The following is a 144179-nucleotide window of genomic DNA, read 5'->3' on the forward strand; positions in this document are numbered from 1 at the left end:
GGGTGAAATCTTGGCATAATGGAGAATTCTCATGTTTAGCTTTTCTCAAAACTGCCAGTTTTTCTAAATGGTTGTTCCAATTTTTACTTTCCATCAATATAAGAGTTTCACATCCTTATCAAAGCTTATTAAAGTCAGTCTTTAATTTTAGCAATTCTGGTGGGTAAATTGTGGTCTCTTATTGGGATTTTCACTGAATTTCCTTGATAATTAATGATGCATATATTGATAGGACATTTTGATGATCTTGTGAATTGCATCTTCAAGTCTTTGTCTATTTTTAAATTAAATTATCTATCTTCTTAATGATTTGAGAGTCTTCTTTATATATATTAGATATAAATCCTTTGAATTGAAGTCTAATCAAAGGCTGTTCCCATTCCCAGAAATGTAGGAACTGGCAATATCTGGTTGGTGAAATTTCTAGATGTATACAGGCCAGTGACTGTTTTATCTCTCTCGTTCTGCATTGTTTTTGTTCCATCATTTATGTGTATCTTGAGTATTTCTTCCCAGGCTGTGGTTTACCTTTTCACCCCTTTAATGATTTTTTTTATAAATAGAAGTTTGTAATTTATTGAAGTATGTTTTATCAATTATTTCCTTTGAGGCTAATGACTTTTGTGAGCATTTAAGAAATCTTAATTTATCAGGGCTATCAGATAGCTTGGTGTCTTCTCAAAGTTTTATTTTTTCCTCATATTTAGGTCTATGGTCCATCTTTAATTAATTTTCTTTATGGTTCAAAATAGTGGTTGAAGTTAATTTTTTTATCACATGGAAATATAGTTGTTCCCATACCATTTATTGCAAACATTACGTGCACCAGTTTTTTTATTAGTTACTGTCTTTCAGCTCCAAATCCACCTAGCTGTGTGCTGTTTTGTGATGCTGGTGCTGAGACTTTGCAAAGCACATTTCTGTTTTGCCAGCTGGCTTGCTGTTAGACTCTATCAATAGAAGGTGCTAGAAAGAAGCTCCAAAGCTGGAGGAGAAGAAAACATTTTGCCTGTTTGTTAGTTTGTTGGGTTTTTCCCAAGGGTGTCTGTGAGCAGCACCCACCGAGCTTTCATCCCTGTAGAGCAGAAGAACATTGTGTCCTTTGGCAGCAGTGACAATCCCTTTTCAGAGGCCTGGGCCCCAGCACACAGGTCCGTCCCCTAGCCTCCAAAGCTGGTAAACATAAGCAGCAGCTGAGAGCAGCCCTCCTCAGAGCTGAGAGTCACCCCACAAACCCTTTCTCTCACTTTTCCAGCTTTCCCTTTGATCCTTCAACTAGAGGGATGTAGCTGCGTTTGCTTTCGGCAGTTGTATTCTTAGACTCTCTGCTGCCCTTTTAATAGTTCACAACATTTCACTCTGTGAACAACGCTTTACATTATATTCTCTTTATTCACATTAGTAGTGTGGTTTCTATCTCCTGACAGACCCTTGACTGATGCACCATCTGTTCACTCACTGAATTGTGGTCGAGTGTCACCGCAAAAGGAGGACTTCAAGGAGTTCTTGGCCTCTGTGCTATGTCATGAGTTTATTTGTGTGTCCTGTGCCAGTACCACACTATATTAATTACTGTATTATTAGAGTAAATCTTCATATCCAATAGTCATGCAATTTTACAAGCGTCATCTTGGCTTTTCTAGATACTACATTTCCACCAGAATTTAGAATCAAGACACCAATTTCCATTGGTCAGTCATTCCAAAAGAGGATGAGGGACCCCTGGGTGGCTCAGTGTCTGAGCGTCTGCCTTTGGCTCAGGTTGTGATCCTGGGGTCCCTGGATCAAGTCCTGCCTCGGGCTCCCTGCAGGGAGCCTGCTTCTCCCTCTGCCTGTGTCTCTGCCTCTCTCTGTGTGTCTCTCATGAATAAATAAATAAAATCTTAAAAAATAAAAAAAAAGCTGAGATTTTGACTGGGATTGCTCTGTATCTGTAGATCAATTTGGAAAGAGTCGACTTTTTACAATGCTGATTTTTTTCATGGTAAACAAAGGAACATCCTCCTGAACATGATATATCCTGCTATGTATTTAAGACTTGCTTAATTTCTCACAAAACTGCTTTGTAACTTTCCTTATAGTGTTTTTACACATCTTTCATTAGATTTAACCTTATATATTTAAGGTTTTTTGATACTACCGTGAAAGGTATCATTATCATTTCATTTTCCACTTGCTTGTTGCTAGTATATAGAAGAAAAACAATTTTTCATTGATATAGTATCCATCAACCTTGCTAAATTTACTTATTAGTTCTAATAATTTATAAGTTTTATTTCTTTTTGTGTAGTTTTGATTAGCTGTCATTCCCAAGGATTTTGTCACCTTAAACAAAGTTGTCAAATTTATCCATATGAGGTTGCCCATAGTATCTCTTATTATCCTTTTAATGACTGAAGGATCGGTAATACTATCTTTTTTATCATTCTTCATATTGGAAAAATTTTTTTTTGCCTCTACTTTATCTTGATCAATACTTCTAGGGGTTTATCAATTTTATTAATTTTTTCAAAGAACCAACTTCTCACTTTGTTGATTTTCATTATCTTGTTCTTTTATCTTTATTTTGTTGTTCTTTCATCTTTATCTTTTTTTTTTCTTTCTACGTTTTGAATTTAATTTGCTCTCTTGCTACTGCTTCTTGAAAATGAAAAATTCCTCAAAGGAGTGCTATGGCTGCACTCTTCCAATTTTGATATGTCATATTTTTATTTTCATTTAATTCAAAACATTTGTTAATTTTATCTTGTTTTTAAGAACTTATGGATCACTTAGAATATGTTGCTTAATTTCCAAACATTTGGGAATTTTCTAGGGCTTTTGCTGTTATTATTGATTTCTAGTTGATTTTTACTGTGGTGAGAGAACTTAGAGTATGAATCTAGACTTTTAAAATTTATTACTATTTACACTATATCATATGGTCAATTTTGGCAAATGTTCCATGTGTGCTGGAAAAGGCTGTGTATCCTGCAGTTGTTGGGTGTGATGTTCTATAAATATCAATTAAAGCAAGATAAGGAATAATATTAACTGAGTTTTCTATAAACTTTTGTAGTAGCTTCTGTTAATTACTGAAAGAGATTCGTTAAAATATGCAGTTCTTGAATGGGTTTGTCTATCTCTTTTTAAAGTTCTGCTGAATTTTTCACTGTTATTTAGGTGCTAACACATTTTGAACCATCATGTCTTATTGGTGAATTTTATTAAAAGACATAAAACAGATTGAGAGAGAAAGAGAGAAATGGAAAGATTCCATATCATCAAGATAGCAAGTCTTTCCAAAATAATCTGTAAGTTAAATGCAAGATCAATCAATAGCTTAACAATTTCTGTTATTATAATTGTTAAATTCATTCCATAAATCATACAGAAGAATTAAAACATCAAAATAGACAAAACACTTTCAATGAAAGAATTTTAAAAAGGAGAATTCACATTTTACTATTCTTACAATTACAAACATTCAGAAATTAAAACAGAATGAGAGTCTATTGAGTTATATAAGAAAAGAATGCTTAGGAACATATCTATATCTATGACTCTATAAGAGTGTGGCATGTGACAGAGTTACATTACAAGTCAATGGAGAAAGTAGAGTTTAATTGTTAAATGGTACTAGTACAAATAGTTATTCATTTGGGAAGGAAAAATGTGTATCTCTGCTTTCTACACACAAAAAATGAATTAGAGGTATATTAAAGACCCAACTGTGATCTCTGTTTTGGGTACATTACAGAGTAGATACTTAGAATTAAATTATTACATTTCTAAGAAAATAAATATTAAAAATTGTTTTGAATGTTTTGCTAAGCTAGCAAAGAAGAAAAGCAAATAAGGGCCAAAATGATGGAATGCTAGAATTCTGTGATACAATGTGATACAGCCAGGTTTCATCTGCGGGAATGTGGCTAAGTCCTGGAGACCTTGAGCTTCTGCTTTGAAGGTTGCCTGGGGCAAGGACAGAGGACAAGTTTTGGGCCTTGCTAATGTGGGATACCTAACAAAAACCCTCTGCATAAAGCTGGTTACCCCAATGGCTCTTTACCCTCTGTATCAAAATGAAGAGAAAATAAACCTGTTATATAGTAAGTTTACACCTGTGTGGAGAAACTTTCCATTGAGTGAGAGTAAAAACCAAAATCTCTCCTGAGGATTTGTAACAAGTCATTACTCACCGTGGTTTATGGTCTGAATCCCTGTGACCAAGAAGGTCTAATAAACCTCAAACCACTCAGTTTGGTTGTATCTCCAGGCAACTAGTAGAAGCAAACACAAACCATCTTGGAGAAACACACTTGCATTTGAGACCTCAGAAAACTCAAACAAATGAAATAATAAAATTCCAAAGAACAAATAATCCAACAGTCAAAATGCATAGTCAATATTGGCTGGTATGACAATTATTGAGACAATTTGTCAGTTGGAAGATGTATGTTCCCGTGTGTTCCTGCAGCACCTTTCCAAGGGTATCATCCTTGGAGAAACTGTAGTACGTGTGCAAGGAGAAATGAGTATACACATGGATGCTGACTCAGTAGAGCCTATTGATAATTCAAAAGCAGTAGAAATGAATGAGCTGTTTCTCAACAGGTGAATAAATTGGGGTCATGAAATGCAACATCTCATAGAATGAATTCATTCCCTTTGAACAAGTCTCAGTATCACTGTGTTCAATTTTTTTAAGTCAATTACAAAAAGATGTGGGCGGATTGACACCATTCATCTAAAATTTTAGAACTCAAGGGGCGTTTGGGTAGCTTAGTTGGTTAATTATCTGCCTTTGGCTCAGATCATGATCCCAGAGTCCTGGGATCAAGTTCCACATCGGGCTCCCTGCTCATCACTGAGTCTGCTTCTCACTCTCCCTCTGCCTACTGCTCCCCTGCTTGTGCTTGCTCTCTCTTGCTCACTCTCTCTCTGCCAAATAAATAAATAAAATCTCTTAAAAATAAATAAAAATAAAAAATAAATAAAATTGTAAAACTGAAGTTACATGGTTGTTTAAAGCATAAAAAATACATGAGAATTTTAAACATTAACCTCTGAAAAATGTATTTTTTTCTGGGGCGGTAAGGCAGAGAGAAGTTGTGTGAGGCAGAGGAAAATAAGACTTAAGCTGTGCCTGTAAGATTTATATCTTTTCTTTTTTGTATGAGACAAATCTGAATCAAGTAATGCATTTTAGTCATACAAGTCTATTTTGTTTTTTTCTTGTCTGTATGTTTTAAATGCTTTAAATTATAAAATTTGAAACAAAGCAAAAATGGTAGAGACTCAAAACCAAACTCATGTTGATAAAAAATATCCATAATTAGTTGCCTTACTCAGTTTTACTCCAGGTATATAATTAATGCCAAATAATTCTTTGAAAATAAGTCTCAATGAAAAATCTTAGTTGGGTGTGATGTGATGCAGACAACCTGAAATCTGCTATCCAATAAATATCTCATTTACAACCATATTTCAGTCAACTTTGTATCAGTCTAGAAACTAGTAATATTATCTTTTTAAAGATATTTACCCCAGGGGTGCCTGGGTGACTCAGTCGGTTAAGTGTCCAACTCTTGATTTTAGCTCAAGTCATGATCTCGGGTGGTGGAATCAAGCCCCACACTGGGCTCCATGCTCAGCAGGGAGTCAGCTTGAGATTCTCTCTCTCCCTCTGCCCCTCTCCCCACTCATACTCTTGCTCTCTCAATTAATTAATTTTTTAAAAATACCCCCCCAAAAAAAAACTCCCCCAGGTTTTGCTATCCCATGGTCTTCTCCTCCCTGCGGAGGGTAGAATGATTCATCTGATGGTAAGCGGGAACCTGCCATAAACTGGGCCTGCCTGGCTAAGTCCTCCTTTTTCTTCTTGGGAAGTTAATATATCTCTTGGATAGCTAACTCTCTGGTAGGATTTTATAGTTTAGGGGTATTATCTCAAATCCAACACTTGGTGTATGTGCTTTGAACACTGAAAGATAAAATTAGGAGTAGAATGATAGATCAAAATAACATGTGGAGAAGATCCTCACAGGGCTTGGATTTGTGGACCACAGACTTGAATGTGTGGGGAAGGAGACTCCCCATTGGAAGTTCATAGAGTCTCACTTAGAGCATAGCAAGCCAAGAGGGTTTTCACTGTCATGTGATTGGAATGTAACGCTGTGGCCTGATCTTGGCAGGGGATTGCTGCTTCTGGCCGTTCTGTCCACTGGTCATTAGGTGTTTCGCAGAGGCAAGAGTGTACACCTGGGCAACTTCACAGAGCGCTTCAGATCACTCAGGCCCCTCAAAGGCAGGGGGGTTGTAAGACCTGAGGCAGGGTGCAGAGAAACAGTCCAAATATCAGGAAAGGTGGTGCTTCTACACCATCTGAAGCCAAATGGCAGAGGCTTTATAATGCTGGCCACTGCATCCTACTCCCCAGGCATATCTGAAGCAAAGATGCAAGTCTAAAGAAAAGACAACCATTCCACACTACACAATGGAAAAAAGAGAACAACGTTGGCTGTTTTCAATGCAAGACTGCTGAATATTTGCATGCTATGGAACCCTGGGGAGATAATGGATATAAATCATTAGAGCCAGTGTCTAGAAAGGCTGTACTGCATCCATCCGCTGCCTCAAATTCCACTCTGAATTTAGGGCCAAGATGGAACCCAAGGAAGGCCCAATGTTGAATTTATGTTTATACACAGCCTCGAGGGTGGAAAATATTTAATTACTTGATGTGTTTCAAGGTGATTCTGTTACTGTAGGTGGCATGCAGATACTCTGAGGGAACTTGCCTGAGAAAATTTATGGAATTCAATAGCACCAGAGAAAAAGCTACTGTGGAGCAAGAACCAATTTTCTCTGGACTCCTCTGAGGGTATGGTTCTTAGCTGCAGGTGCACATTGTAATAATCAATTAATTCGAAATCTCTAATAAAACACATGCATACATACATACATACCTCTAGAAATGAGATCCAGGCATTGGTACTGAGATACTGAATAGGGATGTCTAGTCTCAAGGCTGACAAATAGCTGGGATCTACCAAATAAATGTTGGTGCCTTGCCCAATTTCCTCTCATACGTGATGTGGCCTTTCACTTTCCTAGGTAAGTCACCTAAGAAATTTTAGTTATGTTATCAACATATTTTTCACAGCAGATAATCCAACATTGCAATTTAATCCAGCCATCTCAGAAAAGCTCAGCTGAATAGTCATTTTTCTTTGGAGACCAAAAGGTCTCACAATCCCACCATTCCTTTTGTTCTTGCTCTCCTGAAGTGAAAAATGTAAGTTTCTCAGTTCTCTTACCAGACACAAATTACTACCATTTAACCATGAAGATACAGGATAATTACATAGGAGAATAATCTGGGTAATAAGAAAAATAGAATTTCTGCTTTATATTCCTCAAATATATGCTGTCCAAGATATTTTTAGACTTTTTATGGCTGGATACTTCCCAGGAAAGAAAGTTGGTTCTTCCATCAGAAATTTGCTCTTTCTATCTAAGGATTTTTAGATCTTTAGATCTTTGGAAAGTGTTTTCCAAGGCCCAGAATTTTAAGCCACTGAGGGATAATTAACAAGGATAAAAAAGGTATTGGGAGTTTAGCCAGCATCACACAGAGCCAGGCCCACAGCCTGACTTACAACCCATGTCTCCAGCTTCCAGACCCATGAGACTCTGCTTTTCCCAAGTCAACAAGTACTCACCACATCCTAGTGCTCATTATACACATTTGATTCTCATCTTATTTCTGAGTACTTATTGGGCTAGTTTTCTTGACTTGTCTGTTTCTATATTAAGCATTTTTGGGGTTATTAAAAAAAAGAAGTCCAATTGCTAGTTATTATGGTTTCCCGTTATGAACTTATTAATGATTTCTTGCTTGTTTATGACATTCCTCTGAGTAATTCCATCTCAAAATTTGCCATGAACCCTAACCTGTTTTCCAAACTCATAATTTCTGCAGAGAACAACATGTTCTATTGGAATCACTTGAAATAGTGTCACAAATGACTCTTGGAGATAGCATGATCCAGGTGCAATGTCATGTTCGCCTTGGTTAGTTATTGCTCTTGGCTTTGCCACAATTGATGCTCACATTGTATTAAATAGACATGACTTATTTGGGTCTCACCTTGCCGGTAATGCCGGCAGAGCTCTCTCCACTCGGCTTGATGCATGCTGTTTAACATCACGATGATTCCCAGATTACATCCCTTTTCATTTACTGTCTGTCATTCCATGCGGCTCAGTTCCTGGCCCATTGTCCCTTCCCTGTCTTTTTGGCTTCACTGCTCAACATGATTGCTGGATAGCAGTCTTGGAAAGAGATTCTGAGAAGATTTATCATACTGTGGTGGAGCTGGTGTCAAAATCCATTTCAAAAATTCAGATCTTTAAAAGTGAAGTCTTTGATGGTTTTAAACTTGCTTTGAAGTGTGAAGAAGCTTCATGATCAAAACCAAAACTTGATAAGGGAATATTTAAATGTTAATGCTAAGTCTATTTATTCTTATAATAATGATGATATTATAGCTTCTAACACCTATTGAGTACTAACTGTACTACTATATGCTCAAAGTGTTTTGCATGTATTGTTTCATTTAATTTCATACCAGTCCTATAAAGAAACCTGGACAAATCTAACTCAAGAGTCTATAGATCTTAATCATCACCCATAGATAGAGGAATTCAAAGCCATAACCAACAAACTCCTCTCATTAAAAAGGACAGGATATTCTAATCTGCAGATATTTCTTGGAGTCAAGTTAATTGGCTGTAAGTCATAGGACTTGTCAACTTTCATTTATGGATGTGGCAATTTTAATGTCTTTAAAAATGCAGGCACTATTTCTTATTCTTTGATTCAATAAACTTTGGTTGAACAAGTATTTGCCAGGTGCTGTGCTATGTGTGGTTAGGACATTAAGTTTAAAAAGACACATTTCTTGCCTCAAATCATTCCCAATCAGATTAAAGAAACAGACGTGGAAATAAAGCCTTGAAATATAGTGTGATAAAGGTTCTGATGGAGGTGTACACAAAGTATGAGAGTGGGAAAGAGGAGACCAATCCATTTGGATTTATGGTAATATGTCAACATACTCCGATGTTCAAGTATTACCCTCAGCAATTCAGCTACTCTGGAAAAAAACCCCTAAAACTCTGTTTCTTAAATAAATTAGCTTTTCCCCCAAGAGATGTACCATAGTGTTGTGATTTGGGAATGTAACCTGTGGAGCCAGGGTGGCTGGGTTTGAAGCCTGGCTCCATTAATTTTTGGCAACTTACCTCACCTCTCTGTGGCTCAGTTTCCTTATTTGTAAAACAGGGATAATAATTTTAATAATAGAATCGTTGTGAGATTTGAATAAGTTAGTATATGTAAACTCCTTACAACAACACCTGATAAATAATAAGCACTATATGTATTAGCTATTGTTATTCTAATGTTAATAAAAATATTGACATTCAATGAAAGATGTTTATAAAGTAAGGATGGATATCTTTCTTCAAATAAAGTAGGTGATATTAATGACAACACATACATTTGAACTTCTAATATATTCTAGGTACCATGCCATGGCCTGGAGAACAAATGCAATTCAAGAGCTCAGGAATAGTCAAGGAGCTTGTAATGAAATGGCAGCAGCAAAAGACTAGCCACAATACATTAAAATGAGTGATATTTAAGTACAATGTACTATGGAAAAATGCAGATGAATGGAAAAATTAATTCAGTCCCCATGGACCCATAAAAACTTTATTGAAGAGGTCACATTTGAGCCAGACTTTGAAGGAATCCAACCAAATAAGTATCAAGGCCATTGCAGTCATAAGGAGCAATATGGCAAAGATATAAAGGGATAACAGAAAAACAGAAAGTTGAAGGTTTGTGAGGCGCTTATGCAAGAGTGGAGATGAGCAGGGAAAAGCCGAGTTAGTTCTTACCAAGAGCTTTCTAGTTAATTCTAAACTCAGGAAAAGGCAGTGCAACATGGTAACATCTGCATTTTAGAAATACTCCTGTGGCACCATGGGGAATAGATTTGAAGAGAAAATAAAGGTAGAAAAAAACATCAAAAGATTATTGCAACGATCCTAAAGAGAAATGCAGATGGCCTGAGCCTGGGCCATGACTGGGGATGAGGAAGAGAGAAAATACAGTGGAGGTATCAACAAAAAGGAGTGACACAGTAGATAAAGAGAAGGTGTTGAAGATGACTCTGAGGTATCTGACTTGGACGACTAAGTACTTGTTAATCCTGATAACCAAGATCAAAAAAGCAGAAGGAGAAGCAGATTTGTCTAAACCATCTCTTTTTAGCAGCTAAAAAATTCAATCATGGGTCCGCTTCACTCGTCTACATAACCCGTCAACCGTTGTAAGCAGCCAAGTTTGTGTGTGTGTCCTACCTGGGGGTATTTTATGTATTTGGAGTACAGGCAGGTATTTGGGAGAAGCAAGGGGGAGAGACTGGGGCAGTGTTAACCCTTCACCATCCTAGAAGAGGTATCTCCCAGACCCAAACTGTGGGCAAGAGAGAACGAGAGGAGAAAGGTGTGAGTGAGTGTGACTGTGTGCGTATGAACCCAAGTAAGACTTAGTTACCTAAGCACCTGGGGAGGCAGTGAGCCCTCAGCAAAGGAATGGCATCACGGTGTACAGAGTAGGCATATGAATGTTCCAAACAGCCCCAAGAGCTTTCTAGCCCCTAGCTTTCTAGCTTTCTAGCCCTAAGGGCTCAGGAGAGCAGTCCTGATGAGGGCTATGGATCTCAAAGTCCTGGGAATCTGCTAGGAATTTGGAAATAGTTACCATCAGCAAGGAAGAGGAAGTGGAAGGAGAAGAAGACTAAAGTCACAAGCCTGAGAAACTCCCAAATGAAAGGGGTATCAAGAAGAAAGAAAATAACTAGTAGAATGTAGAACAGACATAGAGGAAGCAGCCAATGCAATGAGTGTCCGGCTGTGTCGGTTGGAGGGACGATGAGGGAGTTGGAAGCAGAAGGATAAAGAGAGGGAAAAACAGTAGGCAGTAAAATTGTGGAAGTTACAAGACAAGATTTGAAGAAAGTTGTGGTGACCTGGGGTCAAAGAGATCAAGAAGAGTAGAAGTCAGTACTCTCAATTCATAGAAATGAATAGAAAGAAATGTAACCAAATTCTATTTAAGTGCCCAGTATGGGGAGGAGTGCAGGAGGACGTACAGTGTATAGAGGTAGAAACGTAATCTAAGCATGTTTCTGGAAGCCTCAGTGCCAGGAAACCATGGGGTTGTTGGAGTAGCCCATCTGATTATTGCTCAAGGCCCCAGAACTGCACACAGAGAACCATGAGAAAGACCTTGAAACAAGGTCTGAACTGAAACAGTTCTCATGGCCACTTCAGGGACAAATCCATACCAAGACTTTTTCCATCACTTTGATGCCAAAACTGGGCATGACACTGTTTGGAACATTCATATGCCTACTCTGTACACCGTGATGCCATTCCTTTGCTGAGGGCTCACTGCCTCCCCAGGTGCTTAGCTAAGTCTTACTTGGGTTCATACGCACACAGTCACACACAGTCACACTCACACCTTTCTCCTCTCGTTCTCTCTTGCCCACAGTTTGGGTCTGGGAGATACCTCTTCTAGGATGGTGAAGGGTTAACACTGCCCCAGTCTCTCCCCCTTGCTTCTCCCAAATACCTGCCTGTACTCCAAATACATAAAATACCCCCAGGTAGGACACACACGCAAACTTGGCTGCTTACAACGGCTGATGGGTTATGTAGATGAGTGAAGCAGACCCATGGTGACTATGTCGAACTGGAGCTCAAGCAGCCCATCTCACTGAGCAGTCACTGTAGGGTTATAGCTAACTCCTCCTTGAGAAATTACAGATCCATCTGTGACAGATCTTCCAGACTTTTATAGTAAGTGTCCCAACTTTTAACTGCTAGCAGCTATTAAAAAACGTTTAAACACTGAGAAGAAATACAAAACACATCTGAAGGCAAAGGGGCCCAGAACTCATGAATGTGACACATCTGCCTTAAAGTTTTCAGCTTTTGAATCCAAAAACTAGAAGCATGGCAGATTATTCTGCTTTCCACTTTGTCACTTCCCCCCAAGTGTCCCCTGTGCCTGAACCATGTGGACATGTAGGGGTGGTGGTGAGACAGGAAAGAAAGACCAAGATTCAAGAATATAGATGTAGAAATATTATGCAGCACAAGATAAAGAATCTAAACCAAAAGAAGGGCAGAAAACTAAGATCTATTGTACACTTTTGATGTAACCAATCACACACACGTTATTACCTCATTTCATCTTCATAATGATTCTGATAAATATGAATCATTGTCCCCAGTTTACAGGTGAGAACCTGAGCTTCAAGGGGAGAAAGCAATTTGCCTGTGATTACACGAAGGTAGAGCTGGAATTTAAAACCAGATTATTCTTACTAGAAGTCATATTCCTATTCAAACTGCTTTCCAAGTGGCTGAATGCTCATGTAATGATAAGTGTGGATGTTGCTAATATAAAATATAAATATGTTTAGGACCATCTGTTTCTATCTAGTCAAATGCCCATTACCATCCTCCTTGGGAAAAATAGACATCTGGGGAGCTGGCCTCTGTCACAACTCCAATGCCGTTACTTCCTCTTTTTCTCCATCCAAGTTCTTCCTCCAAATCTCTGTTCTTTCAGACTTATGGACCATCTAGTCAAGAATGTTACTTAAAATGTTTTTTCTTTACATAAGTCCATAGGGCTATGCTGAATCTTGGCATAACTGTGGTTACGTACAAAACTAGCAAACGTATACCTTAGTTCTAGAATTTATTAAAAAAACCTATCTACCCTACACGTGCATGGAAGACACCACTTCTATTTAATGCTCAACTGGATGTTTTAGTCAATATAATAAATAAAAAAGGAATAAAAACATATAAGTATTGGAAAGAAGGAAATAAAGTTGTGTATTATGAGCCAATGACACAGTGGTAGATACAGAAAATCCTTAAATAAAATAATCTACAGGTAAATTATTAAAATTAATGTAGTAAGTTTAGCAAGGTTACTGGATTCAAGATCAACACAAAGGTTGTATATCTCTATACATTAATTTATTTTAATGTTTATGAATTTTCTGTTAGAAGTCTTCCAATTATCTATTAGATTTATTTCTAGGTATTTGATATTTTATGATTTTTTAAAAAATGATATCTTTTTAAAATTATCCAAATGTGTATTTTTTTACCATTGTTATACAAAATATAACTTTTTGTGTGTTGACCTTGAATCCAACAACTTTGCCACAGTTACTTATTAATTTAAATGATTGAATGATTTCTAACAGAAAAGTTCTAAAACATTATTAAGAGAAATTAAAGAGAATCTAAAAAAGTGGATAGCTATACCAAGGAGAGGGAGACTTAGTTTATAAATATGTCTATTCTCCCCAAACTAAGCTATAAATTCAAAACAGTCTCAGTAAAAATTCTAGTAGGACTTTGTGTTGAGTGTGTGTGTATAAATTGGCAAGCTGATCCTAAGATTTCTATACAAATGGAAGGGCAAAGAATAACCACAACATTTAAGAAGAACAACAAAGTAAGAGAGCTAATTCTGCTTTATATCAAGGCTTATAACATTTAACAGTATGGTATCAGTCCAAGGAGAACAAAACAAAGAGTCCAGAAACAGACCTTGAGACAATTCGGAATATATCCCACCTTTGCTAGCTGGCCGTGTCTGTCTAGTATAGAGCTAGCTCTTATGGAGAGGTGTTTGGGAAAGGTGTGTATTATCACCCAAGACAGTCACCCTTTCTAAGGGTACAAAAGTTACACTTTTCAACTGTTCACAGCTCAAATTATGTGAATCTTGGTCAATTTAGATTATAGGCATCAGACAGTGTCTCTTTCATCAACAGGATAAAATCCTACTTTAATGCTCTAAGTTGGGTCCAGTAAATTCAGTCTCTTAAAAGATGTGCTTATATTATTGTAAGATTGATTATAAACGGGATCAGTCTGCTACCATGGAAAATGAGAAACACTAACTACATGTGTTTGCTAGGTGTGTTAAAGAGGACTTTCACTAGAGTAGATGATGGGAAACAAAATATTTTAGTTGGGCTCATTACACTCCAACAAAATCAGGATATACCAGTAAGGTAGACAAAGAAAGAAGGATGTTGAGTAGACCATTAATTTCTAATGTTTCTGCCTCAGGAAGGACTGAGAAATATCACATAAGATGGTGGCAACAGGAAAGCAGAGAAATGGACAGATTTGAGAAGCATTTGCCAAAATCTAATCTAATTACCTATATCTAAATTAGTGCATCAGTGTAGTATTAAACATAATGAACATAATTCCTACATTTCTCCTAATTGGAAGAAAAATTTCCATGTACATGGAATTATCAATCTGATCAAAACGGAAACAATCCAGGAAATTCTATATAATTTCTCATGAAAACTTTAAATGTCAGTTATACTTTCCACAGTTATACTATCCTTTAATCAAAAAGTCCAGCCCCTTGTGCTTGCTCTCTAAATGCCCAGTTGCTATGACAGTCTTCGTCTACTCAATCCAATCCTTGCCATTCTCAGCAGGGCTTTGTATTAGAGGAAAGTACATTTCCTAGGCTCCCTTGTTCTCGGGCTTCTAGACGAGTTCAGCCCATGGAAGATACTGGCAAAAGACTGGAGTGGGCCAGAGAGAAGCAACCAGGGCACGTCTCCCTTTCTCTGTTGTGACAGTAGCTGCTGAGTCACTGCCATGGCTCCTACTCCTACTAGCCAGCCCTTCCTCTGCGGTCCCTGCCAATACTCCCACCGTGGTGGATTTCAAGCTACCAATGTGATGTCACTGTGCACATGTTATATATACAGTCTGCCGTTGGGAGTTGGTGTGAGCCAGCTCCAGCCATAGTGAAGGGGCATCCTGGTGTGCTGAAAATATTCTGAATCGTGATCCGGACGGTACTTACACAGGTGGAGTCTTAAGGTTTGTTCACTTGATGGTGTGTATATTATACCTAAATAAATAGTAAAACGTAACAATGCCTGTAGGAACTCGAAGGACAAAAGCACTTATATCCATGTCTCAGGGGAAGATCCAAAGAGGTACTAGAGATTCAGAGACTAAAAGGCAATGCTCAGATCCTCTTGCTCACCAACCCCCCACCACCACCACCAACAGCGAGGAAAAAAAAAAGAGATCCCATTAGTCAACATTAGCACAAACAGAAGAGAGATGTTGACTTTCAGCTGGGCCGCCCTCAAGTTCTTCAACTTGAGACTCAACTCAACCTCATCACCAACAGCTGATAATGCCACATGAAAGAGAGCGTTGCTTCCAGATTCACTGCTTTAACTAACTATGGCCCCATCCATCACTTAGCAATGAAGATTACTCCACTGGGTGGCTCCAGTTGAATGTCTTAAGCACAGGACCCCCTGAACACAATGATCAGACAGGAAAATACACCAGCATAAACAATGTTACTTTTATTTTAAGTAAAAATCGCATTCATATCATTTTCCTTGTGTCACTCAAATCTTAAATATGTTCAATATGTCTGGAAGATATCTGTGATCTAGCTAAATGAGACATTTTAATAAGACAGCTGCTCCTAACATGTACAGTATTTGTATATTTAAAGTTACAAAACGAAAGCAAAATGTTAAAGGGGCTTGATGGATGAGAGCTCGACACATCCACAGATTCATTTGTTCCCAATCTGGCAGTACAGGACCATAGAAAATACCAGACCAAGTATCTAGAAAATAAAATAACAAGATTAACATGGAATTTAAAATGCTGGAGACATTACAAATAGAAAGACTATTACATATGAAAAGATCCCGGCTACTGACAGTTCTCATCTTATTTTCCTAAGTCATCGCTCTGCTTGGATGACCAGTGAGATGAAAAGAGCATTGAGAAAGCTCTTGGAGTATTCTGTGTTTTTAATCAGTTTTTAGCTGGCCAATCCGCTTGTAACTGGCCCTGTCTGATTGTGCAGGATTGGCTGCCCTCAGAGCACCCTATCTTTCTCAAACACACACACCCTTCTGTGGGGCATCTACCCTGGAGCTCTGAAGAACTCAGGCCTCTGGGGGGCTAAATGTACCTACTGCTTCCATGAATAGGTTATGCGATCATCTGGTTTAGATCATCTGCATAAAATCAAGGTGTCTAGAATTTCTCTTGCCATATTTTTAGGCATTGCCAAGAGGAATGAAGAAAGTAACTTTTTTTTTTTCTTAAAAAGCTTCTAAATCTACAGGGAATAGCTTAATTCAGGAATTTCCTTTGAAGTGAAAAAGCACAGCTGAAAATCTGGGGCATAATTTCCATCTCATTAAATGGCTCTCCCAAGAATGAGGGACCCTAAAACTTGCCCTCGTTGACTCGGCAGTCAGTGCCTGGCCTGCTGTGGCTTCGAAGCAGAAATGATGGAAAGGACCCCTGTGTATTATAGATGGAAAGTTTCCTCCCCACCCGAGGCAGGAAGAGAGCCAGGGGCCATTTATGCTGAGTCATCCTAAGTGTTCCTCCTGTACTGAGGCATCCTGCTTACTAATTCTTTCCTGGAAATGCATTTCAGATGAGAACTGCTGCCCAGTATTTCTTCCTTCTTAAAAACAAAACAGTAGACACCAATTCTCTGCAAAAATAATGATTTTCATCCATAATATTCTTTTAGAATGTTCTTTTAGAATGACCTGGAAAAGCCCTGAAATTTCATCTTTTTGCCTTGGTCTCAAGCCTTCAGTCTGGGAACAAGTATTAGGAAAGAGTAAAGAAAATGGACAAAATATTGGGATAAGGCAACTCTCTATTGCCATTCACTGTCACATCCTTGTAATAGAAGTCCAGCATTCATCAGCATACTAGATGATTAATATCACATTTTCTTGCATCAGAAAAGATAATTTATCATTGTTCATAAAAGTGGGAATAATTAAAAGAGATTCATCATACAGTAATATATGCTAGGACGCAGGATAACCTTGTAGGCTGTGTGCATGAGTTCTCATATTCTGAGGCGGTCCAAAAAACGTTATAAAATTCTCATTTCCCTATCTTTTAACTGCTCTGTTCCTACGACCTCCTGTCAAGATAATGTTTATCCTAGGAAGTGATGACTATCATTGTCAATGGCTTTTTCCCTCCCCATTAATTAGAATGAGGAGTGAGAGTTCTGCTGATTTTCTGTGCTAGTAAGTTGTGTAGTCAAATAAGGAGAGATATGATAGCCTGGTTATTTAATTCTGTAATGAGAATTCCAATATCTATAGATAAAATTTCCTTACAAAATAAAGCATTTTGCATAGATCCCTGACATCTTATCTGAGAAAAATCCCTCAGGGATGTGGTCTTAACAGATTGAAAATACCTATTGCTCAGTCTGTCACAGCCTGTGCCTAAGCAGATTAACATCAAACGTCTAAATGTCAGAGGGTGATTTTTTCATGTGATATTTGTCTATGGAAATAGTTTGAATATACTTTCCGCAGGAAGATATTTGTTTCTATTTCCTTCTTAAAAATAGTAATTAGAGAGATTTTTTTCTATGTATATTTATGTTTTCTTGAATTTGAATTTGGGAAACAGAATGGAGACAGACCTCAGTGTTAAGCAACTAATATTAACTCCTGTAAGACAGACTAATGTACATTTTTTGGATACAGTTTTGTAGACTGGATATTTTCAAAGCTCCTTTTTAAAAATTTGTTTTTAAAAAAAGATTTATTTGTTTATTTATTCATGACAGACACACACACACAGAGAGAGAGAGAGGCAGAGACACAGGCAGAGGGAGAAGCAGGCTCCATACGGGGAGCCTGACGTGAGACTCGATCCTGGGTCTCCAGGATCACACCCTGGGCCGAAGGCAGCACTAAACCGCTGGGCCACCGGGGCTGCCCCAAAGCTCCTTTTTGAATAAAAAGAGGAGTAATATAAAATTATTTTTTTCTCTTCAAATCCTAGAGGGAGGGCAGGCTTTTAGATTGAGGGAGTGAACAACAAAAAATGGCCAAGAGTTTTTTGAATCAACCATTTGCTATATCTACATGTAGTCTAGAAATCACACTTAACTGGCAGTAAATCAGGAAAATGGTGATACTTTGTGATACCACTGTACAAATTCCATATCTATAAATTATTCTTTGGAAGGTCTTTTTCTTATACATGTCTTTAGAACAAGCAGTAAAATACTAGACGTGTAACAAACACATGGAATATACCAATTTCATAAAATACTGAAATGCTATTCCTCCTGTAATCTTATTTTCCATTAAATGTACTTAGATTCTTGGCAATGCCTTTGGCTATGATATGAGAGACATCGATCTTCCTAGTTGATTGTGTCCTTATTTTCTCTGGCTTTGCTTCCGAGAAGTTTCTTAAAAGCATCAGTGGTTTGTAGCCAGTAATAGTCAATTGTCTGAATTCGAGTCTAATATGGATTTGACACTTATAATGACACTTACACTGAATACCTCATTTAAAGCCTGATCTTTTCAATCATTCGTTTAAAGTCTATTCCCCCAACATATATGTATGTGTGTTTCATGCTTATAAATATATGAGTACATTTGTGTGTGATTCCTTACTCATCTCTACAACCATTAGCTCGTATTTCTATTCTTTTCATAAACCCCAGGTACAAAGGAGAGAGAAAAAGGACATTATACAAAAGGCTGAATCCAGAGAGATAGACCTAGCATATAGCACCATTTGACATCCATTATATATCAGACAAAAAGAAAGTTAGCCATGTCTACTGAGAGAATGTGCCATACTTAGACCTGTTAATTTGGACTATAAGGAAGTACTACTCAACAGCCCAACCTGCTGTTCAAACTCTACAGTTAACCTAAAAGAGCACTTAGAACACTAAATTGCTTCAATCCCAGCTAAAATTCCTCTCTGTCAGTAAAGTGGCACAAGTAAGAGATAGAAAGCTACCAGAAATCCAGGGGAGGACATTGTATAGTATTCTACAAAAGTGAAGGGGAAGTCACTCATCTGACCTAACCAGCCCCCAGAGGCAGTAACCAGGAGGACACCTCACATGTCATTAGGATCCTTGCCAATGTCTTGACAGAGGATCAAGAGTGAGTTGACTCACTTGATATCTAAATTAACCAAGATCTGGAATGACTCCAAAAACACTTCTCTGAAATAGTTGTATTTCATCTTTCTAGCAAAGAAATTTAGGCCATGTAGAAAGTATCCTCAGGTTCTTAAAAAAGTCATACCGAGAAAGTCCATCAAGATAAAAATCCAATACAGGTTTTTTTTTTCAACACCAATAATCAAATTGATAAATAAATACATAAACCTTAAATTTCCTTTAAAATTTCCTCAAGTGAGCCCATAGTCCTTAAGACACCTGTCCCTAGTTTTTAAAAATTGTTAGATTTCTCTAGATGGAACAGCAGGAAAAGAGCTCCCCACACTCTTGAGGTGAGTTTTTATTTTGTTTCAAAATCTGGAAGAGAGGTAAGAAATTGTAAAGGTTGTATTTTGGTTTTGTTTGGTGCTTTCTCTTCTAACTTCAGGAAACCTTAACTCTTATGCTGGTTTTCAAAATAAAAAGGAAATCTGGGATTAAGAACTGTGTGGAGATTAACTCAATTTTTGTCCCAGTGGAGAGATCATTCATAAATAATGGTCTCAGCTGTGCTTGATTGACAAGATTGTAATCCTCTTCCAAGACCAAAGACTGCCAGAAAAGATGCTAAACCTTGAACAGTTGGCACCAGTGTTTTTCTCAAGCACCTGGTTTATACTTGGCTTACTATAAATATTTGTTGGAAGAATTAATGAATAAACAATGAATGAAGAGTCAACAATGCAAGGTTATACTGTACCTCAATAACTGCCAGTCCAAATGCTATTCCAATCACTATCAGAATATGTTTTGCAACTACTTCTTTTATCAAAGAAATACACGGCTGTTAAAAAAACAAAACATAAAAAGTCACCTTTAATCAAAATTTTGACCTTATTTTAATTAAGTTCCCCCTCCCATTGGGTTGACCATTGCTATGGAAGAACACAGTCAACAAAAAGAAATTGGATTGATTATTCCACTCTTCCATTCGGTCAATGCACGCTTCTACCCACCCCCAAAGCTTGTTAACTGTGGTTTGTTCATACATTGGAAAGTACCAAGAAGGAAAATCTTGCTTTAGCTATCTCATTGCTAAATCTAGGAATCTTTAGGTATAAATAATACTTTTATCCTAACTTTCAGTTATTCATTTTAGAGCTGTTATCACTTTGTGTATTATTTAGGTTTGTAATCTGCAGCAAAGAGTTCCCTGGTTGGGGTTTCAGCTAACTGTAGCATAAACTTTCATTTTTAAAACAAGGTTTAAAAAAATCGCTAAATAATTTATATCAGAGTTATTTTTACTGGAAAAAGGAAAAAAATTACTGCGTCCACTATTTTGTCTTGACCTTGGTAAAAAACGAGAATTTAGAAAGTAGCCTGTCTGCCACATTTGTTGAAATATATTCAAGCTAGCATGCAATTTCAGCTTATGACATTTTAGGCCAGACCTAAAAATTCCAGCAATTGTAAATTATATGGATAATTTTCAAAATGGAAAAACACGACACAATGTAATAGTGGTATTATCTGTATTGCCAGAAAATATATCATTCCTATGATAGTCTTATATGCACAGAGGGCTAACAAAATATTGCTATGGTTAATAAAATAAAAGTTCTCCATAAGGCTGAGTAAAATAGTCTTTTCCCTCTCATTCTTAAATGTAATGGGTTTCTCCACTCACATCTGATCCAAAGTGGTAAACATTAGAGTAAATTATTATGTCATTTAGGATTAACTATAAGATTAATGATCTTATCTACGGAGTCACATTCATTACATTTGAGGAGTTTTCCCCCTTTCCCCTCCAGATAACCAGGTTATCTTGGCAAAAGGTAGGGGGGAATAAAAAGAAATGTGAGTTATGGCCATTCCAGATTTCTTATTTTTCCAGACTTCTTGCAAATGACACAAGGCAGATGGAAGTATTTTATGAATTTATGACCCTCCTTTTGGGAAACTGGTGCAGCTATCAGCCTATCTTCAGCTGAATTATGTGTGAATTTGGAGGGAATGTCTATTACTTTTTAGGATAAAAAAAAATCTATCCTGAGGAAAAACATCTTCGAGTTGAATCTTTAACAGGCAACAGATAACAATTTGCAACTGAATTTACTAACGTTCTCATCATCCTAAGTGGCAACTGCATTCATTGACACCATATTTATTTTGCCTCTTCTTGGCAGATATCACGTCACTAAATTAGGTCGGCAGGAATATAAAAAGTAAGAATAAAACTGTTTAGTGATACTACTTTGACAGTAAAAAAAATCTGATTGCTCTGTAGTCTGGTGGATAACTTCTCCTCATGAATTATGTTAAGTACTAGTAACAGCAATTCCCCTTTAGAGCAGAGTCTCCTGATTTTTGATGAGATTAGTAAAAGAGATCCGACAGCCAGTGGGAGAGAAATTTCCCCTGAGACACTTTCTATTTCCTACTATATAATTAACCTCAGTAGCCATCACTACATCAATGCCAAAATGAAAATAATCATCAGGTATTATACAAATTAATTCATTGAATTATTTTTTTAATTTTTTTAATTCATTGAATTATAAGAGCTTTTATATATCTTTCTCCCAACTAGATTATAACCTCCTCGAGGTTCCAGAAGTATGTGTGATTTTAACAAGGGTCTGTTTGACACATAGTGAGCACTGAAGAATAACAACAAATAAATTAAACATTAATGTTGATAATTATTTTTGTAGGCATTCCTCCCCTGTGGTAAGGGACAGATAGCATATCCTCTAGGAGACCTTGAACCCTGAAGACTGAGTTACCTTGGGTCCCATAATACCTTGTGCCTGCCCCTATCTAAGAAATACCAATAATTATTGAAATGAAGTTGCCTAGCTTTCTTTCTTCATTATTTGAGTATAACCCCCATGAATGCAATAATTATGGCTGTCCGGAATGGATATCCCGTGGCTGGTAAATGGCCTGGCCCATTGGAAGTGGTCAATCATCTTTGATGAACTAAGCAATAATAAGAAATACGACATTCACATATTGACATCTACAAGAGACATAAATATGATATCTGTAACACATAAAAGATGAACCCAGCTTTTTTGTTTGACTTTAGATGTCCGGGGCCACTTCTCAAATAGAGCAATAATTAAGCAAATTGATTGATACACTAACATCCAGAGCCAAACTACTGAAGACCAAGTCTTTATACCCACATAATTACTTTAAAAAAGGAACCTTTGATAAGAACAAGAAATCTTAACTTTATAAACTGAAGTGATACTATATATTTCTAGGATTTATGTGAAAATAGAAAAAATAGTTAAGAATAATGATTAAAGTCATCAATCATTATTAATGAGGATGAGATAACTTTCATCGGTTAGCTTGTACTTTCCTTGGAATGTTTCTTTGATCTATTAAAGTTGACTTTAAGTGATATCAGACTCAAAAAAAAAGAAATACTTTCACTTTTTTATACATACTTTTATCTTTAAACAGGATTTACTTTTTATTGGGAAATTCCTGGGACTTTTATATCATGATTCCCATTGAAATTGCTTGCAATTTAATTTTTTTGTAGAGACTTTCACTGGGAAAAAAAATCAACAGAACCACTTACTGTGTCAAATTTCATTTGTCCTCACCTGTTTGTAAACATTTTTGCCATCATACATCACACAAGAATCTGACAAACTTGAACATTCACATGACTTGTAATTCTCTTGAAAATTATTTCCCCAGTCAGCAGCTCCATTGACCAAACCACAGCATTTAAACTGTTTAATGAAAAGTAGATATAAAGAGCAATCACTAAAGAAGAAAAAAAAACATTGTCAATACATTGAATCCTATTCTTCTGAAAGTATTAATGTGATGTTTCTTATACTAAAATGTCATGTAAATCATCTCAACAACTTCTCTAGGTGTAGAAGAAAAATGAAGGAATCTTCCATTCGGGCCTTAATAGTAATTAAAAAAAAATAGGGTTGCAGATACACAAGTCTGAGGAAGTTGGCAAAAAGACAAAAAAACCCACCTAGTTTTAAATGACAAAAGAGAGGGGCAGAAACAGATCTAGTACCCTAGACTTCAGGAAAGAAGCTTCCAAGGAATTAGTCTATGAGAAAATCAAGGTCTCTTTAAAAAACTTTTGTTCAAAAGAGATGAGAGAGTTTTAAAAAATGAAATTTCCATCTCATGATCTTTGATCATTTTGGGAGGAGAGGAGGAAAAGAGAGAGAGGCCTCTCAAAGGCCAAAGAAGATGCTTAGTGGGGCCTCTCATAAGACTGAATTTTACATGGAAAGCCACAAAATGAGGGAGGGATGCAAATGAAGGAGGAAGCTCTCAGAATAACGTCAAGGAAGGTTAAGGCCCAGAATACACTGGAACATGGGGAAACACGAAGGGAATTTGTGGTCATGTTTTAGGAAGAAAAACAAGGAAGCGATAAGCCCAATGACTCAGGGTTTACGGCATGGCATATTATTAGGTGAAAGAGAGAAGTAACTGTCCCTCATCTGGTCCTACTTGCTCTAGTAGAGAGACAATACTTCATGAAGAAAAGGTAGAGGAAAAAAAGTTGCTGAAGGAAATAGAACAAGATTGCACAGTTTTCTAGGCTCAGATGTATTGTAAGGCCCAGATATTGAGAAAACTCACTTACGGACTGGGTGATCATGTTACCCACGTTGCTTAACCTCTCTGTGCCTCTGTTCTTTATCTGTAGAATACAGATAGTTGTAGTTGCTCACAGTAATATGTAAGTCGTAGACTTGTTGTAAAGAAAAAAAATGGGAAAATTCACATGAAGATATGAAGTGCTTAGCTCAGTGCCTGGCTTGTAGAAATTACTCAGCATGCATTGGCTACGTTATTTTATGGCAGTTGTTGCCATTTCCATTATTCTCTCTTCAATGCTGATATGAATAATTTAGATAAATATTTGGAAAGTACCTTTTCAGCTCTGTAGTTGATAGAGAGCTGGCATGATGATTAACACATTGGGGAGCAGAATCAAGCTCCAAAGTGATTTCAAAGAATGGACTCAAACCAACTAGTTCGGTGTAAGCAGATACAAAGTCTTGTACTTGGGCTCAAAGCCTTAGATGCACAAATATCTGACTCAGCAGACATTCATATGACAAAGAGTGAAAGGTTTCAGTCGGTCACAAGGTCAATCAGTATTAGCAGATAAGGCAATCTTGAAATAACCTTCTTTCCTGTTTCCATGGTAGACATGATTAATTGCTTATTGCCTTTTGATTAAATAGTCTTGAACAATAGTAATTGATAGAAACACCCAGATCTTTTTTTTTTAAGTCCCATTATATGTACTCACAGGTCAGTCCATATTTGGAATACAATATACCTCAGGATTCCTTAGGTAGGCCTAGAAACAGAAGACAGAGGAGAAGGTAGAAAGGCTAAACTTGGTAAGATATCTGGTCACCAGATCAGACCTGAGAGAAGTTGAGGAAGAAGCTGGTCAGGATTTGTTGCAAGTGTTATAACAGCTGGATGAACAAGGTTCTGTGCAGTGAATAACTCAATGACTCTAGAAAAATAGCCATCACCGAGAATCCAAGAGGGGCATATTCCATTAGTATGTTAGCAGAAAATTCACCTGGGAATTCTCTGAAATCAAAAGAGAAAACCACTTTGTATCTACAACTTCTGTCCACGCGTGGTAAGGCCCCAAGTCATCCAGCCAGAGTTCGGTATAGGATTCTTTTTCCAAAAAAGCATTCCTAAAAAGGAAAAGCCCTGGTGGAGAGAGGGAGGAAGAGACAACTAGAGAAAGAGGGAGGGAGGGAAGAAGATGGACAAAGCAGATCATCAGGAGCAGAATGTAATACAGGATGCTCTCCCACTGCACACAGTTCAGCTCTGCCCAGCTGAGCCCAGCGCCGCACTGTGCCATGCCCACCCCCCAGCCCCGTCAATCCCACTCTTAACCCAAAGAAAGGAGGGAGGGAAGGAGGAAGGAAGGAATAAAAATGGACATTAAAGAACTATAGTTCTATGAACATAGGAAGCTTCAGGCATAGAATCAGTGCACCAGAACAGAAGTAATTCAGAACTGCGCTACAGCAAACAGAACATGTAAACCTCCGTGCTTAGACTAGACCTTGGCCATCAGGGACGGCATGCAACAAGTGTGATTCGGAACTCAATCCTGAGACCCAGTGGCTACCTACAGTACCTTTCGTCTTAGGTCAACCACCAGGGAGGATGAATGATGCTCAATCCCACCCAGGGGAAGAACTGAGTTGCTTAAATTCTTCCTGCTTTAAACCTGGGTTGACCTGGGCTCCAGAGTAGGATGCTGCAAGGGAGAGGATCAAGAAATGCAGCTATAGGGAAGCTGGGAAAAGCACCACACAGAGGAAGTGAAACAGAGACGGATTCCTATCAGGTTTCAGCTCTTGGAAATGATGCTTTAAGCAGAATTTTTACAAGCTGGAGTCTATTCAAACAGGAACTGGGGAATGCTCTGGGAAAAAAAAAGCCATCTGATAAATAGTTCAAGAAACTAAGGATGTTTCAACTTAAGAAGCAAAGCTTTTAGAAATCATATGATAGCCATTGTCAAAGTAAAAGTTGCAATGCGCAGAAGCATCAGTAGATTTTCTTTTTCCTCCGAAACTCCAGAAGGAAGAACACGGACTAAATGATGTAAATTCTAGGGAGGCAGGTTTTCTTTCAAACTAAGAAAGAACAGACTAATCATCAGACAGAGATATAAATGGGACAGGATGGGCAAAAATGGACGAACTTTCAACTCGTCAATGTTTAGAGAGTGGATGAACATAAATATAAAATACATCAAGCAACGAGAAGTCAATTTAAATGCCCTACAAAGTCCAACTCTCCTCCTCTAAGACTCTGAGAACTTCCCTAACGTGTGAACCTAATGCTACATGTAGTCAATACGATGGGAATTCTGAATAAAGGAGTGATTAGGAGTTTCACAGAGTAAGTAATATTTTAGTCAGGCCTTGAAGTACACGTAGTATCTGGGAAGGAAGAGGAAAGTCGTAAGTATTTCCCAAGATAGGGAATGAAGCCGGGACAGGAAGGTAGAATTTGTTTAAGGGATCCTGAGTAGATGAACCTGACTGGACCAGAGGGCGGGGGGGTGGTTGTATGTTTGTTTTGTGTCTGTTTTATTTTTATGAAGTAGTGCTTACTAGTGTTAAAATATCAGGTAAGAGCCAGAGAGTAGAACACCCTCAACGCCTTGCCCAAGTTTTGACTTTACCCTAAAGACAGAGAAGGTTTTAATAAGTAAATAAGGGAGAAACTAGTAGATCAATTTAAAATAATAACTAGTCAGACAGCTGGGTTCAAATTCCAAACTCATTACTCATTAGCCAATAGACCTCTTGAGGACCTAACTTCCTTATCTGTAAAATAGGGATAATAAAGATAATGCGATCCATGTCACAGAGCTGTCATAAGGATTAAATGACCTACTGAATGTAAGGGCAGGTACATACGGAAAAGCAATAAATGATTCCTATAATTCTTCGTATGACAGAGGGGGCAGCCATGGAGGCAGAGAGAGAGAGAGCATAGTCCACATGCCCCCAAACACTGTCCTGCTAGATGGTAAATATGAGGCAACAATTGGTTTGGCCCAAAGGAGGCTTAATTGGTCATAAACGTATCTTCTTGATCTCTGTCCTTCTAAACTGATCCAGAACTTCCTAAGAAGCTGGAAATAAAGTTAGAAATACTCCGGATTTTTCTTACTGCATAGTGATAGGATGATCAGTCCAAAACTACAAAATGGACTCATGGACCATTTTGTTTGGGCCATTCTGTTTACAAAGTCAACCTACAACCAACGCCCAACTCCCCAAAGGGCCTATACATTCTAATTACCTCGTTTTGAAATTCAGTCAGGGCTTTCTGGAATGCTTTTGCATTCTCATCTGCTGCACTCAAAAGCTTTATGTTTTCATGGAGAGTCTCATTCAGAAGGCGCTCAGACTGAAAATTGAAAAAGCATTGTTAAATTATTCATGCCAGAGGGCAGTATTTTGATTTTTTTTCCAGCTTTTCCAAAATTATCGAATATCGTGTGTACACACCTCAGATTTGAAAGTAGCTCCTAAGATACCTGCCGCCACCTGCAGGAGCAGGATCAGAAGCAAGCCTATGAAAAACTGAAAAACAAAAAAAAGAAAGAAAGAAATGGAATATGTATTATCCCCAGGGCAGTCAGTCATCATCTCTTGGGACCCTTGGGCTTGGTGCATCTTCAGGCAGTTGGGATCATTTAACAGCTGGAATACTAACAGCATTCTTCATTTACTCTACCCTTTGCCTCAAAAATCCAGTTTGGAGGCCATGAGTCCAAAAACATTTGCCTCAAACACTGACCAGGCAAAGGGGTTAAAACAAACATTTACTGGTAGGATTGTAGACATCGAAGTGATGTTGAATGGAGGAAGTGTGAACACTTAGATGCAATTATTTGAATATTATCTTTTCCTTTCTCTTTCTTCATCAAATGCAAACTCACACAAATTTGAAAACAGACTTCAGAAGTGACTTCAAAGCTCCATTTCTACCTCTAGCAGGATCACCCAGGGTCTCATTATAAATGTCGACTCCCAAAACCTGTCTCAGAGCTACTGAATCATAGCCTTAAAGAATGCAGCCCACAAATTAGTTTTTCTCTTTTTAAAACAAGCTCCTAAAGTAATTAAATCTCCCAAATTGCAAATGAGGCCTTATTGATCAAAAAGCAACCACAAGGGATGCTATTAAAATCCTATTAAGCTCCATCTCTACCTTCCCTGGTAATAAACAAACAGCTAAAAATTTCTTTCAGGGACAACACAGTACTTATTTTATTAGAGAAACAAGCTTAAATGAGCTCTGTAAATGCTAAGGTTAGGCTTTATCTAATAAATATGTCACGATCTTTTTCTAATACTTTTTCTATATCCATTTATTATTTTCTACTGTACCCGTTAAATGTCGGTGGGTTATCCCAACCCCATCCATCCTCCTTGAAGCTTTCTAAGGCACAAATCTGATTACCTCAGTCCTTCACAATTTTGTTAGCATGGAATATGAGGTGGTGCCATCCATTCTCAGACCCATCTCCCAGCATTGGGTGAAAACAGCCTCTGCCCCCACTCCAGCCACACCCGAAGCCTTGTCGTGCCCTGAACAGGCCAGTGTCCTACTGGCAGCCTCTCTCCCAGGAGAGCCCATTACACTCTCACCCACACAAACACCCTTTGCACTTCCACTTCCAGCTTGGAAGTTCTCTTCCTTATCCTTGCCCTCCCCTTCTTGGGCCTTTTACTCGGTAGCTAAGAGTCTGCTTGCCAGTTTCCCCTCCTGGCTTCCAACTGTCTTCACGTCTATGAATCTTTGAGTACAGTATCCGCCACACAGCAACTGCTCAACAAGACGGAAGGAAGGAAGGCAGGGACTAAAGTTTCTTAGGGCATCCTCTACGCTAAAAAATGTTAGCTTCTATAATCAAACCCTATAAACAGAAGTTAGAGCTTAATCAATCTTGGCAAGTCCTCTTGACAGACAATGGGAATGGGAGATGGCGCTCAGAAGCCTGAAGGGTGGGTGTCGTGGTCTGTGTGGAGGACTCACCAAAAGAAGCATGCAGCGGCTTTCTCTCACAGCACCACAGCACCCCAGGAAACCCAGAATCATGATGATAGAACCCACAGCAATCAAGATATTCACAGCAATATAGGGGCTAGTACCAGAATCACCAGGGCTGAGAATCTGAAAATAAAAAAGAGATCAATGACAGAAAATCCCTTTCTCTGATGTTTGTTGTTCAAAAAATAACCATTGGGTACTTGGTATGTGCCAAGCCCTACTCTAGGACCTGGAGATACTTCAGTGATGTAAAGAGGTGCAATACCCCTGCCTTCAAGGAGCTTATATTCCATTGAGATGTGACTCGTCTGAATAACATTTCCAACTTACATTTCTTCTAAGATGATATATTGAACGCTGGATGCAAGAGATGCAAGACGCCTTTCAAATGTCAATTATTTTTAAAAGCTCAGAAGGAGAGGTGCTTTCATCCATGATTGTGACCTTTGTTTTGCATATTTTGTACATATTTTATACACCGGAGCAGCTTTCTAAACATGCATTTTATGGCAATTTAATTATTTAAATTAGAAAAGCAAGCTCCTCAAAGTACGAAGAGACCCAACAATATGAATGAATCTCATAAAAGCTATATTGAAAAGAGTGACTGCTGTACAGTTCCATTTATAAGACCTTCAAGAATAGGTAACTCAGAAATCGGAGCAGTGCTTGACCTTAAGGAAGGCAGGAAGGAAAGAGCAACCGACAGCTGAGGGTACAAGTGAACACCTATGGGTTTAGAAAAATGCTTTGCATGTTGATTGCCATAGTGATCACACGGGTCCATACATTTGCCAAAACACAAAAAATATTTAAACTAAGAAAATAAATCTAGTTCTTGATATTCCATATAATTCTATCTCTGTGTTCCCAGGACGTATAGGCTACAGAGGCTTCCAGAAATTCCTTATTTTGACTATTAAGTAATGGGATATTGAGGAAAACGTCCTACGGCTCCTGATGTTGGCTTGGCTACCCACCCTGCATGGCTCAGTTCTGCTCTCCAGCAACACACTTACCCTCCTTCATTACCTTCGGGGTACCTAGCCTCAGTCTACCACTTGTCCTCCAGATAAATCACCAGTCAAAAGTGAAGCCTGGTGTTGGTGCCATTCACAGGTGCTCCTGGGACATCGCCCATCCTGTATGATCCCTATCTCCTGGGCTACCTCCCAGATGAGCACTAGTTGTTACCCTAACCCAGAGACGCTGCCTCCTAGAACCTGTTGCACAGTATGTGCGGCAGCTCCCTTAACAGGAAATACATTAAAAATAATAATAATAACAATAACCTAGTAATAATAATGTGTACATTTTTAAAGACTTTAAAAACCAGCTCGTGGCCTAGAGGAAAACTTCATTCAATAATCTATAGGAAATGGCTCCTGAATGGCTCCGTGGGTTAAGCATCTGCCTTTGGCTCAGGCCGTGATCCTAGGGTTCTGGGATCGAGCCCCCCATCATCCTCCCAGGCTTCTCCCTCTCCCTCTGCTGCTGCTCCCCCTGCTTGTCCTCTCCCTCCTCTCTCTCTCTCTCTCTCTCTCTCTCAAATAAATAAATAAATACTCTTTAAAAAATAATAATCAATAGGAAGGGATGTGCTGAAACTATAAAAGCATGAAAACAAAGATTTATATTCTGGTAAGAGTCTAAGTTTCTAACCCTGGAATAGTCGCCCAACCCTGCAGGGCCCCAGTTTCCCCTTTATAAAGGAGATTGGGTCAGCCTCTGTGGTATCTGAGGCCTCCTTTGTCTCTGAGAGTCTAGGCTCACCGACAGGGTTTCAACCTACGTATTTAGAAAGTTTGGTTAACGTCCAAAAGATATTTTGTTTGTTTTTCGGGTCTTTCGTTTATTTGGTTGTTGTTTGCTTGTTCATATTGGAGCTAAGAAATCAGTTTTGTTTAATAAACATGCCTGGCATCAGGTCAAAGTCCATAATGACCAAAGACAAGAAGCAGCTGCCGGAAACCCCAGCTCTCCACTGCCCTTCCCTAGAATGTGTGGCCAGGACAGGCCCCTGAAGGCCTCGAGAGGCCTGACTCGCTGTCAGAGTGACCAGAAGTCGGTGTAGACAGGCCAGACGTGGAGTGATGGGTGGAACACCCAGAGGCACCCGGAGGAATGCAGCCAGCATTCTCTGGGTGGTTCCGGAAGCTCTGGGCTGAGACCAGTGTGACCAGGGGCGGGGGGTGGCTGTCGCAAGTCCAGCCCAGCAAGTGCGGCCTTGTTCAGGCCGGAAATGGAAATCTGGGGCCAGGTGTTTGCCCAGGGAAAGGAGCAGTGGGTTTTCCAGGCTGTCTCGGGTGACCAGTGTCTGTGTGGGTCAAGACGGAGAACCCCCATGGCAGGACATTGGAGGGGAGGCTACAGGTGCGCTTTGGACTCTCAGAGCTCTCCTGAGACAAGAGTGGCCACCCAAGGCTGCACCTGGGCACTGAGTCTCTGTGAGGGAAAGCAAAGCCTTCTGAGGAGAGACCCTCTGAGCCCTAAGAGATGGGCTACACGTCATGCACAGCCCTCTTCCCCTCTGCCTGGATGCTCGGCCTTTTCCTCCTGGGACTGTTGCCTCTGCTTCTCCACCTACTAAAATCCAGGTCTTTGCCCTCTTGAGTCTTTGTCACCGGCCTCCCAGAAAGCTAAATCAAGCCACTTTCACAGAAGCCAAGCTGCCTACCGTCCTAGCGGATGTGGACTTCCATCCAGAGCTCAAGCATCCACATGTCACCAAGGATGCAGCCTCGCTCGAGAAGTTCATTTGTTCCCCAGAGATGGGACCCCACCCTCTCAAGGACAGCAGTTTGCCTTTAATACGTTCGGTGTGTGGAATTTCTTAACAGACTAAACACCAAAGTTGTTTACCAGAAGCCCTTGAGGGAAAGAAAATGTTCCCATGTCAACCAGAAATAAAATAAAATAAAATAAAAGATGGGCTGCACACACATCCGCAGAAGGCCACAGCAGCCTCCGAATAGGAGGCTGTTTAATCTCTGGGCTTAATTATGCGTCCAGAAGTCAGACATCGGCTTCTAGGCAACAAAATTCAGCACATCTTCACATACCCTTCTTGAGTTCAAACCCAGAGCCCAAGGGCCACCAGGGAGTCACAGTTAACATTTATCAGTGTGAAACTGTAAATGAGATTCAGATGGGCTAGGATGTCACCAACTAGTTGCCTCACCTGTCCCCCACCCAATTCCTTCAGCATCTATAAGCCCTGAGTGAGGAAACCGCTGCCACTGCAATTCCTTGAGTTGTCCAAGGGTAGAAAGCAAGTTTTAAAAAGAGAAGAGGAGACAGAGAAGGGAGGGAGGAAGGGAGGAGTGACAGGAAGGAGAGGAAGGAATGGAGGGAGGAAGGAAGGGAAGGAGGAAGGAAGAAGGAAGGAAGGAAGGAAGGAAGGAAGGAAGGAAGGAAGGAAGGAAAGAAGGAAGGAAGAAAGAGAGGAAGAGGGAGGAAGAAGGGAGAGAGGGAAGGAAGGATGAAGGGAGGATGGAGTGAGGTTGGGAGGAAGGAAGGAGGGAGGGAGAGAGGGAGGAAGAGGAAGAGAAGCCACCCAGTTGAGGAAAAGCATCAGAACAGATGTTGATTTGCTTCTAATCTTCCTTACAAGGCTGTCCCCAAGGCATTTAGCCTCATCATGGTATAATAAGCTTTCGTAGAAAAGACATTACTTTAATTGCTGGCTTAAGATATCTTAATAATTATCAAATGAGAATCATAATTCCTCTGACACCGAGAGCCTGTATTTGGGCAAATAAATACGTTAGAAGGCTCCAGCAGTGGGGGATGTGATCCTGAATAGAGGCAAGAGCCCAGACCATGAGGAGGAAGGGAAGGACTGAGCTTAGGAGTAGGGATAATATGGGGGCAGGGCGGTGGGGGGGGGGCTGAGAAGAAGGGAGGGAGAAGAATGGAAACCGGGGAGCAGGAAACGGTGCCAGGTACATGTTGGATGGAACCAAAACAACAGCCCTGCGTGTTCTACATGGTGTTCACAGCCACATGTGCCCGTGGTGAGGGTCATGATGAGGGTCACAGTGAGGTTCACGGTGAGGGTCACGGACAGCACATGGGCCACCCAAGAACCCCAACTCACCTGCCTCCAGACCCCTGGCCTGCTTGCTAAGGGCTTTGCCACAGGGCGTGGAAGGGGGCCTGGTGGGGGGCTTGGTGGGGGATCTGGTGAGGGGCCTGGTGGGGGGTCTGGTGGAGGGCCTGGTGAGGGACCTGGTGAGGGGCCTGGTGGGAGGCCTGGTGAGGGGCCTGGTGGGGAGACCTGGTGGGGGGCCTGGTGGGGGATCTGTGAGGGGCCTGGTGGGGGCCTGGTGGGGGACCTGGTGAGGGGGCCTGGTGGAGGGCCTGGTGGGGGACCTGGTGGGGAGTCTGGTGGGGGGCCTGGTGAGGGAAGGGGGCTGGTGCTAAGCTTCTCCAGAGAGCAAGAGGCTGGGCTCCCTTGCCAACCTCTGAGTCACAGCCTCTTGCTGTGACAGGAGTTACCCTCCCGCCAGCTGGCCCAGGCTCTTATCAATCACCTTCGTCCCTCGTTGCCTTTAAGACACAGACCCAAATTCTTCTTCTCCAGGAAAACTTCTCATCTGCTTTACTCTGGAACCAACCTCCCACCCTGGGATTAGCCAAACACCCATCGGTACCTCACGGTACAAAACTTGTCGTGGGTGCGGAGGGACGGTAACCTGTGTCCTCCAGCTGCACTTGAGGCCGGCCTCCTGCAAACAGTGAAGGGGCCAGACCATCACTTTCAGCCCCTCCCCACCTCCACTTCCACGGCGGCCACTGTTCTTCTTTCAAAGAACACCTCTCCATTCTCCAGAAGGAGTGTGCTGGGCGTGGGCCTATGCAGTGAGTAATTGGGATTCATTCAACTGAAGTCAATCATACAATCATGCACCAGCACGAATGACTACCTAAGGCAGGTAAGGAAAACGCTCTAGAAATATTTACATTATTATTGTCATTACTGTCATCATTATAAGAGAAATAAACTACTTTGGGAGCAGAGAAGCTTGTATCTCTTTATTTACCTCTTGCCCATCTTTGCTTAATCGTACCCAAATCGCTACCGCCAGGATCAAGATGCCACAGAGCTGCAGGAAGAAAAAGAAAAAGAAAAAAATGTTAGAGGACAACTGGCCCAACGCACCGCTAGTGGCTGCTTCCAGTGGCCTATCATTAACTCTACATTACCACCTAAAAGACATGACTCTGGCAGATTCACTGGCAGGTAATTGCTAAAACATTCCAGTGTAATTGGTAAATTTGATAAGAATAATTCCGTTTCCCGTCCACAGTCCATTCAGGGGTCTACAGACAAGAAGTCATCACTGCTACTGGGGAGGGGAGCAATGATTTTTCATGTGTCAACGCTAACTCTGTGTTTTTGCCAGATTATAATATCTGAAAGATAAGTCATGACAGTTTAAAGACAAAATAATCCTTACTGGGCCCCTGGGTTTGTCTCTGAGAAGCTGTCTTGGACAACAAGGAAGAAAAAATTGATTATCAGACATTCCTTCAAGATTCTAGAAGCATGAAGCTGGGATAGAAGGGGAAACAGGACATCGGACAAAACCTGCAGGTAGGCAGCAAGGGTTTACAACACTTTTTGTACCCAAATAAACTCTTTTAAAAATAAGTTCTTTTAGGTCGTAAAGCTCACCCAGAGAGGAAGAACAATGAGCAACAGTACTTAAACTCTTAAATGCATTTAATGAGTTTCCCAGATTATTTAATTTGGAGCGAAGCCAACACATAAAATGCGAAACACATTTTACTTTTGTGTAAGGAAAAGCTTTGTATTTCAGGGTTTGATTTGGTTTTGTTTCATTTCAGATATATACGTTATAGCCTTACAAAAAAATAAAAAAGCTAAGATCTATTATTAAATAGAGATGTTGAGAGCAAGTTTGGTAACATAGCAGACACAGCAGCCTTTGCAAGATTTTCTAGACTATTCTGGCCATGCGTTGCTCTGACAGAGAAATGCCTGAGTCCTCTGAAGCCTGGTGACCTTGAAGTATCATTGCTTTTGTGCACGGTTGAGCCATATGCCTGCGAGCTCAAAACAGCCCTTTTGCTTTTATTTATTTTTATTTTTAAAATTTATTTTATTTATTTATTTATTTATTATTTATTTATTTATTTATTTATTTATTTATTTATATTGGAGTTCAATTTGCCAACATATAGCATAACACCCAGTGCTCATTCCATCAAGTGTCCCCCTCAGTGCCCATCACCCAGTCACCCCATCCCCCCGCCCACCTCCCTTTCCACCACCCCTTGTTCGTTTCCCAGAGTTAGGAGAAAAAATGAGTGGAAAATATCAGAGAGGGAGACAGAACGTGAGAGACTCCTTTTGCTTTTAAATGGCTTCTCGTTAAGTCTGCCCTAAAAGGAGAGTCAAAGGCTTTGTTAAGGTTTGGGGAATACTGTGAGCACCTGAATAATCAGAGAATATTCGTATTCTCTAAAAGATCTCAGAAAAAAAAAAGTCATGTAGGTTCAAACCCTTCATTTTAAGTAAAAGAGCTAGAACCCCAAGAACCCTTTCACGTCAGGAAAGTCCAGCGCCACTCCTAATCCAATCCTGCCCCCTCGACATGCTTCAACTCTTACAAAATAATGAAGGCAGTGGGAAACCAAAGCTTGCTCTCAAACCACCCAATAACCTACACAATTTTATTATCTTATAGGCACACACTCACACACGCCACACAATGCACCATTGAAAAGAGAGCTTCAGAGCCTGAAAACCCTCAGGTTTTTCTCCCCCTTCCCAGTAAATCCTAACTTCACTTGCAGATGAAGATAAATGCTCATTTTAGCAGCTCTGTGTTAATAACTAAGTCTATCAAGATTTGTGTCGAATTGATAATGAGCCCCCCTGAGATTTTGAGTAAGTCACAGTAGTTGGATTTTTGTTTGTTATTTGTTCACTGATATTTTCTTTATTTTTCTTCCCAAGTGGATTTACGTTGATTGTCTTAATAGTTGCTCTGGCTTTAGCTTTAACTGAACATAGCATAAATTACCCGAATAGTTCTTATGGTTATTATCCTTATCTGATACTTATTTATGAGATTATCAATGAGAAAACTGTAAGAATTCCTAGAGACTAAGACTGCGTTTTTTTAATTACTTAATTATTTAATATATATATTTTTAAGATTGCATTTATTTATTTGACAGAAAGAGAGAGGGGGGCACAAGTAGGGGAAGCAGCAGAAGGAGAGGGAGAAGCAGGCTCCTCACTGCGCAGGGAGCCCGATGTGATGCTCTATCCCAGGATCCTGGGATCTTGACTTGAACCAAAGGCAAACACTTAACTGACTGAGTCACCTAGGTGCCCCGACTGTGGTTTTTTAAACCCTTAACTTTTTTATTTGTCTCTGTGTGACTTTTTAGTTTACTTTTTCAGTGACTTTAGATACCAAATCATTGAGAAATCTTATAAAATCAACCATATTCTCCCTTTTAAATGACCACTTTCAGTCTTGTCAGCCACCAAGTGTTATCTGTAACATTAACTTTAAAAGGATTATCAAAACAAGGAGACTATTACACACCAGTTGAAATGGCCAAAGTCTGAAACCCTGACACCCCAAATGCTAACGAGGATGTGTAGCAATAGGTACTCCCGTTCAGTGCTGATAGAAATGCAAAATGTACAGCCACCTTCAAAGACCGTTTGGTAGTTTCTTACAAAACCAAACACACTCTTACTGTATCATCCAGCAATCATGCTCCTTGGTATTTATCTAGATTTATGTCCACACTAAACCTCCACAAGGATATTTATAGCAGCTTTATTCACAATTGCTAAAACTTGGAAACAGCCACGATGTCCTCTAGTAGGTGAACGAATGGATGGATAAACTGTGGCACATCTAGACAAGGGAACATTATTCAGCACAGTTTTTTTTAATTAAAAAAATATAATGAGCTATCACACCATGAAGACATGAAAGAACCTTTAATACAGATTACTAGGTAAAAGAAGCCGACCTGAAAAGGCTGCATATGGAATGATTCTGACTATATGACAATCCGGAAAAGGCATGAGACACTTAAAGATCAGGGGCCACCAGAGGGGATACGGAATGAATAGATAGAGTGCAGATGATTTTTAAGGCAGTGAAAATACTCTATATAATAATTATGGGTACATGTCAATGTCATTACATACATTTGTCCAAACCCATAGAATGTGCAAAACCAGGAGTGAAACCTAATGAAAACTATGGTCTTTAGGTGGTTGTGATGTGTCAATGGAGGTTCATCAATTGTAACACATGTACGTATGGCTCTGGTGAGTGATCTTGATAACAGGATGGGCTATGCCTGTGTGGGGGTAGGGTATATGGGAAATATAACCCTCCTCTGTACCTTCCTCTCCATTTGGCTATAACTGTAAAACTGTTCTAAAAAAAATTAGGTATTCTTAAGAAGAAAAAGGAAGAAGGGCGCCTAGGTGGCTCCATTGGTTAAGCGTCTGACTCTTGATTTCAGCTCAGGTCATGATCTAGGGTCATGAGAACCAGCTGGTCTCCACACCAAATATGGAGCTTGCTTAAGATTCTCTCTCCCCCTCTCCCTCTGCCCCCTCCCCACCACACTACATGTTCTCTTTCTCTCTCTCTCTGAAAAAGAAAGAGAAAGAAAGGAGGAAAGAAAAAGAAAGAAAGAAAGAAAGAAAGAAAGAAAGAAAGAAAGAAAGAAAGAAAGAAAGAAAGGAGGGAGGGAGGAAGGAAGGGAGGGAGGGAGGAAGGATGGAAAAGGAAAGAATATCCATTTATTTCAGAAGTCAAGAATATTTTGCCTGATTTCAGTTTTTACAACTGTATACATTTTTCTTAGAAATTTTGAAGTTGGACAAATATCCTTTCCATCCCTATCTCTTTATCTTTTCTTCCAATTTCACCTTAAAAACAAAAGAAATGCATGTTTAGAACATGCCATTCTCATTTATTGAAGACGTTACATTAAAAACATCAGCCTTCATAATATATAATTATTAAATTTTATACTGACTGACTTTAAAAGTAAATTGATTTTCTATCAAGAATAATAATTCTAGAGTCATGATTGAGATTAACCTATTCTATCCCACTTGTTGCAAGACTGGCTATCATGATGGTTCTCTGAGGCCCTGTCCAGTTTGGCTGTAGTGTTTGTATCCCAGCTTTTTATACTGTTTAAAGAATTGAGAGTATAAATTAAGAAATAAGTATCTAGCTCTGTCCTACTTTCTGTTGATCAAGTTGTAAAAGGAAGTTGATATTTTGGGCTCCCAACTCAGCCTGACAGTGGACACTGCAGAACTGACCAGGCCCACTGCCCCCAAAGCCCACCCTCTGGTGTCTCTTTGAAGGCAGTCAATGGGGTCATCAGTCAGCTCCTATAAGACAACTTTCTTTTTATGGAATTAGGATGCAGCTCGTCTGGGCCAACATTCTAAGAAATTAGGTAATAATTTTGATGTTTGCTTGTGAGCATGCGATGGACTAAATTATATCCCTCTCTAAATTTACATGTTAAAGCCTCAAACTACAATCTGACTGTATTTCGAGATAGGGCTTTAAGAAAGTAATGAAGGTTAAAGGAGGTCAACAAGATGGAGTCTTTGGGGTCTTAATCCAAGATGATTGGTGACCTTATAACAAGAGGAAGAGATCTCTTTGTCTCTGTCTCTCACTATGCACAACGTATGAAGGAAAAACAGCAAGAAGGCAGCCATCTGCACGCCAGGAAGAGAGCTCTCGCCAGAACCTTGATCTTGGACCTCTAGCCTCCAACACTAGGAGAAAATAAATTTCTGTGGTTTAATCCCCCAAGTCCCTGGTATTTTGTGATGGCAGCCCGAGCAGACTAAGACAGAGCACGAGCTGAAAACTACAAAGTGCCAGGAAGAAAAAGGGAAACACCATCTAGGGCAAAGTTAAGTGGGATAGAACAAGCTGGTTCATCCTTTTCTTAGATAACGTGTCCACCAATCATCCCTACTCCCTCCCTCTCACTTCTCTTTGGATTTCATCACAGTTTATTGGAAGAGCGCTGAAAATGGAAGAAAGTGCATAGCACTCTGCTAGGAGGAAGCGCGGCTTGTGAGCTCTCTCATTATTGGCCCAGAATGGACACTTTTTAGATAAGCTTAAGGGAAAGCTTCCTATTGTTCTCCCCCCAAAAGGTTATAAAATAAGAAATTATCCTAATGGATAACATGGATAACTACAAGACTTGTTTTTGTGGTGCTCCCACAACACGGGAGGCCGTGAATACAGGAGGTAAGGATTCCAAGGGCCCTAACATTTTAGGAAGGAGCTACTGTTTTTGATTTTCAAGTTTCTTTTTTCAATAAACATTTATTTAAAAACCTAGTTTCATGGCATTGTGGTTAGATAATGCTTGGGAGAGTTGTTTTTATATTAAATTATTCGTTTTTTCACTGACTGTGTCCTCCTCTTCAGGAATACAAATCGTTCTGGTTTCCCATTCTCTGTTCTTCCTTCTTTCATTTCATTCATCTCGTCTTGATTTTTCCTCTGGGAGGGTTTCTCCATTTGGGATTCTTGCTCACTGTCTCCATTTAATGAAGTTTCTGGAGGGGATTTTAACTCTATCCTTGTGTTTCTGGTTCACATGAGGCACTTCTTTAGTTTATCCATTTTTCTTTTCACCTCATTCTGTGCTTTTCCAGTCAACTTTTTTTTGTCTTGTGGCCTCCATCCTCCGTTTCACAGGGTGTTGTTTCCTGGCACTGCATTGTGGATGCCAATTTCCTGATCCTTCTCCCATCATGTTGGAGCCTTTCTTTCAGGGATGTGTGCTTGTTTCAGAGTGGACATTTCCTGTCCCTTACTCGGCAGTCCTTTTATTAGGACTGGATTTTCCTTATTCATCCTTGAGTAAGACAAGACCCATTTTGACGTATTACTCTTTGCGAGGAGGGCCTGCACTTTGCCTCACTCTAATGACATGGGTCGTGGTAATTTTCAGACCTTCTGTTGGAGGAGAGCTGTGATGCCTTCTCCCTACAGGCATGGCCTACTGCAGCTCTGATCTACTGACCCAGCCTCCTAGCACTCACACACTATCTGCTTTTCTGATGCTCTAAACCAGTGGTGTCAATTAAAATTTTCAATCCTTCACAGGTTCTGCCCTCAAGGTTTTTTAGCCCCCAAATACTGATTATTTGTTGTATCAATGGTGTTAAGCATGCAGCAGTGTCTCCATAGTTGCATTTGTGTATTTCTTTTGAACCCACTAAGTAAGCCAAACACCCAGTACAACTGCTGCAAATTCTAATTTTAAGTAGCTCTAAATTTAGAAGAAAGTAATCAACCAGGTTTCTTTCTGATATAAATAGGACCTGGGTAAACGTGCTTCAGGTTATCTATGCTGCACCAAAGTATAAAATCACTAAAATGTACATAATTCCAAAATAGAGAGATGGATGTTCAGCATTTGATTAGCATCCTAGTGTTTCTGAATCATAAAATTAAGGCAAATTCAGAGGGCGCCTGGGTGACTCAGTCAGTTCAGCATCTGCCTTCAGCTCAGGTCATGATCTCAGGGTCCTGGATTGAGCCCTGCATCCAGGTCCTTGTTCACCAGGGAGTTTGCTTTTCCTTCTCCCTCTGCCCAGCCCCTTGCTGCTCATTTCCACTCTCAATTTTTTAAAAAAAAATGATGCAAATTCAGGGATGTTTTCATTACTTTGTGTCAAAAGTACAGCCTGCAGACTTGTTCATACATTTGCAGGGCCTAGGGCGAGGACATAAACAACCAACAGTCCACAGACCACCGGTCTCTATATTAAGAAGTTATAATTCATGATAATAAGTATATATAAAACATTTCTTATCATCTGACCTTGACAAATGTGCTCACTTAATGACCCCGAAGACAATATTTGATTTAGAATTCTCTGACTCCTGGGAGTCTGAGACCAACCCAGCCCCCAGACTTCACTCCAGGTCCTGTCCTGAACTCTGGGGACAAAACACAAAGGGCTGCGGATGCGTCAGCCCCTAAGCCAGCCCTGTTGCAAGCTGCCCCCACTCCGGCACACAGCTTCCCCTTGGTCACTTCTGGAGAAAGGCCTGTGCAGACCCTAGAAGCAGGTTTGGAACTACCTGGGCAGCGAAATGTGGAGCCTCAGGTCCCCAGCATGGAGGCCAGGCTCAAGGTGAACACTGTTCTCCAGCCCACAGATTCCTTACCCCACGGGGTCAGAGGAGGGCCGGAGGAGGGCTCAAAATATATTTATGTTTTAAAAGCCAATTACCTATTGGCTTTTAAATATTACCACACCAGACTCTAATACCTTTTAAATTGAAAAGCAACATGGTGGTTGGAATTAGGGAAAACTGCATTAATTGCACTATTACTGCATGAAAGTCCTTGGTGATAGGCTTTCAGAAAGCATCTTATTTAATCTTCACAATTAACTGTGCTGGTTAAAATCATCATTCACATCTTACAAATACAGGGACTGGGGCCCAGAAAAGGCAAGGAACATGTTCCAGGCCACAGAGCAACATGGAGTGGATTCAGGATGTGAATCTCAAGTCTGTCAGCCTTCAAAATATGCTCTTTCCTTCCCCTAATCTGTGCTCGAAGAATTCCCACCTTCATCATATTTCTTGCCATCTTATTTCCTCCTCTGTTTCAGAATCCAGCACTGAGGCTGGTTTACCACCATGCAGAGTAGTTTCATGGTTTTGTCTCATACAAATGTCCCTACAATGTTGGTGGAAATGTCTGTTTCTTAAACATTCCTTTAGCGTTACTCTGGGTTCTTTTCTACACACGGACTCGTTTAACCTTCCCAACGACTCCATGACTCCAAATAATGCTACCATCCCCAGTTTTGAAGATGAGGAACTCTAAAGCACAGAGAGATGGACAACGTCCCCAAGGTCACTTGGCTGAGCCATGAAGGAGCCGAGGGTGAGCCTGAACTCTCAACCCCTGGGCTCTGGTGCCTTTCGTCATCACTCCGGTTCCACACCGACTGCATGGAGGCACGAAGCCACCGTATTTACAAAGTTCACACACTCCAACCATGTGCTCAAGGCTTTATCCTGGCTGATTTCATCAACTGACAGAATGAAATATAATTGGGCCTGATTTTTGTTAAGGTTCCCGTCTCCCAGGTATGTCTGCCTGGACTCTCCTCATTGTTCTCAGCACAGGCAACCAGGAGGCCCAAGCACCACCTCAAATACAACAAGGAACATCACAGTCCTGCATCCTGGACTCTCCAAGTTCTGACTTCCTCCTGGTCTCTTCAAATGGCCTCATGCACCGGCTTCCTGCAGTTGTGCATACTTTTTGGCTTTTCCATCTGGGCTCCTCCTTCTTGCCTCCCCTTGTTGGGATTGGTGATGTGACTTTGGCAGGCCTGGCCTCCTAAGAGCTGGCTCTCCACCTCTGGAGATGCTTTGAAGGCGTCCCTGGCTCTGAGTCTCATGCTTACCTGAACAACTTCCATCCTCCAGCATCTACACTGCTCCCCCACCTGACCTATCTGACAAGAGGATAAGGAGACCTGGGCAGCTCCTCTGCTCTGACACAAGACTTAAAGAAGTAGACTTTGTACCCATTCTCTACAGCACCTCCAACTCACTGTGACTCGGTTCCAACGCAAGTATCAGTGATCAAGAATGATTTCCCCTTTTGTGTGTTTTTCTTCGGTCGTTAGTTCTGACAAATGGAAATTGCCGCATATTTATATGGCATATCTCAAGTTCTCTCACAAACGAAACTGGTATGTTTAGCTTACATGACCATATGCATATCTCAGAGATATTTCAACATCTGGCCCTATTTTTCAAAGGCTTAGTTTTGCAAGTTGCACCAGAAAGAACGCGTTTGAAAACATAAGGCCGTGGATATCTGTAAGAAAACCACATCAGTGGGGCCGTTAAACTCTTTGCTTAAGTAAACATCAGGAATGTGACAAATTGCTAATTTCCTATGAAGGATCATAAAATTCCAACGGAGAACTCTGGATTGGGGATGGAGGGAAGAGTAGAAATAGCCACGGTTCCCTAACCTCAGGGACTTCTGCTATCTAAATTTTGAATGAAAATATTGATGTCCCCCGTTGGCCGAGATGTTATCACCAGTCTTTACCACCATGGCTCTTACTCAAAGACTCTATTTTGAGATGTGTCATATAGAGACTGTAGGTCACACAAACATGTTGGTGGAAAGAACAAGGCCTTTTACCCTAGGAAAGTTAAGAAATATCTAACTGAAATCTAATGCATCTGAAAGACTTTGTCTTCATTATCGAAACAGAGATAATGGCAGCCATAAAATGGTTCAGAGGATCCCAGAAAAACAGTGCCAGTATCTGGGTAGCATGGTACAGATCTCTAATCTTAAATATATCATCCAGAAACTATAACATGGCCTTTGCCTAATCTCTTTGCTATTTCAGCTTAAAATTCAGATTTCAAATTCATAATTAGCTCTTTAATGAAACACTGACCGCTGCTGTATTCACAATAGCCATCAGCACTTTGTATGCTGTTTTAATACAACAGATATACTTTAACAATTTAATAATTTGCTGCTAGTTTAGGTACTTTGGAACATGTTGTTAACATAAGAGCCATGCATTTACTAGCATATTCATATTTTGGTTTATTTAAATGGCCCATATATATTTTGTGCCATAAAAAGACAATGGTGGTAGTTTTTTAAAAACAAATCTCAGGATTTTTTTTAAGATTTTATTTATCTATTTGAGAGTGAGAGAGAGTGAGCACAAGCCAGGGCAGAGAAGGAGACTCCCCACTGAGCAGGGAGCCAGACTCAGGACTGGGTCCCAAGACTCTGGGATCATGACCTGAGCCAAAGGCTTAATCTATTGAGCCACCTAAGTGCCCCAAATCTCAGGATTTCTTGAAGAAAAATCTGATTCCAGGTCTAGGGTGGGAACTAGGGAAGTAAGCCTAGATTATTTTGTCATACCAATAGGGAAGAAGTTATGTTATTAAGAGCATGTCAAAGGGACTCAGGAGCCAACCCGAAGATGCTCCCCAATGGTCAAAGATAAAATAATTGCATATCAACAAAGAAAAGGATGGTGATAGACTTTAAATCTATTTATTTTGTAAGAATACTTACAGAAATGCTTGCTTATTACTGTTATATGATACCAGAAAATTAACTCATCATTCATTTTGAAATCTGTTAAGAGTAAGAAGCACTTATGTTGCCCCCCCTTTTTAAATAAAAACTGGGTACTACTGGTAACCAGTCAATAAATGCTGGATTTTCTTTATCGAAAGTATTCCAGGTAATACATGAAGAAAAGGTGATAGAAATAGAATATTACCAATTTGGAACTCTTAGTGGACTGTTTCTTAGATTCTTGGGCATCAGTGACAACTAACATCACAAAAAGTGACGAGGTCAGACAGTATGTGCTTCCTGAAGAAGGAACACAAAAACCCCTATAAAGTAGTTAGACTTCATAATGACAACCTGAGTCTTTTTAAGCTGATAAATGCAATCAGTAGATTAGAGATAATACAGAGGACAGGGGAACATGTTAACCTATACCATGGGTGTGCAAATAGCACACACTCTGGGAAATGTGATAAGATAGACAACACACGTCAATATGTAAAATTTCAAGGAGGAAAAAATGATGAAAATAGAAGAACCTAAGATGAAAGTTGGCATAAAGGAAATATCAACCAGTCACAACCTGTGAACCTTATTTAGATTCTGATTCAAAGAGGCACATTTACGAGGCAACTTAAAATTTAAACCCTAGGTAGATATTGGATAATCGATTCAGAAATTCTTATTAAGGTTTTAGCATGATAATGACATTGTGACCACATTTCTTTTTATTTTTTAAAATTTTTAAAAAGATTTTATTTATTTATTCATGAGAGAGAGAGAGAGAGAGAGAGAGAGAGAGAGAGGCAGAGACACAGGCAGAGGGAGAGGCAGGCTCCATTCCACGCAGGGAGCCCAATGTGGGTGGGACTGGATCCGGGGTGTCCAGGACCACACCCTGGGCTGAAGGCGGCGCTAATCCTCTGAGCCACCCGGGCTGCCCCACATTTCTTTTTAAAGAACGATTTCTCTTTTAGAGCGAGATACTAAAATATTTACAGATGAAAGGATCTATCTGGGATTTGCTTCAAATTGATAGAAGGTGGAGAAAGTGGATGAGACCATGCGCAGGGAAGGATTGCCCTGGTGTCCTCACTTTGGGGCTGGACGATGGGGCCGATTACACTTTTCTACTCTGTGAATGTTCAAAATTCTCCTGAACGAAAAGCTACAAACAAAACCAAAGTACATAGACAATCCTTCATGTATATTATATTCCACTTTCAGGGTTTAACTGATTTTTAAAATTTCAAGGGAAGAAATTTACCAGGACTAACTGTAAAAAACTGGCATGTATTCATGGCTTAAACTTAATATTTGCAAAAGCAGCCAGTTTTTCTAGGGAAAAGAGAAAGTAAAGGGACAAATTGTCTTTATCTTATTTAGTTATATACTCATTTACTTCACCTATATTTCATCTGTACTCATTAGGGCTGTTGACATTGAACAGAAAGTCATCTTGTACAAGAAGACTATATTCCTGTGGTTAAGTTTAATTAGGTGCATCATTATGTTACCAGGACAGACGTTTACCAATATATAGATATCAGCTGCCTGTTTACTAAAGAGAACAAGGTAAAAACCAAAACCAGACCTCTCTCCTGCTGATACTGCATAAGCCATTTTTAAAATCCAGTATACAAAATTATTTTTTTCATTTAAGGACTTTGGGCTATTTCTATTGATTTACTTCTGAACACTCTTTAGTTGTCCCCTATATACTAAAAATGATAAAGTCAATTTTCCAAGATCCCATCCTGCCCTTTACCTTTTGCCTTCTATATCTTATTTTTCCACTTTCTAACATTGATGCTACTTACCAATTTATTTGCTGTCTTAGGTCAATAGGCTTTCAAAAAAAACCTATAAGAACCTGCTAAAATACCAACCCTGTTGATTAAGAGGTGGGCTGATGACACATCAAAATACTAACTTTTTTAACCTAGTTATCCAAGTTTAATTTTTCCATGATTAAATAATTGTATTGTTTCCCTCTCAAGTTTTTTATGACCCACTGTTTCTTCTTTAGGTCTCTAGAAATCCTTTCCTCATGGCTATCATCTGACAGCCCACCATTCACCTGTTTCAGACTCAGATGTAAAGGTTAGAATTCAGAGGCTGGGCTCCAGTGGAAACAGACCACATTTTTTCCCACAAGGTCCTTAAACCAGGGAGGCCTGCATGATATACAACTAAGAATAGCTGTCCTTTAATTAAGGGGTATTTTTCCCCCTCTGTGGTTGTTTTGCAACAATATCAAAACATTTATGAAATGTTTATCCTCACAGATCCTGAAGTCCACTTTCTTGAGTCATTGGCTCATTTTCAATTACTGAAATAACCAAAGAAAGAACAAACAAATCCAAACAAGTAAATGGAAAATACATTTTCTTCCTCTTCCTATTTCTCTAGTGCAGAGTCTGTTCTCGTTTATGATATTTATTTCAAGGTTCCCTTTCTTGCCTAAAGTTGATAATTAAAAAACAACAACAGCAAAAAAAAAAAAAAACACTTACCCAGAACAAGAAGTTGAAGATAAACATGGAATATTTTATACAGCCACTCACACCTGCCATGGTGAGACCGGATCAGGAATCCAGATGCGGCAAATGTAACTGTTCTTTATAGGATTGTCCTGCAACACGCTCTGGAGTAAGTTGCCTGCAGAGATTTCTGTGCCCACGGCTTTGAAGCAGAAATAGAAAGCAAAGGAGGGGTGAGGGGAATAATCCAGTTATTAAAGTGGATAAAAAATTAACCCACACATTTAAATATCACAAGGGCTATCTCTAGGCGAGTATGTTCTTTTGCTTGTCATGGCTCCTGGGGCACTGGGCCAGGATATTTATGATCCTTTCTCAAAAACTGCCTCCTCTAAAGTAAACAGATATCAAGTTAAGGAGTGGCACTGGATCGGAGAGAGAGTGGCACAGCGATACTAGGTTGCTGGATTTCAGAAACCACAACCTGACTTCCCTGCCCTCTATTTCAACACTATAGGGAACTAAGACTGCTTTTGCTCTAAGATAAAGGGACTTTGTGTCTCAACTCATTTTTGCATTGCATTTTCTCAGCAATGCCAAGTTTTTCCCGGGTGCCATAAAATGCATTTAGAAATGTGCAAAATCTGCAGGCTTACCCTGCAGTCACCTTTCATCCTTACCTCCAGAGTAGTGGGAACAACCATTACAAGGACCTGCTTCCAAAGCTTCTAGACTTATTTCAAAACCAGTCCACAGAGCTGCTATGAAGGCAGTCTAGATAGGGGAAGTGCAGAGGGAGAGACTGCCCTGCCTATGACCAGACCATTCAGCTTTTATCTTTATTTCTTTACAGTGTAAAAGGGAAAAAAATTGACAGCCTCCTTGTGTTCCTTTTATAACATGTAGCCATACTGATAGCTCAGTTTATTGTTAAGGTGGCACCGTACTTCCCTCCCTCGGGTATGTTACATCCAGCAACAACTCCTCTCCAGCAACTCAGTTTCTGGATTCCTGGTCTCCTTGGACAAAAAAAATTCAAAATGAGAAGGTGGTCATAGTTCAGTGACCATAGATTGTACAATTTGTTTCTAGGGCTAATAGAAGGCAGCTGTGGCAGGTAAAGGCAAAATTCTCTGACCTAATCAGGGAGGTGTGGACTGCTTTTGTGTAAACAGTTTGGGTCATGCTAGTTTCCACATCCTGCATCTAAAAGGGAGCTCCTTGCTCCCTGAAGAAAAGAACCCTCTACTTCAACATGTTTTTTGGGTAAAATTATTCTTTAAAATCTTTGTTAAGTTCTGTACACACAATGTATTTCTATTGTATTACCACTAATGATATTTGGTGTTGAGGCCAAATTTAGGATTAGTTCAGAAATAATGGCTTAATATTTAAATAATCATGAAAATTGTTGGTGTTCTTTTTCTAAGAGTTTTTGAAAACCCTTTTTTCTTACTTTCTGTTGTTGTTTTTATTTCCTCTAGAAAATGGAAATAATTTCACAAACTTCTAGTGAGATGTTAATATGGTTAGGATTACCCAAAGCTGAAAGAAGAGTTTTGATTGGATGAAAAACCAAATGGATTTTATGTCCTAGAAAGATTATTAATCATTTAGAGGTAAAGATCAAAGAAATATATAGATAAAAATGCTGTTTTGTTGACAAGAATGTATTGAGGACTTACAAATTTCAGCTTAGGATACTTTTTTTTTTAAAAGAATATACTCTTTAGATCCATTGCTAATGAACTCTGAAACCCAAAGTCAATAGATGTGTTCCATAGGAAAATTACTCTTTGTAGAATATTCCCCAGTCCAATTCGAAATCTATATGACACAGTTCATTTCTCTGAACTCCTATCCCAGTAAATTTTATAATTACACAACATTCACCCAAGTTAATACTGTGGAGTCCCTTTGTATTTCTCTTTCTTGCCTGGTATCCAATCACTTCGGGTAGTCCGCTGAGCTCCAAAATTTCCTTCAAATCTGATTCCTCTGTCTCTCCTTCAGCTACTGTCATTATTCAACCTGTTATCATCTCTTATTCAACCAGAATTGAATTCATTTCCCTGCCAGTCTCCTCCCCCTCCTATCTGCCTTAGCACTTTGGAATTTTCTTTCTTTTTAAATACTTATTGACTATGTAATTCCTCCGATTAAAAACCAATCTAAGGATGGTTTCCTGTCACCTATAGAGTAAATTTCAGACTTCTTAGAATGGCGTTGATAGCGCAGGGTAAGCAGGCCTCCCCCACCTCCCAGAACTTTCTCTTGTTCCTCTCTCCCTGGGCAGCCTCTACCCCTACACTCCATATCCATGAAATTAATTCACAGGACTAAAATGTGTCTTAGGATTTTATGCCTCTGTGCCATGTCACTGAGTTCTAGGGAACTACCAACATGCTATGTCTTGCCCTTTTCAAAAGATCAATTATCAAGTAAAGAAAAATAGTTTCTTTATTTCGGGACTTATCAGAACCCTCACTTGATATTGCAGCAGGTGACAAAATTTACAGCAATTCCCAAATGAATATGACTCCCCCCAGAAAATATTTTTGAAAGACCTATCCTTGAACCAGTGGTACAGCCTTTACTTACAGAAATACTGATCTAGACAAACCCCTACATTTTATACATAAGAAAAGTGAACCCTGGAGAGACTGAGCAGCCCAAGCTCACAAAAGTGGCTAATGGCTGAGCTCTTTAGCTCCAGGCAGGAGGGTCTCATGATGATCAGACCACTATTCTGTCCACTTGCACCAACTGTCTTGAGTTAGGTAGTATAATTATGAGTCAGTTACCACCTTAGAGTTTGAGAAGTTGTTCCACAACAGATATTTAGCTGTGGGGCTGAAGGTAGGGAGGGGCTAGAGGCTGACAGTGATATACCTTGGTCCCAGCGAAATGCCCTGCCAGGAAGGAGAGGCAATGGGGGGCAGGACAGCACAAGACATGACAATTGAAGGAAAGTGCTGAAGAAAAGTCAGTTAAAGTTTTCCTAATGCTACCATTGTGCCAATTATTATCAGTCATAGGTATAAGTGCACAGGGTAACTAACGCAAGATGAGGATTCAAATCCAGTTTATCAGGAAATTTCTCCACAAGGTGGTCATGGCAATTTACTAGGTTTGGATAGCAGTATGGGGACCTTGGCAGGGAGGAGAGAGAGAGAGATCCCTTGTGTTCAGAGTAGAGAAAGGGGCATGAATAAAACCATCAGATACCCTGTATATAAAATACAGCATTTTCTCTAGGTCGTCAAGCAAATCAGGCATTTGTTTGGGACCTGAACCAGAAAGCAGACACAGAAAGGAGGTTCATTTTTCACCATGATAGCATGTTTCTCTTTACAAGATACACCCAATAATTCATTCAACAAATGTATTAAATGCATATCCTACTCCAGGTGCTATATGGTATAGGTGCTGGAGATACAGCAGTTTACAAAACAAGATAAAACCCCCAGCCTTCACGGGACATTATGTACAATATATATACAAATATATTGGGTCACTAGAGTTTGGAAACAAAAATATAAAAAGGAAGTTATCTTCCCACTACAGTGTGAATATAAACAGATGCTCTTTATTATTATTTCACGATAAATTAGATAGCACATTCAGATACTTTGCCATTTAGTCATTCATTCAACAGATATGTATCGAACACCTACTATATTCTGAGCCCTGGAAAGGCTCCTGATTTCCTAAAGATTGTACTCTAGAAAGGAAGGTGACTTCTTCTTGTATTTTTGTTTCCAAAATCTAGTGACCCAATATATTTGTCATTGGAGTAGGTACTGAAAAATCAAGTCATGTCTTTTAGAGAAAATATTCTGTTCTATTTTATCTTATATATCCTCCCATTATCACTGTCGCTGTACATGCTATGGGTTTTTAAATGGCATCGCGAATATTCATTTCCTTAGGTGTGGGTGTGTAAATGAGTGAAGACACGAGGTCATGCATTCTAAACGATTAGAGTGAAGAGAAAGTTCTGGTACTCTTTAGCATTTCCAATTTTAAAACTTTTTTTTCTTACTTTCAGAAAATGGAGATTGCTCACTTACCAGTTTTATGATTCCTTTTACAGGAGCAGAGCCTTGGCTCTTGTCCAGCATTCCCAAGACCAACATTTTTCTTCTGCTTTCACTTGAACGTAATGCTCTATGCTTCCTATCCTGTGAGCTTATGGAGTCTAGCTCATAAAAACCTATTGCATATTCCCACCGGGGATGGGAAGCATCTGGTATGAGAATGATCTATCTCCTTCCTTTGCAAGACATTTTGAAATAATAATATCTATTTGTAGTATTAATCCCAGCTCAAAAATAAAATGTGACCTGGAATAGTCTTTTTCAAGTAGCAAGACAGTGTTCATGAACAACGGATATCCAATATTCTTCTTCTTTTATAGATATTTTTACTCTAAAATAGTAATGATTTGCTCTTAGGCATGAAGTCGCTAACCATGTAAGTCACAAAAGGAAAAATATGAAAATATGCATCAGAAAATAGACTTTAGATCACTAAAATCAAATTTTTAAAAAGTTTATTTATTTGAGAGAGAGAGAAAAAAAAGAACATGGGCGAGGGGAGAGGCAGAGGGAGAGGGGGTGGGAATCCTCAAGCAGACTCCCTGCCGAGCTCGGAGCCTGATGCGGAGCTCCTCCCAGGACCCCAAGATCATGACCTGAGCCGAAATCAAGAGTCAGTCTCTTAACTGACTGAACCACCCGGACGCCCCACCCAAATCCATTTGTTAAGTGTTTATGAGAGAAGACTGAGGTCAAATGGTACAGGGATTAACAACGCAGTTTCTGACCATGATGGACCAGAGATGCCCATGAATTCTCAGGCTCCAGTGCAATGTTTATACTTCCCTTGTGCTTGCAGCAAGATGAGAAGGGGGCCAGCTGCTGGGCGGGCTCCAGGGTCAGGTCCTGGGATGGGCAGCCCCTGGAGCTCACCTTTGTCAGCCTTTCCTGAAGTGATCCACTTCCTGGGACAGATTCACTTTAGATGATGTCACAGGAGCCAGAAGGCCAATTTCTTGGCTTGTCAGGAGGAACGCACCCATGAAGCCGTCCAGTACAAGACAGAGGCCAACCAGAGCGTCCTGTCCCTGTAAGAAGGCAGCAAAGAAGCCAGGGCTCACAGGGGCTGCATGGGGGGTGAGCCCAGTAAGGGAGTTGGTGGGTGCCTTGCAGGGCCAGGCAGCCTGGCGGGTCTAGCACTGCATCCAGGATACAGCAGCCGAACCCACCAAATGTCACTCTCAGTGGGGGGCAGCAGCCTCTCCATGACTTGCTGTGACAAATCAAAAGATCCTTTGCTTCCAGGTGGCCCTCTCTGGGCCTGTTGGGTCCATGCTTTCTCTGTGATCACAGGCAAGGGGATGAGAACATCGTGTCTCCACTTACCTGACTGTAATCAAAATTCAGTCCAGCTCCCAAGATGGCATTTTGGTTGCATTTTAGATAGTTCTCACATTCTCCACTTACAAGTGATTGCACCCTTGGTCCACTCCTATAGACTTACTATAGGCTTACCATCGCTATAGATTTACTCTCAGAGATCAATCTCATTTTCCTTCTCTCCAAATTGGAGAGCGTGCCTATGTGTAGACAAGAATACTCTACAGGAGAATGAAGAGTACAAATTCTAGGAGAAATTTGTAATCACTGGCCCGGGCTCACTGGATCCTCTGTTTTGTAATCACCGGCCCGGGCTCACTGGATCCTCTGTTTCTGTGCTGTGTATTTGCCTGGCTGTTTGCTTTTTAAGTTTAAAGTGTAAATGCCAACCCGCTCTGCCCCTGAGTTCTCTCTGAATCAGTCCTTTGTTTGGTCAGTTCACAAGGTACACATTCGCTGCCAGGCATGATTAGGCTCTGAGGTCACAGTGATGAAGAGGCAGGGAAATGAGGAGAGGCCACCAACACAGAATTTTGAAAAGAAAAAGAAAACAATAAGAGGGTGGGGATGTGTAATGCTTATATCAGACACCAGCTTCTCAAACCGAAGGAGTCAACAGGATGTTACACGGAATTTAACACAGGCATATCCCATGACCGGTCAGGAACAAACATAGACATTTTACTCATAATGCTAATTAGGATCTCACAAGCGACTGATTCTAAATTAGAAAGGTTTATTCAACCTCACACAGTGGGAATGTATTTCATGGCTATTTTGGTTCCCAGGAGAAAAAAAAATAACAGAAAGTCACTGTAGAAGGTCATGTATGAGGAAATCCCAAACTTCCATTTCACACCTTCATAAGAAGCAACAAAATGTATCCCAAATTAAGCTTAGGTAGAAAACAACTCAGATTCTGTCTTGAATTTCTTTTTTTAAACCACAGAGAGTCCTATTTAGATTTTCCCTGAGCACTTGAAAGACTAGATGTTTCCCTTACTGTGAGAAGGCAAGATAAACTGAAAAAACAAAAACAAAAACAAAAACAAAAAACAGAAAACCAATGGCCGAACACCTGCACCATCCTTCCTGAAATAAGGGGCCCTGGCTGCATTTTCTTTGCTATCACCCCATTTTCCATCCATAGCAAAACAAAGTACATATTTTTAGGAATATAATATCTGAATGCAATCTTTCTACAAAGGGAATCACCAGTTCTCATAGAATTTTCTTCTAGTTCCTCTCTTCATTTATTCGCAGGTATTAACGTATCCTTCCCTAAACTTTTCAGTAATTATTTTACTACTGACACATTGATTGATTCAGAAAATGCTCCATCCATAAGCCAATCATGTGAGGAAGTCAAAACAATTTTAAATAAGCTACTCTTGGGGTCATTCAAATGCTTATGGGTAAGAGAAAGCTGAGGGATTGTTTTTGCTTTTTACACAATCATGTTGACCTCTAATTTAGCCTACACTAATCATTAAACCTTAAAAAAAATATTCTGAAGGAGAACTCACTGATTTTTTTTAAACTGTGGAATGGACCCAGACTCTCTGCATACTAATTTATTTATACAATATTCATACTTGAAGTTTCAGATAGCCAGAGAATTCCCGTAAGTGCTCTGCTCTCTTTCCTCTTCACTCTTCGTGCTTTCTTGAATCCTTAAGTGTGAAGAGGTACTGTTAAGCCAGGAAGATTGGCCAGACCAAGGCCCCTCAAGAAGGAATGTGCAAATCTGGGAACACATTCCAGGATTTCTAGCTACCAGTTCAGGGCCTGATGTATAAGAAGTATCAGCCAGAAATTTCAAGTTTTTCGAGAATCACAGATTCTCAGCCAATCCCCTAAGGAGCTTTCTGAGAAGGAAATAGTTCATAAAGCAATTCTCTGTGCTGTAAAAGATTATGTCACTCCCATGCTTTGAACCCTCTAATGGATTCCCATCACAATTAGAATGAAATCCAAAGCCACACAAGATGGATCCTTGGCTGCCTCACTGACCTCATTTCCTCTGTCTCCCTCACTCATGCTGCTCCAGCCACAGTGGACTCCTTGCTGAATCCTCGGGCTTGCCAAGTGTATCCCCAACTCAGGGCCTTCCCATTTCCTCTTCTTCTCTGGAATCCTCTTCATCTACAAGAGCTAGATGGTTCATCATCTCTACCCATTTTTTTACATATTTCTTTATTTGTATTACTGTCTGCTTCCTTTCTGGAACATAAATTTCAGGAGATCGGGAGCATTTTCCGTGTTGCTCACTGCCATATCCCTTGGGCTCAGAATCTAGTAGGTGTTCAATAAATATTTGTAGAATGAATGTCTAAATGGCAAGTTATCTAACTACACTGCCTAATTTCTTTTATTTTTTGTAATAACAAAGTGCCTGTTTGTGTTCCCCATGACATTCCTGCTGCCTAGCACAGTGGCTGGTAGATTATAATCAACACATATGTGAGGAAACAGCATTGCAAAAGAAAAATAAAGTCCATGCTGCTCTTATGAACTTTATTTTTATATTCCACCAACTTGAGACAACAAACAGACAAATATACAAATATATGAGCAAGAAAACACCAGGGAGAGAAAAACTGCAGGATTGTGTGTAGCAAAGTAACTGAGGAAACTATCTTACATTAGATGGAGCCCTAAGGACTTGACATTCAAACTGAGTCCTGACATGGGTCAAATCACAAGGAAGCACTAAACAAGCCCAAATCAAGGGTATTTTACAAAATAACTGGCCTAAATCATTTAAATGCTAAGACAATGAAAGTTAGGAAAGAATGAGGTATTATTCCATATTCAAAGAGGCTGGAGAGAGATATGGCAACTTGGGGAAATATGATCCTGAATTAGATCTGTTGCTGTCTAAAAGACATTACTGCTGAAATCAATCACATGAATGGGGTCTCTGGGCAAGGATACATGGGATTTCTATCATTCTCATAAGTTTTCCGTAGCTTTGAGATAATTTGGAATAAAAATAAATGGTCTCTTGAGGGAAAAATAATTGACGCACAGAAAAATTAAATAAATTTCCCGAATTCCCATAGTTTGTAATAAAGCCTGGATGTGAACCTAGGCAGTCTAGCTCCAAACTATGTGTTTTCAACCCCTGTGCATGTTGTTTCTATCAAATAAGACATATAAGTGCAATGCCTCATGCAAAGTAATCTCTCGAGTGATATCCTTATTATTTAAAATGAACACATTATAAACAGAGTCCTGCATGAGAAGAGGGCACATGCCATGCTAAGATGTAGGGTTTGAGAATTCCAAAGACAACAGGCAGTACAGAGATCCTAAGCTGGGCACAGACGTGGCATGCTGGAGAAAAAAAGGCTAGTGTGTATGTAGCATAAAGGGTTATGGGGAGCATGGTTAGAGATGAGATCAGAGGAAGCTCTTCAGGGGAGATACAGAAAAGAGAATGGATATATTTAAGTGTCATTGGAGACCTAAGGTGTTACAGCCTGAATCCTGCCCCCTAAAGTTCATGTTGAGGTCTTCTTCTCCAATATCTCAGACTGTGTTGGTGACATCAGCAAGATGTTGGAATAGGCGGCTGTGGGCCATCCTTCTGCCCACAGCCAGACAAGTTAAGCAATTCACGAACAAATGCCCTTTATGGGAAATCTTGAAATGAAGTGAAAGGCTCTTGAAGGCTAGCAATCACAAAAACAGATGTATTGAAGCCAGTAAGGTAATTCAGGACACTTTCTCCCTGCAGTCACTTCCCTCGGTGCTATGCCACAGGGTCAGAAAGAGACCTTCTGGCTCCCAGCTTCTCCCAGGGTAAAGAAAGGGTTGGCTTGCCTTTCCAGTGCTCCAACTTTTTTGAAGGGCCTCCCCAGATGATTGACTTTGATCCTACCAGTGTTGAAGTTTAGACCCAATTTAAAAATGTGTTAAGGACATAAGTAGACATTTTTCCAGAGAAGACATACAAATGGCTAATAGGTATATGAAAAAAATGCATATGGTCACTGATCACAAGGGAAATGTAAATCAAAACCACAATGACATTATATCTTTCAGGACAGTTATTATTTAAAAAAAAACAACACCAAAACAGCAAGTTTTGGTAGGATACGGAGAAACTTGAATTCTTATACACTGTTAGTGGAAATGCAAAATGGTGCAGCCACTATGGAAAACAGTATGGGATTTCTTCAAAAAGAAAAAAAAAGAGCTATTATATGATCCAACCATCCCACTTCTGGGCATATATCCAAATGAACTGAAATCAGACTTTTACTGAGCTATCTCCACTCCCATGTTCATTGAAGCACTATTCACATTAACTACGATGAGGAAACAACCTAAATTTGATCAGGAGATGACTAAACAGACTGTGATATAAACATAAAATGAAATATTATTCAGCTTTAAAAAAAGAGGATATTGCATAATACGTAACAATATGGATGGACTTTGAAGACGTTATACTAAGTGAAATAAGCCAGACGCAAAAAGACAAGCAAGTACGGCAGGACTCCACTTAGATGAGATGTCTAAAATAGTCAAATTCAGGACACCTGGGTTAATTAGTTGAGCACTCTTGATATCGGCTCAGGTCATGGCCTCGGGGTTGTGGGACCAGGCAGTGCCAGCTGGGTGCTAAGTGAGGAGTCTGCTTGGGATTCTCTCCCTCTCCCTCTGCTCCTCTTCCCACATGGGCCCTTACTCTCAAATATATAAGTAAGCCTTTTTAAAAAATAAAATAAGGGCACCTGAATGGCTCAGTCAGTTGAGCATCTGCCTTCAGCTCAGGTCATGATCCTACATCCAGCTCTCTGCTCAGTGGGGAGCCTGCTTCTCCCTCTTCTGCTCCCTCTGCTTGTATGCTCACTCTCTCTCTCTTTCTCTGTCAAATAAATAAATAAATAAATAAATAAATAAATAAATAAATAAATAAAATCTTTAAAAAACTAAAAATAAAATAAGATGGTTGAATTCATAAATTAGAGACCAGGATGGTTACCGAGGCTGGTAGGGGAGGGGGAAATGGGGAGTTATTTATCAACAGGCATAAAGTCTCAGTGAAGTAAGATAAATAAGCTCTAGAGATCTGCTTTACATTACTGTGCCTGCCTTCAACAGTAATGTTTTTTATCACAATAAAATAATAAATAAATAAATAAATAATAAATAAGATGTGACCATATTTGGACAGAAAGTGTTTAAAGGGACAATTAAGGGCAAATGAAGTCATTAAGGTGAGCTTTCATCCAGTATGATTAATGTCCTTATAATAGAGGAAATTAGGACACAGACACACCCAGAGGAAAGACCATGGGAAGGCACAAAGAGAAGACAGCCTCCTATAAGCCAAGAAGAGGGACCTCAGAAGAAGTCATTACTCTGACACCTGGATCTCAGACGTCTAACCTCCAAAATGGCAAGAAGATTAATTTCCCAATTAAAGGGACACAACGCAGTACCCACGCAGAAGATAACAGTGGCTGGTTGAGGATGATAGTAGCAGAGGAAGAGAAGCGAATGGATTCAAGATATGCTTTAGAGGTGAGATGAACTTTGAAGGGGAGAGAAAGAGGAACATAGATACCACCAAGATTTTATTTTTTTTAATTTTTATTTATTTATGATAGTCACAGAGAGAGAGAGAGGCAGAGACACAGGCAGAGGGAGAAGCAGGCTCCATGCACCGGAAGCCCGATGTGGGACTCGATCCCGGGTCTCCAGGATCGCGCCCTGGGCCAAAGGCAGGCGCCAAACCACTGCGCCACCCAGGGATCCCCCCGCCAAGATTTTAATGCAAATTACTTGGTGGATAGGGATGCTACCAAGATGGAGAAAACGGAGGGATAAGAAGTTCCGATTTGAAAGTCTCAGATTTGAGATGCCTATTGGACATCCTCACGGGGGTGTCAGGTGGCAGCCACCTATACGGATCTGGAATTCTGAGGGAGAGTCAGAGCTGGATATAAACCTGGGCATCTTTGCCACGTGGAAGATATTTAAAGCCAAAGTACTGGTAAGAATAACTAAGGAGAGGGCATGCATAGATATTGTGGGCACCTTGGCCCAATTCCTGCAGCATACCAATATTTACAGTTTAACAAAGGGGGCCCCTGGGGGGCTCAGCTGTTGAGCATCTGCCTTCAGCTCAGGTGGTGATCATGGGGCCCAGGGCTCGAGTCCCATATTGGGCTCCCCCCAGGGAGCCTGCTTCTCCCTTTGCCTGTGTCTCTGTCTCTCTCTGTGACTTTCATGAAAAAATAAATAAAATCTTAAAAAAAAAGTTTAAGAAAGGAGTAAGTACATAGGACCAAAAAACAGTGAAAAGTGACTTAAGAGGAAAACTAGCCAAGTGGTATCCAGGGAGCAAGAGAAAGGAAGTGTCTTAAGGAAAGATGCCATAGATGTCAAGTGCAGGTAAGAGGTCTGGAAAGATGAGAACTTCCATCACTACAGGTGTGGGTGGCAGGAAGATCACTGCTGTCTTTGAGGGAAGACCAGTCTTCATCACATGGTAAAGACAGAGTCCAAATAGAAGGGTTGAAGAAAGAATGAGAAGTATGAAAGTGAAATCACTTTTTTAGACAATTATTTCTTGTTTCACTCTAAAGGGAAGCACTCAAAACATGGAAGTCAGAGTAATATGGGCTCATATGGTTCCACTGTCCACAGAGAATTTCAGAGGGAAGTGAAAATATGCTCCCATGTAAATTAATTGGAGGGTTTCTTACCATATGTTCCATTAAAATTATGATGTTGTATCAAGTAGAATTAAACTCTTAATTGATTCTATAAAAGTCTGTAGGAAACCATAAATGCAGAGCACAGGTTAATAAACTGTTAATATAAAACAGAGAAAATAGAAAAACAGGGTCTCTTGAATAATAAATTCTTGTATGTTCTGAGGTACCTTGCTTTCAGATGCTTCAGGAACTAAGAAGTGTACCTTATATGGTAGATATTAATAAGAAATCTTACATATCAACTGAATTAATAAACTTAATCAAATATTAACAGCATTAAATGGGAAATTAAGGAAAACCAATGGTCAGAATTTTAATAGCTGTATCGTGTTGTGTTCCAGAAAGAATCTTAGAGAACTTATGGAAAAATGCATGACGCAGGGAGAAACTTAGCCCGTCTGACTCCATATTGCTTCTATTTCCTTTGTTGTTATGATCAATAGCTTGGTTCTGTTTAACCCGGCGCATAGGCACCTTACAGCTAATATCTGCAAATATGGCTCTTTACCCAAAGCCTACCTCACCCAAGGAGATAAGAAGGCACATCTGGAAATGACAATGCTGTGTTGAAGATTGGCAGCAATGTCTTGACCACATGCCTGTACCCAAAGATCACGATGAACTGACCAGGGACAAAGAAGATATGTGACCCTCCTTCAGTGCCTACAGGTGCCAGTCACCTTTTGACCCCAACCCTGTCCTGCTTTCCCCTTTTACTAATGGAAGAAGCCCGAATTTCATGCTCAGGGAAGACAGTTCTTTGGGGCAAGAGTCCACTATCTCCTCAGATTGCCAGCTCTCCAAATAAAGTCGCTTTCCTTAGCCCTAAATCTTGCCTTTTGACTTCTCAGTCTGTCATATGGTGAGAAGACCAAGCTTGGACTTGGTTACACATGCATAATTATAAAATACTTAAATAAGCAAGGAAATTTAAAGTCAAGGAATGGCTGGGGGCAAAATTTCTCATGGTAATATTTTTTTATTTTCTTTTGGCTTTTGGACTATGCAAATGTATTAGCTAATTTTTTTTTTTCAATTTCAATTTCACTTTAAGTTTCCAGGTGCCTGAGTGGCTTAGTCAGTTAAGTGCTCAATTCTTGGTTTTGGCTCAGATCATGTCGAGCCCCGTATCAGGCTCCACGCTCAGCACAGTCTGCTTGTCCCTCTCCCTCTCCTCCTCCCCTGCTCTCCCTCTCTCTCATAATGTTTTTAAAAATTTGAGTTTCAATTCAAAGTCAAGGAGACATAACTGAACAGATCTCAGCAGATAGGCCGGCAATGGTATTGAAGATCTGCTCTGGGTCCTATCAGAGGGGAACCTGAAAGGTGTAACCACCAGCTGGGTAGAGACAGACTCTAAATACATAACCGGGAAGTCAGTGATCAGAGACCAAATATTTAGGAAACCTTTCTGCATAGGGAAAGGGAACATAATTACACCAGGATATGATGCAAGCAGGCAGATATATACAAAAGCACAATGTTCTAAGAGCATCTACTCTGGGACAAAGCTACTTTGCAGCGTACTTTGATTTCAGTGCTTTTCTCAGAGAATAAAGACCAATTTGGTACATGCTAGATTACTCTCCAGAAGAAAAATAAAGTGGATTCTAACAGAAGCTAGAAGTTAATGCTGAGCACTGGGGAAGGGCTCCTTCATCTCCAGGATGCTGGGGGCCTGAGCCCCAGATCTCTCGTCTTTCACGAGGTATTTCAGCCCCACACAAGCTGTTTTCTGAATGTGGTGGTCCCTCTATTCTCACCACCAGGATTAATTACTGTCATCAGTTTTGTTGCTGTTTTACCCAGCATTTTGTTGGGCCTTCCTGGTGGGTCACTTTTTCCCTCTATTTAATTGCTTTATGTACCATACTGATATCTTTATGTATCTCAGGACCTCAAACTCAAACACATCAGATTAAGCTAATTTTTTCTCCCAACTACCATCTTCCTCTTTGTTATTTTTTTTAATAAATAGATTTTTTTAGAGCCCTTGTAGGTTTACAGAAAAATTGAGCAGAAAGTAGAGTTCTTCTCTACTCCCTGCCCTGCCCCTACCATAGCTTCTTACTTATCAGCATCTTGCTTTAGTGGGGTGCATTTGCTACAATTGATGGGCCAATATTCATACATTATTAATAACTAAAGTCCATAGTTCACATTAGGGCTCATTCTTGGTGGTGTACATTCTATGGGTATTGACGAATGTATAATGCCACGCACTCACCATTACAGCATCATGCAGAAGAGTTCCATTGCACTAAAAATCTCCGGTGCTTCACAGACCCATCCCTCTCTCCTCCACTCCTGGCTGTTTGTTGGGTTGGTTTTTTGTTTGTTTGTTTTTGTTTTGTTTTGTTTTACTGTCTCAATAGTTTGCCTTCTTCAGAATGTCACATACTTGGAATCATACAGTGTGTCCCTGTGGCATACTAAGAAATATAGGGTAGCCTGGGTGGCTCAGCGGTTTAGCAACCCTTTTGGCTCAGGGCCTGATCCTGGAGACCAGGAATCGAGTCCCACGTCGGGCTCCCTACATGAAGCCTTCTTCTCCCTCTGCCTGTGTCTCTACCTCTGCTTCTCCGTGTGTATCTCTCATGAATAAATAAATAAAATATTTTTTTAAAAAAAGAGAGAGAGAGAAAAGCAATATATATTTGGTCTTTGTCCCTTCTGGGTAGGTTCCAGCACACAAGCTCCTAAAACCCTTGGAATCTCAGGAGGAACAATAATGTCATTTGTATGGTAATGAGGTGATTAGTAGCTAAGGGTCCCTAAACAACTTCTGGAAAGCAACTGATTGCCTGGAAGACCAAGGCAGTAATTACAACTTTCAGCCCCACCCCTTGGCCTCCAGGGAGGTGAGAGGTGCTGGAGATTAAGTTAATCATCAATGGCCAGTGATTTAATCAATCTTGTCTAAGTGATGAAAACTCCTTAATAAGACCTAAACTGGTGTTCAGAGAGTTTCCAAGGTGGCACAATGTGCTAACGCATTGATGTGCGAGGAGAGTGGCACACCTAGGGAAAGCATGGAGGCTCTGCACACAGCAACCTCCCCCATCAAACCTTTTCCTATGTGTCTACCATTTGGCTGTTCCTAACTTGTACCCTTTATAATAAACCAATAATAATAAGTAAAGCACTTTCCTGAGTTGTGTGGCTCATTCTAGCAAATTATCACTGAGGAGGGAATGTGGAAACCCCCCAATTTATAGCCAGAATGTATACACAGGCATCTTTGGAGATGTTGTGGGTTTGGTTCCAGACCACTGCAATAAAGTGAACACTGTAATAAAGGAAGTCAGATGAAATTTTTGGTTTCCCAGTACTTATAAAAGTTATACTACACTATACTGTCATCTATTAAGTGTAATAGTGTTATGTCTAAAAACAACAGTGTGCATGCCTGAATTTAAAAATCATTGCTAAAAGGTGCAATTGTCTGAACTTTTGACAAGTTGAAATCTTTTTGCTAGTGGAGAGTCTTACCTTGATGTTGGTGGCGGCTGACTGGTCAGGATGCTGATTGTTGAAGGTTGAGCTGCCTGTGGCAATTTCTTTTTTTGTCATTTTGTTTTAAATTGAAGTATAGTTGACATACAGCTTTATGTTTCAAGTGTACCAGCTAGTGATTCAGCAATGCCACACGTTATGCTACGCTCGCTGAAGTACAGCTACTCTCTGTCACCGCGTGATGTCATTACGATATTATTGACTATATTCCATATGCCATAATTTGTATTCACCAACTTATATATAACTGTGAGTTCACCTATTCCACCCACCTCCTCAAACCCCCTTCCCTCTGGCAATCACCAATTTATTCTCTGTATTTATGATCGCGTTTTTTTGTTTTTGTTTTTGTTTTTGTTTTGTTTTGTATTAGATTCCACATAAGTAAAATCACATGGCATTTGTCTTTCTCTGCTTGACTTATTTTACTTAGCATAACGCCCTCTAGTCCACCCATGTTGTCTATCCCAAATGGCAAGATTCTCATTCTTTTTTATGGCTGAGTAATATTAATTGTGTATATGTGTGTGTTTATCACATTGTATGTGTGTGTGTATATATATATGTACACCACATTTTAACAATCCATTCATCTACTGATGAACACTTAGGTTGCTTCCATATCTTGGCCATTGTAAATAATGCTACAACAAACATAGAGGTACATGTATCTTTTCCAATTAGTGTTATCATTTTCTTTGGGTAAATACTCAGTAATGGAATTACTAGATCATATGGTATTTCTATTTTTAATTTTTTTGAGGAATCTCCATACTATTTTCCGTAGTGTTGGCACCCATTTATATCCCCACTAACAGAGCACAAGCATTCCTTTTTCTCCACATCTTCACCAACACTTGTTATTTGTCTTGGATAAGGTGACATCTCCTTGTGCTTATAATTTGCATTTCCCTTATGATTAGTGATATTGAGCACTTTTTCATGTGTCTGTTGACCATCTGTATGTCTTCTCTGGAAAAATGTCTATTCAGGCCCTCTGCCCATTTTTTAATGGGATTGTTTCTTGGTGTTGAGTTTTATGAGTTCTTTATATTTTTTTAGATATTAATCCCTTATCAGATATAGCATTTGCGAATATCCTCTCTTCTTCAGTAGGCAGCCTTTTTATTTTGTTGATGACTTCCTTCTCTGTGCAAAGTCTTTTTAGTGCACTTTTTACTATAGTCACAATAGTTTATTTTTGCCTTTGTTTCCCTTGCCTGAGGAGACTGTTCAGAAAAATGTTGCTAAGGTTGATATCCAAAGACTACTGCCTATATTGTCTTTAAATATTTTTATGGGGGATCCGTGGGTGGCGCAGCGGTTTGGCGCCTGCCTTTGGCCCAGGGCGCGATCCTGGAGACCCGGGATCAAATCCCACGTTGGGCTCCCGATGCATGGAGCCTGCTTCTCCCTCTGCCTATGTCTCTGCCTCTCTCTCTCTCTCTCTGTGTGTGTGACTATCATAAATAAAAAAAAAAATAAAAAATAAATTAAAAAAAAACTCCCTCAAATAAATAAATAAATAAATAAATAAATAAATAAATAAATATTTTTATGGTTTCAGGTCTTACATTTAGGTCTTTAATCCTTTTTGAGTTTGTTTTTGTGTGTGGTGTAAGAAAGTGGTCCAATCTCATTCTTTTACATGTAGCTGTCCAGTTTTCTCAATACCATTTATTGAAGAGACTGCCTTCTCCCCATGGTATATTCTTGCCCCCTTTGTTGTAAACTAATTGGCCACACAAGTCTGAGTTTATCTGGGGGCTCTCCATTCTGTGTCACAGATTTATATGTCTATTTTTTGCCACTACCATCCTGTTTTGATTACTACAGCTTTGTAGTATATCTTGAAATCTGGGATTGTGATAACTCCAGGTTTGTTCTTTTTTCTCAAGATTGCTTTGACTATTCAGTGATTGTATGGTTTTATGGTTAGTTTTATAAGAAACTGCCAAACTGTCTTCCAAGGTGCCTGAATCATTTTACATTCCCACTAGCAATGAGTTAGAGCTCCCTATTCTCCATATCCTTACTAGCATTGGGAGTGTTGGTGTTCTGGATTTGGGTCATCCTAATAGATGTGTAGTAATCTCTTATTCTTGGCTTAATGTGCAATTCCCTAATAACGTATGATTTGAGTATTTTTCATATGTTTATTTACCATCCATTATATCTTCTCCTGTGAGATGTTTTCAGATCTTTTGCCCAGTTCTTAACTGGATTATTTTCCTATTGCTAAGTTTTTGGAGATCAGTCTTTTATCAGATATGTGTTTCACAAATATTTTCTCCCATTCTGTGGTGTGCTTTTTCATTCTCTTATTTATTTTTAATGAGATGAGCATCACCTCATGGGAAACTGAGGCTCAAAAGCCATTATACGTGATAAATTATTTTCTCAACTTACAGATATATTTTGTTAATTCTATCTCTGGAAAAGTTTAGATTCGTGTTCACTACCAATATGCTTCTTGTGCCTTATTTGAATCATTATAACTGTCTTTTGGAGCTTCAAGATTTTAGTCTGTCAAGAACTTTGAAGGCTATGAGGTATTTCCCCACTTTCAAACTAACAAGTTAACTTGTTACAGTTAAATGGTTGTTGTCAAAAGACATGAGACTCCCAGGCCAGAGACAAATGACTTTATAATTCACAGCACAGCAAACTCTATGAGCTTCATGTTTATATCAGGTTTTTTTGGTTCCCTATGTCCCATGGTGGAGATGTCCAGCAGCCCAGATGGATGCTGAGTACACAGTAAGTTTATGTCACATTGAGGAGCTCTGAGTTTAAGAAGCTCCAGTCTCTTAAATTTCAATCTCCTTTAAAATCTTCCCCTGCCTCTATCTTCCAAGGACTTTCTTGAAAATATATTTGAAACAAAATCTTTTAGTGTTTTTGCCCAGAAGGTGTGCAGAAACATGAGATCCAAGAAGAATCTTCTCTCATCTCTCATGGTGGACAATCAGAACTAGAATTCAGTTTTATAATGTTCCATATGTTTAACAAAAATGACTTTGATAGTTCTCTATTTCCTAAACAAAATATAAACTCCTTAGCAGAGTATTCAAGGCCCTTCAACACCATACTCCCTTTCTCCCCTTCTAATCTTATATTTCTAAGACTTCCCAACAGGTGCCACTTATGCCAACCAATGTGGATTTTTTTTTGCCTTTTTTCTGTTTTTATCAGTGCTATACTTTTATTCCTCCCATTCTTCCTGTCTCAAGTGCTCTCCCCATGTCAACAAGTTCAACAATACATTCAGATGTGATCAATTCTTAATTCAAATAATATCCCTCACATGAGATTTTTTTTTTAATCTCTTCCTTCTCCTGAACTCTTAGAGCACTTTTCTCCCATACCTCAATGTGAGCATTCTCTAGACTCTGTTATCTATTTGTATTTTCTCTCTACTAGTATCCCGGTAACCAGGGTCCATATTTCTTCAACTTTGTGTCTCTCATACCATGAACTATGCCTAAGGCATGTTGAATGAACAAAAGAATAAATAAATGTTTTGATTTTTGCTTTTTCCTAAAGGATCTCTAAGGAGATAAGAAGGTATGATTTTTAAAAACAACCGTCTTCTATCAATGAAACAGCTATTGCCCAACTTACCAACTTTTTCTCATCGTCACCATAATTAGAGATATTCTTTGGACTTTTTAGTTGTTTTGGCACAAAACCCAGTGCTTCCTTTTATTAAACCTGCTATAATATTTTAACCTAATGTGAAAGTAGCAAAGCAAAACCAAAAACTGCATTCTGGCTTGTCAACATCTGTCTTTTTAATCCCTTTTATCTCTTAACTAAAATCCTTCTCCAACTTTCCTACTTGACATCTTTGAGTGCTTTTATGTTAGCATTGCTCATCATGAAGTCACCTTGCACAGCCCGGCCCTCCCACTAGGAAAGCAGGTTCCAATTAAGCTAACAGACAGCCGGGTGAAAACAGTGTCCACTGACATGAGGATAACACAATGTTTTCAAGAATGAAAGGTTCACAACTTTTTTTCCAGAAACAGTAACATTCAAGGCAGCTCAGATTGCAAGGAAGACAAGAAGTCTACATCAGAGAGCCTGTGAAGTAAACTGGCAAAAAAAAAAAAAAAAGTGGGGAAGGGGGGGTTGGCAGGATGATGAGCTATCCAAAGAGAAGGAGGTGGAAGCCAAATGCTCTTGGCAAGAACAAGGGCTTTGTCTTCACAGAGTCTTGAGTTGAAAAGTAAGAATCTGTTTCTTACCAGCTCAGAGAACTTTGTTCTTCTATCAACAAATATTTTTTCAGTGCCCATAAAGTTTTAGATTCTAGGTATATGATAGTCAATAGAGCAACTATAGTCTCAGCCTTGGTAAAGTTTACAATCTAACAGGGCATACACATAAAGCAGATAAATGAATGAATAAATATGTGCTTACAAATGATGATGAGTGCTATGAAGGGAAAAGAGAGGTGTCAAGAGCATCAATGACACTAAGAACCTACCATGAAGAAACCTTTGGGGAGGTAATGAGTTCATTGATACAAAAAAATAAGGAGTCAGCTACACAAAGAGTGTGGGTGAAATAATTAATCAGAGAGTGGAAAATGGTATTTTGCTTCATTCACAAGATGGATGATCTTATGAGAGTCTACATACAAACTGCTTGGCACAGAATTGGCCCTTTGTAAATTCTCAGCAACCGATCCTTCTTGCTATCGCTATGGCTGTTGTTTGTATATGCCCGGTAGCCACCTAGAAAAGCCTACATACAGATCACTGAGAGATCTTTTAAGCCCTAGCAGACTCTCAAACAATAAGCAACAGTACTTACATCTTTAATCCAGAAGGAAATATATCGAAAAATCTGTAAAGCATAGAGAAAAATCTAATATATTTAGCATCTTCTTCCTCGCCTTTCCTTGATGAGTCCTTCATCTGGATTTCTTTATCATGACAAAACCTCACTAATTCATATGCTGATAATTAGGGATTTTGCATTTGTTCTGTGAGGCAAATAAATAGTGTAATCAAAATGAAAGGCAAAATGCCTAATTTAATTAAGGAAACCCGTTGTTTCTGAACAGCTTTAACCACATACATTTGCATACAATTAATGTGCTGATTACAAACGACTCAAATTTTCTCATTAGAGCAAGGCAAGTTAAGATCTTACTCTGTAGCACTTGACCTCTGTAAACTTACATTTTTTGTCAAAGTTTGCCATAAATAAGGCATGCCATTAACTCTGATTCTTTTTGTCAATTAGTACAGATTAGAGTTTCTGTGTGGCCAGTCCTACATTGACCTGCTTTCCTTCAGTAGCGTCTCATCATTTATGCATTTCCCAGAAGTCAGTGGATCCAATTAAGGTGTACTCCTTTAGGTGTAAATAATCTCTGTAATAGTTACAATTTGATAAAGATTGAAAGGGTATTCAAGAAGCAATTTTCCTTTATTATTCTGCCAAATTTTCCTTTCTATAATCCTCAAACTGATTCCCACATCTCTAATTCCATATGCCCAGAGCCCCATAAGGGTCCCATATGATTCTCTACATACTTAAAAACAAAAATAGTCTTTGTTCTCTGCCTCATGGGATGAGAGAATTTGTCAGAAAAGTTGTGCAAGTTTTAGCACAGAGATACCGAAGTCAGGCCTCCCATTAGACAAAAGGCTTCAAACTTGACCCTGTATGACTAATGTGTTTTATTCATCTTCAATGATAATCTTGACGTCCCATGGGAAGAGTGGTTTCAGATCATCTCTAGGATGTGTTTTATTCAGACCATTTCATAAAATATTTTTAAAAACCCAAGATTATCATTAGAAAGGTTTGGGACATGGTGAAAGGATTTTTTTTTTTAAAGATAAAGCCATAATGCCCATACAGATATCAAATGAATATATGTTAAAGATTTTACTTAATTCATCATTAATGAAGGAGTTGATAAGAAATTATAAGTGATTGAAAGAAGACTCCAAAGACAATCCATAGGTCAAGAATATTAAAATGTGCAAAGGGAGGCAGAGTTAGCTACTTTCACAGTGAGGGACAGAAATCAATGGAATCTCTACTGGGCTGAATTTATTTGCATGCCCAAAACAAGAATAATTATTCATTGCTATCAATTATCTGTAATTTACAGAATTGTAGAGTAGCTCAAAGGCAATAAAAGGCCCAGAGCATCCATAAAATCAGAACTGGATAACCCAGAAGAGAATGCTCTAACCAAAGCAGAGTTTTCCACTGAAGCATTACAGTTTTTCCACTATAGGAAAAATTTTTCCCTACAGTGCAAATGGCACATATGCTTTCCACTATTATTCCCATATCTATTCATCCACAAATGTATATTGAAATATTTCTGTATGCCAGATGGAATGCTAATCTCTGGAAACCAAGACATGAATCATACATGGTTCCTATCCTCAAAAAGCTTAAAATATATGTGCAAACAAATGAGGGCAATGAAAGCGCGGAGGGGTGGTGGTGGTGGTGGTGGTGGTAGTGGTGGTGGTGGTGGTGTATAACAAAGATTTATACAGAGCACAGTGAGGACAGAAGTGATGAGTAATCTTCAGACTAAAAGAATCATCTTCAGAGACTCTAGCCAGCCTGAGAGAAAAGACTTTAAAAATAATTGACACGGAGGATTCTCCAAAAGAGCAGGCCAAGCTGATCTACACCACTGCTCCCAGGGCCCACAATGCAGAATGGACCCTCCTCTCTGAGAATTTGCCACCGGTTGTTTAGTGCTGCTACGTTGGATATGAAAGTCAAGAACCCCCAGACAACTGAAGAAAACTCTAACACGAAAGGCAGAAAACAAGACAAACAATAAATAACCAACTATGCACAGAAGTGAAAACCTTAAAAAACTACTATTAGGGGTACTTGGGGGGCTCTGTGGTTGAGGGTCTGCCTTCGGCTCAGGGCATGACCCCAGGGTCCTGGGATCGAGTCCCACATCAGGTTGGCGTCCCCACAGAGAGCCTGCTTCTCCCTCTGCCTGTGTCTCTGCCTCTCTCTATCTCTCACGAATAAGTAAATAAACCTTAAACACACACACGCACACACAAAACTGCCATTACTATAGTTAAAAAGTGGATGGCCCTTGAAATACAAATAGAATGTTATAAAAAAGGGGAACAATCAAAGAATAAGAAAGAGCCCTTAGGAAAAAAAAAACGTTGCAGAAACAAAATATTTATGAAAAGGGTAAGAAGATATTCAGGAGATCTCCTATAAAGTAGAGCAAAAGATAAAGAGATGAATAAGAAAGGAAAGAAAATTGGAGAATTGGTCAAAGAAGCCCAAGATGTTCAGAAAGAATGAATAGAGACAACGGAGGAAAGAAAAACATCAAATACATGTAAGAACATTTCCTACATTGAAAGCATCCCTAGAGTGCCCAGAAGAAAATACCACATGTGTAAATATATCCGTGTCAGGCACATCCTAAGAAACCAAAGAATGCTGTGGACAAGTATGTTCCTCAAAAGCAACTAGAGAGAAAAGAAATTTTTTAAATTAAAATATAAATAAGATTGAGTCACAGCCAAAAGATCAGCAAGTAGCACGGCTTTGGATTTGTTGGCTTCGAAATTCTGAAAGAAAGTGACTTGTGACCCAGAGTTCTACACAGCCACACTACCAGGTGAGCACGATGATAGACTAACACATCTGTAGACATGCGACCGCCCCAAATATTGACACACACACACACACACACACACACACACACACACACACTTGCATCCCTTCCCCAGAAATGACTGGGAGTTTCTCCCAAAAGGTGGGTGTGGAGACAGGGAATCCACCTGGATGGCGAGGCAGAGGAAGGCCTGAGTGATGAAGAGAGATTCCAGGAGCAGGGCTGGGTGCCTGGTGTGGGCCGCAGTCAGCCCGGGCCCCAGCAGGTCAGAAGGCTCCGGGAGAGAAGTGTACAAAAGGTGAAAGGGGGCGAATGCCTGCCGTGTGGGAACACGAGGAGGGCAGGTGCACACCCCTGCGGGGGGTTCAACACATGCACCGACGAGCAGGCACACGGGGAACGCAACGTGGCTAACTGCGGGAAAGAGGAAAGGTGTGTGGTCAAACCAGTGGCATCCCTCATGCGAGTCACCTGCGAGTGACACCTGCCAGCTCCAGGACGTGGCCCCAAAGTCCCCACAAGCACCCAGGAGAGGAAGTTCCTGGGACCCATGTGCAGAGGCTGCTGCTCGCAGGGGGCGGCCGGCCTTCCCGGGACCAGGCCGTGGAGCTCAGAGGCTGTGAGGAACACAGACGTGCGTGGCCTTGGGGAGCTGTCTGACCGTTTACACGGAAATGTCCGTGGGGTTTCACATCTTGGTGAAGTCAGACCTGCATCTTTAGGAGCGAACAAGGGTCCAGAAGGTGGAGACGGGCACGCATGATTTTGGGGTGAAGTTGGCGAGAGAGGAGAGGTAAAGGACGAAGGGGTGGGGAAGGCAGGACGTGGGTTCTGTATGTTAGGGACCCACGGGAGGGGTTGAGGGTGCACCGGGTGGTCCCGAGGGCTGGAGGGGGCGGGCGGGGGAGGAGCCGAGGCTCAGAGCCACCCCGCCCCGGGAGCTTCAGGCAGCGAGGCTCGGCGCCCCCCGCCACCCTCGGGAGCTGCAGGCAGCAAGGCTTGGTGCCCCCCCGCCTCGGGAGCTGCAGGCAGTGAGGCTCGGTGCCCCCCCCCCTCGGGAGCTGCAGGCAGCAAGGCTTGGTGCCCCCCCGCCCCGGGAGCTGCAGGCAGCGAGGCTCGGCGGCAGGTGCACCCAGATGCGTCGGAGCCCAGTGGCCATGAAGCCACTGCGCGCCCCGCACACGCTGTGCACCTGTCCAAGTCCGTCTCCGCTGTAGGTATTTTTAAAAATGTCATGGGGTCAGAGGCCTGGGGGGCTCAGGGCGTGACCCCGGGTCCTGGGTTCGAGTCCTGCATGGGTCCTCAGAGGGAGCCTGCTTCTCCCTCTGCCTGTGTCTTGGCCTCTCTCTGTGTGTCTCTAATGAATAAATACATAAAATCTTTTTTAAAAATGAATAATAAATGAATAAAAATGTCACAAGGTCGCGCATTCACTGATTCCTGGTTTATTTTCTTGCTCCTCATGTATCACACCAACAATAGCAAGTGTGGGCTTACACTCATGTGCACACACATGCACACACACGTACACACCTTTCCTCACTGAAAGGCATGTGCGCACTGAGAACAGCCCTTCAGGTAGGACTGTGCTGACAGCGTAGCAAACAGGGCTCCAGTATTCTCTTATAAATCAGATTTCTGTTTCTTATTGGCATCTGTCAAGGACACTAAGTCAGCAGCACTCTCTTGTGGTAGCACCTCGCTCAGCCCTTGGGATCTACCCTCAACCCAAGGACTGCAGTTCAGCAATAGGTCTGGCAGGGTACATTTGCTACAGATTTCTAGCGCTGCAGTGATCCAGGTGCCACCAACACATCCTGTGACATGTCCAGCACCACCCATATGCCCTGAAGTTCAGCTCTTCCAAATGGCAATCACGGCCCTGATGTTTGGAGCAGCATGCCACGCCATGACCAATTGCCTCCACCCTCCTCAATCTCAGTCTTTCCACCCTGGTATGCCTTATAATACAAGCCACTACTATTTGCACTTCAAACATAAATAAGTGACCCTGCTACAGAATATAAACGTGTCAGGCACGGTGCCAAGGTTTTCGCATCTCCGTGTACGTTTACACTCCTTGACTTTGGCTATTTCTGCAAGCACCGCCCGAGAACAGAAGCATGATGCTGGCCCCACCGTAAGGGATCTGAAGTGATTGACCAGAATGCAAACCCGAGTCGTCCTCCCTCCAGGGTCCTGGAGTATGAGGGGCTACCACGGCGGCCACAGCCCAGGAGCCAAAGAAAGGGCATATGCCTGCACAGGGGTCCCCTGGAAGCCAGGGCAGGGATGCCTTCGCCCCTTCACCCCTCCGCCCGGCAGCATGTTGGCTGCAAGTCTAATAAAACTGAGATCCACTGCAAACTTATGTGAGCAGCCCCTCCTGTTATAAAGATCTTCCTTGAATCCTTTACGGTTTGCAGATGACCCTGTGTAGGTGCCTGGTGTGTACACACATTCGTGTTCGTACGCCAAAAACTGTTGACATCTCACTTTACTAAATCTGATGATAACACTGCGAGTTATTTATTGTGATCCTTGTTGACGGAAAAGAAAAATGAAGATTCTGGGTGGCTAAGGGACGTGCGTGAGGCTGCGGAGCCTGGTGCTTTGGGAGAAAGAGCACCAACAGAGCCAGCTTTCAGGCCAAGCTCCCAACCCCATAGCTGTGAACAGCGCTGGGCAGGGCTGCATTCTTCCTCCCTGTCGCCCTTCTGTACATGGCCCAGAGGTGAAAGTGATGTGTTAACATTTTTTATTTTTTTAAAAAAAGAGACCATTTGACCATACCCACCTAGGAAATCATATATGTATAATATACAGAGATACACAAAGTGCAGGCTATTTTCCATGTGATACAGATGCAGGAATTGGTAGGCTACACCAGCTGATAGGTTTTTATGATATAAGAACAGACCAAGTATGCTAATTACATATGAATATAAGATCAGCCAACAGTTATTCCTTCATAAGACTTAGGTTGAATAACACAAGGTTTAATAATCCCATGTGGGGGGATCCCTGGGTGGCTCAGCAGTTTGGTGCCTGCCTTTGGTCCAGGACATGATCCTGGAGTCCCGGGATCAAGTCCCACATCAGGCTCCCTGTGTGGACCCTGCTTCTCTCTCTGCCTCTCTCTCTCTCTTCTCTCTCTCTCTCTCTCATAAATAAATAAATAAAATCTTTAAAAATAATAAAAATAATCCCGTGTGGATGCTGCAAACAGATGTGCCTGGTCTTTTTAGAAGACAAAGGCATTTCCCTGAACAACTTCATTTCTTTCCTGCAAAAGCAGTCCTGCTAACCATGAGTTTCCCTGACTTGCAATATTCAAAGGACAGCCTTTTCTCACGGCGAACCAGGAAACAATACTCTGTTTTCTATGGAAAATTTGCCTTGGAAAATTATCCTGACCTTGAGATGTTTTTTGAAGTAGAATCAATGTGAAAACTGTCCTTGGGCACACCCTCTTCCCCTCCCCCCCCAAAAAAAGGTTCATGAGAAATTTCCATTACCTGAACTGTTCAATTATGGTCTTGACTTTCCTCCCATCTTATTCTTTGACTGTTGAAAGGGCTCTTGTTTATTTATTTGGAGCAGACAAGAGGACTGGCATAGCACAGGGCCATTTTAATAATAAGCCATGCCCTCACGAGTTAGAAAAGAACAATTCATTTCTCTTAAAATCATACAAAACTATATTTTCTTACTAAGACTATCTTGCTGCAGATGCCAAATCCAGATATAGCAAGGCCATCAAAAAAACAGAGAATGTATACCTATGCTATGTGAACCACCTTTAGAGTAATGTCTACCTTAACAGACCTTTTCCTTTCCACAAGGAAGATTCTAGAAACTTAGTCTATTTTGTTAGAACATTAAAAAGAATTAAGTTGCACACAGATACCAGCCAAACCCACAACAGACTTTAAAATATGAAACAGTTCCACATTCATAATTATGCAAAACATTCCAAATATGAGGCCGTCACACCCAAGGGAAGCACACAAATTTTAAAATCTCATCACTTGTGTGACTTTCGGAGACTTGCCCTCTTCTCCCATTTCATGCTACATCATGTGTTACAGTTTCATCAAAGCCAACAGTTTGTTTCATTTAAAATATCTTCAATGAGCTCAGTGAGAACAGCTGCAATGCAGGTCTCTCCTCTCACATTAATACTACTGAGTATTGCTTTTTGTTCCATTTCCAGTCTAGACTTAATTAACCAGATCTCCACAAAGTCTGCTCAGCCACCTGTCTCCATGTTCAAAGTTAATTGTTGTTTCTCCCAGGTGAGTATAGGAGTAAATGAACAACATTAATGTGCTCTTTATAGGAAGAACAAACAAACTATTAACAGTTAAAAAGGGAAGAAGGAAAGAGGATGAATGGATGGGAGGAACAGAGAATAGGAGGAAACAAAAGGTTTTTTGTTTATAAGGGTTTGCCCTGGTCATTCTTTTTTTTTTCACAGCTAATCAACATAATAGTTGAATTTTTATCAGCATTCATCGATTACCCTGGGACAGGAGTCAGGGCAGAGGCAAGAAATATCCCATTTGTCCTACTGGCTTCAGTAAATGAAATATAGTGATGAATCTCACACTTATTATCTATCATGACATCATTGGGCCAATAAGTAGATATTTCCCAAATTAGCAGGGGTAGAGAGCACCCCATTTCCCATTATTTCAATAATCCAACGTCATTATGCCATGTTTCAAACTGGTTACAATTCAACAAACTGTTTTCTGCAACAAATGAAGACATGGACAAAAGTCAAAGAGCAAATTTAAACGTTTTAGCTGTTAGGATGAACATAAATACACTCTGCTTTAATAAACTAATCAGACGTTCATCCATACAATGCACATAGAATCACCATCAATAAAACAGAGCTGCCAAGACTAAGCCCTGGAAATCAATTAAAGGAAATGCTGACACTAAATTTACACACATTTTGGATGTACAGCATTAATCCTTTAATTCTCTGTAATTTCACACATCTGGTCCTCCTTTTTTCCTGTGGATTTCCATGTATAAAGAAATGCTAGCTAAGATCATAAGCTTTGCATTAGTCTCTAAAGCACTATGGTGCCTTTGGAGTTGCCTAGGACACAACTTTGGAAACACATGCCTCTGTGTTGGGCAACATATTCAGAAGGGTGGAAAGTCATCACCTCTAGGAGGTATGGTTATAGTTATAAAAATCTAGCAGTGCAAAAACTCCAGTGTTGAAAGCCATTAATTCCAACTCACATTGCCAAACCACTGCTAGCAAAGTATATGTACATGGCACCCCTGATCACAGGTGTATCATCACCTAAGTACATCCTATATTCAAAGAAGGTCTTGTCTGTGGGGAGAAATAAAAGGTCTGTATACAACCTAAGTGTATGCATCTGTGATCCATTGACTGGGGATGAGAATCTCACAGCCATAGATGCATGTAAAATTAATTCCAAGCTTCATCTAGCAATAATCCCATCCTCTCAAGTGAAAAAGTTAGAAAAAAATTCCCTCGGGATCCTCTTAATTTCTTTACCTACTAATGAAAAAAGTGGATAGATTAGACCTCTTTTAAATTAGCTAGCTACCTGCCCTTGCACTGCTTTTTCAGGGAAATGAGGAAAAAGAAGAACTCCGATCTGAAATCTGTAACAGTGTTCTTCACAATTTTGTACATATGGCAGTTTCATTAACAAGAAACAGCAGAGTGCAATGAGGTGTCAGGATACCTGGCTTCTAGTCCTGGTTTTACCATCCAGGAGGTATGGGATGTGAGGAAGCTTGTTGAACATCTCTGGGTCTTCATTTGTTCCCAGCCTCCAAATAGGTATGAACTATGTTTGTTTGCCTTGCTTTGTGTTTGTTCCCATATGGTTTTAAAACTCAGTTACAGAAATGTATACAAAGCAGAAAAATTATATTATAAAACTAATGAGGTTAACTTGCAGTTACATCTCCTTCTAATTCTATCTCATTATGTCCATGTCGGGCACTGGTAACACACAACCATTACTACGCAACCTAGACAGCTCAGCAGGGCAGGCAAATGTGGGCTTGATTGTCCAATATTAATATCCGCTGATGCAATTAATCAAGCTGGGAAAGCTTCCTGGGACAACAAATGGCTGAAGGGGAAAATGGTATGGGTCTGCTTCAAAATGGTTTCCAGGCAGCTCTCTTAGTCGTTGCCAGATGAGGGGCTAAATCAGGATTCAACAAGCTTTTCCTGTAAAATGCCAGATAATAAATATTTTAGGATTTGCAGGGCTTTGTTGAAGCTACTCAGAGCTGACAGCACTCTACCAAAGTAGGTATAGACAATATGTAAGTAGAGTATGGCCATATCCCAAGGAAAGTTTACTCATGGTGGCTGAGATGTGAATTTCATATAATTATTACATATCACAAAATATGATTCTTCTTTGGATTTTTATATCAATTGTGTAAAAATGAAAAAAAAATCTTAGCTCTTGAGTGTACAAGAGCAAGTATAGGCTGGAATTTGGCCCAAGACCCTTAGTTTGCCAATTCTCAAGTGAATGTTAGTTAGGAAATTGTACAGGTTTTTCACCTGGACTCTGTTGAGATGCCTATTTGGGTTGCATCGTGCGATTATTGATGGTCCTCCACAGTGTACGTGATGGCATCCACGGATCAGGCTCGCTGCACCAAGTAAATACAGTGAGAGTGAAAGAAATAAACCTCACACATGGCATCTAGAGAAAGAGAAACAGAGAAGTGCAAACAAGCCCTAAGCCAGATGGCAGGTACTCTGATCTCTGATCCTGCCCTTGGCAGAGAATCACCAGGAGACCAGAGGAAAGATAATGCCAAAGGCTTAGGCGCGGTAAAGGCAAGGCCACGCTCACACCTATGAATGAAGCGCAGTGTTCTCTCAACTTAAAGAGGTCATCTAGCACATCAATACTCACTGGCTCCCAAACTGGTTTAACTAGTCTTGGAGGCCTCCTGCTTATTGTGGATAGTAAAACTCTAGTAGGGACCTCAGTCTTATCTTTAACTTCCTTTGAAAATTGTAAAAACTTATCCCCCACCCCACCCCCCCAAAAAAAACTCAATAAGTCACCAATGTTGGTGTTGATCGGGTTATTTTACTCAGGGATTGGAGCAAACAGCAACAGCAGGTAGGAACTAGGGATGACCAGGCATTCGAGAAAGAGACAGGTCACCAAGCAGAAGCACTCAAACTTTGCCAGTTTCATATTCTAGGCTAAGTGAGTCCTCGTCATTCATTCCCTGGCATTTATTGGGCTCCTGTTCGATTCAAAGTGCTTGGCAACCAGAACCTTAAGCTTCATGATGCTCGCAAACACAGGAATACAATGGAGGCATTCTTCCTGTGTTAATAACAGCTAACCTTACGCCAAAAGGTCAGTTGAGCTCTAGTAAGAAAGCCAAAGTTTGCTGATGATTCCAGATATCTTCATTTCCATTCAGAATAACCCATGGTGAAATCTGCAGTATAATGATACACTGAGCTCCCTGCCTAGCAGATTGTATTTTTCCCCCCACATTTGAAACCAGAATACATTGGTTCTTCAATACTAACATAATGGTTTTAATGGTTAATCAACCATGTGCAAGAAAAATACATAAAAAGAATAATCCCTATTTGAGTTTGGCGAAAATTTCTACCATTTGCTTCACTAATATTTTGTGGTGAGGACTAAACTCCAGAAATTCTCTGTGGAACCTTCAGCTCGTTAGAACACACATCAGTTACCATATTGCCGCTAACAGTGTCGGAAAGACAGATCAATTGGAAATGCCTAGAAAATAGGGGATAACACCTGGGGTAAAACAAACATTAGAGTCAGATGGGCCCAGATTTGAGTTCCAGCTCAGCTGCCTAACAGCAGTGTCACCTCAGGCAAGTGATGTCCTCTTCCCAAGCCTCAGTGTCCTTACCTGTAAAACATGGATAAGAATTCTACTCGTAGGTTTGTGGTAAGCATCCCAGACTCGTGTCTGTGAGAGGGCTCAGGACAGCATCCAGCAGGAGCAGGCTTCCAATCAACGCCAGCCTCTCTGTCAGATTATGCTGATCTCTACTTGAAAGCAAAGTGAGAATCAAGCTCATCATAATTGGCTTTCTGGTAAACTGAGGTCATACAACAATCCCCTTTCCTCAATCACTGAGAGACCTGGATTCCCTTTCCTGCTTCAGTAAGCAAGCCTGGAGCAACGTATTTAGGGATTTTTTTCTTTGTTGTTGTTAACTGAGGACCCAGCAGTAATTATGTCTAGAATTAAATCCTGTCATCTACTAGGCATTTGACCTTGTGAGTTCTTTCTTTTTTTTTTTTTCTAACTTTTTTTGTGCCTCATTCCTCTGTCTTTAAAACCAGAACAGTGCTCGCTTTGGCAGCATATATACCAAAATTGGATCAATACAGAGAAGATTGGTGTGGCCCCTGTGCAAAGCTGACACACAAATTCATAAAATCTGAATACTAACAGTATCTAATTGTTTAGCTGTTAGGGTTATTGTATGGAAATACATATGTGTGGACATACATACACACGTGTGTGTGTACACACAGAGCTCAGTAACAGATAATCCTATGTGAGTTTGTAAGTATTTGCCATTAGGATTAACATTAATGTTCTGGACATTAAAAAAAATAGTGAAGCTAAAAGATTGAGAAGCTGTAGGGGAGTCCGTCATTTCACTGAAGAAATTGTAATTGAAGTATTATCATGTTCCAAGCACTGTTCTATTTCTGGTTACTCTCCTTCTGGGTGAGGGGAGAGACATATAAGCTGTACTTGCAGAATTATCTGCTTGGTTTTTAAAATTTAAATAAATCTCTGTTGTAAAGAAAGATTTGCTGTTTGCATCTTCCTCCTAAAATCTAAAGGTAGAAGAAAAACAACTTAGTCGGCTGGAATTTTTTTTCCTCAGTTGTATTCCCTCCGAGGTGTGTATGTCTTTGGTTAGTTCTGTGGGAGACCGCCCACCTCTCACCTCTCCCCTTAGATTCTGAGTGGAGGCTGCACCGTCCCTACTATGTCATATGTGATGAAGGCCCTCAAAGGAATCCTTACACTTGGAAGCTACGCTCAGATGTACTTCATGTGAAGGATCTGCCATCCTATTTAAGGCTAGAGGTAGCTATGAGCCAAGAAGAAACTTAGTTTTTAACCCAAAACCTAACTTACTATGACCGACTCACCATGCTGGAAGCACCCACTCCAGCTTATACTAACATCAGGAAAGTTAAGTCCTTAAAGAAGTTGTCACTTTGGTTAGTGGTTTTTGGTTTTGTCTTGTTTTGTTTTAAGGATGGGGAGAAGTAGAGATGAGGGAACTTAGGATATGTTTAACTGAAATTAGTATTTGAGACTTAAAACAGCTCTTTTTGCTAGAGATGATGAACAAAAAGTAAAATATGAAAATGGGTCCTGATTTCCCAATAACAGAACTTTCTGGACTTGTGCTTCTTTGGATGTAGGTTCTGGAGACTGTACGAGCCACCCTCTAAGGTTCTGCTGATAAAGGACCCCTTCATCTTCATCTGTCGTGTGGTAGCAGCAGGAGCATGGGTCCCACCTGCCTACCTGACAGCTGCTCACTTTCTGGTGACCTGAAATGTCACTTCCCAGAGTGCGGCCCCTTCCAGGACCCTGCCCAACACCATTTCCTCTCCTAGGCTGGAGGAGATTTCCAAGTTTGGGTTTAAACACATCAAAATATAAAAGAGCTAGTTACACCCTTCCATCAGGAAAAAGATTTTTATTTTCTTACGCTCACATAATGAATTAATCCAATTCAGTATTTTCCACAGAATAAGAAAGATTTGTCTGATTTTCTTTGCTGCAAATAACAAACTCCCTGAGAGAGAGAAGGGGGGGGGGAGTCATTTCTGGAGATCGCTGGTGAGGCACTTGCTCACAACAGCTAACGGGGGGCTTCAGTTGACCTGGAAGAGTGGAATTTGGGGGAAATTCTAACCACATACTAGTTACTGTGATCTCAGAATAAATTTTAGCATACTTGTTTTCAAAAACAGAAAAAGCCTGCTTTTTCCTTTATCATTCCTCCTTGAAAAGGTTGCATTAAATCAAAAGGGTACCTTAACATCCATGACATCCTAACATTGAAAAAAATGGCTACAGAATCTTCTTTACAGTCACAACAGAAACCAGATTGTGACTGTCCATTGATGTGCAAGGGGCTCCATGCAGAAAGGAAGGGAGAGGTAATACATATATTTTAAACAAGTGTATAGATTGAGCTTTTTTTTTAAGATTTTATGTATTTATTTATGAGAGACACACAAAGAGAGATAGAGGGAGAAGCAGGCTCCCTGTGGGGAGCCCATGTGGGACTGATCCCGGGACTCCAGGATCACAGCCCCAACTGAAGGCAGACGCTCTACCACTGAGCCACCCAGGCGTCTCCAAATTGGTTTTATTTTAGTAACTAGTCAATCCCAGTAAAGGAAGGACTACAAAAAACAACAGGAGTCAATGAACAAGGTCAGCAATTTAGAGGCTGTTTCTCTGGGACAGAAAAATCAGAGCAAATCCAATAAACATTTCAGTAACAAAACCTACACTACACGGTTGTCAACCTAATATAGGCCGTGGTGAGGGGAAAGGGGCGGGCAGGTGAAGAAAATCACATCAGTCCTACATCGTAGGGGAAGAAAGCCTTCCCCTTCTTCCCTTGTAGGTTCTTGGGCTGGCCTAATAATTAAATTGACATAATACAAATCAACAGGAGAAAAAGAAATTCGATATTGTATGCACTGGAGCCCCAAAGATGTGTGAGTCAAAAACGTGGCCAAAGCAGGCAGCTTTCATGACTTTCAAAGATACAATTATTCCTGAAGATTTGACAACACAGAGGAGTTTGGGTGTGGGGTAGCAAACTAATCAAGAAGTGACAAAGTTTGTCTATACAGTCTTCTTGGCCTTGATTTCTCTATCTCTGGTGATAAGGATGGCTTCTACCCTGCTGGGATACGAAGGATATCTTCCCATGAGAGATTGAGTTCCTACTTCCAGGGGGACAAAGAAGAAACAGTGTCATTCCCACACCAGCTGTTTAAGTAACTTTAATTCAAAATAATCAATATGCCAAAGTGGCATGTTTGGGGGTGGCCGATTCCCCTCAGTATTCTCTCCACAAATAAGACAAGAGTAACAGTTGGCTCTTAATATTGCTGTGTATATATACAGGATGCGGTCAGACCAGGGAGGGAAGAGCCTCTGGCTGCATGGAAAGAGGCCAGTGAAGGCCGTGCCAAAGAGGTGCCTAAGCCCACCACTGAAGCCACAGGAAGTCACTAGGCAGCTGAGAAGGAAAGGCTTTCCTGACAGGGGCCCATGAGAAAGTCTGCTCCATTTTTGGGAACCTAAATCAGAAGATGGTATCTAGCAAACGAGACAGGCCAGATCATCAAAGAATTTTGTGTTGGTTGTGTTTGGTCAGCAGTTTTTCTTCAGTCGGGAGAAACAAAATTTTGCCAGCTTATGCCAAAGAGAGCAGGGTCAAGGGGGAGACAATTAATTAAAGGGATGTGGGTAACATAATTTATTTATAATGTAATTTATTTATTTCCTTTTCAAGCAAAGGAAAACACTGAATAAGCATGTCTTCAAAAGAATCCAGGAGAGCAGAAGGAATCCACGTAATAGCTGCAGAAGGACAGTCTTCTTAGCGTGCCTCAATCTATGATACCCGTCAGCAACAGCTCGAAACAAACCACTTCCAACTACTTTCAATCCTTCCTTCTCTTTATTGAAAATTTCCAGGAGAAAATCGGCTCTGTTGGCCAGGAAAGCAGAGAACAGCAGTCCTACAAAGCCTGTGGGCACCGGGATCTGATTAGATCCCCAAACTAATATCAATTGTATGGCTTCCAGGAGAACTGAGGGTGGATATTCCACAGGCAGAAAGAGACCCGTGAGAGTCCTGCATGCTCTGTCAAGGGGTTTGGACTGTATCCTTCATGCAGAGGGAAGCCAATGGAGGATGTCGGGATGGAGAAGATCCATGCTTATGTTCTCTTTGGGAATGCAAGACACTGTGGAGCAGTAACAAATAAGACCATAAAATGAATGTCATATGGTTTTGCATCTAGGCTACAAGTGATATATAGAATCCTCATGACACTTACTGGCAGACAATATCACAGGATGTTAGAAACAGAAGTAAATTTAGAAATGATTTAGACAATCCAGTTTCATTTTATAGGTTAACTATAAAGAGGCTCAGCATCTGTGGCTTCTCTTGGGTCATGAGTCCACTAATCAGCATTCAGGACTTGGGACTAAGTTTCTTTAATCATCAACACCACCCTGTCAAGCTACTGAGCCCATTTTAAAGTATCTTTCCTTGCGGCACCTGGGTGGCTCAGTTGGTTAAGCGTCTGCCTTCAGCTCAGGTCATGATCCCGAGGTCTTGGGATGGAGCCCTGCATCAGGCTTCCTGGGCAGTGGGCAGTCTGCTTCTCTGTCTCCCTCTGCCTGCCCCTCTGCCTACTTGTGCTCTCTCTCTCTTTGTCAAATAAATAAATAAAATCATTAAAATAAATCAATAAAATAAAATACCTTTCTTCATGCAAGTATTGGGCTCTAACACGGATTCTGTGGTGCCTTTGATTATGTCTGTACATAATTATAGGGCATTTTTCTCATCGTCATTTAGAATGCTTAAGAAATAATGGTGTCTCCCACTCTCTCACTGCTTCATTAATTCAGTAAGAAACCAGTAAGTCTCAGGCACTGTACTAACTGAGGGCGCAGAGTAGTAACGATATTGCTGATAATGATAGGAATATGACGGCCCTCGTTCACATGGCACTTACTAGGTGCCAGACAATAATCTGCGTGCTTTTCACATAATAATTGACTTAATACTCACAAAAACTGGTAGGCTGGAGTGGGTAGTGATTGTTTATAGGCGCAGTATTTCTTTGGGGGGCAATAAGATGCTCGAAAATTAAATCGTGGGAATGGTTTCGCCAACTGTAAACACACTAGGAAATACTGACTTGTATACATTAAATGGGTGAATTTATGATGTGAATTAGATTTCAATAAAGCTGCCGTAAAAAAAAGAGAAGTAAAAGCCAAGAGGTAGATCATACAGAGAAGTCATTTGAGGCACAGAGAGGTTAACATCATTTGTCCAAGGTCACAAACCTATTAAGTGGCAGAGCCGGGATTCAAACACAGGCAGTCAGGTGCAGAGTCTCTATATCAAATAATATACAGTCCCTGACCTGAAAAATTCAGTCTGGGGCATCTTTACAAACGTGAGATGTAGAACTTTGCCCTTGTATCTAAACTATGCAGATCCATTAAACACATCCTTGGGGGGTTGGGGAGGAAGAGGAAATACACAAGGAAAGCCAACAGATGACAGAGCGGCAAATATCTGTAGATGTGTCATCACGTCTAAAGCCTGATTGTGCTCCTGACGGTGTAATCAGGAAAAAAGTATCCTAAAATAAGCTACCTTAGAAAAGAAGATGAAGAGGGTGGTCTCTCATTGTCCATTAGCATGACAAGCTCAAGTTGCCCTGTGTGTGTGTGTGCGTGTGAACGTGTGTGAGCATGTGAGGATTTGGGTACATGTGTGTCTGCTAGAAAAGTTCCCCTCCTGGAAGTCATGCCGGCCCTTCGTCGTATCTTCAGAACCTGGCGGGGCATATGGGAGATAAGGGGATGATGATAATGAATGCATGACTCTCAGCTCGTTAAAAATTAGCTTAAATTGATCTCCAGCTTCCTGGACTTCAGATTGGCTCAAATCAAGACCATGAGGAAAAAGTGCTACATGTGACTGGAGGTAGATGGTCGTTAAATGACTGTTAATTAGTCATTGGGCGAGTCCCTGGTGCTAAGTAGGTCACTGCTCCAAGCCTGTTATGGGTCTAGTTCCCACACAAAATCTTTTTCAAGACCACACACTCTAGTTGTCTTAAAAATGTAGGCAGAGAGCAACATGCCTAAGTTTTATTGTGACGACTGCGACACATACCTCACCCCTGACTCTCCATCTGTGAGAAAGACACTGCAGTGTAGAAAAGACACAAAGAGAATGTGAAAGACTACTATCAGAAATGGATGGAAGAGCAGGCTCAGAGCCCGATCGACAAAACAACCACAGCATTTCAACAGGGAAAGGTACCTCTTTCTCCGTTCTCTGCTCCCCTTCTTGCAGGGGCAATGATCCCACCTCCCTCCAGTCTCCTGGGTCCTCCTCGCCCTGGTATGATGCCAGCCCCCCATATGGGAGGCTCTCCCATGATGCCAATGATGAGCCCTCCTCCTCCTGGGATGATGCCAGTGGGACCTCCTCCTGAAATGAGGCCACCTATGGGAGGCCACATGCCAATGATGCCTGGGCCCCCAATGATGAGACCTCCTGCCTGTCCCATGATGGTGCCCACTCGGCCAGGAATGACTCGACCAGACAGATAAGGAGAGACAGGAACCTCTTTATATTCATTTTATATTACTTGTTCTACTTCACCAGGAGATCATGGTGCTGTGACTCTGGGTGTTTTCTAACAGCATGACAAGGAAGACTTGCTTCCCCTTCCTATCAAAGAAAGAATAGTTTTTGCAGGGGAGTAGTGGGACAAAAAAAAAAGGCAATTTTCATTTGTATTGTAAAATGTGAAAATAAAATTGTCAACTGTTTTAGTTAAAAAAAAAATGTAGGCAACTGGCTGTGAAAAGAACAGGTTAAGAGAAAATGGGTGGCTGAGCTCAAAATCATCCTGCAGAAAAAAAACTCACAGCAGGTTCCTAGTGATGGTGAGCTCGGGGCAAAGCACTTCCTTAACCAGTTCCTATTCAACCTGTTACTACACCCAAAATGCAGCAAGCAGAAGTAGAAGATACCTCAACTGGGATGCAGTGCCCCCTTTTCAGACTTTTGAGCAAGTCCTAAGAGCGTTAATGCTCAAGCACTCTGCTAACTGGTGGATAACTAAGCTATGACCTCTTGTGCTGAAGGAGTTCACAGAATTGGTGCTTCTACCTCCTCAAAATTTTTAGAATTTCTGTATCATTATTCAGCTGAATATCCTTCCCATTGGGTAACAAACGATGAACATGGCACTTACCAGGCCCCAAACGGGTCCGCTCTCGTCTGTGAAAACCCCAAAGAGCTACATGATGACTACGAAGGTAGATTTTCTCCCTAGAGTGCAAACAAACAAACAAAAAATTCTACTTGTCATTGAAATGACAGAGAAGATACATTTTAAATAAGGTAGTAAATACCAAATAATTTATATCTAGCTTTCCGATATTTGAAGAAAAAAGGTACCCTCTCGGATCTAATTCCTCCATCTGCCACAAACTTCACATGTCCTTCTCATAGGTAACTTATCGTAGGTATTGCAGGCAGGAGAACCACGTGGTCAAGAGCTAGAATGTCTATATAATGGATTGTCCAAGCCAGAGCACTACTGAGAGTGAATAAAGTCACAATAATTACATCGGGACAACAGAAGTAACCCGGGACCATCCCCGGCAAACTGAGACATACTGTCACCCTATTAAAAGCTTGTGCTCTGATGTCAGAATTTGATGGTGTGCAGCGAGGAACGAGCGAAGGCTTTGGAAAGGACCATAAGCTTAGCACCCAAGTGGGGGTGCTAAGAATGGGCCCCAAAGAGATTGGGAATAGGACAGCCCAAGAAAACGTTCTTATGGCACTCGGAAAGAAATAACCAGAGGCCAGCCTAGGGTGGTGGCAATAAAAAGGGAAGACCTGTATGAGAGAGCAGGCCACTAATGAAGTCAGACAGGTTGTAATACCAGCCCAAGTATTCGAAAATACTAAAGACATCCCAAGGGACTTGATAGGTAAACGTCAGGCATAGGAGAGCACTTGATAATAGGAAACCCCAACAGAGCTCTGATTTCAGGGCAAAAGCTATTTGCTTCCTATCTGTTCTCATACTTCCCGCCCTTGTCAGTGCCAGGCTCCCAGGGGCGCGCTTCATTCCAAGGAGAGCGGGAGCCCTCCCCAGACCGCTTGCCACTGCGCAGGGCATAGAGGTAGGCCAAGAGTTTCCTTCCCTGGTAGGGTAATAAAATGCCACCAACAATTGCTCCAGACACCACTTGGTGGCACCAGTACCCTGAAATGATTGAAACGCAACCTGCTATTTTGATGTTAAACTGGAAACCTTGGACCCATGACAGGTCATTAGCCAACCCTCATGTTCAATGTTTTCCATGATGATCTGACTTCTTCCAGAACTTTCACATCCTCCTTTATCTCAATCTATGGAAATCCTAAAAACTAGAAGATGAGAACACTTTATTTGAATGATCTCTTATTATTTCAAAAATTCCTTTATATGTATAAACATATAATTTGCATAAATGTGACCACCTCTTTCATACCACACTTTTCTTATGTTAGCCTTTTCCTTCTTCGTTGCTTTTCCTCACCTACCACCACCATAATTCCTCCTGCCCCTTCTGGACAGCCCATCTGAACAACCCTATTATGTATCCATCCACATTTGTTTCCATCACCATATAACCTCATACAAATGTGTGTATAGAAAAAAGAGATACAGGGAGAGATAAACGTATACCTATAAAAGTTTTCTTGATCAAGGATTTAGAAAATGGACTCATAAACTATACTCCTCTATGCATCTGGCTATTCTCCCTCCACTTTATCTGTGGCAATCCCTCTAAGCAACCAGTATTGCTCCAATTCACTTTTTTGCAGAGGTAGTTATGCAATATCCCATGGTATAGACATACATTAATTTATTCAACAACAGCTTCCTATTAAAGAGTATTCACTTGGTTTCAATTTCATGTTGTTGTTTCGCTACAACAAACAATGCTGCTGTAGAAACCCTGTGTTTATAACCCATGTAGTAGTGCTCCTGTCTCCATGAGTTAAATTTCCAACAGGGCAATGCTAGATTGAAGGGTAAGTATATACTTTCAATTTTAAGAAAAATGTTGCTAGATTTGCATCCCCAAAAAGCTCTTTAAAATCCCCATTTCCACCAGCAAAATATGAATGACCGTACCCTTTTCCTCACGTCCGCTAGCAATGTGTATTGTTGCTTCTTTCTCCTGTCAACTGGATGGATATAAAGTGACAACATTAATTAACTTTTTGCTTTCCCAACTAGTTGTGATTTTGAGCATCTTTCCAGGTGTTTTAGCCATTTTGATCTGATTCTTCACAGTCTTTGCCCCAAGCAAGGATATTTTAAAGGGATTTTTGCTTAGTAAAGAAGCTAGAAAAATATTGCTAAAATAATAGGGAAAAATAGGTTTTATCATGATCACTATTATTTATATTTGATATCATACACTAAAAGCACTTGGGTGCTCTGTTCAGCAGCACATACTAGAATTAGAACAATACAGGGAAGATTAGCACGGCCTCCGCACAAGGATGATATGCAAATTTGTAAAGCGTTTCATATTTTGAAAATACACTCATACATGCATACATAAAAGCACTGGGGTGCCAGAAAATAATCTTGTGAGTTCCATTCAATTCTGGAATGTCTACAGAAGATTCATTATTTTTCTCTTCATCAGGAACTCTCACTGTTAGTGCTCTGTTGCTCATTGGACACTGTATTGTTGTATATGTTTAAGTAGGACTTGGGATTAAATAGAACCAGTCCCATTTATTTGAGTGTCATTCAAAATACTTGCCTTTTTTTTTAAAAGAACAAAAATCAGTAGGGAAAGAAATTGTATTTTTAAGCTTCTAAGAAGATTTTATAAACAACGGAGCCCAGAGAACAAAAAAAGTCATAAAATGGCTTGACAGTGTCCTTTTAAGTGAACATATGTGAGTTTATGCATCCATATGTGTTCACATATGTCCTACATATGCACAGCCAGCTGCTAACCAACCAGATTGTTCAATGTGTATGTTTACTGTAAAACAAGCCGAAAGTGTTTGGTCTCTTTGTTAGAGAAACAGCTCATAATTTCAAGTATACAAACGTCAGTTGTTTCTCATTTCTTTTTTTTTTTTTCCAAGCCAAATGAGCTGTTGATGCCCAATTTGGCAGGACTCTAACTGAGTCTGACTCTTGGCCAGCTGCAGAAACTGGCCCTGAAAGTTCAGGAAAATTTTTACAAGAATAAGGAGCTTTTCCTAATGGCTCCCTAAACCAGAGGAAGTTGCCTTAGAACCGCAGCCAGTTTTTCCCACTCAATATCCCAAAGGGTAATCATTCACATTGTTGGGATACTAATGGATGGAGTTAGGATGTAAAATGAGGGTCCTCCCCCTCTTTGGTCAAATGCTCTTCCAAAACCCACTGTTAACAGAAAATATCCTGGAGAGGTAGAGATCATTTTTGTGATAACAACTTTATCTATGACTCCTCAGTATCTTATCGTTTATTCCAGCCTTTGGAAGTGCTCTGCAACTCCAAAATGGTGAATGTAGTTTGGACCAATTTCCAGTTGAAGATGGAGCCTTTGGATGGATTAGGCCCCTACTTCTGCAATCACAGCCTCGAACCCAATTATCACTATCAGTATTCTCTACTATTCACCTTAATATCCTCGGGATAGCAGAAAGGAGAAACATGGAAGGAAGCAGGCTGTAGTGAAAAGAGCTCGTGCTCTGGAGTGGAAGGGTCTGTCCAGGCTCTGTCATTCCCTGGCTGTGTGGCCTTAGAAGCTTCACGCTTCCAACTCCAGTTTCCTTATCAGCTCTATGGGGATGATCATGCCAATTTCCTAAATTTTTGATGAAGATGAAATGAAATGACCTATCTAAAGGATGATGCCCAGTACTGGGGACACATTAAATGCTCAGTGTGAATGCCCTTCCTCTCCATTTCTACTTTCTTCTCTCTAGTCCCTGCAACAAGAGAGAGATGTGAGAACCGGGAGTATTTCTTGGTCAAAGAGATAATCCCCAAATCCCCAATCCCAATGATGGGGTGGGGCATGGGTAGAGGAGAGGCCGAATCCAATAGAAAAAAAAATCATTTAAAATGTTCTCTTCTGGAAAAAAATAAAATAAAATGTTCTCTTTTTATATCATTGAGACTAGACTGATAAATATGTGTGTATTCGTAAGTGCATACCCATTTATTTGGCACCTACTGTATGCCTACACAAGCGCTCAACAGAAGTGTCCATCAATACTTCTTAAATAAGTAAATGAAGACCAAGCCCTAAAGCACCACTATAATTTCTTTGTTGGTGCTCGTTTCTTGGGATTTACCTGTTAGTGACAACTCTTTGCTTTCCAAAATGAATGTCACAGTAAGGAAGAAGTACGAGTATCTGTTGTCACTATCTTACCCAGACCATGAAAACAACCAGAAGTACCCCATCTACCTTTCAGTCTCCAAACCACAGGCTCTTTCTGCATCGAAGCACTTCTCATTCCTTCTTTTTCCCTTCCTCCATTCAACCTTCCTAAAGCTGTCCAGTATTTGGCCACAACTGAAAAATAGAATTCCTATTGCTGCAGGTGTCCATGTGTTTGGGGCAAAATGAGCCACTGTTGACAATTGCAAAGAAAGAGAGAACAGCTGTTTGCATCTGGATATGGGGTAAGAAAGCGAGAACAGCTGGTGGCAGCTGCGGCAGACAAGAAAGTGAGCAAGTGCGCAGCTGCTGGTAATTCAGAATCTACTAGACTGCCCGGAATAATTGAAATTCAGAAGAAGCATGCAAGACTCGACTTAACTGCTTTACTGTATCCTGCTCTTCATTAGATCCGACTTGTCCTTCTTTAGAGACATTCCCATGAAAGCCACATGAGGACTCCCAGTAGGAACATCAGTCCCCTCCTGCCCATCCATGACCCTTTGGAAAATCAAACCAAGGAAAGTAAGAAGGCACAGACATTCCCTCCAGTAAGCCCACGCTTATCTTTACAAGAAGACAAGAAGCAATCTATGATTGACGAGGGAAGAAATGTTACCAATGATGGATCCATCATAAGAATGGGCAAAAATAATTCATTCTATATTACAAGAGATTATGGTTATTTTGATTATGATCCCACACTTCAGAATTCAGTAGGCTAACATAAAAATGTAATAACTTAAGTTAGTATAAGCCTAGAAAAATACATTTTAAAACCCTGTCAGTGGTTTCAAAGTCTCTTTTCTCATGTGTATACAATCCTGTGAATGTGTATACATAGAAGTAAGTCCCTCTATTTTCTTTTTTCTTTTTAATAAAAAGAAAATAAAGATATCTTTGTCTCATGCATCTAGTGACAAAATGTTGTTTGTTTTTGTGCTTTCCACTGGTTCTTCCAGTCATCTGGAATTCTAAGATAAACTGAGTTGGCCCGAAAGTATGTCATCTATTTCTCATCTTGTTCAATAAAGAAGAAAATCATCTCATCACTCCAATTTATAGAATTTCAGCTCTTTGTTTCTAAGGTAAAGTTCAAGCAAAGAAGAAAAAAACTACTATGATGCTATATATTAGTAAATAATATACAACTAAATGTGCCTAAATAAAGGAATAATTAAACAAATCATACAGCAAGCTATCTGCATTTACAGAAATTATAATTTTGCAGATAGTGATAGGGAAAATGCTTGTGATGTAGCATACATGGGGAAGAGTCTGCTAAGATCATTCGCACATGAGAAGTTAATGCAAAATATACATCATGATTAAAATTAAGGTAAAAAGTAGGCATAAGACAATGATATAAAAGGAATTTGTTAAAATAGAAGAAGCCAAAAGAGAATAACAGATGAGGCATTTTAAACTTTATTTTTTTTATTTTTGTTGATAAATTATATTGGTATGAAAGATCTAAATAATAATTAAACTATTATGAAAATTACTAATAAAATCACTAAAGTACAAGCTCTATAAGGACGGGGCCCTTCCCTGTTTTGGACCACCTTTATCTCCAATACCTGTCCCAGTGCCTAATTACCAATAAATATTTCTCAAATGAAGAAATAAATGAAACGAGTGAGTCATCTGCATTTTTAAATGACACTTGTAAAAGAAAGATGAAACCACTTGCACCAATGGCATATGTGTGACCAATAAAAGAGGACTGCTCTGCTCTAAAGATCAATTAGGAAGATCTCCAAAAACATGCACTCATAGCATTTTGAAATCAGCTCTCTCCTGCCTGGTGAGATATGTGGCCCAGCCAGACCTAATGAGCCCTCAGATTATGAATTGGAAGGGACAGAGAAGCAATCCAATCCAAATATGCTTCCAACTCCAAGATATGATTCTGTGACTGGGATTAGGAGAAAAGGGAGACAGAGCAGTTGCCAAAATACTAATGTCACAATCACTTGGCCCTTAATTATCAACCAGAGTGGCCCATGACAAAGTTCCCAGATGTTCCGTGCTCCATGTGAGTAGCTCTCCTCAAAGCAAATTTGATTAACGTTTCTATCTACAGTTCCCCTCTCAAGTCCAGGCTCTGTTACCCAATCTGGCATAGAAAGAAGTGCTTGAGTTTTAAATAAGGTAGTGAGAGTATGTTATGCCATCTACTCTTGATTTTACTGTCCCATGCAACAGTAAGGTCCAGAGTCTGAAGAAATTTCACTATGTCAAAGGCTGCCTTTGAATCAGCCTTGTCTGCTAAACTCCTCCCTGGAGAAATTGTGAAATGCTCATCATTCCAATATGAACATCTTTATACAAAGTCTGTTTTCCAGGTATTTTGAACCTTCCCCAAGCCCTGCTTATATAAAGTGTGAATGTTCCAAGTTAACGTAAAGTACTCCTGTACTCTAAACATGGAGTAACTTAAGACCCTGACAAATTTGTATGTAATCCAAAATATGTTTGCAGATTTTTCCCTCTTGCCTATAAAATGGCATTAAAGGAAATGTCTCGCTCCATAAATATAACTGTCAAGTGTTTAAATGACTTACACTTCATCATCATCATCACCAAAATCATAAACTGCCTTTTCTTGTCCTGGACTGGGATTGTAGTACACTCAGCATATTCAACAGATATTAGAATAACACACTGAAAAGATGCAGCCCCTAGGTTTTTATCAACCTGCCCTAAAGGGACCATAATATCTAGTTATTTCCAGATACAATTTCTGTATTAGAAGTATGATGGCTAATTTTATGTGTCAACTTCTCTGGGCCATAGGATACCCAGATATTTGGTCAAATATTATTTGTTGTTTTGGGGGGGCAGGGTTTGGGATGAGATTAACATTTAAGTTGGTAGACGAATAAAGCAGATTGCTCTCCATAATGTGAGTGGGCTTCACCCAATCAGTTGACAGCCCGAATAGAACAAAATATCTGCCTCTCCACCAAGTAAGAAAGGATTCTTCCTGCCTGGAGGCCTTCACACGGGTTCCTTGGCTTTTTCCTGCCTTTGAATTTGAACTGAAACATTCAAATTCATGAGTTTTGAGTTAACCCGTCTTCAGCCTGGAGCTATACCATCCATTTTCTCTCGTGGTCTCCACCCTCACCAGCTCACCCTACAGACCTTGAAACTTCCCAGCCTCCATAATCCCTGGAGCCAATTCCTTATGATAAATCTCTTCATATACACATCCTATTGGTTGTGCTCCTCTCAAGAACCCTAACTAAAAGGACACATAAGATTTAACATATTATTCAACACATAAGATTCTCTTCACTAGTAGAGGACTCTGGAAAGATGGCTGAGTGGAAGGCCCCAGGGATCTCCCTCTCCACCCAGATAACAATGACATTGGTGGAATCTCTGTGATGTAACTATTTTGGAACTCTGGAGTCTGTTGAAGGTTTGCAATTTCTAAGGGAAGACTTGGATGGTAGATTGCAGTTAATTTTAGTAAATCTCAGTTCTTAGCAGAGTGGTAACTAACCTCCTCCACCCTCAGTCCTATGGCAGGCAGCTCTGCCCCATGTTTCTGGAGCAGTCTGCACATAGTTTGTGAGAGCCAGGCTAGGCAAAAAGGATGTTTTCTTCTAAACACTGGAAATCTGAGCTCTGGGGCAGCCTGGGTGGCTGAGCAGTTTAGCACCACCTTCAGCCCAGGGTGTGATCCTGGAGACCCAGGATTGAGGCCCTTGTTGGGCTCCCCACAGGGCTCCTGCTTCTCCCTCTGCCTGTGTCTCTGCCTCTCTCTCTCTCTCTCTCATGCTCTGTGTCTCTCATTAATAAATAAATATTTTTTTAAAAAAAAAAATCTGAGCTCTGCTCATGGATTGCTGGATTCTGATCACAGAGGTGCAAAGAAGTGGGCAGCCATCGTTGTTGCACTTCCCCCACATTGTTGCAAGCCCCTCCCCTGTCAGCTGAAGGGAATTTGGGGGGATTTAAAGAACCAAGCCTTCAATTTTCACTTTTTTTCCCTTTCAGAAACCAGACATTAAAGACTGAGGCATTCACAAACAACTGCATATTTAAAGAAAATTAGAAACTGACTGTATATGCTCAGGAAAAAGCTCAGAAAAGACTTTAGACAACTTAGGTTTACATCCTAGGCTGATGCTCCTCAGGGTAGAGATACCCTACAACAATCAAAAACAAACACAGGAAGAAAAAAGCAAAGAGAATAACAAAAACCAGTAAACCCTGGGGAAAGGTGAGGCTCTGACTTCCAGAGTTACCATGTTATGTTCAATGTACAACAAAAAAGAAAAGCACAAAGCATACAAAAAATAGGAGAGTGTGGCTCATTGAAAGGAAAAAGTAAATTAATAAATCAGCAGAAACTCTCCCTATAGACTCAATAGCAGATATCCTAGGCAAAGACTTTAAAGAATTAAAATAAGATGTGGAGAAAATCAAGAAAATGATATGTGAACAAAATGGAAATGTCAATTGACAGAAAGTCTAAAAAGAAACAAAAAGGGGGGTATCCCTGGGTGGCGCAGCGGTTTGGCGCCTGCCTTTGGCCCAGGGCGCGATCCTGGAGACCCGGGATCGAATCCCACGTCAGGCTCCCGGTGCATGGAGCCTGCTTCTCCCTCTGCCTGTGTCTCTGCCTCTCTCTCTCTCTCTCTCTCTCTCTCTGTGTGTGACTATCATAAAAAAAAAAAAAAAGAAACAAAAAGGGGGTATGTGGGTGGCTCAGTCCATCAAGTGTCTGCCTTTAGCTCAAGTCATGACCCCAGGGTCCCGGGATCCAGCCCGTCATAGGGCTCCCTGCTCAGCGAGGAGGCTGTTTCTGCCTCTCTCTCTTCTCCTTCCCTTGCTTGTCCTCTCTCACTCTCTCTCTCCTCTCTCCTTCTTGCTCTCAAATAAATAATTTAAATTTTTTTTAAAGAAACAAAAAGAAATTCTAGAGCTGAAAAGTATAATAACTGAAGTGAAAGTCACTTGAGGGATTCCAAGGCAGATCTGAACAGGAAAGAGAAAGTCTCAGTGAGCCTGAAGATAGAACAATGAAAATTAGCGAGTATGAGAAGCAGAAAGAAACAACACTGAAGGAAAGCAAACAGACCTTAAGGGACCTGTGGAACACCACAAAGCTAAACCAGTAGAACTAAGATGTGCAAAGAAAACATAGCATCTTTATTTTCTCATCCTTATAAATTCAGTCTCTTCCAGATTGTGTCTGGTAAATGCTCATCCTTAAAGCTTTCTCCTTTTCTCCTGCTCCTACAGAACATGTCATTTGTGGTACACAAGCACTGATGTGACGTCACAGTGGCAGGGGTGGGGGATGGAGCATCTTGGATCCCATTCACCAACTGAGTTCTTGCTGGCTCCTCCTGTGGGATTGCTGTTTGGGTCCTGAACTGATACATACTAAGGTGAAACAACCGGTTCGTCTCTAGGGCATTGTACGGGCATTCACTACCAAAGTCGGTAACAGTAGCCAATTATCTGCGGCCTTGAACCCTTTCAGATCCCCCATTATGCAGTTGTCCAGTCCCCAGGCTTCCATATGATCTGGTCCCGCCCCCTAACTTCTCTGACTTCTTCCATCATTCTTCCCCTTGCCTCCCCTTCCCCACCACATGGAACTTCTCTCTGTTCCTTGAACACACCTGGTGTGTTCCTATCTCAGGGTCTTTATACCACTAGGCCCTCTATCTGGGATCATGGTTTGCTCTAATGTCACTGTATTTGATACTTTGCTCTGATGTCACCTTCCATATAATATATCTCTTGAGCATCTTATTTAAAATGAACACCTCTTCTGAGTTCCCACAGTCCTTTGTTGCAATAGTCACCATCCAATATATCATATGATTTACTTACTTTTATTGTCTGCCTCCCTTCTTTAGGATATAGGCTCACTGTAGAGATTAGGGCTGGCAAATAGTGCAGAAACTCAGAATTAAAGTGGTCCTTGCTCCATGACCATGAGATTCAATAAAGTGCACCAATCCCTTAAGGAAGGCTGAGCAATGAATGGTGCAAAAAACAGTAAGATTTGGGGTGGGAACTGAGTCAGTGACATGCTTCTCCCATCCATTCACTTTTCAGAGTTCTATATTTTCCTCGCCTCAGGCTCTACTGGCTTTCGTTTTTAAACTCCAAAGGTACTAACAGATAACAAAAATGTCTTAATTTTTGTCAGAAATTTGTTGAGGGCCTATTTAAAGTTTTATATTAGTGAAGGTAAACACTGGCTGCTGTAACTGAAACATTTTAACCAAAAAGAACCATATTCTTCACTGAGAGTATCAGTCCATGTGTTATATGCAGCTGGTGGGTGGGTGTTCCCCACAGAGGGGTTTTTAAGGACCCAGGCATCTCCTAGCTAATGGCCTCCCATGCCTTATCAATTGCTCAGCAACCAGGCAGGAGAGGGAACAGAGGGTGAAATAGATATCAGCTGGTCAACTACCTTGACCACGCACATCACTGCATACCGTTGGTCAGAATGAGATCATGGTATAAATGGATGCAAGGAACTATGGAAATTATAATCTTTGCTTGGGCAACTATTTCCTGTGCTGATTCTATGCCATGGAAGGAAAAGCACAGCTCTTGCTAGACATTTAGCTGTTTCTACCACGCATGTCATATGAGGTGTAAGCATTCTCACACACATTGCTTTATTAATTCTCTCAACATCTTTATCAGCTATTATTATCATTCCCAGTATACAGAGGAGGAGACACACCCAGAGATAAGGATTGATATCCCAAGGCTTTAGGATGTGACTTCATTCATGGAGATTTGCATTTTTAATAGTCTTTTTTTGAGATATAATTTACATACAACACCCTTTACTAATTTAAAATATACACTTAAGTGATTTTCAGTATATTAACAGAGTGGTGCACCCAACACCATGGTCAATTTTGGAACATTTTTATCATCCCCAAAAGAAACATGTGCTCAGGGGCACCTGGATGGCACAGCTGGTTAATCATCCAACACTTGGTTTCTGCTCAGGTCATGATCTTGGGGTCATGATTTGGAGCCCTATGTCAGGCTCCATGCTCAGTGCAGAGCCTGCTTGAAACTTTCTCTCCCTCTGCCCCTCTTCTCTGCTCTCTCTGTCTCTCTCAAATAAATAAATCCTTTTGTTAAAAAAGTAAAAATAAAAAAAGAAACGTGCTCATTATCATTTCCTTCTCATTTCCTCGTTAGCCCCTTCCTGCTCTAAGCAACCACTAACCTACTTCCTGTTTCTATACATTTGCCTTTTCTGGACATTTAATATAAATGAAATCATACAGTATTTGGCCTTTTGTGACTGGCTTCTTTCACTTAGCACAATATTTTCAAGGTTCACCCATATTGTAGCAGGTATCAGTATTTTATTTCGTCTTATTGCCTAACAATATTCCTTTGTATGGATATACCACAAATTTGTTTATCCATTAATCAAGTGACAGACACTGGGATTGTTTCCATTTTTGCTTCTCATAAATAATGCTGCTATAGACATTTGTGAACCAGCCTGTATGTGAACAGATGTTTTTGTTTTTCTGGGGTATATACTTAGACATGAAATTGCTGGGTCATATGGTAACCTGTGTGTTATCGTTTTTGGAGGAACTGCCAGGCTGTTTCCAAAATGGCTGGGCCATTACAATCTTCTTGTCAGTGTAGAGTTAGAGTGCTCTAATTTCTCCACATCCTTCCCAACACTTATTTTTCTTCTTTTTGTTTTTATAGTGGGGTTTATATTTTGAAGGATGACTATTTCTGTCAACTTCAAGAATGATGATTTATGGCTCAATTCCCCCAGCAAGTAGTTAGGTAAGAACAGAGAAGCATAGAAAAAATTTTACAGGATCCATCTTCTGTACTTTTTTTATCAGGTACATGCTATACCTTCATCTGCCATCTAGATGCCCAGAAACCTGAAGTTGCATTGTGGGATCCCATGAATGCTTGCCCTCCTTGGGTTTACCCCCGATCCAGACTTTTCCTAATCACTTCTTTCTTGACACTCACAATAAATAATTGGGTGCAGGGAATTTTGAGCCTTTTGTTTTAACCAATCTATTTAGATCCTGTTCACTTTCAGATCGGAGAATCTTTTGACTCTTGTGTTTAGGAGTGGAAACTGTACATCAAAATTATGCTTACATGGATGAATATTCTCTCATTAAGAAAACATTTTTAGGGCTAATTTCTATTAAGCTACTTTAATTCCTTGATAAATTTTTATTCCAATTAAGACATTTCTAATTTTTCCCCTTTTCATTTTTAATTTACTGAAATTTTTTCATTGGAATCAATTGTTTTCCACATACGGTTTACATGAAAATGTTATCCAATGTGTTTTTTTCCCCTTGCTGTTCATATCAAATTTTTCTTGATTATAGTTTCTGCAATTGCATGTGTTCTTTTATGGTCATTATTTGTACCAAATCCAATTGTTTCAGGTCAAATTCTTCACACCCAAACTTAGTAAAAAAAAAAATTGGATTCTTACCTCAAGTTTTAGGCAATAATAAGTTTCAACATGTGCCAATTTAGCTGTTGGCAGTTTTATTTAGTGTTGATTACTTTTGCCAAGTTTAATTTTTCCCTATTCAATATTTACACATTTCAATGTGAGCATCAAAACATGATTTGTCATCAGATTTTCATCTATAACAAATTTTACCATGTGCAGTTTGAACCATTCTCTTTTGTGCTGATCATTCCTAACAGTAATACTTAGTATGAATTAGATAAAAGGTTGATAGTTTGGTTTGTTTGTTGTTGCTGTTTTTAGCCAATACATGAGAAAGCTGTATGAAAGTTTCCTCAGCTATGTCAAAGTTATTCTGCTGTCTGGAATTTGTCTGTATTGATAAGCTAATTCTTCAACATATTTCCAATCAATCTGTGTTTTCTATACCAACCACCCCTACTGATGGCACAGCAAAGAGTAAATGATGGGATCAGAATATCCTTGGGGCTAAATGTTCTGGTGTCATGATATTCTAGGGGTTAAAATATCCAGTGTCACAAAATTAATCTGTTCAATATGCTCTGTATCTGATTCATCATTGGAATCAGCTAGGGAACTTCTTTAAACATACAGATTCCTACCCTATATATTCCCATCCCTGTCCGTCCCCAAAGCAAATTATTACTTCACAGATCTGGGATAGGCTCCAAGTATCTGCAATTTTTTTAAAAAGTTCCTTTAGTGATTCTTATGTCTATCCACAGAAGTTTGGACATCTTCTGGGTTAAACCATATTCAGAAAAGGGCTATCTAGAGGGGTCATGCATACGTCACAATACTTCCATAACTCAAGCTTACCAAAAAAGAGAAACGGACGTGAAGGAGGGAAAGGAGACTGCTGGTGGCTAAGAAAGAATGGATGTGTTCACTAACCAGAAGGGCTTGGCAAAGATGATAAGAGATGAGCAGACAGTGGTTGTCAATTTGGAGGTCAAGAGAAGGAAGTGGAAGCAAAGCAGCACAGTTCAGAATCTATGTTCTCAAACTGTAGGCACTATGGGGTCTTTCTTTTTTCACAGCCCTTGTTCTACTTTGACTGGTTGGAGGCAGACTTTTAAGGCTGGACAAGATGGTGCTTTGCTTGGCAACTAGATCATCAGAGCAACCTGATACAGAGTATACAAATCTCAGTCTACCACTCGAAATTGGGGGAAAAGAAGGAAATCTATTTTTTGCAATTCAAATTATTTTCTATTTTTGAGATGCCCATTCCCTATAGAAAGAAACATAAGTTCAGTCAGTTCAAAGTTTGCCCTAAAGCTGATCAGAAACAGAATGATGGAACCGTGGCTTTAGTGCCAAAGTGTTTTGAAGAGAAGCCAGTTATGTCACCTGCAGAGGCAAATGGACCCCTGTTGGATGTTTGGTTTGGTTGTTGATACTGATGCCATCACACATATACCAAACAGGTAGGAAAAGGCTTATCATTTACATCACTGAGACGTCTTGGAGAGAAGGGAAGGCCTCTCAAGCAAGTCTGAAATGAAAAAGCCAGGAAAGGAGGAGACTGTTGTAGGTTTTTAATTGTTTTGAGAGATTGAGGCTGAGGATGTTAATCCCCATGCAGCAGAAACTTGTGGTTTTACTGGTGCCACAACACTGAGTGCCCAGACCTAGATGGGATCAGCTTGCCCAGATGTGGTACAGACGGGGAAGAGGGAGAGTTGAAACTTAACAGCTGTCAGCAGTCAAATATCAAAATATGGAGTCTGAGTCTTCATTACAGTCATTTGTCTTTGATTTCACCTGTCCATGCAGAAATCCTCTGAAGCAACCAGTATCTTGCCTGAAATTTGGTCTTTAATAATTATTATTATGGCTATTTTTATTGATTAATTACAAAATCTCAAGGACTGTCTTGTATATGTGTCTTGTATAACTCACATGTATATTTCATTTAACCCTGACTGCAGTCTTAGAACACAGGTACTACTATTATTATCCCACTTTACGGGTGAGGAAAGTGAGGCACCGAGGTGATGTCATCTGCCTCTCTGGAAAGAGTCAAAGCCAAGATTCCAGCTCAGACTGCCTAGGGTTCGCTACCTTTTCCTGTCCTCCTGGTTCATTTCATCCTACCATGGCATGATATAATCGAGCTGCTCTGGTGCATGGGAAGCTCTACAAGCCTGTCCCTGCCTCTAGAGCTTACTGTTTCCATGTGATCTAATCCTAAAAGCAGGGCTCTGAGCCTCACTCTGCAGAAATGGACCAGCCAGGATCCTGGCAGAAATCAAATGCACTTCCAAACTGAGTAATGTAAGATTTCATAAAGGAACTGTTTACAACAATGTGAGCAGAGTTTAGGAAAAGCAACAAAGGAGGGGACAGGGAGCCATCACCACCCTACAGCCAGCCAGAATAAATGGGGGGAGGAAGTGTCTACAGGAACCAAAAAAGTGAGCAGTGTGGAGAGGGCCATCTGACAGAAGCCGTGGCCTTTAGTTAAAGAGTACAGCTGGGAAGGCGAAGGAATAAACACTTTGTTCTTATTTTCCTCCTGTTCTCCAGATCTCTTGCCAATGTCTTCTACTGGCCAAAGCCAATGAAAGAATGGAGGGAAAGGAAATTGTTCATATAGTCCATATGGATAGCCACCCAGGGCACCAGGTAGGATGAAGAGTGGGAAGTGGATCTGTGGGGTAAAGTAGGTAATGACCATGGTAGGCTTTTATCACTGATTTATCATTCCTCCTTACTATATTCTTATCACTCCTCTTCCCTCCCCAGGCTAGGTAAATAACAAAGAGACAAATATATATGTATATGTACAGGAAGCTGTCAGGGGAGGAAAGAAGCTCTCTCTCTCTCCCTTTCCTCACTCTGCCTCCCATTTCTTAGGAACCTATTCAACTGCAAATACTACAGTGTCTGCCATTTATTAGCTTAAATATGAAAAGGTTTATCTGGCTCACATAAGTAGTTTTATGACCCAGTGGGCCATCAAAGGCCCAGAGTCTCTTCATCTTTCAGCTCTACCATCCTTGACATTTTGGCTTTCACGCTGGTTGTCTTATAGCTCTAAGATGGCTGCTCCTCCTCCAAACATCACATCTATGCATCTGTTTAATAGGCAGAAAGAAGGATAAAGGAAAAAGAAGAAGGAAAAGACTCTCAGAACATTTACGTCTCATTGGCTAGATTGTGCCACATGACCACCTTGGGCTACAAGAGAATATGCCCAGCAAGTGGCATTAGTTGAGAGAATTGGAGTTCCCCTGAAAAGGGTGGAGGGGCTCCTGGTTGGGTCAGTTGGTTTCCTGTCTGATTCTTGGTTTAGCTCAGGTCATGATCTCAGGGTTGTGGAGATCAAGCTCCACATCAGACCAGAGTCTCAGCTTGGTCTCAGCTCAGAATCTACTTGAGATTCTCTCCCTCTCCCTCTGCCCTTCCCCCCATTCATGTTCTCTCTCTTTCTGTCTAAATAAATAAATAAATCTTTAAAAAAAGAAAGACAAAAAAGAAAGAAAGAAAGAAAGGGAAAAAAGAAAAGAAAAGAAAGAAAAGGGAAGAAGAGAGGGACGCCTGGGTGACTCAGCGGTTGAGTGTCTGCCCTTGGCTCAGGGTGAGATCCTGGAGCCCAGGATCGAGTCCTGCATCAGGCTCCCTGTGAGAAGCCTGCTTCTCTCTCTGCCTGTGTCTCTGCCTCTCTTTCTGTGTCTCTCATGAATAAATAAATTAAATCTTTAAAATAAATAAAAATAAATAAAATAAAAAAGAAAGAAAGAAAAGAGTAGAAAGGAAATACACACTGCAGAGGCAACTATCAGTGCTTGACATACTATTTTTATCTCTATCACAGGTCTGCTCTGCTCTCATAACTCCTTAGGCCTTTGGAAAGAAAATCCAGAAAGAGGCTTACAGACTTTGAGAGAGAGAAAGAGAGAACATACAGTGAAGCACATGACTGCTCAGCTATTACAGGTTTCTCAGACTGTTTTGCAACTAGATGTGAATATGTGACCATCTTCTTAATAACTGAATGTGAGTAGAAATGGTGTGTGCCCCTTGAAGTTAGGCCTTAAGACACAAGACCTTTGTTACTGGACATCTTCTTCCCCTCTCTATAGTCTAAAAGCTAGTGCCTGTGAGCAGCTTCTGCTATGCTCTAAGGGATAATGGACCAACAAGACGGCATACCCTTACATGTCCACATGGATCAGAAACATCTCCAAATATAGGCTGTTAAATCCAGAACAGAGAAAAGAATTTCTTTGTTCTATAAGCCACTGCCTTTTGGGATCTCTATGTTACAGCTTTTATCCTACCTAATACAGTTTCCATCCCAAATATGATTCTCCAGGATGCTATGGCCTCATGCAGAGCTGTACCTGGGTTTATCTGTGATATTTTTCTAGATTTCCCCAAACCAGTGGTTGAATTCTTACCCTCCTTATTTGCTTGTTATTGCTCATTTTCCTAGGACTCTTTCCTTTTTCCAAGCATTATTCCATCCTTCTCACTCCCCAATCCAGAGTTCAAATGAGAATAGAGGAAATTATTTTTGTGGATTAGCAGCCATTATTTTGGTAGTGTGGATTTTGTCAAGGATGAAGATAGATAGGAACCAAAGTTATGTGCAAGAGGAATTTGGAGCAATACCTGAAGGAGACCAGGACAGGAGAAGGCCACACTGGGAAATTCTTACAATCCCTTCTCTAGATCGAAGGGCAACTGAGTCTTATCACTTAACTTAATCTTGGCTTGTTCAGTTCTCTAGATCTATACTGCATGAGACAGTTATAGTCTCAGGTTCTTTGGTATGACTGCCATCAGGGCTTTGCTTAAAATCGTACCTCTTTTCCCTGTCCTCCTAAGGAACTCTGCTTTGTAATTCAATCTAATCATTTAGCAAGTGAGTACCTGAGGCATTTGAAATTCTAAAGAAAATATATCAAATGACTGGAGACCAGCACGAACATAAAAAAGACTATAGAAAAAAACTTTAGGAATCTCAAAAATCAGGGATCCCTGGGTGGCGCAGCGGTTTGGCGCCTGCCTTTGGCCCAGGGCGCGATCCTGGAGACCCGGGATCGAATCCCACGTCGGGCTCCCAGTGCATGGAGCCTGCTTCTCCCTCTACCTATGTCTCTGCCCCCCTCTCTCTCTCTCTCTCTCTCTGACTATCATAAATAATAAAATAAAATAAAAATTGAAGAATCTCAAAAATGGCTACAAAGAGAAAGAGGGACACCTTGGGGGCTCAGCAGTTGGGCATCTGCCTTCGGTTCAGGGTGTGATCCTGGGGTCCTGGGATCGAGTCCCACATCAGGGTCCCTGCGAGGAGCCTGTTTCTCCCTCTATCTGTGTCTCTGCTGCTCTCTCTCTGTGTCTCTCATGAATAAATAAATAAGTCTTTAAAAAAAAATAGGAGAAAGAGATGAAAAGGTATATTATTAATTACTCTTAGGGTTCAAGGGTCCTGAGCTGAAGATCTTGGATAGAAGCTATCAATATCCAGCAGTCTGGGGGCTCGTGGGTGGCTCAGTCAGTTAAGTATCTGCCTTTAGCTCAGGTCAAGATCCCAGAGTCCTGGGATTGAGCCCACATCAGGCTGTCTGCGTCTTCCTCTCCCTCTACCTGCCACTCTATCTACTTGTGCTCTGTCAAGTAAAAAAATAAAAATCTTAATATATATATTAATATATATTAACATATATTAACCTTTATATATATATAAAGGACTAAAGTTCCTCAGATAGTCTTACAAGTCTCAGTTGGTACCTCTATCACCAAATAGGTGAGTATTGCCAAGTGGAAAACACAAAAGTTTTTGTGTAGCAAAAAGAAACTTAAAGTTTCTTTGCTACTATCAAGCAGTTGCTTAATGGCAATGAAAGTCTTCTAGAAGACTGAGGCATAGAAAACACAATAGTAAGTACATACTCATAACCACATGAGGTGAGTGACTGAAAGAAATCCATCTGTAAATAGACTTTCAAAAATCTGAAAAGTTTTGGCTTATGTTTCTGCCCCAGCCTTACAATTTTCTCAAGATAGTAGATTTGACAGATGGGAAATGCACCAGAGATATCCTTCAAAATCTCATTGAAGTGTCCCCACCGATGCTTATTTACGATGGTTTTTAAAATTTCCTTTCAATCATGGGTCACAGCATGTAACACGCTTTAAGAAAATCCATTTCAATATCTTTGGGCAGACCAAGAGACTATCTTGGTGCCACCAGAACTACCTGGGAGGAGAAAAAATTTAATATTTTCCAATACACTTCTTAATAATCAAATGCTTGATACTAAAATTAACTCAAGATCTAATGCCAATAGTTAGGAGTTAGTTTTGGCTTTGACTTTTAGACTTGTTGGAAAGCCTGAAGGTGTTAAAGCAAGTCATTTAGTATAGTAATCTGCTAAAGCATTACCTTTTGCTTCTTGAGTCTGCTTTTTGCTATGGGCCCCAACCTTAACACAGCCAATTCCTTTGGAAAAACAAAGCATCTAATAGGAATTTTATGTGACTACCATGTTTAATTGAAATACCAGATGCAGTTAAGCCACATTGCTTCCAAAGCATACCAAAATTATGAACTATCCCAAAAGCATATTTGCTATCTGTATAGACACTTCCTCTCTTATCTCTACCTAATTGGCAGGCTGTAGTAAGTGCTACAATGTCAGCAACTCATACAGATTTGGCCCCTGGGAAAGGATAATATTTGACTGAGTCACAATCACACACTGAACTTGACAGCCTCTTGTTCCGTTCCCTAATAGGCTCTGTCCATAAGCATTTCTAAATCTCGGTTTTCAAAGAGTTTCAAAGACATCAGAATGAGGTAAAGAAAATTCCTGAATGAGTGCATGACAGTCATTAGGTTTTTTCCTCCTCTGGGAGAGAAATTAAGTTGGGGAGGGAGGAGAGTCTAGAGGCTACAGCAATGGATAGAAATTTGTATGAGTGAGAAGAGAAGGATTTCATAGGCGGTCAGCCTAGAAGCAGAAAAGAGTTGAGTGTTTTCAGTCAAGAGTAAGGTCTGAATGACATGAGGGATCATAATATTAAGAGGAGATCCTAAAACTAAGTCAGTAGAAGCCTCAATTAACTATGCAGCTGTTGCCACTGAAGGCAAACAAGTGGATAGACTTTTGCTGTAGGGTAAAGAGAGAGGCTACTATGAGTGATGGGTGTCTGAAGCCCTTTGTGCTCCTGAGTTAGAATCCTCAAAGCTTGTCTTTGGATGCTTCATATACAAATAGAAGGAAAGGTCTCTGATAATTGGACAGTACAAGCATAGGAACTTTTGAAGAATATTTTTTAAGTTATAGAAGGTTCTAGGTGAGTCTGTCCCAGGCAACGGCTCTGATACTGAGAAGTGAATCTGTACCAAAATAAAATAATCTCTTCCATGGAGTCTCAGAAAGAGGTTGCCCAGCTCCCGTTTGAGTGGCACCCCATTTTGCGAAGTAGATTTCACTCCAACGAATCCACCAGAGTGGAATCATTGTGCAGAAAGCATGCTTCTTAGTGATAGGAGTATTTGAGATTCCTTCCAATGAAATGTTTTGGTTACTCCAAGGAAGGGATGATGGGAAGGTGGGTTTATGGTAGAATGTGTAGGTCTGGTTTCAACAACAAAAGGAACATCCTTGGCTTTTGTTTTTGTAGTTGCATGGAAATTTCTCTCTTTTGTTTTAAGGGCAATTTTGGACAAACTACAGGGGATCATTATTCAAAAAGAAGTCATTCTGTCACAAAAAGTTGGTCCTTTATCACTTTAGATTCTGTCTTTTAAATTTAAGCCAGAGCAAGCATTTTTCCAGTGTCCCTATTTCTTACAATATCCACACATATCTTTGTTTAGACTGGCTACAGAGATGTTTTTGTTTCTGGGTTTCTCTAATTGCTTAATTGTAAAGAGTTATTAGGCTCTTGTAGTCCAGAGAGAAGGCAGTCTAACATTCTGTTGGTTTTTTCCTGACTAAATCTGTCACTTCAGGGCACCTGGGGACTCAGTGGTTGAGCGTCTGCCTTGGGCTCAGGGCGTGACCCCGGGGTCCCGGGATCGAGTCCCACATCGGGCTCCCTGCATGAAGCCTGCTTCTCCCTCTGCCTGTCTCTGCCTCTCCTTCTGTGTCTCTCATAAATAAATAAATAAATAAATAAATAAATAAATAAATAAATAAATAAAATAATAAATCTATCACTTCAGATTTAAGACCATCAACAAGAGGTGGTTAGGGAGATTGTGGGATATCTCTGCTCCTATTGAGAAAAGAATGTCTGGAATGTAGTAGTTAAGCTGTTTCTGAACTTAGGGATGGATCTGGGTTTTTCCCCTCCTTAGATGAAATGCATTTTTGACCAAGTTTGACAAGAGCCTCAGGAATAGCTGCTAAGAGAGCTTGTCCTATTTTTACGCTTTTATTCCCACCCACAGTTAAATTTCATCCCATTTTTTTTCCTATCATGTTAGTAATCAATCCATCATTCTTTTTCAAATCCAGTCTTAGCACCTCTGGTTACCACAAAGAGATGAACTAATTGAAAGAGATCAGAGAGATCCTGACTATAAATTTGTAAGACAATGCTTAAATTTTTAAACTAACATTTGTCTTTCCTTAAAAGAGATTAGAAAGTCTTTTGCTACATTATGGAAATCTGATTTTGACCAAGGTTTAAAGCTGTGGGACCTTTCCCGACCACATTTAAAGATATCATGAAGGGCTAGTCTTTAGTGAGAGGCCTGGATTTAGGAGGAGACAGTGGAGAATAGGAAAGGAGGTTGAGAGAATGTGCGGAGAATGAGGAGGAGGAACAAGACATGGGAAAGAGGAAGTTGAGAGACAGAGCACCAGGAGGAACGCCAATCCAAAGACGAGGTAGAAGAGAAAAAAGAGAGTTTGAGTTTAGATTTTTAACATTTTATTAGCTTTTCCTAAGGAGTCCTTAAGAGAGGTAGTTTTATAATTTTGCTGTCTTTTAGAGGATCTTTGTCTTTAAGAGGCCTCTTCTTGTCAGCTAAAAACTTGTTGACCATTAAATATTTGGAATCTTTGCATCCTTTGATGTTAAGGTGCCATATAAATGGGACTGTCTTATTCATATCTCAAGTTCCCCAGAGTGGCCACTAAAGCTCTAGAATACTCAACAGAGCTTCCAAAATTTAGTGTTATTGGCTTTCTAATGGTAAACATATATTCAAGGGGCCTGAAAAAAACTAACAAAATCTCCGGGGCATTATGATCACATCATGACTAAGAAAACCTCTATTAGTAGAAAAAAATCAAACCAAGAGGCATATACAAGATGTATACAAGAGGGTAAAAATGAATAAAAGCTCAGGTGGTGCTTCAAGACTAAGAGAAGCAGGCACTGGTCTAGTCCATAGAAGGAACTGGTCCTCTAACCAAGTGGCCTGGGCTGAACAGCAAAGGGGCCAATCCTGCCTGAATCTCAGCAGCAAAACTAAGGCATAAAATCAACTGGAGAGTCATTAGCATAAGGCTCTGAAGGAATGCTCCAAAGGAGCATTTTAACTTGGAGAAGGACAGCGGAAAATTTTGCATGGCTTCAGCGGGAGGGGGTTGGCCGAAATTCAGCTAGACTTAGCAGGACACTGTTTGGCTGCAGTCCAGCTAGCTCCGGAAATGGGAAAACAGGGATTGTTCTTGTGGAGTAAGAGTCATTGTTTGGGCAGTCTGGATTTCATTGAGAGAGGTAAAGAGGAAGAATTAGGGGTTAAAGTCATACGCAAGAGAGGTGGGAAGGAAGAGCTATGGGGGTTCAAGAGATTTGAGAGTAGGGGGTACAAGGATTTGTGAAAGCCACAGTGGAAAATTCTCCGGTCTTAAGTCACTTGGGGTCTTTTACACAAAAGCAGTAAAATTTGTTTTCACAGGGGCCTTCAATGGCTTCAGTCAAAGTGATTTCTAACAGTGACCATGTCAGTGGGAGCAATGTCTTGCAGCAGAACTCCCTTAAGCCTCGTTAAACTGTTGGACTAGGCTGTGGATTGAGGGAATTCTGGGAGAGGAGGAGGAACTTTTCTCTCGATTGCATCTTCTTTATACAGATGATAACTCAAATTTGTCAGGAAGTCTGCAGGGTAGGATTCAAATGGAAAAAGGTAAATCCGATGGATAAATTCCTCCATTATTATTCCGTATCCAGATAAAAGTGAAAACCTTTTACAGTTCAGCAGTGGTCTTTTTTCTGTCAAGATCCCAGGATAATGAAGCATAATTTTGAGGAAGAGAATTCAAAGTACTTGGATGTTTGCTTATTTTGGTTCAGGGGAATGCTGGCACCCTTAGAAGACCAGCCTTTAAGTATGCGACATTGGAATGGAAGTCAAGTAGGAAAAAGTATTGGTTCTTCTTACATAAACTTCAGTTGAATATAACTTTCTCACGACATTTCAGCTTCCCCACCCCAATCTTGGATAGTAATAAGGGAAAAGATAGGACCAAAAGAAGAGACAATGTTGAAAGATTTTCCAGATGCTTTAAAACCCTGGAAAGCATTCAGTTCTGGTTTGATCTGAAGTATAAGCTAATCCACTTATTTTTTTTCCCCCTCTGGATCATACAGCTGGTTCCTGAACTGAATGTTCATCCGTGCCCTTGTGAACAAGTTCCACAGCAGTTGGAGGTGAAATTATTGGAGAGGCTTCCACAAATCTGAGTCACTGAAGGGAAATTGTGTTACTTTTGTCCTTTTCTCCTCCTCATGATTAAAAAAATTTTAATAAAAGCATTGTTTTTGCCATATTTCAAAGAAGGTCATAACATTTATGGATCTTGGCAAAAGCATCACTTAAGTAACTACTTATTCCAACTTTGAGACAGATGTAGAGTAACATGCTGTAGGTGTTACTTGTCTGTACTTAAGAGACTCATGAAATATAAAACCCATTCATTATTAAATTTTAGTCTTGTTTGAGGTTTATTTGAACTTGTTTTTTCAATGTGCATGGAACGTATAAAAATTGGTTTTGTCCAGACCATTCATTTAATTGCTTTTGACTGTTTGGTGAGTGCACCACATACAGGCCTGACAGTGTTTTGTGTTAAGAGAGTGTAGTCCTGAAATAGCAGAAAAACAGGGATAATGTTGTTATAATTGAATACAAAATTCATTAGATCTAGGACACTGATGTTTATTATTTCATTCATATATCCCTGAGAAGGCTTAATGATTAATTATGTACTTCTCTGCCCCAGCTGGTTCTTTCAGAATAGAGATTTCTTCTCTTCCACTTGCCATTCAACTACTACATCCCACCTAGTCAGTATTCAGAACATTTTCCAGTTGTTTCAAGAATATACACTGTAGGAGTTCTGTAATTTTTAGTGTTATACTCTAAAAATTGTACAGAGATAGAGACTTTTTTCCTGTATCTGAGAGTCTCCTTAGAGGAACTCCACTTAACAAGCTTATATCAAGTTTAGTGACTAGCATTGTGATATGTACTATAGATACACTTTTTTCAAAGATAAGATTAGTATATTTGCTTATATATACAGGGATATTTAGGAGAAAGATATAAGAAAAATTAGAAAACAAAATGAGACTACAAATGTGTCAAATTGGAGGTTTGGGTAAGCCTTTAGTTAAAATTGTTACATAGGTAAGTAAAATAGGTAAATTTTATCTTCCTTTGCTCGCTGCATCCTTCTTAATGACATTTTCTTTCAGCTGTAGTTCTATAAACTTATGCTAATTGTAGAACTAATTCACACTAAGGTCATCTTGATGAAAATCACTAAATATTTGTTGAACATTTCCCGTGGACCAAACTCTGTATCTGGGACTGTAAACTTTCTTTCTTTAACCTTCAAACCATCTCCCAAAGCATCAGCATTAAATGTAAGTTTGTTAAAAATGCAGACCCTCAGACCAACTAAGTTGGAATCTGCATCTTAACATAATCCTCAAGTGATTAATAAACACATTAAAATTTCAGATACAATGGTCTAAAGTGGTGGTTTAATTTAATCAGAATCACCGAGGTGGTTTGTTATAAGGTCTACATTTGTGGAACCTCAGGTCTAGAGGATACAAAAGAAGCCAAGACTGATCTTTGCCTTTAAGCATTTTATAACACAAATGATCAAATTGATCACACACTGAGTAGAGAACAAGTAAGTGTCAATCTGGGTGATTTTGACTTTAATGCAGTTGTTTTGAGGAGGGAAAGATTAGTGTGGAGTTGAGTTGTCAGGAAAAGTTCTATTGCCTGGGAAAATGGTGGTACCACTAATTAAATTAAGAAGGATGGAAAGTATGGCCAATTTGTAAGATATGATGTTTCATCACAGATATATTGACTTAGAGAGGTTGATAAATCATCAAAGAAAGTTAATACCATTGACATTGGAAATGTATGATCCTAGTGGAGCTAAAGCTAAAAATTAAAAGACTATATGCACCTTGAGGACAGGATCCCTATTCACTCTTCTATCATCAGTGCTACTGGTATACCTGACACACACGAGATGTTCCACAGGTTTTTGTTGACTTAATGAATAAATGAATTTAGATGTGCTCCTTAAAACCATGACCCTTTACAATTTTCCCACATAAATGCATTTAGTCTTTTAAAGAAGACAATAGGAATAACTAAAAAGCTTAATGCAACCTATACATCTTTAATAGTGGATTTTTAGGCCCTGAGGATACCAGAAGAAAAGTATCTTTGGTAGGAAACATTTAATTTACTACATCACTTATGGATAAGGCTAGTCTACACACATCCATTCTATTTTTTTTAATGTTTGTCATGTGTTTTGTTATAAGAAAAACTGTTAGCAATCTTAAACACTCCCAGAAAGTTTATAAAATAAAGTCAAATGGGACTCCTGGGTGGTGCTGTCAGTTAAACCTCTCGCTTGATTTTGGCTCAGGTCATGATGTCAGGGTCCTAGGATCAAACCTTGTGCGTGTCCTTCTCCCTCTGCTCCTCCCCTCTGCTTGCATGGTCTCTCAATAAATAAATAAATAAATAAATAAATAAATAAATAAATAAATCTTTTTAAAAATGAAGTTGAACTTTATGATTTTCCTATTATCATTATTGGAAAGCACTGGGTGCTACTATGTGCAAAGTCTCTTTCTCTAAGCCAAGAAAAACCTATATATTATGGGAAGAGAGAAATGTGGTTGCTTGCCAATTCCTCTATAACCATCCATCACATCCCTTGATTTCCAGTCTTTCTCCTTGGAGCGTAGTTTATATACACCATGTTGAGTTTGCTTTACTGCTACCATGCACAAAGAAAATTCTTCTACAATTAACTAAAGTCAGGGTCTGGGTCCATATATTCCATTGCTGAACTCATTCTTTGATGTTAAGGTAAATTTACTGACTTGGGGGATCCTGTGATATGATGTAACAGTACATCTGGGTCATTCAAAATAACTAAAAATATTATTAAATATATGATCCAGCTTTTAACAGAGTAGACAAGGGGTAAAGAAAAGAAAGAATCATAGCCTCTTCTCTTCCCCACTGAAACAGGATGGATGAATCAACAGACTGTTTCAAAGAGCCAGCTTTTATGTCTGAGTTCCAATCAAATGTATCATACTTTATTAATTTACAAGCAGCCTGTAGTTTATAAACGACCTGTGTAAAAAATCAATTAAGTTTAAACCCCTTCGTAGAGGTTTCTAATTTGGTAAACAGCTTTCTTCTTTACTCAAAATCAGACAGTTTTCATATTTAGAAACACATACTACATACTCCACCCATACATAGAAACGACTATCCCACTGATAGTCTTCCTTCTGAACCAGAATTGCCCACTCTTTTGCTTTAGGAGCCATAATGGGAAACGCCTGCAGCTCTTGACTACCTTATAGGAAAAAGGTGGAGGAAAAACACCTGGAAAATAAAAGCAGTTTAGGGAAGTTGTCCCTAACTGGTTTCCTCATTGGAATGACATTAATCCTAGGTTCATTTAGGTTAGAAATGTATCCATTTTTGAAAGTTATGTGATTATTTTCCAATTACATTTTAGTATGATTTGCTTGATCCAATTGCTTTCCTTGTCATGATGGGTTGAGGTGAATAGAAACCTAATTTGGGAGTTTTGATTGAATTACAGGAGGCAGGTAATCATGGCATATGGCAATGGAGGAGAGGGGAGTCAGATATTAACAGCTTGCTATGGAGCACTTAGGGTAATACAGCACTTCTAAAAACTGAGGCTAAATGGTTGGAGAGAAGTATGGAAAGCAAGGGGAGGCAGCTCCAAAATTAAATTTCATGCATTTCAAAATCTTGTTCTGCTAATCCAAAAATAGAAAAAGAAACTCTTTTCATTCTTCCTCATACCCCTTCACATATCCTTTCTCTTGGATTCCAGAATTCTAGTTAGTATTCACAAAAAAAGGAGAGATTTTTTTGTCTTACCTTGATTAGGTTAGTAAGTTCTTAAATGCACAATGATTTCAAGCTTGTATTTCTCAACAACATGCCCAGTCCCTAGCTAAACTACTTGATATGCAAAAAGTTCCCTTTCATAGGATTTACAATATACAGTATTATGAAATAATGTACATGGAGGCTGGGAAGATAATTGTTTGGATGCACATACTTAAATTTAGAAACTTCAAAATGTTAATGATACTATTGGGATTCTAACTGCAAAGTTGGTGAGATTCACTTCCCAGAAGGTCACCAAAACAGTGCACTTTTTCAATTTAAGCCCTGAAGGAATATAAAGTTGCAAAATTCCAAGAAGATTAAAATCAGTTGCATTGCTAAATTGAAAACTAATTCAACAAGAGCCAGTTGCACATGAGACAAAGTTCTTCCCCACCACACCCTAATCCCCAAAACATATTGGACAAATCATTTGGCTAAAGAAGTGGGAATACTATTCACAATTACCTTATCATCAAGGAACAACTAGGAACAAACTTTGTTCTAAAAATTGGAAGCCAATTTTCAGCCATGTTGGAAGACTTCACTATACCCTGCAGAATATCCTGCCTATAGCTTGTTGCCTATTGCCTAATGAATTGAGATAAGTTGGGAAAAAAAGGGAAAATCCATTGTTGCTGTGTTTCAGCATTAAACAGAAAGCAAGTAGGAGCTTTAGTTCAAAGAGCCTTAGGGTTTAGAAACAAGGTAATATATATATATATATATATATTCATATGTTTATTTCATATTTCATGTATATGCTTTGTATGAAATCAGATTAATAAACAAAACTTTAAATTCGCTATCTTAGAGACATGATTTCTGGTTTGATTAAGTAGCCTTCAAACGGAATGTTCGAGTCACATAATGACTTTAGCCAGTCAGCCATTTGGGCTGTCCACATGATAGAAAACAAATGTATGCGAGTGTCCTTTAGTTTTGACGGGACAGACCAAATAATATTTTGAGAAATGTTTTAGGGCTCTGCTTAGGTAGTAAGGACCCTGCCATTCAACCCCATTCACAGGCATGCTCTAAGTCCTTTTCAAAGCCATTTGTTTGATTTTATGAAAGCAAAGACTGAATATTAAAACCAAGTAATGGTAGGTTATTAATTGGTATGGAAGTTTGCAGCACACAAAATTAAACTGTAGCAGCATTGTTCAAGACTACATGATTACAGAGAGAGAAAAAGAGGGAGTGTGTGCTATTTTACCACTGTTGGGGTTTAAAGTTATCATAGCCAGTTTCAGAAGCATACGTTATGCTCAAGAGTCTAGTATACCTGAGAACATGATATTCTCAACAGGAATTTATTTAGCTTCCAAATGATCCATTAAGAAAGGCATAAAGTACAAGAAATGTTCTCAACTACTGTTTAGCAAACAAGCTTTTTAGTGCTTGTAGGTGAGCCCAAAAGACCCTAGTGTTTAACTATAATAAAAGTTATGTGTCCCAGGACCTTTTGCCAAGATCATTTACATCTTATTTTGTTAGCCATACTTTTGAGGATTACCCAGGCTCTTTGCTTTTTACACTTACTTTCCCTCCTCCAGGAAATGGTGGAAAGCATCCCTGCTGGGAAAGAAGCTTTCTTCCCTCCAAGAAAGAGGCTAATGTCTCATACGTCCATATATCACTTCTCACCTAATTCTACAGATGTATAAGAATAGGCCATAGACTCATTTACCTGTTAGGAATCACTATGTGTAAAAGGTAGTGAAGATGTTTCAAACTGGCAAAATTTTAAATTGTCTCTGGATCTTTATTTACGTGCATTTTTTTGCAGATAATAAATAATCGCTTATTCCTTTCAAATATCTTTGTCTTACACGGATTCAAAAAAATACATGTACTCCATATTTATTGCAGCATTATTTATAATAACCAAATTATGGAAGCAGGCCATGTGTCCATTGAGAGATGGATGGAAAAGTAGATGTGATATAGATAGATAGATAGATGATAGATAGATAGATGATAGATAGATAGATGATAGATAGATACATACATACATACATATACATAAATATAGATATTGATATTGATAGCAATGGACTATTACTCAGCCATAAAAAAGAATGAAATCTTGCCATTTGCAACAACAGGAATGGATCTAGACAGTATAATGCTAAGTGAAATAAGTCAGTCAGAGGAAAACAAATACCATATAATTTCACTCATACGTGGAATTTAAGAAACAAATAAACAAAGAAAAAAAGAGACTAGCCAAAAAACAGACTCTTAACTATAGAGAACCATCTGATGGTTGCCAGAGAGTAGGTGGGTGGGCGATGGGTGAAATAGGTGAAGAGCACACGTGATGAGCACTAACGTGTAGAATTGTTGAATCACTATACTGTATACCGGAAACAATATTGTACTGTATGTGAACTACACTGGAATCAAATGTTTTTTAAATGGAAAAAAATATCTTTGTGCTTATTATCAACTAAATCTTTTTTTTTTAAGATTTTATTCATCAGAGAGAGAGAGAGAGGCAGAGACACAGGCAGAGGGAGAAGCAGGCTCCATGCAGAGACCCCGACGTGGGACTCGTTCCCAGGTCTCCAGGATCACGCCCTGGGCTGGTGGCAGCGCTAAACCGCTGAGCCACCCAGGCTGCCTTATTATCAACTAAATCTTAAACCTCATTTCAGGATTACTAAAGTTGTATTCACAAAAAAATGTGATTGATGAGAACCAGCAGTTTCTCATCAATCTGGAGAATCCCAATGAATAATGAGATTATCATTTATTATAATAATACCATTTAGATTAACTGGAAATTTTCTCCTAAAGCAAATTACAAATCTCTATTTAATTAAGGCCAAAAGAAATTCGATGTTCTTTACTTAAAGACGACAAGGAATTCACTAATCTTTATATAATAACAAATTGCCAAGAATTTATATGCAAACATGGCTTTAAAAATCCATAGCTAACACCTTTCTGCCCAACTTGTTCCTGAAGAAAAGGGCACCCCATTCCAGTTGAGTCTTCTAGAAGCTGTGAATCTGCCATTCCCTACTGCTGCCCACATTCCATCCCCAGGTTGTTTGGACTCCATCCAGGACATCCTTGACTGTCACCTGGGTTCTTCCACCAGGTCTGTCTCCAGGCTTGCTCTCCTTTTAACTAATCTCCAAATAGCTGCCAAAATAATCTAAAATAAATATCATCTTTTTTTCTTCTGCTGCTAAACAACCATTAAGTTACCTCCCTTCATCCTTGTGATAAAAGCCAAACTCCTCAGGGCACTTGGGTGGCTCAGTTGGTTAAGCATCTGACTTGAGATTTCAGCTCTAATCATGATCTCAAGGGTCATGGGATTGAGCGTGGAGCCCGCTCAAGAGATCCTCTCTCTTTCTCTCCCTCTGCACACAGCCCTTAAAAAAGCCAAACTCCTTGATGTGGCCTAAAAGTCCCTCTGACTTTGCCTCCTTCTGCCCTCTCCGGTCTCATATGCCGACCATCACCCATTCTCATTTCTTGACCCAACTGCATTTCCTTGATCCCTCAAAATGGAGTTAGCTGGCTTACAAAGAACACCAATAGCTTCCTGTCCCTAGTTCCCTAACCTAGCACATAACGTATGTTTTTGATAACTGCTTGTTTAATTTTACGTTTTCCAAAACCCTGGAGGCAACAAGAGAGCAGGGACTGGTCTGTCTTTGTTCAAAACTATATCCTCAGCTTCCGACACTGAGCCTGACAAAATTTAAGTGCTCAAAAGATTCTAACTGACAAGGCAAATCACAAAGAAATAAAAAGAAGGGTACAGCCCTTTTGAGGAGAAATACTTGATGCCAATGCAACAGACCAAGAGTTATTTCTATTTTAACTAATGACCAATACGAAAAAAAGGAAAATGATATATAAATGTGTACAGGACAAGAAAAAATAGTTCACAAAAGTGTAAAAATAGGACTCTAGTAAACATATAGGCAATTTTGGCCACACTTCAACGAAATGTCCTCTTTCCATGTACAAGGACTTGGGGGCTTTGTTTTCTAATAGAAGGCAATGTTAGCAGTTTAGCAAGGGTATAGTGAAAGGAATAATGCCATATGATTTGTTTAAATTGGTCCAAATATTTTTGAAACAATTAATATAATTAATATTAATGAGCACAACCTGTAGGAACTCATCCTATACAAGCAATTCTAAATGTGAGAGATTTATAAAACTACACAAAACAGCCCTATTTTTACCAGTAAAAAACCAGAAGCAACCCAAAAATTCAACAGAATAGACTATGTAAGACATGATGCATCCTCTTGTTGGACTACTATAGAATTTTTATGAGAATTAAGAAGCAATAGAAAAATATGCTTATGATATACTTAAATGTAATACAAATTTTTAAATATAGTATGATTAAGTATATAAAATACATAAGAATAGAAAAAGGCTGAAAGTAGTTTTGTTTAGCAGTCACAATTTTTCTGTTAATTCAGTAAAAACAAAACTTTTGCCTAAATTATCCTTAAATGTCTACTTTACTTTGTTCATGTGAGCTGGTCTAATAATTATATCTTTGTTATGAAGAAATAAAAATACTTTCCATTGGCTCTGATTTTGCTGTTTTGATAGGTATTTGGGGAAAAGTGAAAGAATCACCATGACTCAAAACCATGTCATGTATGCATATTTCCTTTGTTTGCCTGTTATCATTATTCTTAAGAGGATAGTTACTCAAGTTCTTTTGAAATACTATCAAAAAAGCACCCGATTGTTTCCTACAAACCATTCCTATATTCATAAAGAAAATATTTAATAGCTGGAAATGTCTGTGTTGTAGCATGGTATAAAATAGGTTATTGCTTATCCTCATGTAAATGGATACTATGGATTGATAGGAAACCTAGCTACCAAATTACAAAATCACAGAAAAATGTCACATTGCAATCTCCAAGGGATCCTTCTTCAAAAAGAGATTGTGTAAAATCAGACATCCAGATAGGATTAGTCATGAGAGATTTACTGCAGGAAATACCTGTGAGGAAAGATAAGGAAGGGAGCCAGAGGAGGCTCAGTGACCTGTCAGACCATGAGGCAAGTCTGATCCCCATGAAGGGAAGAGGGAAGAATGAACGGTTGGATAGGAAACATCTTAGACTGAAGCGCGATTCTAAGAGAGTGCAGCGAGGTTGCTGGGAAGTCCTTGAGAAATGTCTCCCACCAGAGGAATCCTTTCTCTTCCAGGAATTGCCCTGCCTTCGTTTCTCTACCATGTTCAGTCACAGACTTGAAGCAGCCCATCATAGGAGTGGCTTCCACATGAATGCTGTGGTAGATTTGGAGCACAGCAGCTGGGACCATCAGTTAATCACGCCCTCTGCAACAGGAACTCAGAGAAGCTCTTTCTACTGGCTGTCATGGGCATCGATATTTAATTACATTCAGAACAGAGCCTCTTATATAGAAGAGCATCTATTCCAATGTTAGCTCAAAGGAGCCACCCAGTTATTTGATGGCATTTTTTGATGTAAGATGACCATGTGTTTCTCATGACAACAGCCCCAGGCAATAATTAGGAAAGCATGCATCTCCATTGTTTGGGTAGAGAAACTGAGGTATGGAGAAGCTAACGGAGCTACCAAAATTAAAAATAAATACCAAACTAGAACCCAAATCACTGTTGTTTCAGTATAAGAAGGTTCCTTCCCCTTTACATTCATATATGCAGAAATGTAATAGAAATTTCAGGATGCTAGCATAGATAACACGTAAACAACTAAGACCACATGGTTCTCTAGATCACTCTTGCATATAATGAGAAAGGAGAGTTAGCAGTTAGATACATTTATTTCAGAATAAAATCAAAGGACCTAGGTGTTTATTCATAAACTTTCCTGAGAGACGTTGATTTTCATCAATTATTTCATTTTCTGACTAAACAGAAGATTTAGAAACCTAAATTTAGTTTAGAAATTTAAATTTAGTTTAGAAAATTTAGTTTTCTAAATTTTTCTTCAACAAATCTTGACAGTACATACTCAGTTTTAAAGTACAAGTTTTAAAGGCCACTGGGCACAAAGAAATTATTTAATGCCATTACTATAACTCTTAGTTTCAAATATTCTGATCTGACTCACATAGAAAATAGGTTTTTCCTTTAATTCTATACATATAATGATGTGTTTTTAGATAATTCCCATCTTAAAAATGACGATTTTGCTCTGCCCAACTATTTTGAGATAGGTCTCCTCTACTTTATTAAGCCAAATTTTAAAGTGACTGAATTAGGGACATTTGAAAGCTTAATTAAGTCCTCAAGGCAAAATAGCTATAACTTTCTTTATGATGACCTATTGCTCTAAAAGAATTTAAGTTCAAGGAGTAGTTTATTGTCATGAGATACCTATATCACTTCAGTTGCCATAAACATCACGAAGGATTTTATTTTCCAAAGATCAAGTGCATGTCAGTTCCAACACCAAAACCACCTCTAACCTTACCATCTCTGTTGGTGGGTACTTAGTTCCAAATTTTAGGGTTTAAAAATTTTCCAAGATCTTATGAATATTATATAACAGGTCTTGGGGTAGGGAGTGGAATAGATGCTAAACTTACTAAAAACACCATTTCCAAGGCACCCTTTGAATGATATCCAAGGTTGGTTTATCTTGGATTTCTTTTCTGATCTTGAGAAAAATGCATGAATTTTCTTAGGCAGTAAATGTATTCAAAATGATGAGCTACATTAGTCATCTCCATTAAGGTACGTTACTCTTAAAACAAAATAAAATTCATTGCCACATAAAATCTGTTTCCTCAGACTTCAAAGAATGAAATTCTCTGTTTCTTTATAACAACAGTTATAGCAATACAAGTTTTAGGGACCATCATCGCCAGCTTTTAAATTGGGCCTGAAACAGCCTACCTCAAAGACCTCTCTCTTGGGCAGTTTAGTAACTTTATCTTTTTCTACTCAAGCCATCTTCATAACTAAACAGAACAAACTCACATCATTTATTTTGCACATTTGACTCCACTCCTTTGGGACAAAATCGTTTTCTGGATGAAATGGAACTGCAAAGGGTGTTCATAACACTTGATCATTTAGGAGGAAATAGAACATACACTCCCTATTCAATATACATTAGGTCACTGGCATTTTTGCATAATGATTTCATAAAAATATAACCATGTGCATGACTGAAAGTGAATTTGTTTAAGTTCCATTCAGTTAAAAGCAAAAAAAAAAAAGCATTCAAGGAAGTAATTCAAAGGGTTTAAAAAACGATGATTTGTCTTTTTTCCATCAAAATTACTCAAACATACTTAAACGCAAAATCAACCAGGGGTAAATTAATCAGAGAATCTTTGAACTTGAAAGAATTTCAGAGGTTGTTTTAATTCAGATACAGTTTTAGAAATATGTAACAGAGACCCAAGTTAACATTGGCTTATACAGGATGAAAGTTAATTTTTCTCTCATATAACACTGTAGACTTAGGCAGACATTGCTAGTAGGATTACTCTGGTCTGTGAAGTCATCTAGGGACTCAGGATCTGTCTATCATATTGCCCTGCAATCATTAGTGTGATACTTTTTGTCCAAATGGTCAAGATTGGTCACCATCAGATTCTTACTACAGGTGCTACCTGAATATTGCACACATCACTTCTGGTCCTTTATCTCTGGCCAGAAGTCAGTCACACCTGGACACAAAGGAGGCTGGCAACCAGCCACATCTGCATGCAAAGGAGTCTAGGAGTAGTGTTTATTCTAAAAACTCATGTGCACCGCTGAAATTCAATTATTATGGAAGAACAGAAGAAATTTCAGAAGATTCACTAAAAGTCTGCGCCCCAGAGGTCATTTTAGATCCTAATATATAACACAAATAAAAACTGAACTCTGATTGAAGAGAGGTTGGACCTCCATCCATGTCCTCTTGATTCCTCATGAGTTTCCTTGAAGAACCAGGGCTTTGTAAGACACATTTAGAAACCATTGCTGTAGACAAAGAAGGAAAGCCTAAAACGTCCAAAAAGGTGGGGCAGCTAAAGTAGGTAAATGTAGCAACCTATGGTTGGCAGAGAACCACCTCAAGAGAACGCTCCCAATTATATCAAAAAGGGTCTGCTGCACTCCACACCAACGTACTGCTGCTTTGCAAAGCTGTGGGCCCTATGTTACCACATCCCAATTTTTCAAGAGATGCCAGAAATCTATATTTTAGTGAAATCTCCTCCTTTTTTGATATTGGTTACTAGCGAACACATCTAATGATATTGTGAAGGCCAAAAACACATCTGCAAGCCAGATTGGCTCAAGGCTCACTCAATACAATCTCTATTCATCGAGAGCAATCCTTTCATTTTCTAGACAAGGAAACAGAGGCCTAGAGTGAATAAGTGATTAGCCTATGGTCTCACAGCTAGCCAAACCTGGTTCGGTGGTTGTTTTTTTTTTTTTTCTTTTTTTTTTTTTTTGTCTTTCAGTTTAGTGCTCCTTACGCTACACCATCATAAAATGCCACTGTGAATGTCAGCAATAAGCAAGTAGGAAAAACATGGAAAATAATTCCTTAAGAGTAATCTAATTCTATGCTACAATTTAGTGTTCGGCTTTGAAATGAAATATTTCACAGCAGATCAAGTGTGTGTCCTATACCCCATTCTCTCTGAACCCCATAATTGGAAGTAAGGTCTGTTCTGTTTTCTGCCTTCCTGGCCTGGATTTTCCAGAGCCCCGGCTGCCTGATGAGGAACACATGAGGCTGGGAAGCGTCAGAGGATGTCACTGGCACTCGCCCAGTAGCCAATCTTGCCTCTCTCCAGCACGGCCCATTTAATTGCACACTCATATCAGATCAGTGGCAGATTTATTGCAAAACACATTTTTCACTTTTATGTGTATTTTTTCTGTGTGCTGCAAAGTTATATGGTTAAAATAGTTTTGGCTGAAATTTTTAAATATATGGAAATGGATAACATTTATCTTCTAAATGCCTGAGTGGAACTAAATTGTTCGTGGATTAGTTCTATGGTACTCACATAAGATGCTTTATGAATATTTTTATTCTTTAGAAGCTTCTTATAGGAGAATCTTACAATCTTAGTGTGTGTCAAGCATGAAAAAGTACCTCACATATTATTTCTACCTTAGGGTGGGGTGGTTTTCAGTCTAAAAGCTAGATGAAGGGATGTGCTTATTTTCTGCTTTTGTACCCTAGAACTTTTGCTTTGATCAATCTTCCTAATACTTAAATTAAAATGTGTTTTTGGTCCAGTGAATGTTATCTTAAATGTATCCTAAGAAAAGGCTGGAAATGTAAGTAATCTATACTTACATTGTAATTCAAAAAGATACTTAGTTTTCAAACTTGAATTTTTTTCTAATTTAAAATCATTAGAGCTCTTTTTTTTTTTAATCTGAGGTTTTGGTGGTTTCTGTGATACTGGCAGTTGGCAAAAGTAATGTCTATGGGGGGCCAACCTCAGAAAATAAGAGTCAAGGGATGGATTTGGTTTGGCTGGGAAAATACAATATTTTTCCATTCTCTATTTCTAATGCCTTAAATCATCAGATTTTATTAATAGAATAAATTGAACCACATGGAGCACTTCCAACATCACTGTTAGAAAAACACAGACGCAAATGTACAAACAAAGCTGCTCTATTTCCTGGTCACTTTCTATAGTCTTACCTTTTTTTATCTTCTGTTTTTCTGAACTGTTCATTCTCTTTCTCTCTCCTATTTATTTCCATCATAGTTCACTTGTTTCTTCTTTTAACTTTTCTCAACATTCTATCCAGTCCTGCTTCATTTTGTCACCGCATATCTAAAAAGATTGATGTGACTTATTTATGAATCTTGTTTTCTATTATATATAAATTCTGTCTTCTTATAGAGTCGCCTGATACTTCTATAAATGTGTCCCCAGGCCAAAAAACAAAATCAACAAGCATATTCTCATGGGCTGAATTGGCTCCCGCACCAAATTAATTAATATGTTGAAGTCTTAATCCCCTGGTACCTCAGAATGTGACTGTATTTGGATAGAAGGTCTTTAAAGAGGTAATCAAGGTTAAATGAGATCGTTATGGGGGATCCTAATCCAATACAACCTAAATTAGGACACAGATACACACAGAAGGAAGACCAGGCGAGGACATAGACAGAAGGTGGCCTTCTACAGGCCGAGGAGAACCTCAGAACAAACCAACACTGCCAGCACCTTGATCTAGGACTTTTAGCCTCCAAGACTTTGAGAAAATAAATTACTATAGTTCGAGTCATCTCATCTATACTTTCTGATGGCTGCCCCTACAAACTAATCCCAGTAACATTCAAACTCTTGTTTGAGATAACCAACCTTTGCAAGTTACATATTTTTAACTGAAAGTTACCTTTTAACACACCATTTTCTTAATACCCACTGTATAAAATTTCACACTTTCCAGTACATCTGAAAGACTAATTTTCTCAGATCCAGAGTAATTCACTTACATTTTCTTTCCTTCAGCATTTTTATCTATTGAACAAGCAAACAAAAATGTCTAAGTTTCTCTCGCCATAAAAACCTGATTCTGGATGTTTATCTCCCCAATGACAGAGTTACGTATGGTTTTTGAGCTCCCACTGCTCACACCCAAGATGCTTTAAATATAGTGAACGTTTTTCAGATGTTGATCTTCTTCCAGGCCCCCTTTAACTCCCATGTAAATATAAACATTGCATTTTCACTGCATCTATGGTAAACGTTTGTTGTCTTTAAAAAAAGAAAATTGGATTCTTTTCCTTCCTCTACTAAAAAAGACAGCCTGGGTAGTTAACAGGTGACAGAAAATTTAACTAGATGACAAGAAGGAAGCACAGTGAAGAGCAAAAACAGTTTCAACCTGATTCCGTGTGCATCAGTTCACATATGGGACACTGACTCAGTTAGAAGCTAATGGGTTTAAACAAATGATCAGTCATTGCACATTCACCAACTGAAATGCATCTTTCCTTCCCCTTCCCTCAGTCTCACTTGTCACCCTTCTCAAAGACAATCAGGATGCCAAAGCTCAGGAGGAGAGGAGATGAAAAGAAGTTGTCAACAAGTCCACAACTCAGTGGAGACTTCTCTGGTGTGACTGTGTCCTACTGCAGCACACTTCCCTTTTCAAGAGTACAGGTAAACTGAGGTAATTGCATTTACCATGTGAAAGGCAGGAAGGAAGCAAAGGGGAAGATATGGTGAATAGTTGCAGGGGCAAGACAACTGGGCAAAGAAAACAAAGAACACATGGAAGATGGGATGGGTCTCCTCTCTCCCTCCGTCACCTCCCCCTCTCACTTTCTCACCAGCTGTCTTGCCCTTTTCCCCTATTTCCCTCCTGTCCTTTCTCTCATCTTCCAAAATCTTGATCTCCTTGTCTCTTTGAAGCTGTCTCTTCCACTTAATAACCCAGTTCCTTAGGGTGCCATTCTTGTTCTTTGGCTTTTTTCACTTTTTTTTTAAAGATGTTATTTGTTTATTCATGTGAAACACTGAGAGAGGCAGAGACACAGGTAGAGGGAGAAACAGGCTCCATGCAGGGAGCCTGATGTGGGACTCGATCCCAGGACCCTGTAGTCATGCCCTGAGCCAAAGGCAGATGCTCAACCACTGAGCCACCCAGGTGCCCCTGCCCGTTTCACTCTTTACTTACGACTCTTAGTGCTTTGGAGGGAAGGAAGGTAGTGGTGGGTCATTTTTCAAAAGAGTATCTTCTCATCTAAATTCCTGTAATTCCTAACTTAGTCATGCCCAGTTGTCACAGACGGTTTTTGTTCAAAAGTGGAAAAATTCTAGCTATTGTCCCTCCTTACATTAGCGACCTCCACTGATTGGCAGATGAGTGAGCAGAAACGTCTTCTACTTGACCAGTCATAGAGCTCTGTCCAAGAGTACATTTCCTTGAAAATCAGGATAAGGAAATCAAGTTCTGTAGTTAAAAAGCATTATCCTTGCATATCTGTCAGGCTGTCCTCCTTAGACTATGAGGATGATGAGAATTGCACCATTCAATCATTTGCAAAGAGGAAAGGTTTCTACCCCAGAATTTCTAATGGGATTAACTGGTGTTGAATCAAATTTACATGATAAGAAAAGCTGTGCATACAGTCAGAATAAAACGCTTCCCAGGAATAATATGATCTTGGAGGAGAGCATTTTTTAACTTCACAAGGACGTTTAGAGCTATGGGATCTATGGCAGTGAGTAGCTATTGGTTTTTATTCCACAATTTCCTACAGGTGAAAATAGAGCTGTAGGGAGCTGGTTGGGGCTTAACTAAGAAATTCTAGTGTTGATAAAGACTGTCCATAAGGGTTTATTCATCTTTGTCTGTTTATTGCTACCATACAAAACATCTGCTGATGTGGGACCTCGTGTGGGGTGTGGGGGCAGTGGGGACAGTGGGGAAACTGAATGAACAAACCCAAGTACAACTAATAATGCTAGCCAGCATCCATTTAGCACTGACTGCATGTATCGGTAGACCATCTAACTCAACCTCCACTCTGAATCTGAAGCAGAATCAATGTGTGAAACAGTTGTTTGGTGGTACAGCAAAGTCTGATAAACAGCATACAAAGAAGCACATAATGAAAGGTTTTTATTCTGCTTTGAAGTAAACAAAATGTCAGGCACTGCTGTGATTACAAAAGCCTGTGAAACCAAATCTTGCGTCATAATTTTTCACTATCCTGAATCCAAGACCAGGATAATAAAGTAGTTAAGAGACTCCTTCAAAGACTTAGCGGTGGCCCCTGTCAATAAGCCCAGGTTTAAATTTCAAAACAGAACCAACCAACAATTAAAAGAAGGGCCTTTTGTTCATATCCCACAGCATCTGCCCCAAAAGTCCCCTTTAGGGGGATGTGAGTCTTAGATTGCCACTGCTTAGGGTGTCAGTGTCCAAGCTGTCTGTGACTATGCATTAGAAGATAAGGACCTCATACGGCAGTGCCATCAGCACACTGCTCCTTCACTGAGCCCATCCCACACACACACCCCAGAAAGAAGAAAAATGTCCGTTGAGTTAGAATGTGTGGAGTAAAGATACTGGTCTCTACTCTGGTGTTAGCTTCTGATTTTATTGCAACTGATACCAAAGTTTGTGGCCTGACAGGAGCTCACACAGTGCAGTTTGAACAGCATGTTGTAAAATGTCAAGTCTTGGTCAGTTAGAAATTACAATCAGCTGCTAATCACAGAGACCCAAGTACAGATGAACGCAGGGGTCCTGTCACAGGGAGGACATGAGAGGGTACAGGGACTCGCGTGTCCACCGCAAGCTGAGGTCTACCAAATGCACCAAATCCTGAGGCCGCCCAGGCAGGCAGTGTCCCACTGGGTGGTGGGGGTACCTCAGGGTGGGCTGCCGCAGGGCCTGCAAGCGCTGCCCAGCAGGTGCCCTCATGTCCCTGCCTCTGTCCCCCCAGCACCTGTCCCCCAGCTCGTGCCTGCGGCGGCCAGGGAAGACCATGACAATCTAGTAGGAGAGGAGGACACTGGCCAACCCTGTTCCCACCGGCTGGTCGGTCCCACCAGCGAGGGGAAGCCAAAACCAGGCGGCTGCCCCTCCACAGCCCACTCAGAGTGGCCCCCAAGTGGAAGTGAGAAAGGGAATCCTCCTAATCAATAGGGCTTCCCATGGTCTAGCTGGTCACCCACTTTGTGTGGAAAGAGAAGCTTCAGGCAAGAATGGATATGGCATAAAGAATAAATAATAAGATTAAAGACAAAGAGGGCACCTGGGGGGGGGGCTCAGGGGTTGAGCACCTGCCTCTGGCCCGGGGTGTGACCCTGGCGTCCTGGGTTCGAGTCCCGCATCAGGATCCCCACAGGGAGCTTGCTTTTCCCTCTGCCTCTCTGTGTTCTCATGAATAAATAAATAAAATCTTTAAAAATAAATAAATACAAGAGTGAAGGCAAAGAGGTCTGGGAAGGGGCCTGGGGAAGGTCCTGCAAGACCTCAGCCAGCATCATCAACCAAGTGCTGACAGAAGGTGTGACCCTCCGGCTCGGCACCCATGTAACACTGCAGGGTACAAAGGGACCCACTTAAAAGCAGATGCAGTTCGCCTGTGGACACCACATCGTGGGATCGTCCCTCTAAATATAAAGATGCTTTAACCTTCCACTGCCCACTGGGCCATTACTTACCCGGATATGAAATAAGACTTGACCCATCATCCTATCTGAATCCTCTAGTTCTCTAGAGCCTTCCTCTGGCAACTTGGGCCTCAGCCAGACTGCTTCCCCCGGTGCTCCATTTTAACTTTTCCTGTCCCCTCCAGAAGGGAAAGTGGCCATTATCACCATTTCTCTCATCTTTTCGTATCTTATTCTTATGGAGTCTTGGCGTTGCCATATATAATACGGCTCTTGGAAGCTATGTCCAAGACATAGATTGCCATCCAAACAGAGGTATAGCAATGTCCTTTTGGTTCTTGTAAAATAAAAAATAAAAACCATATTAACACAGTAGTACCTTCCAGCAGGCTCGTGTTTACAAAATCAGAATTGGGTTGCTGTATCATACTGGAGAATTAGGTCCTCCAACCCCTCTGAATAAGTGTTCTCTTTTTAAACTGATAAAAAATATATTTTTTTATTTTTCTCTTTAGGAGCTCTTTCATCCACTTCTAAAAAATACAGGCAGGATCAAATTTTGTTGCCTCTGATTTTTCCATTTTCTCTTTATCTTATGTTTTCTATTCGAATCTGTGAAAGGCCTAGAGTAAATACGCTCCTGCTCAAGATTAAGATTTCTAAGCCCACATTAGATGCGATTCATCCAATATTGGAGAGCCAACAGTGTGAGTACAAGCCAACTAATTCCTCAATATTCACAAAGTCACTTCTTATAAAGCAGGTTCACAGTAGTTTCCTTTATCTACATTAACTTCTATCTGCTCCCAGAGGGGGGAAAAAATGTCTCCATCTGGCTTTTTCTAGTCCCCATTTCTGTGCCTTTAATTCACATTTCCATTGCCATGGTCTATTTTATTCAGCCAGCTTAAAATATCACAGCGCTTCTTTTATCCACACGACATTGTCGTCTCATTTCTGTAATATGCATTTTTTTTCTCCTAATAAAATCTTGGCCTGCTTAGCTGTATTCCTGGAGCATCAAGCCAGAAGTTCTTATTCTTTTTCCAGTTATTTCTTCCAAAATTTATCACACGTTACTTTACTCTTGAAGCTTACATCATCCTCTTTCATCCCTAGCAAGGAATGACTACAAATATGCCTCTTGGAGTAACTCTCAGTTATTTGATTGTCCAAACTCCCCTACCAGAATCCCGAGGCAGTCCAGGCTGATTTATCTTTTGAATCTTTCTGACAATAAAATGTTGCTGAAACAATTCTGTGATGTCTGTGTTTCATGGCTTTGAATAGATTTTCCCTCTCTCATCTTGGTCTTCCCTTTGTTTACTTCGATCTCAGAGAGAACGGGAGAGATATGAAGGAAAATACACTCTCATGTCTCAATAACACATGAACCTTGAATAGTCCTCTTTGCACATCACTGACCTTACATTTTCCTTTGTTCTCTTTTTTCTCAAGCATTAATTCCCCCTCTTCTGGATTGTTCCAGGCACCTGAAGCTTTTTCTAACTAAACGGCACCATGAACCATCCCTCTGTTTCGAAGTCCCTTGGCATTTACATCTAAAAACTGGGATCAACCACTGTGTATCTGTTGTAACCATATTGCTAGATGGGGGTAGAGGGGGGTTGCACATGTATGCATGCATGGGTGCAGATCATTGCCTTGACTCAACAGCCAAAGGTCCCTTTCTTCTTTTGTATCATGATTTCTGTCTATACTAATACTGAAAATGCAACTGTGAGTCGATGCTTGAGGCCAATTGTATTAAATTGGCCATTATCCCATTCATTTAGCATTTATTGAGCACCTATTCTGTGTCGTTCACTGTGCTACCTGCTCAATCAAGTAGTCCCAGCTTCCAACAGCTCTTAGTCTGGAGAAAAAAAGAAAATAGATAGTTACAACAGGAGGATATGGAATTAGCAAAGAAAAGCCCTAAATCAGTGTAAGAAGATGGTGGAGAAAGGAGATAATGGAAAGAGGAGGACCAGTAGGAGTTCTGTGGGCAGAGGAGAGAGCAGGACAGAGTGTCCCAGGCAGAGAGAAAGCAAAGCCGAGTGGTGTCCTGAGGTTTCTGTGCAATGGTTGGGGTGATGTGCATGGTGCCACGCAGCTGCAGAGGCAAGTTTGGGAAGACGGTGGGAGATGAAGCTAAGAAAGCGGTAAGAGGACCTTGCTTTGAAAAGGGACCTTGCCTGGCCTTGAAGAGCTCGCCCTGTATCCCACCCCGCTACTCACGTGTGACTGTAGGGACCAGACTTCTGACAGCACCTGGAAAGAGCCTCGAAGTTGTGTCTGCCATCTGCTTTCTGCTGCTCTCTACTTGAAGCTCCTTTGATTCCAGGCTGTGCTCCCAATCCTGTGATCGACCTCTCCAAATTATCCAAAACACCACTGCCAGGTTACCTGTACTGTTGTACTTTATCTCTTATATCCCCAAACCTCCAGGGTTTCAGTGCATAGCAGATGCAGCAGAAATCCCCACACAGCACGTCTCCAAATGGATCTCCACCACCATCTCCTGTTTCCCCCATGAACACACCTTTTACACATAGGTGCTATGGTTTCCCAACTCTATGCCCTTCCTCGAAATGTCCTTTTTATTTTTCATCTACTCAAACTTTTCCAGTCTTCCAGACACGTGTCCAGTGTAACTTGTCTCCTTGGAATCAACAGTGTATTTCATTTCTGTTATCTTTCAGCCCTATTGTACCGTGCCCTGTAGGTTTCTGTATTTATTTCATTCATCAGACTAAAACAATTGCTCCTTGATGGTCAGACCTGCGTCTTGGTCACCTTTTTTTTAATTTTTAATAGTACATAACACCATTTCTTGAGCAGAGATGCTAGGTAAATATTAAATTAGAACATATTAAACTGATGACTATTAGTGAGGCTCAGTCTACTCTTCTCCTCAATGATCACAGTAGTTATTTTATCACTGCAACTCCCTTCACTATGTTATTTACAAGGAAGGTAGAGGCTGATGTTTTATCTCTATTTTATAGAAAAAATATCTGGATGTTAAGGATTTAAGACGTTTAAGTGTTTTGGGACTGGAATCTATGCTCCTGATACCTACTCAGTGTTTGTTTAGATTATATAGACCCAGGATTCTTTTCCTGGAAGGGACTAAAGGGGAAGCTTTAAAAAATACATTAAGGGTTCTTTTTATTACTGTTTATCATCAGAGCTGGGAGAAAACATAATGGGAAAGTTGTTAAATCACTAAAAAAATAGGTGGCTTCCAATTTTATAATTCACGACATGAAGACTTAAAGAGATAGAAAGTTTCGAGTGCTCTGGACTCATTTGAACTACTTTGCGTTAATTTGTTGAAAGTCAATTAATTCAAAACCATTTCAGCACGTGGGAAACCCACCAAAAGACCATCTGGAGGAAACTGTCAACTTGATATCCTGAGGTTACAGGAAACTTGGTTGCAACCGTTTGAGGGCAGTTTCAGGGGTGGGACGTGAGCCCACCAAAATAGAGAAGGCTATAAACTGAGTTTAAGAGAAAGACCGCCCACTCACAGATAAAACATAAAGCATCGAGCAATGCCAGGCACCCGAATTATAAAATATGCATGAAATTAGCATCCAGCTAACTTGAGCAGATAAACTCTTACTAAAATAGCTGAGGTGTTAAGGCTGTAGCAAAACTAAAACTTCAAAAAAAAAATCTTCCATAATTCATCAATTTTGACAAATTGACTTTTTGGAAATTGATTTTCAGGGAATTGTCCTGATTCTAGTTTGGATAAATATCTAGCCTCAATTGCTTACACATTTGTCTACCAAAGTGCCAGGTTTGTGAGCCGGCATGATAGATGGTCTCTGATTCAAGACCTTAGTCTGTACCTTAACCCTATCCTATCTAGGATTCCCTTTCCTTATGTCCTTCTTCCAAGATTTAAACTTCTATGAAACTTGGGACCATACACCACATCTTATGACTCTTCATGTTCCTCCGGAAACTTGCACATTTGTATTTGGTAGACAGCGTGTTAGCCATCAGATGAGGACAGGGCATCCATCCGATGGCCTCACCTGTGAGGGGATGGTTATTGGAAACCTCAAAAGATGATTCCCTCCTTAGAGTGGTTCAGTAGTTTCATCTTCATATGTGAAAGACAGAGTTACTATTACAACTAAATCAAGAGTGTTCTGGAGCTGAATGAAGTTTTCCTGCCTATTCTGACCCCCTCCAACTTGACCAAGGTATTTTTCTTAAGTGCAAACTGGAAAAGGAACATATATCATCCCTCTAAATCCTACCAACTATTGGGTAATTTTCCTTTAATAAATTTTGAATTGCAAGAGTTTTCTGTTATTGATAACGCTTACTTTTAGCAAGAATCTGAACTATTTTAACTTTTTCTTTCTGTTTTGCAATGTCACGAAGCCTAACCAGAAAGCAGAGCTTCTCAACTTATGAAACTGAGTTTCTGGCTGTTTTTATTATTTTAGATAAATAATAATGGCCATTATTGGAGACTCCACTCTCCCCCTTGACATTATGACTTGGATGACCCACCTTTATCTCTGACTCTGAGGGAAGAAGGTCCTCCCATGTCTGGTGCCTGGGAATGTTCACCTATGTTTCAGATGTCCTACACTATCCTGTAATTACCCCCTGGAAGTATCTTTGATTCCCAGCCCTAAAAGACTATAGTCTAGTCCAGTCTTTTGCTGTTTGAAATTCATTTATTAGCTTATTATTAAAGCTTAAGTTTCTCTTCTGTTAAATCTGATTAATACCATTGTTCTTTTTTTAATAAATTAATTTTTATTGGTGTTCAATTTACCAACATACAGAATAACACCCAGTGCTCATCCCGTCAAGTGTCCCCCTCAGTGCCCGTCACCCATTCACCCCCACCCCCACCCTCCTCCCCTTCCACCACCCCTAGTTCGTTTCCCAGAGTTAGGAGTCTTTATGTTCTGTGTCCCTTTCTGATATTTCCCACACATTTCTTCTCCCTTCCCTTATATTCCCTTTCACTATTATTCATATTCCCCAAATGAATGGGAACATACACTGTTTGTCCTTCTCCGATTGACTTACTTCACTCAGCATAATACCCTCCAGTTCCATCCACGTTGAATACCCATTGTTCTAAGTTATACTTTGTTCATATGCTATCACACAGCATTTTTCATGTTATATTTTGGCAATACCCACATCTGACTCCCCCTCTAGATTGTGAACGTATTTTTGCTTTTTTGCCCTCAGTTGGACAGTTGTCTCTCACAGTATATGCTTTCACACTAGGAATATCCATCTTTTCTGAGTATGAAATAACTAGATTCCCAAATGCTCTAGAATCTAGTCTAATCAAATCCTAAAACTACTAGAATATGAGCTCCATGACAGCAAGGAGTTCCCTTGTGTTCATCAAAGTATTCCAGCTTCTAAACAGTGCCTGGCAATAGTCTGTACTAGTCTTAATAATGTTTGTTCCTCGAAGAACACTTTGTTAATATGCAACAATACGAAGGGAATAGTGTTATATCAGTCTTTTTAAATATTTGTAAACTGAAAGACTCCAATATTCCTTTCATGCCTTTGAGACAAAACATAGTCTAAGATTTTTATATAATAGTGATTCCTAAATTTTTCGGCACTGATATTTTACATTCATGTGGTTTCACAAGAACAGTCTTATTTGAATACTCAAATAATTGTCATTTTTAAGCTTTATAGGTTCTGGGCTTTTCTGCTTCCAAAATGATTGCCACATCCACATGGGAACTCAAGGAACTGCTGTTAACTTAGATACAAAGAGTAGCCCATTGGGATGACTTGAGGAGTCAAGCCACTGCACCCCAGAGGTCTCCTGGGTGCTCTGAACAGTCTGGACTGTTTCCTGACATGGCATGTCCAGGGACCCTAATCCAGACGGGGTTCAGGAGCTCTGTAGGAAAGAACTTAAACCTGGCCAACAGTTGAGGCTTGAGGGTGCTCCCATTAGAGGTGACTGAGGTTCCCTAAAAGAGCAGAATGGAGGAAAGGAAGGGTCATCAAAAGTAAAACTGCCCAAGTGGAGACAAAACCTGGCCAAGTGCACAGAGGGAGCTTCAAGAAAGCCAGAGTCCAGGAACTCGGTCTGACTACTGGGTCTGTGCCTGGTGTGACCACGGCAGGGAGGGGAGCAGGAGACCCCGGGCTACCAGCAAATGGGCAATAAGGGTGGCAGCAGGTTAGTGCTGCTCACTGGAACAAAGGAATCATGAAACAGCAGATACAAGAGAGAGAGTAAGGAGGAGTGGCAGCAGCTCTAATTCTGTGTGAAACCCTCCCCGACCTGGTGAGAACTCAATGAGGTGAGGAAGGCTGGCTTTCCAACTAAACAATGCTCAGAACATTGGCTCCCACCCCACCACCTCCAGGGAGAGAAAATACAAGTTGTATCAGGAACAAGCATTAAGCTAAAAGGAAAGAAACAAATCTTTACAAGTTCAAGTCGTGTCCTAGTTCAGCAGCCAGCAGCTTTTTCAACAAACATGTACACTCCTGTATAAAGAAAACAACATGTTTGAAAGCCTCCATGTCATAACACTTATGAGGGAATGGGGGGATGCGGATGATCTCCCCTAGCCCGGAAATAGATATGAGGTGCAAGTCAGGCGGTGCCAGGAAGACATGCACGTGATATTTCAGGCTCCTTCAGCCTCAGTGGGTTAAAGGGAAATATCACGGAAAGGAATGACTCATCAACTCATTAGTACCTTGGCAAGAGCTGTGCCTCCAAATTCGAAGGCACCAGAGAATGTCGGGTCCAAGAGCATGAGGCCTAGAGCAAGGACACCAGAAACCCAAAATAACAAACACAACAACTTACTCTTGGCTGCATAACAGACGTTCCTTACATATTTTCACTTACTCATTTAATCCTCAAAAAAACCTTACCAGGTAGGAACTATTTTCATACTTTCATTTTACAGAATGAGGGACCTGAAGTGCAGAAAGGCTCAGAAACTTGCCCAAAGTCACACAGGTACTAAGTAGCACAGTTGAGATTCAAACCCAATAGTCTGGCTCCTTACCCTCATGCCCCCCATGTCCTTCAGACGATGCTTCTCTAGCACTTACTCTGTGCCAGATTCCCTCCCAAGTATTTTGCATAGATTAGTACATTAACTGTTGAAAGTGCAGGTACAAAGAGAGGAAAATACCATTACCTAGGGTTTCCTCTGTCATAGGGTAATTTTTTTAAAAAAAGAAAATAAAAAAAAATTAAAAAAAAGAAAATAATCAGGATTCACTTATTTCTACTACTGCAGCATGCAATCTGATAAGGAAGTTAGTATAAAGAAAACCATAGCTACAATGAAGATCCTGGTTTTTAAAATCATAAGATTTTAATGAAAAAACAATGCATCACTAAGTGATAGAATAGTATAGGACAATGAAAGTGAATAAAAAAGAAATAGTGCTGGGGCACCTGGGTGGTGCAGTTGGTTAACCGTCTGACTCTTAATTTCGTCTCAGGTCATGAGATCCAGCCCCACATCAGGCTTTGTGGTCAGCACAGAGTCTGCTTGAGCTTCTCTCTCTCTGTCTGTCTCCCTCTGCCTTTCCTTGCTCGGGGTCTCTCTCTCTCAAATAAATAAAATCAGAAGAAGAAAAGAAAGAAAAAGAAAGAAAGAAAGAAAGAAAGAAAGAAAGAAAGAAAGAAAGAAAGAAAGAAAGAAAGAAAGAAAAAAGAAGAAAGAAAAAGAAAGAAGAAAGAAAGAAAGAAGAAAGAAAGAAAGAAAGAAAGAAGAAGAAGAAGAAGAAGAAGAAGAAGAAGAAAAGAAAGAAAGAAAGAAAGAAAGAAAGAAAGAAAGAAAGAAAGAAAGAAAGAAAGAAAGAGACACGCGCCTAGGTGGCTCAGTGTCAGTGGTTGGGCGCCTGCCTTCAGCTCAGGTCGAGATCCCGAAATCGGGGATCAAGTCCCGTGTCGGGCTCCCTGCACGGAGCCTGCTTCTCCCTCTGCCTGTGTCTCTGCTTCTCTCTGTGTGTCTCTCATGAATAAATAAATAAAATCTTTTTTAAAAAAAAGGAGTGCTAAATATATCAACCTGAATATATGCCCAAAAATAAAAATGTTGAGTGAAAAATATCTAGTTGCAGAATGATACATGAAGTGTGAAATCATTTATATAAGCTTCTTTAACAGCTTTATTGAGGTAAAATTTAATACACATTTTGATGAGTTTGGACATATGCTTTTACCTATGAAACCATCATCACGATCCAAAAGTTTCTTTCTTTCTTTTTTCTCTTTCTTTTTTCTTTCTTACTTTCTTTCCTTTTCTTTCCTCTCTCTTTCTTTTCCTTTCTTTCTTCCTTCCTTTCTTTCTTTCTCTTTCTTTCTTTCAGCTATAAAGCTGATGAACTAAATCTGTGTGCTTAACGATGTGGTTGATTTACATGCTGACATAGGTGTCTTATCCTCTGCTAGACCTGTAACACTTTTTAGACCAGAAACAAACCATTTATTTCATAAAACACAACAAAAATGAAAAATGTGCCTTAAAAGTCTATCAATAACTTCCTATGTATATATGGATTTTACAAAGTAGTTGACAATCCTCTTACGAAATAATTTTGGTGAGCTCCTATAACAAGAAAGGTGGCTACAAAAGATAAAATTTAATATTTTTCTCCATGATCTTTCCCCCCTCAACTTTATTGCTCTTCAGATAGGGAAAAAAGTCCAAATTTGTGCAGTATCAAAGATTTTACCAATTGCTGGAGGTTGGATCCAAGAACATGCGACACAGTGGGACACTGGCATTCATATGGAAGTGGCACAAGAAGGCTGTGATTCTTTTCACTTTAGTTTTGCAGTCACTTGCTTTGGCTTGTCAGTTATACCATAAATATCTCCATTGCCATAAAAACGTGACACACCCTGTCTGGATACCACCATCTTAAAGATAATAAGCTCTAGTTTATAGACAAGAGAAAAACTCCCATAAACTATATCAGTTGATGTCCAGCCAGGATTACAGAAACCACTCTGTTCATAGAGAATTTAATACAAGAAACTAGTCACAGAGATATTGGAAGAGCTACATGAGCCAGAACAGGTAAGTTCAACCAAAGATTAGTAACTACAGAGAATCACTCTCATGCTTAGAACCAGGGAAGTGAGAGGGGAAATGGAATTATCCAGAACTCTGCTGCCAGGGCCCACTCCAACACCCACCACCACTGCCGCTGGAGCTACACCGACTGAGTCAGAACCCCGAGCTCACACTGACCAGCAGCCTCCACTACCAAAAGCACCTACTGGAAGCCGAGGGGGAGAAAAAAGAAAGTTTCTTCCTTCTTCTTGGTTCCCAATTACCTGCCAGTGTGTCCCACTGATTGAATGTAACAGGAAGGAGACTGGTGAGGGAACCTGGGGAAAATAGCTTCCGGGCTTTCAGCCCCGACTGTGGAGAGGAGTATAGAGAAGCAGAGGGGTCCTCTCACATACTCTCAGCAATTACCTAAAGAATATTTTATACTTTCGAAAGAAGTCCATTTACTTTCTTAGAAACAAAGAAAAAGAACAATTAACTTCAAAACTGTAGTCAATTTTTTAAGGCCTTTTCTCCTAGAAATAGCTATATTTCTATCATCTATCTATCTATCATCTATCTATCTATCTATGATATACATATCTATACATCTATCAATATCTATAAATCTATAGAAATATAGATATTTTGAATTTCCATGTAGGTCTATGTATAATTCCATGTATACCTATATATAGATATATATTTCTAGCTTTATAGGATATAACTGGTGCATAACTTTATATAAGCTTAAGGTGTGTTGATTGGATACATTTATAAATTTCAAGGTGATTACAATCATAGTATTACTGAGCACTTCCATCCTGTCACATATTTACCATTCATGAGAACATGTAAGTAAACAGTATTATTAGCCATAATCACAATGTTGTACATTAGATCATTAATCTTATAGCTGGAAATTTGTTTCCCTTTGATCCGTATCTCCCTGTTTCTCCCACACACTAAGCCCTAGTAATTACCACTCTTCTGTTTCTCTGAGTTTGCTTTCTTTTTTTAAAGATTCTACCTATAAGTGATATATACAGTATTTGTCTTTCTCTGACTTACCTTACTTAGTCTAATGGTCAAAAAGTCCATTTATGTTGTTACAAAAGGCAAATTTTCTTTATTTCTCATGGCTGAAATATATTCCACTGTTTATGTAACCACTCATCTGCTGATGGACACCTATGCTGTTTCTGTATGTTGGTTATTGGGAGAAATCCTGCAAGGAACATGGGAGAGCAGATATCTCCACGAGATATTGATTTCAATTTCTTTAGATATATACCCAGAAGTGGGATTGCTGGATCATAGGGCAGTTCTATTTTTAATTTTTTGAAGGGCCCTCCATACTGTTTTCCAAGGTGGCTGCACCAATTTACATTCCCACCAATAGTACATGAAAGTTTCCTTTTCTCCACATCCTCACCAACATTTATTACCACTGTTGTCTTTTTGATGATAGCCATCCTACCTGGTGTGAGATTATATCTCATTGTGGTTTTGATTTGCATTTCCATGATGATTTGTGATGTTGAGCAATTTTTAATTACAAGTTAACATACAGTTTCATTGATAACTACACTTTATACTTTCCTCTATTTTCCACCTAATAATGGAAATTTTTTAAATACTGAAACATGCTATGTTTATTCATTAATTCTACTTCATCTGCTCAAATTAAATCAGAGTCAAAAGTAGTGTAATTTATTTTCCTATTTATTACCTGAATCTCAAGGCCAGCTCAAAAGGTTGATGCAGTGTCAAAAATTTTACTCTTACAAATAAATATTGCTTAAGTAATTATGTGAATAATAAAGTATAAATATTTAAGAATGCCATTAAAATTTCCTCATTAAATAAATCTTAAAAGTAATATATTTCCAAATTTTAAAATCCTTAGCCTTAGAAGAGACTCTTCAAACTTTTAACATTATTATTTAATGATAGAACATTTTCAAGAACTTTTGCTGACACTTTAATCTTTATTCAAGGGCTTTTTTGTCAAATCTGAACTGATGTATTACATATGATTTCTTTTCCTAAATAATTTTTAAATTGACGCATTTTTCTTTTCTCTCTTCTGTTTTTATTTAAAACTCTAAAATACACATAATGGGGGGTAATTTAGGTGTGGCTCTTCAAAGCCTATACTCCCTTGCATTGACTATAGGAGTCATGAAGTTGAAAAAAAATGAGGATAAGGGCTGGGAATTGTTAGATTTGGAGACAAGAAGGCCATTGCTGACCTTCCCAGTTTGGGTGGAGCATAAGGTTGATAGGAAGAATGTAGGTTCTGAGGTCAGGACACCAGAATTTGAATCCTAGCTCTACTACTTACAATATCTTACACTGTGCAAGTGATTTATTTCTCTGAGTCTCATCCTCCTTAGGTGTACGATAGAGATAATTCTACCTATCTCATATTACAGAGTAAATAAAATAATGCATTTAAAGCTCTAGAACAATATATAGCAAATAGAAAGCAAACATTAAATGTCTATTGCCTTCAGTGTTAATACAATGGATTAAAGAATAGTCCTACACTGCAATTGGAAGCCCCGAAATGGTAGCACTCAGTGGAGTTCACTTTGGCATTCTCTTGTTAATTCAGTAATCCTGTGTTTGGGAAATTGTTCCATAGATAAACCTACTCATGCACAACCTGGTATGTATAATATTGGAAAAGGCAGCATTGTTTGAAATATATAAGGTGTAGAAACAACACGGGGGACCAATTATATGTACCAGTCTATATCATCAATGGGATACTAAGCCACTTATTAAAAAACTGAGGATGGCTTCAGTGTTCTGACATAGAAGACCTCCAAGACATCATGATGTGTAATAAGAATGGGGCAGATAACTGTATATTATGTGCTGCATTTTTATTTAATGAAAGAGAAAGGACATTTTAAAATAGTTCCTCAAATGGTTTGTTATTCCATCATGTATATCATCCAGTGATCAAATAAATTCTACTACACCTGTATTTTGAGGAATTAAACTATGGCATTGGAATCTGCCTGAGACAACAGTTAGTTATTCCCACCAGGGAGACAGCTTTCTTCTTCCAGTCTCCTTGTATTCTTATGTCTTCTCTGGCTTCTCTTCCTCTTTCCATTCTCCCCTCTTCTGCTCCGTTCTCTCAATCCCTTTGTTATTCTCTTGCTTTTTCCTTTGTCCTCACTTATCCCTTGGGCCCACAAGCATTCCCAATGCCATTCCCAAGGTGGCATTGAGGACTAGATCTCTGTACTATCATAACAACAACAAAACCCTGGTTTTAACTTTATACTTTATTATTTTTGCATCAAGTTTCTAAACAATTATTCAGTCATGAAACACTTTTACCTTAAAAGCCAAAACCTAGAGGATGTGTTGTCCAACAGCAATACCATCTCATCCACCATCTGAGGTTCTTCATCCAGCTTCATTATTTATAATTTCTCATGAGCTGAAAACTCACTCTCAAGACAAGGGGCCACAAGAAAAGGTCTTATTTGCTTGTTATGCTCATTTCTGTGCTGAACAGAATTTCCTGTCTCCAAAGTTAGTAGAAGAACTAGTTGAAAGAACAAGTTTTATAGATGAAATGGACCAAAACTTAAAAGAAAAGCCATATCAGCCCTGTATTTGCTAAAAACTATTAATACACCCACCCAGTAATATGAGACACAGAAAATACCAAAATTCAACAAGAATTTTCTTGGCCCAGGGAACAGTTGCCATGAGGAGTGTTTGCTCTTCCTTATCTTATTCAATGCAATTTTTCATACTCTCATTCTAGAGGATTATAAAAAAGAATTCTCTTCAAGTTAGTAGGAAATGATTATCAAATGTGGTGGCTGATAATATAGGCTTCAGAATCAGACTTAGTAGCTGCATGATTGTATGAAAGCTACTTGACTTCCTTGAGGTTAAAATGGTGAGGAAAATTATTTTTATCTCTGTAGTGTGGTTGTGAAGATTATATGAAGAATAGGCCAAGTACTTGGCATAGAACCTAACACATAATAGACACTTAAAATTAGCTTACATATAATCACTACCTTTTAGAGCCCCAGTTGATGATCATGTCCTTATTACTGATGATCTACAAAATCTGAAATACATGATCCTACACAACTCATCTCTAAGGTAGAACTGCATGCCTCTGGTCTCTTGTAAGTACCCATTTCACCACAGCTTCCATCAAGCCTGGTGTCTTATTCTGTGGCTTATTGATGGCAGGCTACCACTAGATCCATGCAAGAAACAAAGCAGACCTCCTCTCAAAAGAAGTTTTTAAAAAATCAAATTTCTCAGATAAAATTAACTAAAAAAAAAATAATGATCCTGTCTGATGTCATCATTAAATCTTGTTCCTTACTGTCCAGACACTGTTAGACTAGTTCTTCGGTAAATGTTTAAATGATAAAGTTGTAACAATCAAAAAGAGGACAAGGGAAAGGGTGCAAAACCAAGTTTTAGGAAAGAAAAAAAAAAACAATGCCAGAAAGGAGTAAATGCAGGGGAATGAGAGCAAGAGGAGTAAATCAATTCAAAATGTCAAAGCCGGGAAATAAAAGGAAAAGCAGCTCTGTTGAATATAATCCAGACCTATACATGTGTTATAGGAAGGAGGAAAAGATAAACCCCTCAATCAAGCTCAAATCATGCTCTAACCCTGGCCAGATCCTCTGGTGGGCTGATGTGTTTATAAGAAATGTACAAGTCTCCGTTAGTTCCTAATTAAGTTAGGATGACTGCCAAAGAAAGTAGTAGTATTTTTAAATGAAAGGTTATGGTTACAAATGGATATCAAAAGCCTTGACACTTAAGTGGCCATGACAATAGCTGCCAACTGAAGCTACGTAATTGGTCCCCGAAGGTTGAACCCGCAACTCAGGTTTCATTTCCATGAGGGCTGTCCCTGAAAGAATCCAGGAAATGGTACAATGTCGACTCATTCAATTCATTGACTCTATTCACTTGGGTTGGGATGAAGGCAAAAAAAAAAACAAAAATGTTTTTAAAGAATTGTGGATTTTATTATGCTGTTTTCCTCTAGCACTCACCTGGTAAGATGAAGTCCTTGGATAGTGGTTTCTTTACAAATCCCTGAAGTGTATTCAGGAAGAAAAAAATTAACTGCCTCTGTCCAAAATGTGGACCATGCTGTTCTATGCAAGCCATTCTAGGAAATAAAATAATTGAGGTCTCCAAATCAAATAGTCCTTTCAGTTTAATTTGCTATTTTTAAGCAAGTAAATAAATAATACGAATAGACTGTTTGGAATCATCATCAGTGGCACTGTCCCTAGTGAATGTGCAGATGGAATTCTTGCAGGTCACAAATCTAAACGCAATATGTCTTATATTCCAACAAAATGTCATCAAGAGGCTCAAAGAATCCCTTTCCATTTTACACTGCATTGCCAAGGAGAAAATGGGCAAAGCTCAAAGTGTCCAGAGAGCGGAGAAGTCCTTTTGAACCACTCTTGCCAATTAGCACATTTATTTCATATGAATAAAACTTTTCTGCCATTTATTTTCCCTAGTTCAATTTTTTTGTCTTCAATGAGCCCTAAGAATACTTATTGAAAATGGTATTTATTGTTAACGAGAATTCCTTCTTTCCTCCAGAACTCAATGCTGGATTGAAAGTAGCAAGTGAAAGAGCATGCAAATACAATGCGCCATTATTCTCTACTCCAGAATTACACAGGAGAGCCCACTGGAGTGTTGCACTGAAATGCATAAGAAAGCATTTGTCTCGGTTCTAAAGAACACACCTACTTAAATGTTATAGGCATCCACTCAATCAAAGCCAATGGGATTCCTTTAAACTCAATTTCATAGCTTTCAGGAAAGACAAGGGGAACCAAGTGACCCTAGGGCTGAAGAAAGTGATTTAGGATTATTCTTGGCCTACTGGGGGTTATTTGTCCCCAGGGGATATTTGGCAATGTCTGAGAACAGCTTTGGTTGGAACTGAGAGGAGAGGGGGTGTAACTGGCATCTAGTGGGTAGAGACCAGGAATGCTGCTGACCATTCTACAATGCACAACACAGCACCACATCCCACCAAATGGGACAAAAAGAACAAAACAAAAATTATCTGGTCCAATATATTAATAGTTCAGAGCACAACATCCTTGAGACATTTTTTTAGAAATATTCTAAAGCTACTATAGTGCAATTATGGGAACCCAGTGGTTTCACTTCAATTTTTGCCAGCTTCACCATCCAAAGCCTCAAAGAATTATCTTAACATCAACAACAAAATAACTCACATTTATTGTGCAATTTCCCTCTACAGTGTGCTATCTTAAGCATTTTCACATACTGTTTAATTCTCCCAGCAGCCCAAAGAGGAATAAACTGTTGATTGTCACCATTCTACAGTAAAGAAATTTGAGGCAAAGGGAGGTCATGACTCACCCAGATCACATAACTACCGAGGAATTGGATACAAACCCAGTTGCTTCTGACTCCAAAAGCAAACCCTTAACCCCTGGCATCCTCCACAATAGCAAGGAATTAGGAACCAGAGGAGGTTATTTAAAGGCAATTCCCCAAAAAGGTAAGAATAAGACTTAATAAGTTACTGTATGAGACTCAATTGTACGTAATCAGCTCTCACCTCCCAGTACCATGCTCAATCCTGAGGATCCCAGCCTCTTTTTTTTTGTTTGTTTGTTTTTTAACAAGTGAGAATGACTAAAATGACCCAAGTTTACATACTTAAGAATTAGCCCAATTTTCATCTGGTGGTTCTCCAAATTTCCCTACCCTCATTTTATGGTTTAAAAAAAAAAGAAAGAAAAATAAGTTTCTGAACTTGTATATATAAAAATAACTAATATTTTCCATGAAAACTTGAAGCCAAGTCCTTGGACTAAATGATGTTAAGTGGGTGAGGAGCAGCAGGCAAACCGTTCCTCCAACGATTTTGCCTTGTGTGGGAGACCTGATGAGAACTCCTCTAAACTAGCTTTGGCATTGTAACCAACTTAAGCTAAACAAGACTGTAGGGTGGGACCCTAGAGCCACTTGCATTAAAGAATACACACACGAACACACTGTAATTTGAAATGGAAACACAGATAATTGTTGCCATCTGTGACTAAATGAAGTCTTAATCATGGGTATGAGGTGGAACTTGGGAGGTGGGGGGAGCATAAATAAGTTACGTAAAAGGAAAAGGATTAAAAAAAATTTTTACAAGAGGGCAGTAAGTGATTGTTCTATCTAGCTGGTAAGAGCACCCAATCCAGATAAAGAATAGAGTTAACAGGACCATAGCTGGGCCTTCAACTTAATGGTCAACCAAAGCCCAGTAGTGGTAGTTTATTTTTTAATTCGAGTATAGCGGACACACAATGTTACATTTGTTTCAGGTGTACAGCATAGCGATTCAATGACTTTATAAATTATGCTATGGTCATCACAAACGTTGCTCCCATCTGTCACCATACTACAGGATTTTAATACCACTGACTATACTCTCTATGCTGTACTTTTGATTCCCATGACTTATTCTTTCCATAACTGGAAGCCCATATCTCCCAATCCCCTGCTCCCGTCTTACCTCCCTCAGCTCCTCCCCAACTATCCTCAGTTTGGTCTCTATATTTATAAGCCTGATTCTGCTGTGTGTTTGTTTGTTTATTCATTTGCTTTGCTTTTTAGATTCCACATATAAGTGAAATCATAATGGTATTTGTCTTTCTCTGTCTGATTTATTTCACTTAGCATAACACCCTCCAGGTCAATTCATGTTGTGACAAATGGCAAGATTTCATCCTTTTTTACAGCTACATAATATGCCATGGTGTCTCTATTCCACATCTTCTTTACTCACCTATCAGTGGACACTTGAGCTCCTTCCATATCTTAGCTATTGTAAATAATGCTGCAATAAACATAGAGGTGCATATATATTTTCGAATTAATGTCTCTGTGTTCTTTGAGTATATACCCAGCAGTAGAACCCATGGAATAAGAGAAGATATTTGCAAATGATAGATGCAAAAGATAGTTAATATCAAAAATACATAAAGAACTTATACAACTCAACAACAAAAATCCAAATAATCCATTTTTATAAAGGCCAGAGGACCTAAATCAACATTTTTTTCCAAAGAAAACATACAGGTGGCCAATAGACATATGAAAAGATGCTCAATATCAACTCATCATCAGGGAAATAAAAACTAAACCACAACGAGATGTTACTTTATACCTGTCAGAATGGCTAAAATCAAAAAGACAATAAATAACAAGTGTTGGCAAAGATATGGAGAAAAAGGAACTCTCATGTACTGTTGGTGGGAATGTAAATTGGTGCAGCCACTGTGGAAGGCAGTAGGGAGGTTCCTCAGAAAATTTAAAAAGAGAATTACCATATGATCCAATAACTCCACTACTGGTTATTACCCAAAGAAAAAGTAGTGGCAACATTTAAAGTGTTGCATAAGAGCGATAGAAAGAAAAAAAAAAAAGAAAAGAGAGCGATAGAAAGGGTTCATAAGATTAGAACTACATGTGAAAAGTGTTTCTAAGTTATGGAGGTCTACTCGGACCCCAGATGGATTCCCATCATTCTATGATTATTCTACCAAAGGCCTGATTTTACCCTTATCCCTCATGTATCCCTCCGCTACATCCCTCATCACATAGTATTGCGTTTGTCTACTCACTTGTTAATCTTCTTCATTAGATTGTGAATCTCTTGAGACCAGGGTCTGGGCCATGTTCATATGTTTATCCCCAGGATGTAACATGACATTTGGCACACAATAGGTACCTAAGAGAATATCAACAAGTGAAATAATGTCATCCTTGGACAGTGGATCCCTCCCTGGATCCTGAGGAGGATCCTTGGAAAACACAGCAAGCCTGTTATTGTGAAATACTTTTTATTAGTGACTTAGACAAGGGTATAGAAGGCGTGGCAATGTTTTAAATGGCACAGGGATGGAAGCATTAGCTAGATATATTGAATGGTAGAAGTAGAATTTTAAAATATTTTC

At 39.8% G+C, this 144179-nt stretch overlaps 1 protein-coding gene, 1 non-coding gene and 2 pseudogenes across 4 annotated transcripts; 3 read left to right on the forward strand and 1 right to left on the reverse strand.

Annotated features, from left to right (window-relative positions):
* Nucleotides 1-15484: 15484 nt before the first annotated feature.
* On the reverse strand, nt 15485-51531 carry TSPAN8 (tetraspanin 8). Of its 3 annotated transcripts, none has more exons than XM_055327820.1 (9): nt 51387-51531; nt 46447-46615; nt 33808-33870; nt 28748-28885; nt 27214-27288; nt 27005-27112; nt 22759-22890; nt 19890-19973; nt 15485-15781 (listed from the first exon to the last, which is right to left on the reverse strand). In XM_055327820.1, exons 2-9 carry the CDS (start codon nt 46504-46506, stop codon nt 15728-15730), a joined length of 714 nt encoding a protein of 237 aa, XP_055183795.1. In that variant the 5' UTR covers nt 46507-46615; nt 51387-51531; the 3' UTR covers nt 15485-15727. The 3 variants fall into 3 exon arrangements, with proteins under 3 accessions (XP_055183795.1, XP_055183796.1, XP_055183794.1); XM_055327821.1 differs by lacking the exon at nt 51387-51531 and adding an exon at nt 47094-47164; XM_055327819.1 differs by lacking the exon at nt 51387-51531 and having other exon boundaries at nt 46447-46850.
* Nucleotides 51532-78119: 26588 nt separating this feature from the next.
* LOC129512278 (U6 spliceosomal RNA) lies at nt 78120-78239 on the forward strand (annotated as a pseudogene).
* A 5488-nt stretch (nt 78240-83727) lies between these two features.
* On the forward strand, nt 83728-84206 carry LOC129511281 (U1 small nuclear ribonucleoprotein C-like; annotated as a pseudogene).
* Nucleotides 84207-87106: 2900 nt separating this feature from the next.
* Nucleotides 87107-87209, forward strand: LOC129512270 (U6 spliceosomal RNA). Its single transcript, XR_008665007.1, has one exon. It is a non-coding gene; the product is annotated as a U6 spliceosomal RNA (small nuclear RNA).
* Nucleotides 87210-144179: the final 56970 nt, after the last annotated feature.

This window comes from Nyctereutes procyonoides, unplaced genomic scaffold (assembly GCF_905146905.1).
Source record: "Nyctereutes procyonoides isolate TBG_1078 unplaced genomic scaffold, NYPRO_anot_genome, whole genome shotgun sequence".
NCBI classification, from domain to species: Eukaryota; Metazoa; Chordata; class Mammalia; order Carnivora; family Canidae; genus Nyctereutes; species Nyctereutes procyonoides.

Coding starts and splice junctions, on each gene's coding strand:
- TSPAN8 (XM_055327820.1), bottom strand. CDS start 46,506: ATGGCAGGTGTGAGTGGCTGTATAAAATATTCCATGTTTATCTTCAAC. Junction 27,113..27,213: donor GAGCTACTTTCAAATCTGAG/GTGTGTACACAC, acceptor TTCAATTTTCAG/TCTGAGCGCCTTCTGAATGA. Junction 22,891..27,004: donor TGACTGAATTTCAAAACGAG/GTAATTAGAATG, acceptor TTCATTAAACAG/TTTAAATGCTGTGGTTTGGT.